Source organism: Gigantopelta aegis, chromosome 4 (assembly GCF_016097555.1).
Source record: "Gigantopelta aegis isolate Gae_Host chromosome 4, Gae_host_genome, whole genome shotgun sequence".
NCBI lineage: Eukaryota > Metazoa > Mollusca > Gastropoda > Neomphalida > Peltospiridae > Gigantopelta > Gigantopelta aegis.
Genome location: NC_054702.1, coordinates 96,123,139 through 96,267,317, shown reverse-complemented (window position 1 = coordinate 96,267,317; position 144,179 = coordinate 96,123,139). Strand labels below are relative to the sequence as shown.

The 144,179-nt window shown below is 37.0% G+C and overlaps 8 protein-coding genes across 11 annotated transcripts in view; 5 read left to right on the top strand and 3 right to left on the bottom strand.

Annotated features, from left to right (window-relative positions):
- LOC121371486 (ninein-like protein) overlaps nucleotides 1-32,721 on the bottom strand; it is an 82,181-nt gene extending 49,460 nt beyond the window's left edge. For 2 of the 3 annotated variants that reach the window (XM_041497413.1, XM_041497414.1), the window contains exons 1-5: nucleotides 32,205-32,721; nucleotides 31,149-31,236; nucleotides 29,887-30,053; nucleotides 1,859-1,931; nucleotides 928-1,088 (exon numbers count right to left, since the gene is read on the bottom strand). In XM_041497413.1, the coding sequence (XP_041353347.1) occupies nucleotides 928-1,088; nucleotides 1,859-1,931; nucleotides 29,887-30,053; nucleotides 31,149-31,236; nucleotides 32,205-32,372 (657 nt within the window). In that variant the 5' untranslated portion in view covers nucleotides 32,373-32,721. Of the gene's footprint in view, nucleotides 1-927; nucleotides 1,089-1,858; nucleotides 1,932-2,867; nucleotides 2,948-29,886; nucleotides 30,054-31,148; nucleotides 31,237-32,204 lie in introns of those variants that run through there. The other variant, XM_041497415.1, reaches the window with a different exon arrangement.
- LOC121371488 (galactosylceramide sulfotransferase-like) lies at nucleotides 11,956-14,236 on the bottom strand. The gene has a single exon (XM_041497419.1). It carries the CDS (start codon nucleotides 13,962-13,964, stop codon nucleotides 12,687-12,689), a length of 1,278 nt encoding a protein of 425 aa, XP_041353353.1. The 5' UTR covers nucleotides 13,965-14,236; the 3' UTR covers nucleotides 11,956-12,686.
- LOC121371489 (galactose-3-O-sulfotransferase 2-like) lies at nucleotides 17,240-21,782 on the bottom strand. The gene has a single exon (XM_041497420.1). It carries the CDS (start codon nucleotides 20,848-20,850, stop codon nucleotides 19,579-19,581), a length of 1,272 nt encoding a protein of 423 aa, XP_041353354.1. The 5' UTR covers nucleotides 20,851-21,782; the 3' UTR covers nucleotides 17,240-19,578.
- A 4,371-nt stretch (nucleotides 32,722-37,092) lies between the features above and the next one.
- LOC121371485 (alpha-crystallin B chain-like) lies at nucleotides 37,093-48,940 on the top strand. The gene is made up of 3 exons (XM_041497411.1): nucleotides 37,093-37,414; nucleotides 46,336-46,512; nucleotides 48,486-48,940. Exons 1-3 carry the CDS (start codon nucleotides 37,223-37,225, stop codon nucleotides 48,645-48,647), a joined length of 531 nt encoding a protein of 176 aa, XP_041353345.1. The 5' UTR covers nucleotides 37,093-37,222; the 3' UTR covers nucleotides 48,648-48,940.
- A 5,868-nt stretch (nucleotides 48,941-54,808) lies between these two features.
- On the top strand, nucleotides 54,809-60,291 carry LOC121371484 (alpha-crystallin A chain-like). The gene is made up of 3 exons (XM_041497410.1): nucleotides 54,809-55,066; nucleotides 56,670-56,843; nucleotides 59,421-60,291. The coding sequence occupies exons 1-3, from the start codon at nucleotides 55,004-55,006 to the stop codon at nucleotides 59,715-59,717; spliced, it is 534 nt and encodes a 177-aa protein (XP_041353344.1). The 5' UTR covers nucleotides 54,809-55,003; the 3' UTR covers nucleotides 59,718-60,291.
- Nucleotides 60,292-62,600: 2,309 nt separating this feature from the next.
- LOC121371483 (alpha-crystallin B chain-like) lies at nucleotides 62,601-68,451 on the top strand. Its single transcript, XM_041497409.1, has 3 exons — nucleotides 62,601-62,982; nucleotides 66,882-67,058; nucleotides 67,505-68,451. The coding sequence occupies exons 1-3, from the start codon at nucleotides 62,773-62,775 to the stop codon at nucleotides 67,658-67,660; spliced, it is 543 nt and encodes a 180-aa protein (XP_041353343.1). The 5' UTR covers nucleotides 62,601-62,772; the 3' UTR covers nucleotides 67,661-68,451.
- A 4,499-nt stretch (nucleotides 68,452-72,950) lies between these two features.
- LOC121371481 (centrosomal protein CCDC61-like) lies at nucleotides 72,951-120,960 on the top strand. Of its 2 annotated transcripts, none has more exons than XM_041497408.1 (17): nucleotides 72,951-73,338; nucleotides 83,098-83,352; nucleotides 84,833-84,915; nucleotides 85,535-85,698; nucleotides 86,369-86,474; nucleotides 89,387-89,433; nucleotides 90,102-90,318; nucleotides 91,478-91,557; nucleotides 92,156-92,436; nucleotides 96,307-96,385; nucleotides 96,769-96,851; nucleotides 97,524-97,556; nucleotides 98,061-98,121; nucleotides 101,528-101,597; nucleotides 115,879-115,919; nucleotides 117,324-117,397; nucleotides 119,472-120,960. In XM_041497408.1, exons 2-17 carry the CDS (start codon nucleotides 83,196-83,198, stop codon nucleotides 119,567-119,569), a joined length of 1,674 nt encoding a protein of 557 aa, XP_041353342.1. In that variant the 5' UTR covers nucleotides 72,951-73,338; nucleotides 83,098-83,195; the 3' UTR covers nucleotides 119,570-120,960. The 2 variants fall into 2 exon arrangements, with proteins under 2 accessions (XP_041353342.1, XP_041353341.1); XM_041497407.1 differs by having other exon boundaries at nucleotides 72,952-73,156.
- Nucleotides 120,961-131,426: 10,466 nt separating this feature from the next.
- On the top strand, nucleotides 131,427-141,819 carry LOC121372391 (beta-1,4-N-acetylgalactosaminyltransferase bre-4-like). Its single transcript, XM_041498694.1, has 6 exons — nucleotides 131,427-131,812; nucleotides 133,167-133,399; nucleotides 134,735-134,922; nucleotides 137,106-137,228; nucleotides 139,562-139,657; nucleotides 141,082-141,819. The coding sequence occupies exons 1-6, from the start codon at nucleotides 131,488-131,490 to the stop codon at nucleotides 141,230-141,232; spliced, it is 1,116 nt and encodes a 371-aa protein (XP_041354628.1). The 5' UTR covers nucleotides 131,427-131,487; the 3' UTR covers nucleotides 141,233-141,819.
- Nucleotides 141,820-144,179: the final 2,360 nt, after the last annotated feature.

The window sequence follows — 144,179 nt, the reverse complement described above, 5'->3', positions numbered from 1 at the left end:
ACCGATATCGGATCCACATGACTCGTAGAAATTTACTTAAAATAGAGAAAGACGAATTAACTTTCGGTGCGTGTCACATGACCTCACACGTGCCAGATCAACAAGGCCAAAGAATTTAATTTTTATGATTTTTAGGACCCCTGTTGTTAGAATTTGTTTTCAATTATTATATTCGATCTGCAAAAGGTATGCTACATTTTTGTGCCTCTATTGTAGTGAATAGTATTCATAATACATTCATAACAGTTGTAAATAATTTTGAGTATATAAATTTTGTTAATTTAGAATCAATTCATTAAAAAAATTATATTTTACAAACTATGCGCAGGTATGGACGTAATGCCTATCAGTATTGACATCAAGTGTGAGCGATGTGTGTTGATAAAACGCGGACCGGACCAGAACGCTTGACAAATTGAATTTTTCCTTTAAAAAAAATTGAATAAATTAAGTGTTCGGCAACTGTGCATAATTAAGAAACATATATTTTTTCATGTAGTTGTCTTAAAAATGGAAAATGATGAACTGCACATGCGCATTACGATACTTTTTGCAAACACATGCGCCTGAACGCAGTTAGAAACGTTGTTTACTGTAGGGTGTTTCACTTTTGTTTACTAGAATGGATTTGTTTTACATCCAAATTGTAGATTTTTTACGTTAAATGATTAAAATCATTTTGTTTCACGTATCGTAGCTGAAAAATGTAGAATCATATTTCCGTAAATATCGTATTCGTGTTTTTGTTGTTAGGTGAACGCAGTTTGGGACGTTGATGGTATATAACTGTGAAAATGTTGATATGGTAATTGTGCAATTAAGTGTGTTTGTGTGTGTGTGTGGGGGGGGGGGGGGGGGGGGTATCAATGTATTCATTTGTTTAATGTTGGCCCAAGTCTTAAAGCAGGGCAACTAACTCTAAAATACCTCATCATCCATATCTCCCATGTCAACATATTCGGCAAACTTTGCGAACTGCCTGATGTCAATGGAAGAGTTTTTTGAGAAGCCCAGTTTGGTCCAGACATCTTCCAGCTGTTCCGATCCTGCCTGTGTGCGAGTCTCTGTACCTGGTGTGCTCAACTGACCTGCAACACAAGTACCAACAATCTCAGTTATAAACTGGACATGTAGGGCAAACATGCATCATAAGCACTTATGGTTAAAAGGGTTAAAAGGGAAGAAACACATCTTGACTGGTATGTCTTTGAGGAGGTACACATGTATGTAACAGGGACTTTGGATCTTCACCCCTCTACCATATTTGGCACCCAAGGGTACAATATTTCATATGAACCATTGGTCTGTTTATGTGTCAGTACTCGACTATGTAAATTTAAATTCATGCAAACTGCCAGTAGGTTATATGGTGATCCCTTATATTTTAAAATTAACAGTTGTAAACTATTTCAAAATATTTTCTATACCGATTTTGGACACTTAAAAAATACTATTTACTTTGGAAAATCATTTTGTCTGAAATATATGTACATTTGGAATGTCAATTAGTACAGAACAATAATACATGTCTTACGATTAGGTTAATCATCAGTAACACAAATACAATACACATAACAGAACAATTGGTTACCTAGGCATGTAAGTAAAAATCATGCAAGCCAACTTTCGGTTACCAAAGATATTGTTCCCTCTACATGTATTTACTGATACTGCTTAACACCAGTATTAAAAGTTGAAAATACAAAAACACAAAAAATATATGCATAAATGTAGTAGCACCAATTTATGTAAAAAAAAAATTAAAAAATGATGTCACTGGTGATTACTTGCCTAGATATCAAATGACTAAACAAACATACTACCAGTACATGTAATTAACTTTTGTCAAGTTATATACCTTCTGCTTCAAATGTCTCATCATCGTCATCGTAATATTCTTTCTTGGCCTTCTTAACTTGGAATTCATCTCCCTGTAAGAGAATACGTCAACATTATTACAATGTATGACATTCCACAAAGAAACCTTTGAAATGTCTGTCGTTATGCTAAGTTGCACAATGTGCTATTTCTGCAGTCAGTATATATGCAAACAGTACTATAGGCCTCGGTGGTGTAGAGCTCAAGCCGGTGGACTTAAGGCTGCTAGATACTGACTTCACATCCCAGTACCAGCTCACACCCAGAGCAGGTTTATTGACTCAATGGTTAAATGTAATGGGCAACTCTATTAACGTGCCCCTATCCACTAGGGTTCAGGCACGCCCACCCCAGATCTAGCCTCTGACTTCGCCAGTGACCACCTCCGGGGCGGGGTTAAATGTAAGGCCAATACTCTGAACTCTTTCACTAACAACAACTACAAAATGTATCAACCCACTTTCCTGGACAGACAGCCCCAGATAGCTGATGTATATGTATGTGTGTCTGTGTGTCTGTGTGTATGTGTGTCTGTGTGTATGTGTGTCTGTGTCTTCTGTGTGTGTGTGTGTGTGTGTGTGTGTGTGTCCCCAGGACAGCATGCTTGAACCGTAATCAGATATAAACAAGAAATTAATATAAATGGCAGTGAAACATTATTTAATTATCACGTTAAACAAATACAATAATTAAAGAGAAAATAATAATGTCATATAAAAAAGTTAAGTTATATAACTTATAATAATGATTTTTTTATGACAAGTTTTGCATGATTTATAGACTAACCCCAAAATACTGCAGCAATTTGGCAAAATGTGTTTGAAAGTCACATTTTTCTAAATAGTGGGTCAAGCACAATTTCCTGAGGATGTATGTTTGCTGTCTGGTTTCTGGACACATGCATTAGATCTGCTGTTGCCATAATATGGACTATGTACTCTTATATACTAGCAGAAACAAATGTTAAAAGTACTCAGCATAACACATACCATGTCTTTTGATAAACACCAGTTGTGTAGCTCTTGTTATGTTTATATCTCTTGCTATTCCAAGGCAGCTAGTTGCCCATCCATGCATGTAACAACCAAACCAAATGTTCAATTTGGTATCACAAGAATCAGTATTTCAACGAGGTGTAAACCTTACTTTTTGTTTAAACATATTTTATTGATACAGTATATTACATGCAAGCAGTATTACGGTACCGTAATATGTTTTATTAACCACTGGTAATCAAATACAAAACCAAACCAGGAAATGGTCACACACATGTACATACCATATTTACTCAAATAATAATAAATAGCTTTGATGTAATAATAGTTTAACCATTAACATACCAGGACAAACAAAATATTAATTGGGTGACTCATATGAAGATATGAAGGGAAATATACTTTTTAAAGCAATATCAATCTCCAAGTGGCAATACTTCTGACTTTAAACAGCCGACATTTAAAAAATTAAGATATCAACAAACGTGATCCAGAATCATTATTTACAGACCATTATGTGTCTTGTTCAATGTATAAATGACCATCTGTTGCTAATGAAAAAAGCAGTCTTTGTTTAATAATACTTCAGCAAAATAATTTTGTTTGCATGGCAACACGTACTATACAGAAACCCACAGCTGCCTTCATTTCCCTGTAAGGGGTCTCTCATATCCATTCCCTGGAAGGGAATGTAGGTTTAATGACACCTCAGCTTATTTTGGCTATATGGTGTCTAACATACAGACAGGCGGAACACAGCCCAGTGGTAAAGAGCTTGTTGGATGCATGGTCAGTCTGGGATCGATCCCTGTCGGTGCACCCATTGGGCTATTTCTCGTTCCAGCCAGTGCACCATGACTGGCATATCTAAGGCCATGGTATGTGCTATCCTGTCTGTAGGATGGTGCATATAAAATATCCCTTACTACAAATGGGAAAATTACACCACTAGAGCACACTGATTTATTAATCATCGGCTATTGGATGTCAAACATATGGTCATTTTGACAGTCATAGAGAGGAAACCCACTAAATTTTTCCATTAGTAGTAAGGGATCTATTATATGCACCATCCCACTGATGGGATAGCACATACCACAGCCTTTGATATACCAGTCGTGGTGCACTGTCTGGAACGAGAAATAGCCCAATGTGGATAGATCCTAGACCAACCATGCACCAGGCATGCACTTTACCACTGGGCTATGTCCCACCCCATGGTATTTTCCCCACAACTGGAATAAAATGTTTAACAAAAAGAAAAAGAGCATTTTACAAGCCACGGTGGCGCAGTGGTTAAGCAATCAGACTACAGGCTGGTAGGTACAGGGTTCGCAGCCCGGTACCGATTCCAACCCACAGTGAGTTCTTAAGGGCTCAATGGGTAGGTGTATAAGGCCACTGCATGACTCACTACACCCTCTTCTCTTTAACTAACCAACTAACAACAAACTTACTGTCCTAGACAGACAGCCTAGATAGCTGAGGTGTGTGCCCAAGATAGCGTGCTTGAACTTTAATAATAACTGGATAAAAGCACGAAAACAAGTTGAAATGAAATAAATGAGAACATGTTTAAACATGAAAACGACTTATAGCACCATTGCTACGGTACCTGTAATCGGGTACAACACAGCTGTACTCTGTGCATGCATATTAATGAACAGGATACCTGTCAACACCAACATAATCAATAAACACTTCGCAGTGATGAACTCGGCTATAAAAACATCAATAGTAAATGCAGAATAGACCTTTCTGGTCAGGCTATTCCATGTTTATCACACAGGGGAAAGGTGGGTCTGCAAGAAATGTTCCTAATCATAATTCCAGATTACAGAACATGTATTTTATGAGCGATAAAAAAAGAAAAAAAGAAATTAAACTCCTTCGACCTCCACTGTTGATGCGATAATTTCAAGAATCACTTGAACAAAGTGGACTAGTAAACAGAAAACACATGGGCTCAGTAATAATTAATGAATAAATGTTTAAAGACACCCCAGCACCAAAATATACATCGGCTATTGGGTGTCAAATAAAGGTAAATATATAATATATAAATGAATTGATCATCAAAATAAAAAATTTAAATTCAAAAGTTAAATTAAAGCACTGTGACACCCGAGATGTAGCCCAGTGGTAAAGCTCTCGCCTAATGCACGGTCTGTCTAGCATTAATCCCCGTTGGTGGAGCCATTGGGCTATTTCTCGTTTCAGCCAGTGCACCACGACTGGTATATGCTGAGGTATGTGCATTCCTGTCTGTGGGATGATGCACTAAGATAGAAATATTTAATGGCATGTCCTTCTATTAGTAAATTAAAAATCTGGCTGTCATTTTTATGGGCATATATATGTAGATGAAGGTATAATGTTTACATTTCAAAGTGAAAGTTATTAAATATTTATTTGTGAGAATCCATTATTATGCAACTCTGAGATAACACCTTTAGCCACAAGCTGCTCCACCAAGGTTAGTTCTTCAGTTATGTAATGCTTAACGTATACTGATGGAAAGAAATAAGGGAACACATAAATAAATACTAGTAGTATTAGTAACATCAGATTTTTACTGCTACTAGAACCCTCGTCCATAGTATTGGGAACTTTACTGTCTTACTGACATTCAATGTCACAGACCTGACATTCAGTCCCTTTCTTTTTTTTACTTATTTTAGCACTTATAACCAATTCAGGTTCATGCATGCAGTCCTGGGCACACACACATCTGGGCTGTCTGTTCAGAACCGTGGGTTAATCTTAGTGGTTAGTGAGAAAGAAGAGGGTATAGTGGTCTTACACCTACCCAGTGAGTTGTTAAAACTTGCTCTGGGTGGGAGCCGGTACCAGGCTGCGAACCCAGTACCTACCAGACTTATGTCCGATGGCTTAACCACGACACCACCAAGTCCCTTATTACATTTCTGTATTTTATACACACCTAACTACTCTAATGGTGAATTATATTTGTGTTCCCTTATTTCTTTCCATCAGAATACAAGTACAATACAAATGTCCATCTGTCAGTGGCAATCCTTTGCTTGGTCATTGATTATCTTCTCAGTGTGATGCAATAGTTGTTAACACGCTGGCAATGTAACTTAACTAATGCAATTAAATCCGATCCTGCTATTTGTGAATCGATGGTCATTACTAGAGGCTTGTCAAGATTAACAACTGTTACCACAGATACCAGTGTAATAAAAGTGTCTAGGGCGTTGCTCATTGGTTACAGTATACAGGATTTAGCTGTGGTAGAGCACTTACTGGAGATGTCATGGGTCATAAGATTCATTATTCAGTGGACATGTTTTTCTCATTCCAACCAGCATTTCATGACTGGTATACTACAGTCTGTGGTATATGCTTTCCTATCAATGGGAAAGTGTATATGAAAATATCTTGTGATGGCAGTGGGTTTTCTGCCATTGTAACATAATTAAATTTCAGTTACATTCATTACAATATAACGTTATCTCGTTGGTCCAGACGTAGAAAGGGAGTTTGTTCATTTCTCGATGAACGTAAAAATTATGTCGTCGGGGAACGTCATTTTATTATGGGCAAGTTGTCTTATTGAGTGTAACTGTTTATGGATAAAAAATAATTCAAAATAAAGTATGAAGTTTTAGTATTATTATTAGCAAGTATGAATGAAATTTAATTATAAGTATTGTCTGTTATTTCTTTTATGTTCATCTGGGTACGAACAAAAAAACTAATCCACAAACTTATGTGAGAACAGCTTCGCCGATTCAGTTTGTGGCTGATTTTTTTTTTCATATACCCAGATGAACGTAAAAGAAATAACTGACAATCCTTAAATGTTTATGACAGATCCTTTTTGACGACCAACATTACACATATTAAAGATGTTTTCCTGTTTAGAATATCAGTGTCTGTATAAACAAGGTGTTTGTTGTCGTCCTGTTTGTAGTAGCCCAAACCAGATTTTATCTCCCACTAATTTTGTATATAGGAAAAAAAAATATTACAAAATAAAATGAAAAATGACCATGCACTACAAACATCAGCACTCAACCGTATAAACACATTGGATATACAGACATTAATATTGTAAACACAAAATGCCATTTAATAAGTCATTTTAGTCACCAAAAAGTCGGTTAGTGAAAAACATCTCATAACGAATGCAACTCAGGACAGTTCTTTTAATACTCTTGACCAAGAATCAAACTAACCATACCCTGTATATTTTGACACCAGTCAAAAGTTTGAAATATCACAAGAGGTGTTAAGTCATAATTTTCACTGTACTCACTGGGTTATTTCTTTTTCAAACCAGTGCTCTATGGCAGCTGCACCGGCCTCGATGGCAGTGGTTAAGCCATCGGACTACAGGCTGGTAGGTACAGGGTTCGCAGTCCGGTGGTGGCTCCAACCCAGAGCGAGTTCTTAAGTGCTCAGTGGGTAGATGTAATGCCACTACACCCTCTTCTCTCTCACTAACCACTAACCAACTAACCCACTGTCCTGGACAGACAGCCCAGATAGCTGAGGTGTGTGCCAATGATAGCGTGCTTGAACCTTAATTGGATATAAGCATGAAAATAAGTTGAAATGAAATGAAATAGTGCTAAGGGTCATCATTCTCACTGTACTCATTGGGTTATTTCTTGTTCAAACCAGTGCTCTATGGCTGGTGTGGGTTCTGTCTGAGGTAAAGTGCTATTAGCTAGCTGCATTTCTTTTCAAACAAGACCGGCCTCGGTGGCGTCGTGGTTAGGCCATCGGTCTACAGGCTGGTAGGTACTGGGTTCGGATCCCAGTTGAGGCATTTAATGTTTAATCCAGATACCGACTCCAAACCCTGAGTGAGTGCTCCGCAAGGCTCAATGGGTAGGTGTAAACCACTTGCACCAACCAGTGATCCATAACTGGTTCAACAAAGGCCATGGTTTGTGCTATCCTGCCTGTTGGAAGCGCAAATAAAAGATCCCTTGCTGCTAATCGGAAAGAGTAGCCCATGTAGTGGCAACAGTGGGTTTCATCTCAAAATCTGTGTGGTCCTTAACCATACGTCTGATGCCATATAACCGTAAATAAAATGTGTTGAGTGCATCGTGAAATAAAACATTTCTTTCTTTCTTTCTTTTGAAACAATTCACTCACGATTACCTCATGTTTAATATGTACATACCAGTACATGTAATGGCAAATGATTTTCTTTAAATATGGCGAAAAACATTCATTCATCTTTTCCAATCACAATAGGTATTAATCAGGGCCGTAGTCAGCGGGGAGGGAGGGCAGTTGCCCCCCAGAAAAAAATATAGAATCTTAAAGAAAATTGTCTTCTTAACCATTTAAGGAGTTTTAGACTATTAAACTACTCAGTTGCCCCCCCCCCCCCCCCCCCCCCAAAAAAAAATTCTTAGCTACCAGGGTGCAAAGCAGCTCTTTATATTTACTCGCCAACTGGCTAGTGAATGAAAAAAAAAACACTAGCCAACTCGAGATTGTTACTCGCCAGGCAACATACATGTATCAAGTACATGTATGGATTAGTACTTCTTATTTACCAGTACTTTTGTTCTTTTCCTTTGTAAACCATTTTTTAATTGGGTTACGTGATTCCGACAAGTGTACTGATGGCTACATTTACCGAAACTAGAACGTATTTTATTTATACGTATTTTATTTATTTATTTTTGTTGACAGTATGCTATTGTTACCAACAATACACCAAAAGAAAAAAAAATTCTCTAGAGTTTTATTTATTTAACACATTCCTGCCATGTAACATTTAGCTTAACGTAAGGTGCAAATAAACTAAATAAGGTGAGAGCTCATTTACAATCAGAAAACCCTGATGTGTCTTGAGGCTTTCCAATTGTGGTTAATAAAGCATTCGGAACACCGTGATTGTCAATCAGCTGAAGAGCTCCAAGTGTGATATGCACCCTGATTTGCAAACAAAGCACGAAGCTGGATTCTGATAAAATAAATCTACTCACCTAAAGGTGAGCAGTCCTTGGCTTTTGAAAAACAAAGGCGAGTGAAAAATCGCACACCTCAAAACGCTTAGGTGAGTGAAAAATCGCACTCATCAAAATGCTAAGGCAAGTAAAAACCAAGCATTATTAATTTATGAAGTAACTGGTATATGTAAATTTGTAAATACAGAGACATATGTTGCAAAAATTAACCAATAAACCAATGTTTTCTTCTAATTTTATGTTGTTTGGTTCATTATAGTGTAGTCGGACTTCTTTTCCCTTTCAGGAATGGAGTTACAATTTATTAAAAAGATTCAGGAGTAGTACTATAGGAACATAATTATGACATGTATACACTGATGCAGATAATTTGATTTTTTAATTACAATATTTACTATTCAGATAATTTGATGCACACAATTATATATATACCTTTTCAGTGTTAGATGGTTTGATGAACATGCAGCTAAATAGTAAACATATATAGGAATCAACTTGTTTTGAATTTCATTCTTATGTATAACGAATATGATTAGGATAGTTGGGATGGGAAAACCCCACTGGTTTCAAGAAGGTGGTTCATGAACCACAACCCAAGCATCTCAGGTGTGCACTACCAACTCATATTATTAAAAAAAAAATTGAATAACTCATGAACTGTAGGCCTACAATTAGTTCAATTGATAGTGTTGGTTGGGACATTGACATTCACGTGGCATTTTTAATTCAATAATTACGCAACCAGTATCCCTCCCTCAACATTTTGTAACACCCCATTTAACCTACCACTACAAGTTACGAACAGGCCCTGACAGCGTTACGTCACTGATCTAGAACGGCCACAATGTTGTTGATAAAAAAATATATACAAACTCTGACAAAATCTGTCATCACAAATGATTTTATTTCAAATGTGGGATGCCATAATAAAGATATATACACATTCATTAATCTCTGCTGAAATACAAATATTTAAATTAAGTTTTATTTGATTTTTTTTTAAGATAAAAAGAAAAATAATAGACATAAAAAAAGAAGAAGACCTAGGCATATTCCTATATACCTATTATCATTTCTTTTCCTTCTTTTTATTATACCATCTGAATTTCATTTCTTTTTTTTTTTAAAAGAAAGAATAAAATTACATGATTGCCATTTTCGGGACCTCACGTAATCTTTGTAGTCTAACAGTTGTGAACTAATCGAGACAATTTTACCGACTTCGCTGATTTCCGTAACGAGCTCATTTGTGCAGGCCACAGAAGCCACTATTTAATTCAATCGCTTTTATCTTTTTGTCATAACTATATGAACAATATAAATGAGTTATCTTTATCAGACGTTGTGATCTATTACCTTACAAAAGTGGACTGTTTCTAATTAATAATAAATTAAATAGGCAAAACATTTGATCGGATTGGTACATCTTCGAAGATGTTTATTAAACCTGTGTTTTCCGATTTGTATAGCAAAGATAAGTACCAGTCATATATTAAAATCTTGCATGGACGCTACCGTTCTCGTAAAAAACATTTCTGGTATTATTAAACGGATCTTTCTATCAGCTACATACAGTAAATAGTGGCAATCAATATACAAAATTAGTTTATGTGCACTGTTTGTTAAGTGTAACATGCGTTATTTTTCACACTCGCCAGATTGAAATTACGTGCGCTATACGAGCGCGATCACACCCGCGCACCTTAAAAGGCAAGGTCTGGGTGAGTGTTTTTCAAATTCAAATCGCCGTAACATAGGCGAGTGTTTTACTCGCAGTATTGCACCCTGGCTACAGCCCTGTTAATATATTTATTTGTTCAATGCATGCAATATCTAATAAAAAATATATACTCAGTAAACAGCTGGATCAATTTATTACAAGAAATACGACATTCTTCACTTACATGCAGTAGAGAAAAACAAATATTATACAGTTGGTACCTTTAAAAGAAAAGAAAAAAGAAGACAAAAGACAAATGAAAAGTTTAAATGTATAGACTCGATAATAAATCTGTTAAACACCCAGTCTACTGATATAGTCTACAAACTAATATTGCCTGTCATGTATGCAGCTGTCACAAATCCATGATAGTGATCGTGGTATATAATTATAGACATTGAACTGTCTTGTGTTATCAGTGGATGTCAACTCACGATCTGAGTGGCAGAATGACTGACTTCAAAACGATCACTGGCTTGTCAAGGTAAAACTCTTATCAAACAGTGGAGATATTTGATATACATGTGCAAACAGGGCAGTATAGTGTACACGAAGATACCAGAGAGTAATATATATATTTCTAGGGGACCATGTGACAAGAAACTCTAAAAAGGAGAGGGTCATTCACTCAAAACTGTTTTAAATTAAATGCTCTGAAACACTTCTCACAACAGAATTCAAGAAGAAACAAATACAGTTTGAATGTGGTGTGGCTCATAAATATCTTCTATTTCAATCAAATATGTGTGGGGATGGTGGGGTGGGGGATACATGACCTTCTGCTTTCCCCACTTCCTATACCTCTGTAGGAGTTATTTTAATGAACATTTTGTATTATGGTTTACTCATTAATTCTAGTGATGACTCACAAATTATTACAAGCTAAATATCTGATTGTGAAATGATGCCTACAGGTGAATTTTGTAAAAGCAGACAAATGTTTTGCAAATTTGTTCACCAAATTAAAAAAGTTTGTGAATGGCAGTACATAAGCTCTATACATTTATTACTAGTACATACAAACAAAATGGATTATGATTTTTTTCTGTGTTGTTTTTGTATTGTGTAGCAAGTTGCATAATTTTAATTGTCATTTAAAGCACAAACTGTTGACAGACTCACAGACTGTATAAATTTGCATTTTAAACCAAATATTATTAAAGCCACTGACATTAGTTTCTGAGGTATCTTTTTTGTGTCATATAAAACTAATTTTGAGCTACTACAAACAGCAAGAAACATGCTGGATTTGACAAAATTGGTAATTTAACAAAATGTCCTAAGTAAAATATAACAGTTTTAATTAAAATACTTTTAATTAAAACTGTTATATTTTACTTAGGACATTTTGATAATAAATTAGATAAATACGTAAAATATTTGACAAGAATTTTTACAGTTTTAAGCTGCATGATAACTATATACATGTACAAGCCTGTACATATATTTGCAAGTTTCTACAAATTCAGTTTCAATGTACATGTATATATTTCAATTGATACTTTTGTAACCACTAATTATAAAGCAACTTAATTATTAAAGGACAAGTCCCGAGTATACAACCATTGTAAAATGTTTCCAACCAATAGTTTTTTAATGACGTAAATAATTAAATACATTTTCTTATTTAAAATATCAGTATCTGTATTTACAAGGTGTTTGTTATTGTCCTAATGCTTGTATAGTCCAAACTGGATTTTACCTCCTAATAACTTTGTATGTACGAAAAAATATATATCACGAATTAAATGGGGAAAAAAAGAGTAGTCGCCAATGAGGCAATGTTATCACAAACGTCTTACAATTGCTGCAAACTCAGGACAGTCCTTCAGCCCTTTTAATATTAAAAGAAAATTAACTTAATATTTGAGGATCCTGTATATAGTCTTATTAATAAGGCAGAGTTTTGGTATATTATTTGAGTATAAAATGGATATATTTTAGGATCCTATCAGGCAGTGCCCAAGTATGGACAAGATACATCTTAGATATACCATGCCTGCCCGATGACAAATTTAGAAACACTTATGGAAATACCTGAACACATGGTCTTTGGTAATGATTACCAATACTGAAGTATCTAAAAAATATTAACACAGGGCTAGATATTCAAGAAAGGATTATGTATGATCAACAATGCCTCAGAACCACTTTTGTTTCATCAATGGGTGGATGTAAATGCCCTTCCTGCTCGTCATATCTCTCTTTTAACAAAATCGGCAGATACTTGCTCTGCAGCTCACACTCTTGTCTGGACACAGTGAAATCAGTACTCCACTTCGATTCGGGGAAGGCAATAGAAGAATCACTATGATCAGAGGACAGACGACAAAATGCAGTAACATCATTTATAATTCTGGTAAACATGGCAACTTCATCAAAGAAATCTTTCCCTTGGAGTCCCACCTTGTTCCAGAATGTAGCATTGAAGTAGTCGTAGAGCAAATAATCAATCCTGCTGATGTTTTTGTGAAGGTTGATGTTCTCCTTGGTCACTGGAGACTTCTTGTCATAGACACCTTTATTGACACGATTGTATATGATGTCCTTCAGAGACCAGCACATGAGTCTTCTCAGCAACACAAGCGATTCATGAAGATACTCCACAATCATAATCAGCATAAAATTTCTGTCTAAGAATCTGATGTACTCTTTAGCAGATGCCAAGTCTTGCGAAATGTCTCTTCTTCCGGGAGGGAATCCTAGAGGCATGCCAAGACAGTGAGACAACAGGTTCTGTGTCATTGAGAATTCATCTCCTGGACACCACCTCCTTACTGACGCCAATTCATAACTCTTGTAGATAGTCTCATAATGTTCAAAATTCTCCAGATAATCCTTTATTTTCTCGGCGAATGTCACCTTGTTGCTGTAATAAGGCAATTCGAAGTACTGGCAGACTGAAAGAAAATGCTGGAAAGGTTTGCGTATGCTTGAGATGTACACAGAGTTCTGTGGCATAATCTCCTGGAGAAATGACTTATTGTAAATAGAATGTTCCATCAGGATGTTATATCCACGGACAGACGGTCGGAAATTTGCCTTCGACAATGGATATGGCCAGCCAAGCCACAGGTTCTTTTTTATAGGCAAAACAAATGAAAGATTGCGATCATAACCAAACTTTCTGAACATAGTTCCCAGACTTTCTGTAGCGCACTTCATGCACTTGATGAACACAAAGTTGCGTCTCTCTTTTTTACATGTTTCTAAAACTATGGAATCATCATCTGAAATGTTGTGATGATGTCCTGTCATCACACCCTTTAATGTGCTATTTGTCTTGACCGGCTGGGTACGAAAATCCAAATACAGCCACGGTACAACGCACATACACAATACAAATGTAAAGAGAAACAAAATAATCACAGATGTTTTTCGTCTGTACATGTACAAAAACACTCCCATGTTCAGAAATGAATGGCATCTATATGTCGGTTTTTGTCAGTGAGATATTTGTGATAGAATATTTATAAGAACCAAAATTAATTTTTTCAATGTATAGGATTTAGTTTTTAAAAATAAAATAAGTGTCACTGATACATTAATCGTTGTATATCTGGATGATTAAAATTTCATCAAATTTTCTGAGACCAATTCACAGTTCAAATTTCTTACAACATGTAACATTTACATGTATGGTACTGTATTACAATACATGTACATGTAAGCTCTGTGATTTAGTAAATGTGATTAAGTAGTAAAATAACACATTATAACAGAAACAGAACAATATTACTGGGCAATTCTATTCACTTTAAGATTTCAAGATACGGCTGTCAGTGTTATTGACGGAAAATATATTAAAAACTGTTCGGAAATGTGTATGTTATTATATCAGTGAAATTAATACATATAATCACATATACGTTTCCCAACAATTTTAATATATTTTCCGTCATTAACACTGACAGCCGTATCTTGAAACCTTGATTGAGTCTGTTTGAAATTAGGTTTTGCAGCATGCCACTGCCTTTGTCTCTGTAGACCTGACATTTAATGAGCTACAATCATTTCATGTGTAAGTTACGCAACTGGCCTTGGTAGTGTAGTGGTTAAACCATTGGACTCATGGGTGGTAGGTACTGGGTTCACATCCTGGTATCGGCTTCCAATCAGAGTGAGCTTAAACGACTCAATGGGGAAGAGTAAAGTAAAAGCTTGTTTTCGTTTAACAACACCACTAGAGCACATTGATTAATTAATCATAGGCTATTGGATGTCAAATATTCAGTAATTCTGAAACATAGTCATCAGAGGAAACATTTTTTTCCAAATGCAGCACGGGATCTTTTATATGCATTTTTCCACAGACAGAAATGGTCATACTACGGCCTTTGACCAGTTGTGGTGCACTGGTTGGAATGAGAAAAAACCCAATCAGATGAATGGATCCATAGAGGTGGTTTGATCTCAAATGAGCACTCAACTGACTGAGCTAAATCCTGACATCGGCTATTGGATGTCAAACATTTGGTAATTCCGATATTGTCCCCGAGAGAAAACACACTAGACTTTTTAGACCAGTGCCTTTGATATACCAATATTGGTGTACTGGCTAGCTATAAATAATATCTACAAATATGAATAACCTATTGATATGCATGGTCCTTTCCCAGTGCATAAAATTTGGCACAAACGATTTTGTCGTTCGTCTGTCGATTATGCAAAACCAATATCAACATAAACGACGGATCGTTGTGCAAAATCTTTAATCACTCATAAAAAAAATCTGGCTAATATCATCAATGTTTTGGAAAACTGTGAAATCGGAAATCCCTGACCTAGATGTATGTCATATGTGCTTAATGGTAATGTTCTAACCAGCTTTTTTCTCCATCATTTAAACATGTTCAGCTATTTCCTTCACTACCACCGTCTACTTTTGTTATAAACATAGGCGCATGGGCTTCCATTATTGTAGGGGGAGAACAGGCTTGTTTTTTTCTGAATTGAGCAAAAATGGCCGAATCTGGATAACAACATTTATTTATATTAGTATTACTATCAAACAGTTATATGTAGGGTTGTAAACAAATCACTACACATTTTTACATGGATTACAACTAATTTTGAGGGTTGAATGATGGAAATACGTGGTAAAAAGGTCTCAGGTTAGCACATTTTGCCCAAATATTTCTATCAGTTTTGCCAAATTTTGAGGTTTTGCTCCGGAACTAGATCACTCCCCCCCCCCCCCCCCCCCACCACCACCCCCGGCCTTCCTGTCTCATATGCTTATAAAATACTTATAAATTGGTTGGAATGCCACTGATATATTTACAATTTACAGAAGTTTGTTGAAATTCTCAACCTCCTGGCGTAACGATATTCAGTGTTTGAAGCACGTCACAGTACTTTTATGGCTAGTTTCTTAGAATATTATATTATATACCGATGCAATTTAATGACACTAATCAAAGCAAAATATGTTTAAAACATTTATAGATGGGTGTGATAAAAATCTCTGTCACTGCTATTCCAAGCCAATCAGAATAATTTGGCCAATTACAGATTCTCTGCAGAAATTGACACTTCTTTTGATCTGAATCAGGTCTATTAATAGCAAACGCAATGGCATATTCTAGAGACTGTACCTAGAGTTGGACCAAATGACTGCTAATATTAACTTTGTGTCTGTCAAAGCATGCCAATATATGGCCTCATCTGAGTTCTCATGTCGCTGTCACAGGAAAACTGTGTTCTCGTTACTATGAATAGCATTTTACAGAATTTCTAATTTCAAACAGATCAAAAAAAAGAAAGAAATGTTTTATTTAACAACGCACTCAACACATTTTATTTACGGTTATATGGCGTCAGACATATGGTTACGGACCATACAGATTTTGAAAGGAAACCTGCTGTCGCCACTTCATGGGCTACTCTTTCCGAGTAGCAAGGGATCTTTTATTTGCGCTTCCCACAGGCAGGATAGCACAAACCATGACTTTTGTTGAACCAGTTATGGATCACTGGTCAGTGCAAGTGGTTTACACCTACTCATTGAGCCTTGCGGAGCACTCACTCAGGGTTTGGAGTCGGTATCTGGATTAAAAATCCCATGCCTCGACTGGGATCCGAACCCAGTACCTACCAGCCTGTTGACCGATGTCCTAACCATGACGCCACCGAGACTGGTCCAACAAATCAAAACTGACATTAATAAAATTTGGTTAAATTATATCAAGGTTTTAAAACGTTTGACAAATATCATCTACAGATCAACTTTATATTTGTTTAAGCCTAAATTGAAATCGGTTAAAAAATAAATAATAAAAAAACATTCTTCCCCAAAAGAGGTCGGAAAAGATTTTGACATTGGTCGATTTTCGTGGGTTAATCGGGTTAGTACAAAAACTAAATTTTTATTTTCACCTGGCAGCTTTCAAGTTAGTCCTAGCACAAACAAAAATATTGTTTCATATTTATGATAGGAAATTTGATGGAGAAAAGCTATGAAAATCACTCATCTTAGATTCATGTTTGATTATCATTGCCCTTTAACCTTTTCATTTGTATCTGAATTAACTACTGAAGAAAATCATTTGTGTAAGCACTAAAACCACACAAACGACATATTGGATTAGAGAAGTCTTTGTCAATTTGTTGAATATAGCTTTCTACAGCATCAGCATTTGAAGTAGTGTTCTGTGTTTCTGCTGGAAAACACAACGGCAATGAGACAACTAATTTTTATTAATGGGAGAGTTATCAGGTACACAGTCTTGTAGATGACACAGTATGACTTTTTTAATTCAATTCACATTTGTTAATGTGATGAAAATATTCAGTAACAGGATCATCACTACTCACAATTGTTTTCAACCTATTGTACATGTAGTTAAACACAGACATGAAATGACTGTAAGGTTCACGGATAATGGTTATGTAAAGAGTATCAGCCATGACAGTTTTGTTATAAATAGAATGTTCCACGATAATATTGAAAGGTCGTTTCAAAGGACAGTAATCAAATCTTGTTATTTGAAACGACCAACCCAGAGATAATCTGCTGCCAACAGGAGTGCATGACGAATGTTAAATTAAGTACGTAACCGAACCGGCAAAACACAGTTCCGAGAGTTTCTGTGGCACACTTGAAACATTTTATAAAAGTAAAATTGGTGTGTTCTTGGCAAGTCCTTCTAGAAGTATCACTTAAAATTCTTAAAGATGAATTCTGGGAATAGACCATTCCTCTGTCTTTTTCACTTTGCTTGTAGAAACTGTTAATCTTTCGAAACAAGAACATGGAAAACAACAGATATATCACACACAGAATCAGCACTGCAGTCGTTACTTGTGAAGATTTTCTTCTAAAAAACATCATTTCCAATCAAGTCTCATTCACAACATGCAAGAGTATTATGATACTCTGAATCGTGTATATCACAACACACATGAATTTGTTAATTATCGGCACTGTTTAAACAATGAAATAAAAATCACTGATACATTAGTAGATATGATTTAATTAGATAAAAACTCAAATGTGATCATGTACATGTAGATTTCATTTGAATGCACTTTATTTTGACGTCCCCAATAGGTTGATGTCTGTTGCCACATTGATCAACTGTCGTCAATGAAAAATACATATACAGTTTTATTTTTGTTGTGAAGAATATATTTGTCAAAAATGAATGCAAAAATAAGCCGACAGCTGTGACTATAACAATACTTTTATGGGCTCAGGTGATTCTTAACAGTTCATTCACCTGTTCCATCCAGCCATCTATAGATCCATCCAATATCAGAAACTAGCTAAACAGCAACCTGTACAGAATGGTGACCTGTTCAATATGATCATTATAAACCCCTCTTAATGAATTTCTCTATGCTGAGTCATACTGTGTGCACAGCAGTTTGCCTGCTTTTCTTTTTATTCAGTTGATATTTGCATGAATTTAAAAAAAAAAAAAAAACCCACTAAATCCTGCTTTACATTAATGCAATTTTGGCAACGTTTTATCAGCAACGGTGCATTTTTATATATCAAAATTTTTGTAACTGGGTTATTATATAATAGTGGTGTTGATTGCAGTCCACAAAACAAGTAGGCCTAACCGAATGGTAGACCCATGCAACCCGATACGATCCTAATTTGATATTTGGCCTAACTGATGAATATTGTATTTAACTTCTGGAAAAGTTGTTGAACTTTATGTTATGTATAAACATGTACGTTATAAAAACGTGTGATACTTGCATACCATATCAATATATAGGACTTCTCCCTATGCTTGTAAATGTGTATGAAAGTACTGATGGTATTGCTAACGATCTCGACCGATGTTTTCCGGTACAAAATACAAAATAGTAACCAAACACTATTGAACATACAGAAATAAAAAAGAAATGTTTTTATTTAACAACGCACTCAACACATTTTATTTACGGTTATATGACGTCAGAATACAGAAATATGTTTACTTCAAACTGATCTTCATGTAAAGAAGATGTCATCTTCTAAATTCTTCAAAACAAACAACGCAAACAGCATGTCAACTTTTACTTCTGCGTTTATATGTGACATCAAACTTTGAGCTGCATTTACTCGGTTTCTGGCGTTATGCTAAGTTGTAGGTGTTCGCGTGTGACGGCTCATATCAACATTTTTGTAAGTGGGTTATTATATAAAATTTGACATCACTGAAGTGTATTTTTAAGCTGTTAGTAAACACTTTGCGTTACACCACTTCGCAACACATTTGTGCGTGGAAATATCACTCATCAATCACCTTTTTTTTTTTCCATGTGCTCATTGCACGTGTACAGAAATGCATATGTGGAAAAGGCATTGTGCATATGCACAATATCAATAAACTCATGCATGGAATTACAGGCGAGATCGTGTTGATGGAAAGAGGGTACAAGTCTTGTGGTCAATTCTTAAATATCTCTATAAACTGAGATTTAGTCTTAAATAACAAATAAAGTAAATCTAGCTGATTTGGAAATATTTCTTTTTGATATAAACTGAAATATTGGTAAAGGTAACAATTAGCAATTCTATCAATTAACACAAAGGCACATATCGATCACCTGGTTTCCTAGTGGGAGGCACAGAATTATGATCCTGTTCATCATGTCTCTTTTGAATAGCTTCTAACAGCTTTTGTTTTAACATCTTACAGCCTTCTGTGCTGAATTCAAACTGTTCATGCCATACAGTTTTATTAAATACAAGCTTTTTTAAATCTGGTTTCAAACAGAACTTCACAACATTTTCCTGGACGGTAGTAAAGTATTGAACTTCACTGAAAAAATCAGGTGTTTGAGCATGAATCCTTTTCCACAAGGTCTTGTTAAAATGGTCATAAAGTTTGTAATCTACTGAACTCCACTTCTGATAAATCTTAACATTTTCATCAGAATGAGGATCAAACTTCTTCACATAATTTGCAACATTTGCATTCCAATAAATAATATCTTTGAAAGTCCAACACATGATGCGTTTAAAAAGAATGAGAGATTCATGGAAATATTCAACAATCATGACAAGAGAGAAGTCTTTGTCAATTTGTTGAATATACCTTTCTACAGCATCAGCATCTGAAGTAATGTTCTGTGTTCCTGCTGGAAAACCTAACGACATTCCAATGCAGTGAGACAACAAATTTTTGGTCATGGAAAAGTTGTCGGGAATACAGTACCTAGTAGATGAGGCCTCGTGCCTTTGATATATTTGTTCATATTTACCAATATGATGTAAATATTCGGTAAATGGGTCATTACTACTCACTTTGGCAATATTTTTCAAATTAAAATATGTAAACACAGATTTGAAATGACTGTACGGTTCACGAATAATGGTTATGTAAAGAGTATCAGCCGGCATCAAGGCTTCCATGACAGTTTTGTTATAAATAGAGTGTTCCATGATAATATTGAAAGGTCGTTTTGAAGGTCGGTAATCAGATTTTGTCATTTGAAATGGCCAACCCAAATAAAGTTTCTTCCCAACAGGAGTGACGAATGTTAAGTTACGTACATAACCGAACCGGCGAAACACTGTTCCAAGAGTTTCTGTGGCACACTTCATACATTTTATAAAAACAAAATTGGTCTTTTCCTTACAACTCATCATAGATATACTGGTATTGTTTTTTAACAATGGATATAGATGATAAAATGATCGTTCTTCAGTTAGCTTATACATTTCGAAATTGTTCATCTTTTTTAACAAATAAACAGGAAGTAACACATATATTACAATACAAACAATAAGCACTGCTATCATCACTTGTGAAACCTTTCTTCTATATATCATCATTTTGGGTATTAGCATTTTTCCAACAAAGTGTTATCTCCAACAGAAACAAAATTAAGTAATTTATTAAATTATTTTGTATGCAAGATTTGATAAGTCTAATCCACCAGCTCTTAGTCTCGGCTAATGAATTTTGGGTTCACACTATTATACTAGCCAAATCTTCTGTGAGGGCTAATAACTTTCTCAAACATCTGTCAAACACTGCTAAATGTATGGCTGTCTGGTCTGGATCCCCTGAGTTTGATACCCAGTAGCCACTGCCTAAAACATCTGTCAAACACTTCTGAATGTATGGCTGTCTGGTCTGGATCCCCGGTGTTTGATACCCAGTAGCCACTGCTTAAAACATCTGTCAAACACTGCTGAATGTATGTCTGTCGAGTTTGGTACCCAGTAGCCACTGTTTAAAACATCTGTCAAACACTGCTGAATGTATGGCCTGGTCTGGATCCCCGGAGTTTGATACCCAGTAGCCACTGCTTAAAAACTGTGCTGATCCATGCTGTGATTACATGCATCCCTAGACTGAGTTCAATACCCAACAGACTCTGATTAAAGTTATTTAAACAATGTTTTGAGGAAATTCCTTTTCTTTGTACTCATCACATTGGTACGGGCACATCTGAATACTATTGTTCCCTAGACACACATGGGCTAACAGCTCGCACTGTACTTCGCAAATATGAAACAAAACATTTTAACTGTAGAATACAATAATATCCAAACAGCTCTTTGGTCATGTCTATATAGCATAGGTTTGTCTGCAAATGAAAACACTTGGGCTACTTTTAACTGTAGAATAGTACTATCTAATTAGTTCTGTAGTCATGAATATCGCACAGGTTTGTCTGCAAATGAAAACACAAGGTTTACCACCGACAGCTGTCGTGTTTGTCATGTCCTTTTATGATCTTTCTTATCAACAGCATGTTCTCAAAGTGCCATGTAAATACTGCAAGCAATATAACCTGTTATCCAAAGCAGTGATCAGTATATGAATGAACAATGTATTAAATAACATACAGGTACATGCATGTCCACACTGGCTGAACATCTTGTTATAGACTTGTGGTGTCTGGTAACATACATGTAGCAAGTGACCTGGTCAGACCAAGTGATACAGGAAACTATTTATTACAAAAGGAGTACAGCTCAGTTAAACTGCATACAGAGAAAAAACACCGAGCTATATAGTGCTCAATACATAAAGCAGCCAGGCATTGAAATTAGCATATTATAGTGCCTAAGGGTACCATAAATTACATGGTAATTAAAGGGACATTCCTGAGTTGGCTGCTTTGTAAGATGTTTCCAACTAATAAAATATTTCTACGATTAAACGTACATATTAAATATCTTTTCTGGTTTAGAATATCAGTGTCCGTATATTTAATGTGTTTCTGGTCGTCTTAATATTTGTAAGAAGCCCAAATTGGATTTTGTCTTCAAATAATTTCGTACGTACAAAATATTTATATTTTTGGAAATAAAATGAAATTTAACCAAGTACAAATACTAATATTTTATGCAGAATAATATATTTGATATGTAATTACAAACGTTAAAAGGTCTTTGTTAGTCGATAACATCTTAAAAAGTGTAGCAAACTCAGGAATGTCCCTTTAATGGCTTAATAACTTATAGGTTATGACACATGTATGTAGTTTTCAATTCCCTTTATCATCCCTTCACAAATAAACTGATACTTTGTTAAACGTTTAAATATCATTGTTCTCCTTATACTGATACTTATTACTTGTGTGTGTATGTGATTTCAGTGTTCAAGATTAAAAGTTTTGGGCAGTATCCCAGTTGGATACTAACAATTCAAAATTTGGTACCCCACCTGAGAATTTAGTATCCCACTTAAACGAAATTCATAAATAACATCATAACAAATTTGGACAACACCGTTCTCGTTCCCAATCTATTGCTACACCGCAATAAAAATCGCAGAATTCGTGAAATTCACAATCAAACGGAATTGGCAAAAAGATTTGCTGCATCTATATTTGCGTAATATTGACATAAATTAATATTTAGCAGTAATCAATAAGTGTTTCTGACATTACTAACGATAAACCTACCTGTATCAATTTTCTGCAGATGTGGAATCGATCAATATCTCAAATAAAATTTGAAGGGAAGAAACATCCAACAAGAACAATAGCGATTTAGCAGTTCCCAGCATTAGACTGAGTACGAGTTGGGGGAAATATTGTTACGGCATAGCATTAGATTGAGTAAGAGCTCAAAAATACTGTTACTTAACTTCACCAGTAAATGACGACTTTCACTGTTTCAGCAAAAAATAAAAATGCAGGATTAAAAAAACCAAGAACCTTATATGGTATCCCGGTGGGATACTGGGTTCTTGAAGTCTGGTATCCAAAATTAAATTCTGGTATCCCCAGGATACTGGGATACCGTTAATCTCGAACACTGGATTTATATTTAAACAGCAGATAACTGATAAAAATGTAGATTCTGGGGGTTTTGTTAAAAAATACATATATTTGTGGAGAACAATGTACAAGGGAACATTTTGTTTTGAAAATCTTGATTAGCGATATTTCTACTTCTAATGAATTGAAAATTATTAACAACTACTGTTTAATGTTTTAAAATTGTGTAGTGATCTTTGAAACTTATGTAGCGAATCGTGCCGCGATACGGAACAAACTGTCTCTCCCCCCCCCCCCCCAGAGTACCATTCTAGACCTTCTTGACATGTGGTAACCTCCTGGTAAACTGAATGATCGTTCTCGACTTATTTTGATGTCTGAGCAACCCAGGGCTAGCTCTGACACTCGACAAATTCACCAATTGTGAATTTCAAAAACAACTGGCTAATTTTTATTTTTATTTGGCAAAATAATTTCATGCAATTTTTTATTTAATTTATATTTTGTTACAAAATAACTGGGTTTAATTCTGCAATTTTTAAAGTTTAATAGATGATTTTGCGAAATTTTCTGCTGACCCAGAGCTAGCCCTGAAACTTGGGTTTTATATACTGTAATATACTGATGGAAAGAAATAAAGGATCACACAGATAGCAACAAGAAATAATGACTATCAAAAATCAACTGATATTGTCAGAAGTTGACTGGGAACATATAGACAGCACATTCAACACTACAGACATTTAATCCCACATTACAACTAGGTATGAAATACAGACAATACTATGCTAGTAGTGAATTAAATTTGGTCTACAATTCAATGTGTTCCCATATTTTGTTCCATCAGTATATATATATATATATATATATATATATATATATATATATATATATATATATATATATATATATATAGGTCACTATACTCAAGATATACATGATAGAATACAACAGGTATATACTGAACATTGTTTATGCATCCAGCCTCAGTGGTTTAGTGGTTATGGCTGGTAGATATTAGGTTCACATCCTGATACCGGATCCAACTCAGCTTGAGTTTTTAACAACTCAGTGGGGAAGTGTAGGCCACTACAATGATTTCTCTCTCACTAACCATTAACTCACTGATTGGTATAAGTAAGAAAATAAATGGAAATAAAATCAACAGTGCTAGAAACCCATCAACTGAAAGGCCATTCTCTAGAAGTAGAACTGTAAGGTACATGTATATCTACATCCTTAAACATACACACTTCATTAAGATACATCTCTACCATACATACATATATACATATAGGTCAATACAATTTGTAAAGTAAAGTTTGTTTTGTTTAAAGACACCACTATAGCACATGGATTTATTAATCATGAGCTATTAGATGTCAAACATTGGCTAATTTTTTACTCATAGTCTTACAGAAGAAACCTGCTACATTTTTCCATATATTTAACATTTTTGTACAGAAATCAAAATGTTTTAAAAACGTTAAAATTAATTCAGGATGGAATTTAAAAGATTCCACCAAATTTCTTTTTACCAATTTTATACAACTTTTCTTATCAAATTAAGATGATTACACTCCACCAAAATGTGGTGCACAGTTACTGTACACACTGAGGAGAAGGGTCCCTTTCTAAATATTGTATAAGTTGATCTAAAATCTGTACATATACATATTTTCCATCCCCAGCTATGCATGACAAATTCATTCTATGTCAGTCCATATAGAATAAATCTATCTTGTGTGACCACATTCTACATCAGACATTAATAATCTTTTTTCTTTTCTTTTTTCACAAAAACAAACAAAATACTATCAGATAAAGAAAATATATTGCTGCTTTTTTTTAAAAACCCATTTCAAAGAATGTTCTATGCAATTGTGATATTTATTTTATTCTATAATATCAAATAAAAGATGTCTTTATGGACATTTGTACAACATTGTCAGTCCTTCACATCCGAGGTGTGCCATCGTGCTGGCATTTTTTATCACACACCTAGAAATGTGGTAACAGGTCACCTCCCTTTGGTTATTTGAAAAGAAGCTGCTTCAACCACAGCCAGCACCAGTGTCTGGAAATCATTATATTGATTCACTGATTGTTCAGTGTGTGTTACTCAAACTTCTTTTTGTCAATATGTGCAAGCGGGGGGGGGGGGAGGGATGTAGCCCAGTGGTACAGTGCTCGCTTGATGCGCAGTCGGTCTGACATCGATCCTCATCGGTGGGCCCATTGGGCTATTTCTCGTTCCAGCCAGTGCACCACGACTGGCATATCAAAGGCTGTGGTATGTACTACCCTGTCTGTGGGATGGTGGATATAAAAGATCCCTTGCTGCTAATCGAAAAGAGTAGCCCATGAAGTGGCAACAGCAGGTTTCCTCTCTCAAAATCTGTGTGGTCCGTAATCATGTCTGATGCCATATAACCGTAAATAAAATGTGTTGAGTGCGTCGTTAAATAAAACATTTCCTTCCTTCCTTCCATATGTGCAAGCTTTACCAAAGTTTTTTTTCTATGGAATACTTATCACTCAACTAGGGCAATGAGATGAGTGATTTATCACTTGCCTGATATTTTCAAACACAAAGGACTGTATTGTTTATTTTTTTAATGGATGAGAGAAAAAGAATCAGAGATTAATGTACCCATCCCTTGAAATTCTGACAATTTTTAGTCCTTTGGCTAGTGAAAAATCACACATCTCAAAATGCTTAGACGAGTGAAACATTTTATTCTTCAAAATGCTACATGTATATATGGCAAGTGAAAACCAAGCATTATGAATTAACTGGTAAATGTTGTGACATGTCACAAGAGTACCGGTGAGGTACATGATACGCCCATCAGGAGTTTGATGAAAAACCATATTTATATTAATGAATATGTTACGGGTATGATTCAAGTCTAATCATGTGTAATTTTTGCAGTGGGATGGATGAACAGTTTGTTTTGGACCAATCACAATCCAAAGTTGTTCCTATGTGTAGTTTGATGGTCCTGTATGCATCTGTATGCAAGATATGATCTGCACATGGATTTATTGTTCTGTGCAGTAGACCATGGAAAGTAAGTCACAGTGACCTAGTAATAGTATGCGACACACCACCATTCCAAGTTGTTCCAACATGTGAGGTTTGATAGTCCTGTATGCATCTGTATGCAAGATATGGTCCGTACAAGAAAACGTGAACAGATGGACGGACGGACAACACCATACTATAATACAACTCATCATAGACGGGCATATAAAAATTAACCAATTAACAATCCAATTAAAAAAAATCTTCTCAGTTTATGCTCAGTTTGGTTCATTAGTGTAGTCTGACTTCTTTTTCCTTTTAGAAAAGGACTTACTCAAAAAGTTCATGGACAATGCTATGGAAATTTAACTATGAAACTTATAACATACAGACAATAGAGCAAAGCAGTATTGAAATTTCAGGTTCAATAACGGTATCAGTATTTTTGGGGTGATTTACCTCAGTATCGGTACGGTATTCGACATTAATACAATACCGATAATGATAGGGTATTCAGATATTGAGTGGTGTTCTTGACTTTAAATGCATGCCCGAGGTTAAGTCTCACCCGCTAATTTCATCTAAATGAAATTAAATTCCATACACAAGGCCCTCATCTCTCTTTTCTTCTCTGTTGTTTTGCATTCATCAGATATATATTGTTAGTGTTTTCTAAATGGTGGGAAACATTTTTCAATATTGAAATTTCGGTACTTTGATATTTGCTCGGTACGGTAAATCGGTATTGACCTGATACCGATACCAGACTGTATAGACCCAGGGCTAGCTCTGGCACTCGCCAAATTCACCAATTGCAAATTATGAAAACAATTGGCAAATGTTTTTTTAATTTGGCGAAAGAATTTCAAGTATTAATTAATATTTTGTTACAAAATAACTGGGTATCTATAAAATTTTGAAGTTTAATTAATAATTTGGCGAAATTTTCTGCTGATCCAGAGCTATCCCTGATATCGTATACTGCCCAGCTCTAACAGACAATTTGATTTTTTAATTATAATAAGCATTATTCAGATAATTTGATGCACATAATTATAGATTGTCTTTAGTATCATTATTAGACCTACAATGAACATGATAAAAATTGTTTGAGTAACACAACTACACATTTGTATGGATCAACTTGTCTTGAATGTCATTATTACAACGGACATGAGTAGGACAGTTTGATCCTCACACTTACCACAGCCTTTGATACACAGTCATGGAGTAGTAAAAATAGTTTGTTTTGTTTAACGACACCACTAGAGCACATTGATTTATTAATCATAGGCTATTGGATGTCAAACATGGTAATTTTGACGCCGTCTTAGAGGAAACCCGCTACATTTTTCCATTAGTAGCAAGGGATCTTTTATATGCACCATTCCATAGACAGCATAGCACATACCATGGCCTTTGATATACCAGTGGTGGTGCACTGGCTGGAGTGAGAAATAGCCCAATGGGCCCACCGACGGGGTTTGATCCCCGAACCAACCGCACATCAAGCAAGCGCTTTAACACTGGGCTACGTCCTGCCCCCAGTCATGGAGTCGCTGAGGGGGTTCAATTCTACGACTCAGGCGAGCACTATACTGACTGAACATGATTCCTCATATTATATTTTTTAAAAATAACAACATTTAGTAACGCAACCCAGTCCTCCCCAGGGCTATCTCTGGGTGAGCAGAAAAGTTCATCCAATTATCTATTAAAATTCAAAAATTGTAAAAACACAGGGGTTTTTGGACAAAATATTCGTTATTGCATAAAATTATTTTGCCAAATAAAAATTAATTGTTTTCAAATGTTTTTAAAATGAGCAATTGGCTAATCTGACGAGTGCTAGAGATAGCCCTGCTTCCCCTCAACATTTTGTAACTTGTCACATGATCTCTCTCTTCCACCAGTGTTACAAACGGCTTTAAACATCTAGATTTTAGAGCCATTTGCTATGCCATTGTATCTAGATTGGTCCCAATGTTGTTAAAAATATCTTCATTAGGTCCTAGACTTTGTTCTCATCCAACAGGTGAAACAGTTTGTCAACACTTGTCCTACAATTTGCCGACTAAGCTAAAGAAGTCTGGCTAAAGTCAAATCACATATGGTGGTGTTGGTTTTAAATTACCATATTGGGTTTTTATGCAGTGACACAAACAAATACAACTGAAATTGTTTCTGCCTTGTAACTCTCCTGAAGACATGAATACATGGGTCTATTGTCAGTTCAAATTCAGTAATCCTACTGGCTTACCTGTCTATAGTTAGAAAACCAGCAAGGTTAATATTGTTTGAGATCATTGCACAAATTAAGTGACATGGGATATTATACAGCAATGCTGTACACATTATGATCATAGAATGGGCACGACAACATGCAACTTTAGACAGCAATTGTCTTATATTTTAATTTCCCAACATGTCTGTGTGGGTTGACTGAAACACATGAATACCATTTCTCCATTACTAGACAACACTATTCCAGAAACAATCATGCAGTGAAATCTCTAATTTAGACCAATGAGATTTACATGTAGGTTGAAAAGTTGACAACTCTGTAGGCAAATATAGGCTGAATTTGTCCATAAAGTGTATACCGTACCTATAATTATTAGGACATCTTCCACAGAATTTTTATACATGAAAATACATGAAACAGACTTTTACAATGTACATGTATTGACAGTGTCATAAGATTTTTGTGGTGACTGCATCAACATTCTAATAATAAATTTATATATGAACAGTTAGGGCTAGCTTTGGCAGTCACCAAATTTGCCCGTTCCAAATTTTGAAAACTGGCAAATTTTATTATGAGTTGGCGAAATAATTTTACTACATTTTATTATAAAATAACAGGCTTTCTGCCATTTTTGAAGTTTAATAAATAATTTGGCGAAACTCTGTGCTCACCCAGAGCTAGCCCTTGAACTGTATATCTTGTAACGCATATTGTTCAAATATAGTGGTTCGCAAATTTCATGCAACAAAAAGCTCATAACATGTATCTGAAAATGGGGAGAAACCTCTTTTTTCTTCTTTTTTTGGTGCGTTAAAATTAAATATAGGAAATCAATGACAATTTAATACATGGCCGATGGGTTATGTAAAATTAAGTCATGTGTGTAGACAAATTTTCCATTACATTAACTTGCACTTTTGGGTCATAAATAACTCTGTTATTAAACAAACTGCTGTCGAAATCACCCGTTTTACTCTTGAATTAAAATTCAGACAATGCTTAACACATTGCAATCTTTCACGTTGGCACAAGACCTGACATCAATATATACTATGTATTTTGCAGTTCTGTTTCAATCAGGGGCCTAATTCACAAAGGTCTCTTAGATTCTGCTAGACAACAAAGCATCTTTGATTATCTTTAATTAATTTGACATTTTTCAGTATTTTGTTTTCGGTATCTACACATAAAAACAAGCACAAAATCCAAACATATTTTTATCAATTCCATAATCTAACTCAGGACTAGCTCTGGGTGAGAAAAATGTTTCACCAAATTGTCTATTAAACTTGAAAAATTGCAGAAATCAACAGTTATTTTCTAAAAAATGTTAATTATTCCATGATTTATTTACAGGAAACTGTACTTACCTTTGAGCTAATCCGCGAAACATGTCTTGGAATTCTGGAAGGCTTCGGAGATTCACTACCTTGTGGTGAATTTATTGCCAGTCCAGTATTTAATGTTGACAGACAATCAGGTTTTGAACGTCGTCCATACTTCTTGTTTTTGTTGACATATTTTGGGGTTACTTCACCTGTTAATACAAAACACAATTGGAAATTTTGAAGATGCTGACCAAATGATTAAAGAGATCTATACAGTTTAATTAGGAAATTCTGATAAAAGTTATCTTGAGTTCTGTTAAAACACAATTAAAATCAATTTGCTGTAAAACTCCTTCCTACATTTTACTTCTATTTAAAGCAGACTATATACTGTGGAGACTTGCACAAGCCAAAACCATGACTTGTTCTCGGTGACATTTGGGTCATCATGGTCCTATCAAAACATATCGGTAATGGCTCAAACCTAATGCATCTCCAATGAAAAAAGGATGTATACTGAGATTTAAGACAAAACTGGGTTTATGGGTCTCAGGTAAGACTTCCCAGTATGAGGTCTGCATTTAACAGTATATTAAAAATGAAGGAAGGAAGGAAGGAAGGAAGGAAGGAAGGAAGGAAGGAATTGTTAGTTAATGACAGTCAATACATTTCAACTACGGATATATGGCAATAGGCATATGGTTAAGGACCACACATGTAATAAGAGAGGAAACCGTTTGCCACCAAACAATGGGCTACTCTTTCTGATTAGCAGCAAATGATCTTTTAAATGCACTACCCACAGACAGGATAGTACATACCATGGCCTTTGTTACACCAGCTGTGGAGCTCTGGCTGGAACAAGAATAGCCCAGTAGGCCCACCGACAGGAATTGATTCTAGAACAACCGCGAATCAGATTGGTGATTTACGACTGCCCCGTAACAGTATATATATGCTAGGTCGCCTACCAAGTACACAAGTATACCCAAGGTTGACAAATGATTCGCAGCATAATTTGCACTGTCACCATGCTTTGTTTAACAGCCAATAGCCAATGTGTATTTTTGTCTTAGGGTATAGTTAAATATTCATTCACTGCTTACAGTTAATGAATGAATGAATGAATGAATGAATGAATGAATGAATGAATGAATGAATGAATGAAAGAAAGAAAGAAAGAATGAACAAACAAACAAATGAACTTAGTAACCTCAAGTCACAGAGTTATTTGGTTTAGTCTTTTCAACATCGGTATAACAGTGCTTGAACGTAGCACGGTAATATTATCAGAACTTGCTTACCAAAAGCCTGATTTGGTTCCTCTGGCTGCTGATCTTGAACATATTGTAGAACTTCTAAAAACACTTGTTGAAATTTCTCAAAATCAACCTGTAACACACAAAAGTTTCAATAATTATATACCAACAAAACAGATCACACATTTTATACAAATGCAGTTTAATTGTTTAAAAGATCATAAATTTGTAAACAAACTTGAATAAATATTTTATCTATCATACAATTTATTCAAACCCAACATGGTTTTTTCCATAAACTTGGTTAGAATATTAAATTAGAAAATATATTTTATACAAACATAACTAAAATATTTGAAAATGTCATCATTTTAAACAAACTTTTACAATAATTGAAAAATCTATTAATGTTTTTATAAAATATAATCATAATTCTTAAATAACCAGCATTAAAACTTGGACACTATGCAGAAAAAAAAAAAAAAATTGTTTAACGACACCACTAGAGCACATTGATTTATTAGTCATCGGCTGTTGGTTGTCAAACATTTGGTAAGTTTGACATAGTCTTGAGAGGAAACCCACTACATTTTTCCATTAGTAGCAAGGGATCTTTTATATGCACCATCCCACAGACAGCATAACACATACCATAGCCTTTGATATACCAGTCATGGTGAACTGGCTGGAACGAGAAATAGCCCAATGGGTCCACCAACGGGGATTGATGCTAGACAGACTATGCATTAGGTGAGAGCTTTATCACTGGGCTACATCCCGGGCGACACAGTGCTTTAATTTAACTTTAGAATTTTTAAAAATTTATTTTGATGATCAATTCATTGATCCCAAACTGAATGCTCATCTAGCAAACGCTTTACTAATGGGCTACTTCCCACCCTGGACATTATGCAGTGAAAAATTTCAAGTTACTCTTTATTCTACATGTATTTGCCAATATAGTGTGGTTGCTTTACTGTTGCAAATTTAGGTTTATTGGCTACCAGTAAAATGAAGGTGTTGCTACCTCAGATTTATACTACAGATCCAATCAGATTCACTGTTACAAATGTGCTGAACTGGAATTTATGCAATAAGTACCTTATCAGTTAGTTGTCCGTCAAAGAGTCTCTGCCCTAACAGACTTGAATAACTGTCAATCTGTAGTTTACTGCACAAGACCTGGATTTCTTCTGGTCCAAGGTATCCCGAGCCCGAGGTGTCACAGCTTATAAAGACGTCATGCAGCTGTGAACTGTATTCATCCATCTCATCTGAACACTCTGGAAGTCATCTACAAATATACAACAAACATAATTGAATTCACTGAATACAGTTCCTCAGGTACAAATAGTTTTTAGCTGTGAATAAAATTACCAAGGTAAATATATGTATGCTGATGAAAATAAATAAGGGAACGCATAATTTTAACAGTAAATAATGGTCAGCTGTAACTTCGGACTTTAGTAAGTACGGCCTGGTAATCTTGGCCTGGTAATCTGCATTCAGTAACAATTAGATATTGGCTGAGATTACCAAGTCCAAAATTACCTGCATCTGCAAATAACTGCAACCAAAACTTTAATTCACAGTATTCAACATCAACTGTGTTACTGGAAGTCAATTTCACAGAATATCTTAATTCATACAGACATAATTATCCCAATAATGAATTACATTTTGTGTGTTGCCCGCTTTTTTTTCCCGGCAGTATGTACATATACATACCTTTTCTGTTTCACACGAAACAGATTTTGAAATACATGCAGTGCAAACACCTGAATACGTGACCAGAAACACAATAGGTTTGCCAAAATAGCAGATAGTTTAATTCTGTAATTTACACGTAATAAAAAATATTGTAATAGTAATCTGTTTTATAACTGTGCCCAGTGTGTTTTAATGAAAATATTGTAATAGTAATCTGTTTCATAACTGTGCCCAGTGTGTTTTAATGAAAATATTGTAATAGTAATCTGTTTTATAACTGTGCCCAGTGTGTTTTAATGAAAATATTGTAATAGTAATCTGTTTTAGAAAATATGAAATAGTTTTATAACTTGAAAAAATATAAATAGTAATAAAGTGCCCAGTAAAAAATATTGTAATACTGTTTTATAACTGTGCCCAGTGTGTTTTAATGAAAATATTGTAATAGTAATCTGTTTTATAACTGTGCCCAGTGTGTTTTAATGAAAATATTGAGTTCGCTAATTCATAAAAAGAAAATTACTTGTTAGTGAAATAGTCTTGAAAAATAAAGATAAAGTACTAAAGTACTGTCGGAAATAGAATAAAAATTATTTTCGTTGATTATTTCTTTCATAATAAACTGACAAGTAAATAGTTTGCAAATACCCATTCAGTGATACTTTACCTAATTTAGCATTTACTTGTTTGGGCTCTGATTGATATACAAGGTAGTGTTTACTCTTGAAATTAAACTAAAGATGTCAGTAAACAGGTGATTTGTGACCTTTACTGGAACAGACTAACACATTTTGATTGATATGTGTCATTTTCATTTACCCTAAAACAAACTTTTTAATTTAAAACTGCAAGTTAACTGATTATTTTGAAATGCAGCATAAATTATTAATTATGACAAGCATATTTATTGAATATAAATTCAATATAAGTACATTAGAAATTTACACAATCTTGCAACAATTTAAAGGTGCTATATAATGGGAACTGTGATAAAGATTCTCCAATAAAAATTTATTTTCTACCAGTAGATAAAATTATTTCCTATAATCATTTATGGGCATATTGTTAAAGGTGTCTTCTTTAAATGTTAAATCAAAATTTTATTTAAAAAAATAATAATAAAAATTGATTTGCAATAGCTGTCATTGGGCAACATTGAGATAGCACCTTTAATACCGGTATAATGGATCACTCATATGGTTCTTGACAGTTTTGCTCAAAAGTTACTTATAAATGACTATAAATATTTTGTTTTGGAGAGGGACGGGGGGCAAACCATCATCAGAAACAGTCCCTCACATATTGTAACAGCCATGAAATTGACACACACTGACCAAAATTTGTTATACTCTGTTCCAATAAAGTGCACAAATCAGTTTACTGACATTTTTCTTTTAATTTCAAGAGTAAACACCACCTTGAACATCAATGTGTCCAAACAAGTAACTGCTAAATTAGGTAGACTATCATCAAATAGATATTTACAAAATATTTACTTGTCAGTTTAATATGTAAGAAATAATCGACGAAAATCAGTTTTATACTATAGTTAGAATATTAGTGCGTTTCCAGGGTTTAAACAATAAAATTGACTGCATAAATGTGTCCCTTTGTCAACCTGAAACTAACTTTTTAACCATCCAATGAGTACCCCTACAACTGGAATTTATTAAACAGTGATATTTAATTTACTGTTCTGTTTGTGAGAAAGTGCATATAAAAGATCCTTTATGGTTAATGGCAAAATGTAGCAGGTTCCCGCTGCAGACTATACGTACATACATGTGTCAGAATTACCAAATATCTGACATCCAACAGCTGATTAATTAATCAACAAAACAAACTTTAACTTTTACTGAAACAAATTTAAAGCATGTATCATGTCCATCACAGATGAGTTATAGATTAAGAAGGATGGAGCAATATGATTGTTGTAAGACTGTAGTTTATTTATAAATAAATATTTTATTTTTCTATCTTTAAAATTGTTAGTATAGTATGTTTAAATACTGTTTCAAATAATGTAATAATACACTATTTACTACTTACCAGTATATTAGTTAATAAAAACAGCATTTGTTAAGAACCACATCAGACCATGACAACTGTTAACAATCACAGTTGTAAACCAGAACAGAATACATGTACCATGGTTCAATGCACACGACACATTTGACACTTCACAAGAACTATTGTGTTTTCAATACACTACTGATACCACCAAGAGAGCAAAGATATTTTTCTCAGTGCAGAAATATGAATCCAGGTTAAAACCCCTCCCATAAACCCCCTACAGACACACACACTTGGCAATCCCTCTTCTTATAAGTATTTACCTGTCAGTTGTTACTTATCAGCTACTAGATATGCTAAAAAGATATATGACTTTTTTTGTTTTAAAGACTAGATCCTGAGTTTGATAAGAAGGAATAGCACATATAATATTAACAATACATTGGCACATTTTAAAATGATTTGGTGTCTACACAATATATATGTGAGTGGAAACCTGCAGCTACAGTCTACTCCTATCAAACAGCTGCAAAGAATCTGTTAAATACATCTCCTAGTCCATAGACAGCAAGCATATATGTCCAGATGGGATCAAAACACACACACTGATTAAAGCAATTTTTTAAAATAAAATATATTTTGGAGGACAAGACCAAAACCCCTATAGAAAAAAAAAAGTGTTTTGTCTTCGGATGTCAAAAATTCAGTCATAGAGAGGAAACCTGCTACATTTTTCTATTAGTAGCAAGGGATCTTTTATATGCACTATCCCATACACAGGATAGCGCATACCACAGCCTTTGATATAGCAGCTGTAGAGCACTGGCTGGAACGAGAAATAGCCCAATGGGTTCACTGACGGGGATCGATCCTAGACCGACCGCACTTCAGGTATGCGCTTTGCTACTGGGCCACGTCCTGCCCCTTGAAACCCATATAGTCCTTCCCACAGGGAACACCTTTTTTTCATACTATATTTACTACAAGTTATTTATTTTCAAGAAGATTGTTTTCTAAATTGTACACATAGTTCTTTTTGTTTTTGTTGTTGTTTTCAAAACACTTTTACTGTTCTTACTTCAAACCAAATTAGAGTCTAAACACACATAGAAAGTGTTGACTGATTATGTGCCCCCCCGGAACTAGTTTGTAGTCTTGAACATGTCACCAGTGTTTCTGCCAAAAAGACATTTTTGGGTATGGTGCTATGAAATTGAAGGAAGGAAATGTTTTATTTAATGACACACTCAACACATTTTATTTACGGTTATATGGTGTCAGACATATGGTTAAGGACCACTTCATGGACTAGCCACGGGATCAGTGATTTTAAATTCACTAGCCTTACTAAGTTACTTTACTTAATATAATTTTACCTAAAGAGATTACAAATATCAAGATGGGAGGGTGGGGATGGGGGTCAGAATATTCATATTTTTCACTAGCTATCTGGCATGGCAATAGTAGTTATTTACTAGCCCAACATTAAATATCATTAGCCATGGGAGTGGGGTTACCATAATGATAATCTAGGAGCCTTGTATGTACATGTACTTATTATAAGAATACTACGGTAATAGGTTACCAAGGTAAATTAACATATCGACTATATATTGCTTGACCATGTCACTTTCCCCCACATCACTTTCTTGTGTGGGTTTATGAAATAAACAGAAAGGTATTCAGTACTGATGCTTGTCAAATCCGTGACACATAAATCTTAAGACCGAAAATGAAATCAACTTTCCTTTTTCGACTTCTCCCGCTCTGACCAATGGTTAGTCTCGTTCAAAATATACGTTTGGTTGGTTAGAAAACATCATTTCGGTTCCCTAACACTAAATCAATTTCCATTGCAAATAATATTAACATTTTGTAATAAAACTGGTACAGACATTATTCGCCCATCTACATAGTACACATTTCTTTCTTCTTTTATTTCTTCCCCTTCTTTTTCTTAAAAAAAAGTGTTGCCCTTTATATTTAATGCAAACTATAGCCTATTAATAGTATTATAATAACAAAAATAGCATTGGTATTTTAAAAAATACTAGGCCTATCATAATTATGATAATATAATTGGTTTCTACCTGTAGCGTTCAATGAATATAATAACGGTTGTACACCCCCTTTACCCAGGTTACAAATAGGATTGTGGTATAGTAATTTAGACCATCATATTATGATATGGTTCGTCACAATTTTGAATTTGGATTGATTTTTTCTTAGGATGATAAACACGCATGCTCGTTACGAAGTTGACCTGTCAAAACAGTTCTCGAACATTCTCGTAACGAGTTGTAGTTTTAAGTGTCAGGTATAAATAAGCCAGCTGACTTGCCTTACCGTTCATCGACTTCTAGTTTGTGCGGACATTATTTGAAGTTATCGCCGTGATGTCGAACCCATTTCGAGTTCTGTACATTCGCCAGCCATCTTACAACATGATGGACGAGCCGTCGCGGTTTTTGGAGCAGCAACTGGGTCTACGTCCGTCTGACGAGGATTTCTGCCTACCCGATATGTACCGCGCGATGCTTCTGCAGCCCCAGTTTATGCGACCCCGACATCAGGCTGGGATGGGCGAGGTTTGTAGTTAAATTAAGTTGTATAGTTTAATAATTATTGTTTATGAGCATCTTACCGGTATGTGGAAATGAGAGGCGTGTATGTAGGGGTGGGTGATGTGCTTCGGGTCGACCCCCCCCCCCCCCCCCTTTGCCTGCTCCAAACAAATGGTTCTATTTAATGGTGCTCCATAGGGGGTGGTGGAATATGATCCGATCCCTCTTTAAAAAATTTGCTTGTCAGTCTAGGACTCCCCCACCCTTCACATACTTTTTCTCATTCTAGCCAACAGGCCAATGCTCCATAATTTGTGTAACAAAGGTCATTGTATGTAGTATCCTGTGACAGTGTCACTAAGATGGTGTATGATAGATATAAAAGATCCCTTGCTATTAATCAAGAGAACTAGCCTCAGTGATGTAGTCAGTAGTGGTTTCTGGGTTCATACACTGGCTCCCACCATAGCAGGTTTATGACTCAAATGTTTGGTGTAAGGGCACTACCCCAATTTGTCTCTAACTAACCAGTAACAGCTAGCCCCTAAACTACTTGCCCAGATAGCCAAAGTGTGTGCATAGGACAGTGTACTTAAACCGTAACCAAATAAAACATAAAAAATAAGTATTTAAATGAAATAATCAATTAAAGGTAGGGTCAACTCGAACAAGAGCTTTATGTGTTGGAAAGATGCATACCCGGACCACCACCACATACTGACACTTTAACAAATGAAAAATGCGTAATTTTAGAGTTAATACAAAAACATGATTATTCCTGCTAACTGGGGGAAGCCATTTTGTTTCGTTTTTGTGACGTCCGGTGGTATAGCTTGGGGCGAAGTGATGTCGGCTTCCTTACATCTCCTCTATGCACAGTGTAAACAAACGCTCTAATTTATGACAAGGCTCTTTGCTTTCATCAACCTGATTTGTAAAACAACATAAATGACTTGATAGTATAATAAACTATTTAACTAAATATATTTCAGGTTGCATCAATAGAACGAAATGGAGTTATAGTATTTTTTTTTTTTTTAAAAACCAAAGAAAAAATGCATATTATTAGGCCTATTGGTAGGGTACGTTCGAGCAAAAAACGACCACTCACGATATCCAAGTGATACTTTTCTTTTCTTAGGGACTACGTAATTGTTAAGTTTTATGATTTTAGATTGGAAAGTCTACTTAATCAAGGGTTTGACAGAATTACTTCAGTAATAAAGCAGGATGGCTGATAATGACCAATACGATTTGAGGGGTATCCATGCTGTTATCACACAATACCCTGTGATCTTAATAAAAGAGGCACGTCTTTTTAGTGTCTAGACACAGTGTCTGGGGACCGTCTAAATACACACCAGCCAATCAGGAACCACAGGTACAGGCCACGAAAAAAAAAAAAAATTAACCAAGAAAACACTCCAATTATTGTTTCAGTACGTGGGTTAATTTATGTACAAAACATAATACAGTTATTTCAACACTTTGACAATGGTGGCTTATTTTGTATTGAAAAATAATATATACTTGTTGCCTGCTTACTGGGATGGATATTATTACAGAACATTGCAATGTGTTTGCAAAAATCAGGTATGTTTTGTTTCTTCAGTTCGAAGACTAATTCCTGACGTGACACGTTAGGTATTACATAACCACCATCTCGCCAGAGGGCGTATTCACTGGAATGGTACAAAATGGCTGCACCTGTTATATATAATAGCCGTCACATTTAAGCATTTTATTAATTAACTATACGATTATACTTGTTGATATTAAGTAATAATGTGCATTATATATTGTTGAATATGCATGCCAGGCCAAATGCCTTAATTGTCCCTTCCTTTAAGAGATCAAGCCAATGGAGTGGCTACAGTGTATTTCCTCTAATTGTCTAGAGCTGTTGGCTTGAACCAAGTGTCCAATGCAATATAACCATTTTAATTAAAATGTGTTGAGTACATCATGAAATAAAAAAAAAAAATCTTTGTTATCAGCTTGGTTGTACCGGTTGAGTGCCATGCCTGAGGTGCAATGGATTGCAGGATTGGTCATCTTCAAAAAACTGATTTATTCTGTGCCAACCAGTGACCATTGACATCAAAGGCTGTGGTATGTACTTTCCTGCCCCTGGGAAGGTGCACACATAACATTTCTTGCTGCTTTTTTGGTAGGAGTAGCCTATGTGGCAGCAGCCGGTTTACTCTGTGATGTTTATCCTGCTTAGGTTGGCAGGACGTAGCCCAGTGGTAGAGCACTCACTTGATGTGCTGTTGATCTAGGATCAATCCCCATCAGTGGGCCCATTGGGCTATTTCTCATTCCAGCCAGTGCAACACGACTATATCAAAGACCATGGTATGTGCTATCCTGTCTGTGGAATGGTGCATATAAAAGATCCCTTGCTGCTAATCGAAATGAGTAGCACATGAAGTGGCAACAGCGGGTTTCCTCTCTCAATATCTGTGGTCCTTAACCATGTCCGATGCCATATAACTGTAAATAAAATTTGTTGAGTGTGTCGTTAAATAAAACATTTCCTTCCTTGCTGCTTAGGTTAGGCACTATGTGATATGTGTTTATGTCAAATTAAGTTAAATTAAGCAGATCAGTCTGGTGGGTTTATGATTGAGGGCTCGACTTAAGAATTTGTTTCCCAAAGCTTGAAATAATTGCAAGATTGAAGCAAATTCTTGGAAATTGAAAACCAATTTGAAAGTAGTCTTAAAATTTAACTCATAAAGTGGATGTCTCTTGTAGTTTAGTTTTTTTTAACAACAATACTTTTCTATCTAGGAGCCATGTGATGCCTACTTGTATTTTTATATAGATAGCAGTATTCTCACTGGGTGAAAATTAAAGGAGGGCGGCTGCACGGCACCGCACCCTTCAAAAACCCAATAAAACAAAAGGCGAAAAGCAAAAAAAAAAAGGGGGGGGGGGGGGGGAGAGAGAGCTTGGTTACCGCATTGTTGTGTGTTGCTAGACTTTGTGGAAAGAAATACTCCTTATTTTGCCTACAAAAACGTTTATGCGAAATACAAACATTCGTCTTTTAACTGAACCGAAGATGTTTTCGGTCTGACACTCACAGGCATTTCCGGTTTTGTTGAACTGATCAGTTTTAATATTATTATTTTAATAAAGATTTCAAGATATACGAAAAACAATAAAGATGTTTGTAAAGTGATCCACTAATGTCTGATACATTTTTTGTTATTTCCATCTTCATCGAATGAATCGATCGCTGTTTTGTTTTTGTAAAGGCGGTGTATATATTATTTGGCACCCAAGATAAATGCTTTTAATAATAAACACTACCACTTCCTTTGTTTTCATCAGCGGTGATATCCCCCAAAATGAAAAGTTTACAATATTTTATAAAGAACTGCTGAATAAACAGCATACCCAAAAATTTCTTTCTGGCAGAAACACTGAGTGTGCATTTGGAAATAGTGGAGATAGGTGCTGTAAAATATAGTAGGGTGCTGGAAAATAAAGAGGGGCGCAGAAAAATAAAGGAAGGTGAAGAACGTGAAAGGGCTGCAAATTGCAATAGTGGGGTGGGCCGCCCCGCTTAAATGGAGCAGCGAGAACACTGGATAGTATGAAATATCTGAGTTGCCAAATAAAAATAAATGGTTGCATATCAGTTGCAATGTAGAGGGCTGATATGGAAACGAGACAAACATGTATAAAAATGTAAGATTTATATTACTACTAAAAATGAAGAATTCTCGAATTATCAAAAACACTGTCAAAAAAAGAAGGTGGAAAGCAAAAGTTGTTTGTGAAGCTGATTATTAGAAAGCATATTGTTTAGTTTACGTGGCATTTGCAGTCAGTTTTGAGCCTTGGTTAGCTACTGCGATTTTGAGTTTGCTTACAGCAATTTAAAACAGTAACTTTTGCTACAAATATAAAAAACAAAAATTATCACTTAAACCCGGCAGCAGTAGGCCTAATTTTTATTCATTGTCATAAAACTGCCATCGCTAAAGTCCCTGACCTATATCAGTTCATACTGCAACTAAGGCAATTGCCATCAGTGCTTTCCTTAAGTTCCAAGCCATGTGATTAGTTGTTATAGTGCGAGGAAAGGAAATATATTAAATGTTGTTCAGTGATGCTTCAGCATATTTTAAAAAAGGAATTTGCAGCCACCACACAGGCTAATCCTGCCCCACAAAAACAGCAAAGGATTTTTTATATATGCACTTTTTGATACAGAAAGAGCATTTAATGGTTGGGCACTAGTTGGAATGAGAGAAAAATTGAGTCTATTGAATCTACCTGGTACCAGTCTCACCCTAGGCAAGTGCAAGTGGGGGATGGGACATAGCCCATACAGTGGAAAATTTGTAGCTTGATCTAGGTTCAGTCTGCATTGGGCTATTTCTCTTTTCAGTGCTCCACAACTGGTACATGTAACAAAGGCCAACGTATCGGTATTTACTATCCTGTTTGTTGGATGGTGCATATAAAAGATTCCTTGCTGCTAATAAAATATAGCCCATGGAGTGGTGGCCAGTGTTTCTGCCACAAAGAAATTTTTGGGTATGGCGCTACATATATGTTATTGAATGCAACCAGTCAACAGGGGCTATGGGGGGCCTCCTCCACAAAGAAAATGGTTTACATTTAGGGTTAAGCTTAAGAAAATCATACAATAATGATAAGAATCATTAATTTTGTCAAAATGTTAACTTAAAAAAATAAAAATTTGGGTATGGCGCCATACTCATTTTACCCTCTGGCAGAAACCCTGGTGGCAATAGGTTTTCCTCCATTTGTCTTTGTGATCCTTCAGGGGTGCACAAATGTGAAATTGTGTTAGTTGCCTGGTGGGCAACCAGTAGCTGAAGTTTGGTTGCCCAACATCATCTCTTGGTTGCCCATATATTTCATAAAATGTTTTATGAATATAATTTTGAACTGTCTTTAAAGGGACACACCCTAGTTACGTTTATTTGTTAACCATTACGGCGTTGTTTTTCGCTATTAAACCCCATTTTTCACAAATAAAATTGCACTTTACTTACATTTTATTATTTAGAAAACACATTTCCATTCACCTGAAGTGCTTTTTGGTAATCCTGATGTTTGTAAAACCACAAAATGCATTTTTTGCATTTTTTCACAAAACGTGTTGTCGAGAAAAAACCGTTAAGCAAGCGAGGTCCAATCTATTTTTAATGTCACAGACGTTGGTATATCACGTGACCGTTATCATTTTGGTTCGGTTTGTTTTCTCGTGCACGGTTCGCGCAATAAACATCCGATTTGTTGTTCATTTGTGAGATTTTTCTTCACATTTCGTGAACATTTTCAGTAACAATAAAGTTCAGACAAGTAAGTGTCTCAATACAAAACATTACAAACCCTTAAAACCAATAATTTTGCTAAGTCTTACGATATCTGGAGAGGGGATACAACCAGGACAGAACAGTTGGAACATGTCCAGGAGAGGTGAAACGAACGCACCCCAAGTCTGTGAAATTTGTCGTGACGTAGGCATTGTTGTGCTTCTACCGGTGACATCAGAATACCAACTTTCAAAAATTATTTCAAGCAATTGGGACATGAGGATTTCCATGGTATTTATCGATATAAAACCTGCTTTTTCACTCCATTTGATAAAAACGTGATCTAAGTGTGTTACAGGTTTGTAGATTAACTAAATTATAATTTATTTTCGCTGGATGGAACTAGGGTGTGCGGCTTTAAAATGAAACTCAAATTTAAAATGTTTTTATTATTATTACTTATCAGTTTAGTTTTATTTATTTTTTAACATTATTTATCTACAGCTCATCTTTGCTTAGGCTGAAAAAAAGTTTGTTTTGTTTAACGACACCACTGGAGCACACTGATTAATTAATCATCAGCTATTGGATGTCAAACATTTAGTAATTTTGACTTGTAGTCATCAGAGGAAACCCGCTACATTTTCCCTAATGCAGCAAGGGATCTTTTATATGCACTTTCCCACAGACAGGAAGACACATACTGCAGCCTTTGTCCGGTTGTTGTGCACTGGTTGGAACGAGAAACAACCCAATCAGGTGAATGGATCCACAGAGGTGGTTCGATCTCGCTTGGGCTGTCACAGTCATAATACTTGATGAACTCAGGGCTCATCCAAGATTAAAAATACCTGTTGCCAAAAAAACGGCCAAATGGGATTTTTATTTGCCATAATGAAAATGTTTTAGCCAAAATTGTTTTGTGTAGTACTGTACAGAGTATTTATATATGAAGATGAAACTTGTATCTTTTTCAGCTAATTATGTACAAACTGGAATACATCTGAATAACAAAATTATCCCCGATCAAAATCAAAGACAGCAATGGGGGTAGGGGCAGTTAATATATTACTTCGATTTTTCAGTGGGTGAGGGGAGAGGGTTGACAAAGGGGGGGGGGGGGGATCGCGCCCAATCCAGATTGCGATCCTACACCGGGCAAAGCTGGTAGCTGGGCCGGATTTCCATGGGGCAGGCGCGCCGGGGGGGGGGAGGGGGGGAGGCCTCCTAACAGGCAACACTATCGGCCGAAACCGCTTACGCCCTACCGCACCCAACTAAGCACCCTATCACGGCACGCCCAAGTTATCCATACAGCCTACCAGGTGTTAGAATGTGTAATGATGGGAAGGAAGGGTGGGAATGATTGAGTAGGGATGAAATGATTATGAAAAGCCCGCCAGTCGCATCCGGTCCGAGTTTGGTGGAAACGTATCTCCTTGGCTGATGTTATTATTGGCTCCGAGGTGTCCATTGAGCTCCTCCAGCATTCGCGTGCATTACACCCGAGGGGGTGCGCCACCTATACGGATGACAAACGTCATTTTTATATAAACCATGAAGTCGTCCAGGTGACCACTAATGTATCAGTCCGGCTATTTTCTTTAATTATAATTAATAGGGACTGATTAGATTAATGCCAGTTTAAAACCTGCTAATATAAAAGAAAGTAGTGTACATGTATAATTAAAACATTTGCTAAAATACTAAGACATTTATTAAACAGCTTACAAATGGGGGTAGAGAGAGGTGTACCTACGTACACCCCCTCCCCTCCACTGTAAAAACACCAACCCCAATAAATATCACACTCTATCAATCGCACTGCAGCTGATGGGGGGGGGGGGGGTGCCCACACTGCCAGGTGTGCGCGCCCCCAAAACCGCCAGCCACAGACCTATCACTCTATATACATTCTTTCCTCATCTAAAACCACACTATAATTAAAACAAAACGAAAGAGAATTTAATAAAGTGGAAGACACTAGGTGTCGGGTTTCTTCCTTTCTTCCGTATTTTTAGCTCAGAACTGGATGCTTGTTGGTGTAGTTTGTGGCCTTTCACATGTCTTGTGCCCTTTGCTAATAGCCACCATTCTGAAACGTATCTGTCTGCATTGAACTCGTCAAAATCATGCACGGTGGACGCTGAGTGGATGGCAGTGTTAGGGTGGATATTTATATTGCCTGTCAGTCAAGTTATCAGTTTCGATACTTTTGAATTGCCCGTGACTGTCCGAGTGTCGGGATTTGTTTTTCATTTTACTTGTTTTATGATTTTCTTGGTTGCCCATAGGGGCAACTGTTTGACAAAGAATGGTTGCCCGCAACATATTTTGGTTGTCCCGGGCGCGTGGACAACCGATTTGTGCACCCTTGTCCTTGGACATATGTCTAGACATCATGTAACTAATTAAAATGCATTGAGCAGGACTTAAACTGTCGATCACCAGTTCACCAAATGTGTTTTGTTTAATTTGGCTAATGTATGTCATTACTAATTCGCGAAAAAGCAAAAAAAAAAATTCTGGGTTTGTATGTGTATAGGTCTCTCTTTTTTTTAATAATTATGTTTTAACTAAATGTTTCTTGAATTTTGCTATAGATTTTCCAATCAAATTTGCCAAATTATTAATCATTTTTGACGTCCAGCATTGTTAAATAAAACATTTTTTTCTTCTTTCTACCACTGAGCTTTTATCATAGACAATCAATTTGCCTCTTTTCTAAAACTTTTCAGGTGAAGTGATCACATGCCTTACCCCACTACTAATGTTTTAAGTTGATTTAAAATGTACACACAATAGGGCCGAATTTATGAAACCAATTTTTTCTTAGATGCAGGTGTTTAAGCACTGTAAATGTATGTACTGGTAGTTACACATGTATGTGTAAGACATAAACAGGCTTTGTAAATTTAGTCCAATGAGCAGCAATGTATCCATGTTTTGTTGGGAGATTTTTGTTGTAGTTTTTTTTCTTGGAGTATAACTGGGATATTCTTAAATTCTTAAATTTTGGTCTTCGGTCATCCAATCAGATTAAAATTAGCTCTACTAGCTGGTCTCATCAGTAGATCTAACAGCATTGCGTGTACTCCCCATGTCCAGGTGACATTTTATCTATAAATAACAATTTAAATATCAACCAATTGCACTTCGCCTTTTATGGTGTTATTCAGGAGCATACAAATTCTAAAAATATTGGGCGATACTATTTATGCAATAGGCGAACTTGTTGGTCTATTTCAACATGGAGGGAAAAGTGCAGTAATAAACTCTGGATTGTATACTAGTATAAACAGATTTCATGGCTACACCATCACGGGTTGTGTTTTTATGTTTTGAAACAAATTTTATATAAAATGTTATATTGAAATTAGTTTCTGGCATACTTCGTAATTCACCCAAATCATTTCGTATACCCTCGGTGTAATCCCGAATGTTTTCAAATTCTTTTCAAATCACTGGCATGATTTTGCAAGTAAGGTTTTGATTGGTCGAATGAAAGGTCAACTGGACATGAGCTCCAACAGGCTGTTGTTAGATCCACATGTAATAGTGGAGCTAATTTTAAGTAAATTGTCGGTCATCATATCTGTATATACATTTTTAGTAATTTATTGGTTTTATTGTTGACAGGTATCAAACAGCGAGAAAGAGTTTTGTGTTAAAGTTGATGTGCAGCACTTCAAGCCAGATGAAATCCATGTGAAAACCGTGGATAACCGAGTGGTGATCCATGCTAAACACGAGGAGAAAGAAGATGAACATGGATATATTTGTAGAGAGTTTACCAGGCAATATGTCTTGCCCAAGGTAAGAAGTCAATGTATTATAACTTGGAATTGAATTCTGGAAAAATATCTGCCCGGTACCCCCTAACCCTAACCCTAACCCTAACTATAAATAATAAGGGGGGGGAGGGACTGGGCGGATATTATACATGTACCTCACAGTTGCTACAAAACCCAAAGCGGTATGGAAACACATTGTTGTCTTAGTAAGGAAAGGCACCCACGCTCCCCTCAACACTGTCCTGTAAAGTGAAGAGCTGCAAACTGATCAACTCGGGGCTCTAACTTTTTTTACATTCACAAATTAAACGCGCTCTCTCACAGATGGTTGACCTAATTATTGACCCAACACAGTATTATACGACAATATATACATTTGATTTGTACCTAAAAGTACTTTGAACCATCTATATGACCACCATATCACACTTATTATTGATATTTTATAAAAATAATTGAATTATGGGTACGGTCCATAATTCTGAGAAAAATAACGGCTATTTGGGGTGCAGAGGTGTGACGTATTTTGAGTCACATGACAGGCATTCCTTAAATAACCGCAGTGTCAAAACGATTTACCAAGCTCGTGTAACGAGAACGCTTGACCATCCTCTGTGACGTAGGGTAAATAGAAAAACAACAACAATGAAAATAAGTTATTAAAAAATAATAAAAACATGTACTGAATGATAATAAGCTTATACATTAATTTATTTTAGTAACAGAAGCATGTTAAACGTCGACAATCCCGACTAGTTAGGCCTTTGCATCTATAGGTAAATTTATCGTTAGTCGTACACGAAAAAATCTAAACATCTGGATCATGAACACCTTCATTTTCCACCTTGTCAAATTCATTATGATGCAAAATATGCCATAACAGCTGACTTGAGATAGGAATTGTTACATTTTTAAAGAATATTCTGAACTAGACGGTGTTTATATACGATGTGACTATATATACGAAGGCCGTGTATATAGCCTCCACTAACGAGGGCTTGCCTTTATTCACAGCAAAACTGTATATAGGCGGTAAATAAGTACATGTAGTTGATTAATCCATATTACCGAACCATCTGGAACAGGAGGAATACATACTAAGTACTGTACGAACAGTGCATTTTCTGATCAGGGGAGGGAGTGGGGAAGCAATAATTAGCCAACCTTTGGACGACAAAACATGCAACAGTACACTGGGGGTTTTTTACGCTATACATTCAAACCGAAATACCACTTTGCGAACCAGTCAAAATAATTTGCACACACGCCTAATAATAATAATAATAATAATAAATGGTGAGTTCATGTTCAGACGGTTTATTATTTTATTTCAGCATATTCGCAGTTATTTTTGTCATGAAATAATATTTTTTTTATTATTTGCCATGTATATAGCCGGCTCTCATTTCCCCAAGTCTCTATACACAGCGATCATTTATATAAAATCCAAAAATACATTATACGGTTGTCGTATATGTAGCCTCATCACTACGAGTCTTTTTTTTTCGTATTTTAAATGTCTCATTTAAAGAAGAGTTCCAAATTTTAAAACTGAATCGTGTCATGGAATTCCCTCGATCGTAGTTCAGTTAAAATGTTTTGGATCATACAATAACTAGGTTTGGTATTGCAAATGAATGTAATTTCCATTTATAATGCATATTTAGAGAAATAAGGCCCACTAAATCCGTGATTGAGCTCCTTTAAGGGAAATAAACATATTTAGTAATACAGGGCTTACAAGTGCTTTGTATGATGTGAAATTGTTTGATACGCGATTTAAACTGCTTACGTTTTGGGACTGGTTAATTTTTTTGTGGGCAAGTGAAATTTGAGAGACACTTGCCTGGCAGGCAATTGAAAATTTTAGGATATGGCCAGCCCTGTAATAGCCTAAAATATTTTATGTAGAATCAGTGCCTTTAACGTCAGAATTGAAGGGGGTGGGATTTACTATCTAGTAAATAAATTAAATATGTTTTCTTTATTTTGTAGGATGTCGATCCCCAAGCGGTAACTTCCTCCTTGAGTAACGATGGAGTGCTCAGCATAAAGGCACCAAAGCTGTCCCTGCAGGCACCAAAGGAGCAGTCAATCCCAATTACATGTACCCACGAAACAACCCCAGCAGTTGCTGCTGCTGGTGATACCAAGTAGATATGGATGACAGCATACCATGCAATTACTGTTGCTGGTAATTACAAATAGACAGGAATGACATTAAAACATAGCCGACGTTTCTCAGTATTCATTGTGGATGTCTATTTTTTCGTAAAAAATTACTTACATGGAACATTTTATTTTGTTGTATCATGTAATAATTCCATATGAAGATTTTGCAGTTTACATACAGCTAATATGTATAAGTTAGGTGAGTCAGTGATTCAAGGCATCCCATCCTTGACATTGACAAATTGTTCTGGGGAAATAAATGTTTTTTAAAGACTGAATGTGAGTTTTCAAATCATGTTTGAAATTGAAATTTAAGGACAATTTAATTTGTTTAATAACACCACAAGACACCACTACTGCACAGTGATTTAATCATCGGTACCGTTATTGGATGTCGAACATTTGGTAATTCTGATGTAATACTATATATAGAATCTTAGAGAGGAAACCGCTACATTTTTCCATTAGTAGCAAGAGATCGTTTATATGCACCATTCCACACCGAGGATAACATATACCATGGCCTTTGATATACCAGTCATGGTGCATTGGCTGGAACGAGAAATGGCCGAATGGGCCACTGACATGGATCGATCTTAGACAGACGTGCATCAGTTGAGTGCTTTACCACGGAACTATGTCCCGCCCCTTTCAGCTTTTCAGGATTTTATCCAAAAACAGGCTGGATCAGCTTAGAGTGATTTGGTCTCAGAATAGAACCCCCTCAGTGGATCAATTATATGATTGTTTTTCCCCATTCCAGCCGTTGCTCCACAACTGATATATCAAAGGCTGTGGTTTTTGCTGTACGTCTGTGGAATCCCTTGCTGCTAATGGAAAAATGTAGATGGTTTCCTCACAGGCACAGCGGAGGCAAGTAGACATTGGGGGGAGGGCTGACAGATTGAGGGAGAAAAACCATGTTTCTAGGGGGTTCAGAGGAATGCTCCTCCATTACATTTTGAAAACGATGTCATGAAATGCAATTTCCTTCATTCTACAAGTAAAATTCATCTCTTTCTTAAGATTTATTACTAATAATATTTTTTATTCAGAATTATTGGGGGGTGTAGAGTCTCTCTTCCCCCCCCCCCCCCCCCCCCCGTGCCTATCTTACACTACGAATTTCCATTTATTGACATCCCAATACGCGGAGGGACGTAGCTCGATGGTACAGTGTTCGCCTGGTGTGTGATCAATTTCCGTCTGTGGGTCCATTGCGTTATTTTTTGTTCCAGCCAGTGCTCCACAACTTGTGTAAAAAGGCTGTGGTATGTATTAACCTGTCTGTGGGATAGTGCATATAAAAGATCCCTTGCTCCTAATCGAAAAGAGTAGCACACGAAGTGGTGACAGCGGGTTTCCTCTCTCAATACCAATAAAATGTGTTAATTTCCTAATGCCCAATGATGAATGAATCAGTGTGCTCTAGTGGAATCATTAAACAAAAAAAACTGTTTGATCTAGCTGAAAAAACTTTACCGTAATTAGTATATACACGTCCTGAAAATGCATTAAAAAAGTTGTACAGGCATGGTGTGGAAGCAAGTAAACATTGGGTGGGGCAGACAGATCGAGGGCGCAAAGCGCCCGAGTTTCTAGTGAGGTTCGGTGATTTACTACCAATATTTTTAATTCAGAATTTATTGACGGCTGTAGTCGGTTAGCTACGCCAGTTAGCATACCACTGCATTCATTCATTCATTAATTTCCACTTATTTTAGTGCTTATATCCATGGACGGTTCAAGCACGCTGTCCTCGGCTATCTGTTAATGTTCCAAGACAGTGGGTTAGTTGTTAGTGAGAGAGAAGAGGGTGTAGTGGTATTACACCTACCCATTGAGTCGTTAAAAATCACACTGGGTGGGGGCCATTACCGGGCTACAAACCCTGTACCCACCAGCCGTATGTCCGATGACCTAACCACGACACCACCGAGGCAGGTATTGCACTGCAAATAGTCCTCAGAAGAGACCCTCCGAATAACGACCCCCCCCCCCCCCCCGATAAGGGCTAGAATTGATTTGGCATGTAGCCTAAATGAACCCCTAAATAATAACTTCCTTGGAGATAAAACCTTAATATTGTGAAAGAATGATACTAGTAGGTCTTACTGGATGAGTACTACTGTAGTAGAATATAATTACTAATCGAAAAGAAGAGCTCATGAAGTGGCGACAGCAGGTTTCCTCCCTCAATATCTGTGTGGTCCTTAACCATGTCCGACGCCATATAGCCGTAAATAAAATGTGTTGAGTGCGTCGTTGAATAAAACATTTCCTTCCTTGACACGATCAGTGTACTCTTGTCTCAATCAGTCGGCTTCCCGTAATGTTCATTTACTTCTATTCAACCGTGCATGTTAAAACCTATAAAAAGATATTTTTATATTGCCACCATGAGTAGGCCTACCTCACAATATTTTTCCTTTTTCAAACAATATATATTACAGAATACATAAAAAATGCAAACTTATCCTGTCAAAGGCCTTTAAATTATATTTTTAAACACAATAGGTTTAGTGCCTCATTTAGTAAAAAAAAAAAAAAAAAATCCTGGATCCACGCATGCTATGCATTAATAAAACTTGGTTTGCAGTTACATCTATGGCTACGGGCCTGATTCTTTCTGTATCACCCAAAAATAGATATCTTTAAAACCTTGTTTCAAGCGGGAAAACCCCTGCAACACCATCTGCAGACCCACCCTCTCCGCCGCCCCAACGTGAAATTATTTTTGATGTCCAGGCTGTGTTGTTATTGTGGGGTTTTTTTTAACATGCATCCAGATGAACATTAATTTAATACATGCATCCATTGGCGTACGGACTCCCACTTTTGTAAGGGGGGGGGGGGGGGGGGGCAGGCTGGAATTCAACGAAAATGCCCGAATCTGGATAACAAATATTTATTTATTCATATTACTGTTACTACCAAACAGCTATAGGGCCTATAGGGTTGCAAACGAATCACTGCGCATTTTTACATGGATTACAACCAATATTTTAAGGGTAGAATTGTGGAAATACATGGTAAAAAGATCTCAGGTTAGCACATTTTGCAATCTAGGGCCTAATTAAAATTAGCTCCACTATTACATGTTGACCTTTCATTCGACCAATCAAAACTTTACTTGCAAAATCATGCCAGTGATTTGAGTGCAAGTGCGAATAATTTTTACCTCCTCATATACCACTAGAGTTTCGAGCATGTCTGTCACGGGGCCTGTCTCTGGATAGCCAGGGGCTTGTCCCGGGACAGAAAAAAATTAAGCGGACAATTTTGAAATTTACATCCAAAAATTAAACAACTAGTAGGCCTTTAAAATTTTGATGCGTATCTCTAATTAACATAATTAATGAAGAAAATTCTACTCATTAAATTTGGTCGGTAGATTAGATCGGGTGATCAAAAAGAAATTCGATAAGATCGGTGGCCAAATTCGGGGTAGAGTTGAAAATGGTCAGAATTTTGAAAATAGCAAAACAGTTAATAGAATTTTGTAAAAAGAAGAAAAAAGTTACAAGCCAAAAATAAAAAGAATTAGAATTGACTGCTCGGTCGAATATTTATATAAGTTGGAGCATTTTAGAAGGACAGTCTAAAAATAAACTAAGAAAAAGAAGAGAGGATCAGACTATTTAATAATAATTAAAAAAAAGAAGTAATTTCGACAAACTTTTGAACGAAGGTCTACAAGTTTAAAGTCCGATCTATATGTCCACATTAGTGGCCTCGTTAAGGCCGTTAGGGTGCACATCTTGTAGGGACGAGATGGGTTGCATCCCGTCAAGAAAACCCCTAGATTGACAGTCAATAAGACGTTGAAGGTGTAGTGCTGTGCTGAAATACCCCGGTACAGATCTTGAGAAGCCGGATCCGTCTGAACGAGAGAATCAGACTAGGGTATAGTCCAGTCGTCATGGGTTGGTATAGTGGTGCAGACGGGCCCGACTCCAGAGGATACGAGATGGTATCACAATAAACCAAAGTCTAGAAAAGAGTAGTAGGGGCCGACTCCGCTTCCTATTTCTTCTTAGAGTGGGGCGGTCAATTTTCCAGTGCTGCTAGGACAGGCTTGGACATGTAAGAGACTAAACGCGAACAAGTGTGACGTTCTGCAGAATGGCCGTCATACGAGTCACGAAAAAAACAAGTCAACATAGTCAGACGGGGAAATGACGTGGAGGCAAGAAATCTCGCTAAAAAAAGAATCCAATCTGGTGGTGCAGACTGTCGAAACGAGAAGCGTTCAATCAGTTCCAATGGCCGCATACATCCCAGTAGAAAACTTCACTTCGCTGACAAAAACAACAAAAGTGAAGGATCCCCAACAGCATTCTAGAAACTTAAAGAAAATTATCTTCTTAACTGTTTAAGGAGTTTTAGACTATTAACTACTCAGTCTCCCCCCCCCCCCCCCCCCGCCCCACCAACAAAAAATCCTAGCTTCGGCCCTGCCCAAGTTGAGCCGCGAAAGCACGTGCAGTGTGCACAAACTCGTCTTACGGTGACGAGCTTCAGACTGGGAATGCAGTGATTTGAAAAGAATTTGAAAACATTCGGGATTATGCCGAGGATATACGAAATGATTCGGTTGAATTACGAAGTATGCAGGAAACTAATTTCAATATAAAATTTTATATAAAATTCGTTTCAAGACGAAAAAACCCCGAAAAAACCGTGATGGTATAGCCATAAAATCTGTTTATACTAGTTTACAATCCAGAGTTTATTACTGCTCTTTTCCCCCTGTTTTTTCAATGTTGAAATAGACCAACAAGTTCGTCTATTGCATAAATAGTCTCGCCCGATATCAATCTAATTAAAATTAGCTCCACTATTACATGTAATAGTGGAGCTAATTTTAATTAGATTGGCCCGATATTTTTAGAATTTGTATGCTCCCGAATAACGCTATAAAAGGCGAAGTGTAATTGGTCGATATTTAAATTGTTATTTATATGTGAAATGTCACCTGGACATGGGAGTCCACGCAGTGCTGTTAGATCTACTGGTAGACCATACTAGAGCTAATTTTAATCAGATTGCACATTTTGCCCGAATTCATATCTCTATCATTTCGCCCGAATTTGAGGTTTTGCTCCAGCAGTTGGTCCTCACCCCCACCCCAGGCTCGTACGCTTATGGATGCACCTATCAGCGACACCGAATACGTTTTCGGTAGGCGAGATATATTTAATTCATATGTCGGATTATATTGCGCTACGGGACGTACCTATTCCGAACAGTAATTGAATTCGCTGTGTTGGCATAACATTGTGATGAGGAAACGAAAGTCGACCCATGTGTAAGGGGAATCCCCAACCACTGAAGTTACACGAATAGCCTCGAACATTCTCGTCTAGCCTTTTTGGGTAGACAGCGGTAAATAAGACTTCGCATTATTCGTTGGTTTTAGGGGCCGTTCAAATATTACGAAACGCCATTTTTGTCAGAATTAGACCCTCCCCCCCACCCCTGTAATCACGCTCCATAACGCTAGACCCTACATCTCCAAAATATTACGTAACGTTTGGAGACCCCCCCCCCCCCCCCATTCACAAACAAGTTATGCGACGGGTGTAATATAATTCTAACGTACTGCTTGCTATTTGGGAGAGTGGAAAAGCGCAGATCTATACGCATTTCAACTCGATTTATAATCCTTATACAGTATATACTGTATGTATACGCCTAGCTATGAATACCTATGTACGTTAAATATTATTATATTGTCGTTGTGACAGAGCATTTACGAAAAACACAAAACAAAATAAGATTTTAGTAATAAAAAAATTCTTTAAAAGTGCGTCACATAACGCTGTTATATACACCCACCCACCCCCTGTACATACAATTAATACAATACAATATGTATTGCAACCATTGTTGCAATAAAGATTGTATTGTATTGTATTGTATGTACAGGGGTGGGTGGGTGGGTGTAAAGCTACATAACGTTTTGACTTACACACACCCTCATCCTCGAGCGTTACGTAATATTTGATTGGCCCATTAGGAGTGTCTATAGTTTACCAGCTAACTTTCCATAAGGGTTGATCGAATCCTGGGTCCGTGCTTATAACACTTTTTTAGAGTCCAAACTCCATCTTTAATGACGTCACATACATACAATTTGTATGGCGTTGCCATGACGTTCACGTCTCAGACTCTGTTAGAGTCTCGAGTGTAGACTCTAAAAGTTTTATAAACACCAGGCCAGGTGCTGCACATTCGCCATCCATCTTACGATATCTTAGACGAGCCGTCTCCATTGTCCGTCTCCCAGAGCAACAGTTGGCACATGACCGACTGACGATGAACGCTTTCTACGCAGTATGTTTCATACGATGCTGATGGATCCTCAGTGTATGCCACCAAATCAAACGGGAACAGACGAGGTCTGTAGTCAGTGGTATCCATTGGGGGAGGGGGGGGGGGGGGATGGCATGTTACCGAAGACTACAAAAGTTGGGCATATTTCAAAATACTAGTTTTGGTGTCGGATGGAATTTGAATCTTTGCCCTAATATTCCTTTTAAGTCATTCGGATTAGGAAGTAAAGTAATATAGTTTTGTATGAAGCAGGAGCTGCATTAATACCAAATTCCTAAATTAACCCATTTTGACTTACTGAAGTCTAAATAGTTTTGGTGTGGAACATTGATAAAAATCAATGCAATATTATATCAAAAGTATATCATGGAACTTTGATTAACTAATGTTTTTTGGGTTTTTTCATAACCAAGAAATATGATTGGAATCTAGATTAGCTCATTTACTTCTCTGAATAACCCTTTGTGTTCTATAGGCACTTTAGTTTTGGTGTCGGATGGAGATAAAATGTCATACATTTCATCAGTATAATTTTATACCACATGCACACACACACACACACACACACACACACACACACACACACACACACACATATTATATACATGTTTTTAATTACTGAAGGCAAAATTTAGTTTTAGCTGCTAATTTGAAGAAAAAAATTGGCCTGGTGTTGACCACTTTTGAAATATGCCTCGTTCCCAAAGGTATTCATCGGGTTCTCCAACATCACAAAATATAGGGCAGGCGCCGCCCCCGCCCCGCACACGCACTTTAGATCCGCCACTGGTAGTATTTTTATCAGGGGAGCCGCGGGTCAAAAAAAAAAGTCTAATCGTATCCGGACAAAGTCTACCATCATTTTTCAAGGTCCCAGAAAGATATATACTAGTGAGCGATAGGCCTAATAGTCCGTCCCAGCCTCCATGAACAATGTGGCTTTGTTTTTGTTTTGTTGTTTTCTTTTGTATATAATTTGTGTTATATTTGATGTAAGAAAAAAAAGTAAAATTGTTTTGGAAATAACAAAAAAAAAAAACCCAACATACTATTTATGTCTGTAATTTAGAAAACAATCAGCTGAGAAATAAATAACTTGTAGCACAAACACTGTAGTATGAAAACGGCGCTCCAAGTGGGAAAGACTAAAGTATGTTATGTTTTTGTTTTGTTCGTTGTTGTTTTTCACAGAATATGGCGAACGAAGTGTATAGGGGTGTCGAGTTATGCTCCCCCGTAAAATATATTGAGAAAAAGACAAACATTTTTCTCGATTGGGGAACGCCCCTGTTTGTTTTGTTTTGTTTGTTGGTGTTGTTTCTTTGTTTGTTTGTTTTAATGATTAAACAAAGGTTAAAAGTATTTTTTAAAATTCGCTCACGGTAGTTTGAATACTAATTAAATAATAGATTGTCATGTGCGTTAGGTAAAAAGAAATTAAAATTAAATATAAATAAATAAAAATAAAACAAATACTTCTGGAAATTTGACACTGTTGTTACTATTCATGTTACAAACTGTGGGGTGTTGTTGTTTGTTTTTGTGTTGTTGGTGGGGGGTCTTGGGTTTTTTTAAATTATATTTTTGTTTTGTTTTGGGGGGGGGGGGGAGAGGGTTGTTGTTGTTTTTTTACTTTTACAATTACTTTCTTTGGCAAATTGTTGACAGGAAACTACGAATGATGAGTTTTGTGTACAACTTGATCTGCAGCACTTCGGTCCCGATGATATCCACGTAAAAACCGTGGATAACCGTTTGGTGATCCACGCCAAACACGAGGAGAAAGAAGATGAACATGGATATATCTGTAGAGAGTTTACCAGGCTGTATGACTTGCCCAAGGTAAAAGATGGGGAGGCATACAAATGACACCCAAACACATACATATATAATATTATTCAGTGTTCGCCAGGAAAGGCGAGTGATTATTGACGCTCCCCTCCAAACTCGCCTTGTACAATTTTAGGAGAGTGGCAAACTGGCAGCCTTGTAATAGTTTAAATAAATTTTATTTAAAACCACCTGATTGCTCGAGAGTGACATAAGATTTCACTCATGGCAAAAACTGTAGGTTGTTTTATAACTGAACGACTGAGGTAGTGAACACTGAATACTGGGGGGGGGGGGGGGGGGGGGTCTGGAATGTTAAAGAAGAACATTTATGCTGCCTTATTCACCTGTAATACCGTTTAAACAAATTTAGATATACAGTACCTAGCTGATACTATATAGTCCGAGTACGTTGACAGCATGACAGCAAGACGGACATTTAGACTTAATTTAATGCTATCTTGGAACATTATAACTGCCCAAAAGTCCGTTTTGTTCTCTTACGGACAGAGTACGCGAGAGCATTATATAACAGTCGTGCTGCACGTAGCCAAGTGGTCAAACGCTCGCTTGATGCGCGGTCGGTCTAAGATCGATCCCAGTCGGTGGGCTCAATGGGCTATGTCTGGTTTCAGCCAGTGCACCACGACTGGTATATTAAAGGCCGGGGTATGTGCTATCCTGTATGTGGGATGATGCATATAAAACACCCCTTGCTATTAATGGAAAATGTAGCGGGTTTCCTTTCTGAGACTATCTGTCAAAATTACCAATTGTTTGACATCCAATAGCCGATGATATATATATACTGAAGGCCAAAAGAAACTTTACCAGTTTTAAATCACTCTGGTGTAAAAACAACAAAAGATAGTCGCATGAGGTAAAATATATTGACTAGATCAATATGTCATCATTAACATAACTAAAAATGAGTGTCATTCAGCATCTGATAATGACGTCACATTTTCCCAAAGCGAGGTGGCGTACACAAATCGAGCTTTCAACTTCATGGACGACATGCAAAGCATACAGACAATCACTCAAGTCCAATAACAAGTCACATTAATAGCGTGTATGACCACCCCTTGCCCCAATACAATCAATAATTCTCCGACGCATAGAAAAAAATCAGTCTTCTGATGAGGTCACGTGGGACACGTTGCCATTCTTCTTGAAGGGCCTGGATCAGTTCCTGTTGGCTGGCTGGAGGGTGTGGTCGTTGTCGAACACGGCGATCCAAAACATCCCAGAGGTGTTCTATGGGGGAAATGTCTGGGGAGCGTGCAGGCCACGGCAACACGTTTACGTTGTTGGCTCTAAGGAAGTTCTATACGATTCTGGCTGTATGAGGTCTGGCGTTGTCTTGCTGAAAAATGACACCACGTGGCTGCCGTTGGAGAAATGGTATTGCAGTTGGACGAAGAATGTCATCCCTGTAAGGTTGAGCTGTCAAGTTTCCATGAACGATGACCAATGGTGTCCTTTCCTGTGCACAGATACCTCCCCACACCATGACACTCCCTCCACCGTATGGCACGACCTCCTGAACGCAAGAAGCCGCCACTCGTTCTCCCCTACGGCGGTACACACGCTGTCTTCCATCAACTCTGAACAAACAGAATCGGCTTTCATCAGTGAAAAAGAACCCGCAGCCAATCACGTCGCTGCCAACGTCGTACAGTCCTAGCCCATGTCAATCTCAAACGACGATATTGTGGTGTCAGTAAGTGTCCTCTATATGGTCTGTAAGCCCTTATTCCATGAGTCCTGAGTCGCCTGGCCAGTCTGTCTACTAACCCTGTGACCTAAGGCATTCGTTGCTGATGACGTCACTGTCAGGAAGCGATTTCGTAGAGGCAAGGTACGCAAGTACCGGTTATCACGGGGCGAAGTCACCCTGGGTCTGTCTGTTCTTGGCCTGTCTGATTTCTGCCCTGTTTGCCTGTAGCGTTGCATCAAGTTTGTAACAGTAACACGGGAACAACCGAAGGTTCTGGCGATGTGGGCATGAGTGGCTCCCATCTGTATCATACCTAGGGCTCTCTCGCGTTGTTCTGGTGTCAGTCATGGCATTCCTATGGTGGGGTTTTTTTTTTTTTCTGTGTGGATGTCTGACATGCCGTCTAAACCTTTTTTATACCCTTATTGCACGTGCAATTGCTGTTGTTCATAGTGCACGAGTTTTTCACTTTTCTGTGTGTTCCACCCAAAACGTGCAGTGGGCGGGTATAATTTTCTGCATACATTATTGTTGTGTTTGGGCTGTGTGTTTTGGATTGAGTTACTTTTTAAAAACAATTAATTTTTTCTTAAATTCCAAATTGAAAATGGTAAAGTTTCTTTTGGCCTTTCAGTATATATATATATATATATATATATATAACACTATCCAATTGTCCGTCTTGTCTCTTACGGTCAGATTACCCAGGCCAGTATAATATTACTTCCAGGATCATTATGTTGAATAATTTCTCTGAAGTGTTTTACTGTATCATTTCAATCGACAATATTTGCATTTAAGCAAAATTTGCACCAATAAACTCTAGTACAAAGTAAAGATAACATTAACACAAACCAATTATTTTGCAGGATGTGGACCCCCAAGATGTTACTTCCACCTTGAGTAGGAATGGGGTACTCACTATAAAAGCACGAAGGAGAGAGAGCATAACAATTATATGTACCCATGAGACAACTGCTGTACCTTCTAAGGATAAACACACCCGTGAGACAACTGCTGCACCTTCTAAGGATAAACACACCCGTGAGACAACTGCTGCACCTTCTAAGGATAAACATACCCGTGAGACAAATGCTGCACCTTCTAAGGATAAAGACACCCATGAGACAACTTCTGAACCTTCTAACGATGAAGACACCGATTAGTAATGGAACCGAAGACGATAAAACAATATTTCTCTTGCTTCGGTGATACCAAATAGTCAGTGTGCAGTTTGGTGTCGGAGTGTTGTTAAACATCCATCCATCCGTTGATGTTGTATTCATATAGTTTCCATTACATTGTTTTCATTTTGGAACATTGCTGATGATTCCTAAATGAAAAAGCTGAGTACCAGTATCAGTGGCGAATCGATTTTGTTTTTTCATTTGTTATGTTGGAGAATCCGAGGAATCCCTTCGGGAATATTTGTGGTATTCAGCCACATGTCATTGGGGCCCCCCTAAATGGATTTTGTGGATCCACCACCGAGTACCAGTACACCAGTTTATGAAGATTAAATATAGGATGAAGCTACGTGTTGTGTCATGGTTTTGTCTTAATGATTCATGTTAATATTTAACTAATTTAAAGTACAAGTCGCGTAGAGATTTGATACATTGTTATTTGTTACGTTTTATACAGGTTGTTTTAGTTTAGATTCGTTTTGTTTACTTTATTTTTCTATCTGCTGTAATAATTATCAGTAAAATTTTGTATAAATAAAGCAATATAATATGCTGTAGGTTGTCATGTTTTGTTTTATACGTCTAAAGATTATTTTTTTAAAGTTCTTCAAAAGCAAACTTGTAACTAGAAAACACCAGAAACTGAATTAGGCCCATATTCGGTACTGCAGCAGTCGTGTCAACACATATTTGTGTATGGTATCAATAGATCAAATCTAGGAAAATGCAAATAGCGCAATGGGCCCACAGATGGGTATTGAACCTAGATCGATCGCACATCAGGCGAGGGCTTTACCACTGGGCTATGTCTCGCCTTCACCTTAACAGAGACATACTAGTAGCCTAAAGACAGGAATACACACAAAGGGACATTTATATTTATAATGCCTATGTGTAATGGTATTAGCATAGCCAACGTATATTTAAACATTGGACAGTGAGTGCATTTGACCCAACCTCGACCATCCGACTTGACCATGATCGTCAGTAGGACTTTTACGTGGTCGAGATTAGGTGAAATGTTTACTTGCGATACAAACAAATGTCATACATTTACAACTAAATATTTATTTTTATTATATAACATTTAGTGAAATATCTTAAAATATCAGTGAAATAAAAGTGTTATCAGTCACTCAGTGATAATAAGTTAACACATTTTAGAGTGAAATTTTCACTATTTCACTCTAAAATGTGTTATCGTCACTGTAGAAAGTGTTATCTTCACCGTAAGAAAGCCGGAACTATTTTGCTGCTGGCATTTTAAAAAGAAGGATAAATTGCCAAAAGTTATATAATAAATAGAAAATGTCATGTTTTGTTTGTTTATTTTTTGTTTTGTTTTGTTTTTGTCAAATATGATTTGTATCTCATATCGTGAAGTTTGCAATCATATCGCACTCGTCGCGCGTCTCCTGAAATATGATTGCAAACTTCACGATATGAGATACAAATCATATTTGACAAAAAAAACATGAAATATCCTCTATATTTTGAACGTTAATTGAATGTTTGTTCTAAGATAAAAAGCTAGAACAGTGAGTGGCTGGATACAACAGTAAACATGAACTATTGTTTTTTGCAAGAAAATGTACACAATTATTCAGCTGCACATATGGCTAAACTGGGGGGGGGGGGGGGGGGGGGGCTTCCAGTCTCAGACTTCGGTTTTTCAGCGGAATGAGCATGTCTAAACAAACTATCAATCATATAGTTTTGATAGCGGCAGATCTGAATATTTATTCCAATTATATTCTAACCATATGTTCCCTTTATTAAATTAAATTTGATGTCGTAATTAGGACTTGGTCAAGATATGGTCAGTTTACCCTGTGTAATAAACACCATCGGATGTTGAATTATTAATGTGGTATATGTGTAAATAATTATGTCAGTATATTGTCATGCAATCACTACCGGTGGCGTAGCGAGAGGGGAGGGACACGCCCCCAATCAAACCTTTTCTCTTGTTTTTACAACTAACTGTATTAAATTTTATAAAATCCTACATACATACAGTGCCCCCCCCCCCCCCCCCCCAATATAAAATCCTGGCTACGTCAGTGCCGTTTTAACTTAAAGTGAAATTAATTACCCACAGCACAGAGGTCTGTTCTGTGGTGAACGAGGGATATATATATATATATATATATATATATATTGTTTTGTTTTGGGTTTTTTAGGATGGGTCGAGTTATATGTTACTCAGAAAATATATTGAAAAAAAAAAATCACCCCACTCGTGCTCACCCTGCACACAGGTAATTGACGACAGGAATGTACAACTCACCTATACCCCCCCACCCTCTCACTCTCTCTCTCTTTCTCTTTCTCTCGCTCTGTAGGTTCCTTGAAACACCTCAACTCCCATTTTTTATTATGTTTTAAGTTTATTATTTATTTATTCATCTATTGTGGTTTAAAATGTTTTTTCTTCTTTTAGTTTCATAAAAAAAAAATTAAATGTTTTTCAATAAAGTCATTTGATTAATTTAATATGCGCAGACCGACCTGGTTATCAGTCAGAAACGATATTGCCATAGCGGGTGTCACAAAATTACTGGCATGTTCCATATGTAAACGACCCAGTTTGAAATCAGTGCGATTTTAAGTTGGGACAGGACACAAAATTTTTATAAAGCGTATTAATATTATTAAATTTGAAATATGCCTACATCAGTAATAACATACATGTTTACTATGTGTGTTATAATAGGCCTAAACCGCATGTTAGTTAAGAGTACCTTTATGTGCATAGCAACACATTTTGTACGATATTGATGTTTACAACGGCCAGTAGCTGCATTCTTGATACGGTCGTGTTGACCTTCCTTGACACTGACCCATGCATAATTATCCATCGCGAACATTCTCGAATTCGATAGATTTCCTGGTGGTCTATATAAAAACTGTGGATTTGCGGTGCACCCTCAGTGGAGTTTACTATTTTCGAAAGTTAATTTGGGTAAAGCTGTGTGTTCGCAAGAAAGCCTTTATTCCCTTATCGACTGACAGCACAAAAAAGAAGCACAAAATGTCGAATCTTTTGCGGGCTCTGTATCCAAATCGTTCAATCAGCATCTGGGATGATCCTTGGTTTAACGTGCAGACGCCATCCCGACTGTTCGATCAGCAGTTTGGCATGGCTTTGACAGACGACGATTTCCACTTACCGGAGGTGTACCGCGGGATGATGGTGCAACCCCGTGTTTTACGACCACGTCAGCAGACGGGCATGAGTGAGGTAGGCAGATTAACCATTGGCAGTTACATAAATACATAACACCCAAACATTCCAAAGAGCACCAAGCCCGAAGAAAAAAGCAGAAGAAAAGGTCGAAGACAGTCAGTTTTCGTACCCTTGTTTTGGCTTCGTACTCAATAAAAAGTAATACATATCTTAACGTAATTTCACTTCAGATCCATAGGCCCAATTTTTTTTATTACACTTTTTTTTTTCAAACACAAGCAAGTAGGCCTATGTTAGTAATTATCGAACAAAATATTTTGCAATGGAATTTTTCAGCAAAAAAAGTCCTGCACCAGAAAACTGAAATGTCGTGCACCCAGTTTATTATTATTGTAAGGAGATGTAAAGCGATGTTATTGGAATATTGACGTCATTCAAAATCAAAATTAGCTATATTATTGCAATGCTTCGTCACATTAAAATAAAAACCGGTCTACTTACCTCAACCCCTGTTTAAGTTCTATATTGAGCCGACAATGCTGTTTACAGTCGGTATGGTTTTGGGGAGTGGATTTTTTTTTTGGGGGGGGGGGGGGGTGTTCATTTTTTTTATTAGGTTTGTTTTTTTTAATTTTGGACCAAATATTAAATTTAATTTTTAAAAAATGAAACAAATAAGAAGTAGCATTAGACATATCATAACAAAAAATTATCTTGGATATGTTATATTTCATGTGTGTGAAGCCAAAACAAGGGTGTGAAAAGTGACTGCATGTTCAATGATGATGTGGATCTTAAAAAACTTTTAAATAATTCACTCAATGTGCACTGAACAAATAAAATATAAACACTTCGAGGACGACAATTATTAGTCTTGTGTATGCTCAGGCTGTTGTGCATTCTTTTGATCAGATATTGTCCTATTACTAATATCTTCCAGTAAAATTTGATGTTCATAGTTTTGGTATGTAGGCCTAGAACACGCCGCTTTGAAATATTTTATTCGTCTATGTTACCACAAGATATGAACCTCATAAAAGTTTAGATTTATTCATATAAACGGTTGTCTTTATTGGATAACATATATTAAGGTGCCTATATCCAATTAAGGTTCAAGCACATTTCTACCAGGCACAATCTATGAGGTATTGAAATGAAAGTGGACAGAATTTTGGAATAGCAATTGGTGAAAAAGATAAATATATATTTTTTTGAATTAAAAAGTTAACTAGCCAAAAATAAAAAGGAATAGATTGCTCGGTTGAATATTTATATAATTTCGAGCATTTTAGAAGGACAGTCCAAAAAATAAGACAAAGAAGAAACCCCCCAATTTTGACATAAAATTTTGAACGAAGGTCTAAAAGTTATGTCCACGTGTGTGTCCTAAGCCTAAACTAAAATGCATGTAAGCCTAACAGACTTGCAACGTGTCCCATGTTAACATGCTTGCTCAGGCTCACTAAAGTAATCTGGAGGGGATTGTCTCGGGGGGGGGGGGGGGTGGCACAAGCCACATTATTTTCTTTGTAATAAATAGTGATGGTTGCAATTTGTTTTAAAGGAGTTTGATTTTGTGTAATAATGTTGCAAATGAACAAGGCAAGTTTGCTTCAGATAACCCCTCCCTTGATCCCACCAGTCCTTCGTGATTACCTTGTTGTTGGTTTGTATTGGCTATGGGGGGTTTCTTGTATGAGCTAGACACAAGTCGAATGTATCGGTCATCAAATTTGGTTTACAGCACATAAACCAGACTAGTGAAAAGACCAAATATCTGTAGTTTACAAATGTGCTGAGGTGTTTATGGTGATGCTATTGTTTAAATTAATTGAAAATTTATTAGTTGGAAAAATCTATAATCATTTATTCAGGGGACAATATATCGAAATCTGAGGGAACTGGAAGTCGGTTCACATGTTTTTTACCTAGGTAACCAATTGTTTGGTTACGTGATATGATATTTGTGTAACGCGTGGGTTACCTGATCGGTTACCTCAAAATTACGTTGAAATTATATTTTAAATACATAGTTTTTAGCTGAAACATAATGTTAAAACAAATACAAAAGAAAACATTTAAAAAAAAAAAAAATTCTTTAATGCTTGCTAAAGTTAACAATATTATAAAAGAACTGAATATCAGCCCCAGTACTGAAACAAAATACAGGGGCGTAGTCAGAAATTTTCTTAGCATTACGCATGCTAAAGGTGTGCCTGAGCAGGGATATTCGGGGGGCCTCCCCCTGTGAAAAGTTAGAAACTCAGGATGCCTGTAGATGCAATCTGAGCCTTTTTGGAGGTTTTTTAGTTTTTTGTAATCTTTTTTTCGAGTCAATTTTAAGGGGATATTTTATAGAACAATTACAGACAGCCTCTACCTATTCCGGGATTTTGTTTTTGCATTATGCACATGCGTACTGTGCCTTTGAAATATATACATAATCATTTGGAGGGATTCCTTTTTGCGTTTTGCGGTGGCTATGCTACCTTCACTTTATCGATGGTACACCGGCCTTGGTGACGTCGTGGTTAGCCATCGGTCTACAGGCTGGTAGGTACTGGGTTCGGATCCCAGTCAAGGCGTGGGATTTTTAATCCAGATACCAACTCCAAACCCTGAGTGAGTGCTCCTGAGTGAGTGCTCCGCAAGGCTCAATGGGTAGGTGTAAACAACTTGCACCAACCAGTGATCCATAACTGGTTCAACAAAGACCATGGTTTGTGCTATCCTGCCTGTGGGAAGCGCAAATAAAAGATCCCTTGCTGCCTGTCGTAAAAGAGTAGCCTATGTGGTGACAGCGGGTTTCCTCTCAAAAATCTGTGTGGTCCTTAACCATATGTCTGACGCCATATAACTGTACATAAAATGTGTTGAGTGCGTCGTTAAATAAAACATTTCTTTCTTTTTTATCGATGGTACTTCTATACTACAGTGACGTTCCAAATGTTTGTTTTTTTAAAGCTCATTATGCGATGTTAGTATTTTTCAAATTTTGTGATACTTTTGGATAACTGTTTTTAACATATGTAAAATTATAGGCAATCCAATATTATGTCTACATATATTCCTTTAGAGATAAAATAGCAGCAGATAATTTAGCCGTCCCCAGCAGTCTGAGCACATTTCTTTAAAACGTTTGGCTCGACTCCATACTGAACATTTACTTTAGACTAGTTGCAAATTACAACTCTTGAAATAATAACGTTGTTTACTGATTTGCTGTGCATCAAGTATCTAAAATTCAGCCTCAAACATTTGTCGAAATATTAGCAGTATGTCTGCATGAATAAACGTCCTGTAATCGTGAAGTTTGCAAGTTATAATTTCTGAACGTGTACAGGTCATGACGTAACCAGTTTGCGGTTCGTGTAAATTTAACTTTGCATAACCGACATGCGAACAGAACGGCGGTTCGCGTGAAATATTGTGCCCTGTTTATTGCACAAAATGTTAACTAATTGTTAATACAATTTAACTGTTTTCACATAATAAAGACACTTTTCAAACAAGTTGATTTTTTTTTTTAAAGGGTATTTTATAACATTTTGACAGTTTATTAAACTCAAATTACCTGAAGTTACCAACAACATAAATTGAGGAATGGACAAATATATATTTTTTTTATTCTAGACGGCACAAGTTTTTCCAGTAATAAAATATTAGCATCATCAGTGAACTATGAGATGAGGGGAGGGAAATTGTCCAGACTTAATAAATATAATGTGATGTTACAGTTGTCTCCCTTACATTGAGATTAATGGGGGGGGGGGGGGCAGGATTAATTTATTGACAAAACTAATTTATAGACAACATTAAATAATTAAATGTATCATTTTGAAAGTGAAAATATTTGTAAAATAAATTTGTCAACAGCTGTAAATTTAAAAAAGTGAAAAACTGTCATAATTAATTAACTGAAAATACCAATTGCAAACTTAAAATATTTACAGGTGACTAACAGTGACAAAGAGTTTTCCATCAAGATTGATGTGCAACACTTCAAACCAGACGAAATAGCTGTGAAAACTGTGGATAATCATATTGTGATTAGTGCAAAACACGAGGAAAAGGAGGATGAACACGGCTATGTTTGTAGGTCATTTACCAGACGATATGTCCTGCCCAAGGTAAGTGACTTATTTCAAACTAGTGAATGTTCTGGAAAATACAAAAAGCAAACATACTGCCAAAAAACAAACGATAAAACATTTATTCAAAGTGCAGTAATGCTAATATGAATAAACGTAATCCAGATTCGGGCAGTTTTGTTTAATTCAGGCAAAAATCGGCCTGCCCCCCCATCAAAAATGGGAGCCCATACGCCTATGACCTAATGTGCAACTTGTCAAGTCTTAAAGTTACTGTCTATAAATGTGTGCATTGTTTGACAACAGCAATTTGCGTTGTTTTAAAGTTGCATAACAGGCACACGAACAGAATGACAATTCACATAAATATTGTTCCCTGTTATATGTTAGATGTACAATAAGAACTTAACCTATATAAGAAAGTACATGTGTTTAGATATGCCAGTTTGAAAAATTTCTAAAAGATTTGACTACTGTACTTTTAGGATGTTGATCCAAAGACGGTGACATCGTCCTTGAGTCCTGATGGAGTGCTCAACGTAAAGGCACCAAAGCTGGCTTTGGAAGCACCACAGGAGCGAACCATTCCAATTACTCATGAAACGACCCCTGCCGTGATGGATTCCGAAATGAAAGAATAGACAGACATGTTTGCTAAGAAAAAATAGCTAGCTTTGGTATATTGTTTAGCTTTCTATATACATGTATGTGCTATTGTTAACAATATTGCGCTTAAAGATAATCATGTTGGTCAGAGGTCTATATTAATACTTTATGATTAATTTCAAATTACTGATATAACTGTACTATAATGATGAATGTGATTTCCCTTTTTTTTCTTTTTTCTTTTTTTTTATATACCCGGTAGACTGAAAGGAAATTCAGAACGTTGTTAAGTTTTACATTTTGATTTGAACATTTATATTTTTGTTCACAGCACATTATGTGTTACAGAATTGGTAGCTCGGTGAAATATGAGTCACATTCTGTTCAAACGTACATGTAGCTCAACCCCCTCAACCCCTGTGGACATTGAAAAAAGATAATAATTTTTATATCATTAAATATTGATTTGTTGTGTACTTAAAATTCTAAAGAAAAAACAATTGATAATGTTTAACATTAGGGACCAATATTTATACCAGCATAAGAGTAAAATGTCCAGAGTTGTAGAAATATTTATTTAGTAGACTGATAGTTTTCAATTTTTCGTCAAGTGAAGATGGGAAGTTCTATAACCTGGACCACTATAACATACTATTCATTGAAATAGGACATTTACATTGAAATAAGATAATAATACTGAACCAATTCAGTATTAACTCTTAACAATTGAGTCATGGTCAGTGACCTATTTTGTTGTATGTTGTGAATGGAATTATTTTGTGAAATAACTTTGTTGGATGTTGTACCAAATAAATGTTAAAATGAATATTTGCCTTCTGTTGTAAATCTCCAGTCAACTAATGTTCAGTATATATGAGTGAACTGGTTGATGAAGGTGAAACACTATGTAGAAGATTAAATCCTTAATGAAATGGAAATGTTTTATTTAACAATGCACTCAACACATTTTAATTATGGTTATATGGCATCGGACATGGTTAAAGGGACATTCCTGAGTTTCCTGCATTGTTTGAGATGTTATCGACTAACAGAGACTTTTTAACGATTGTAATTACATATCAAATATATTTTTCTGCATAAAATATTAGTGGCTATATATTAAACGTGTTTCTGATAGTTCTAATGTTCGTACTAGGTTAAATTTCATTTTATTTCGTAAAGTATTTGTTTTCGTATGTACGAAATTATTTGAAGACAAAATCCAGTTTGGGCTTATAAATATTAAGACGACCAGAAACATACTGAATATACAGACAATGATGTACTAAACAAGAAAATATATTTAATAAATATGTAAGTTTAATCGTAGAAATATTTTATTAGTCCAAAACATCTTACAATGGAGCAAACTCAGGAATGTCCCTTTAAGGACCACACAGATATTAAGAAAGGAAACTTGCTGTCACCACTTCATGGGCTACTTTTTTCTGATTAGCAGCAATCTTTTATATGCACCATCCCACAGACAGGATAGCACATACCATGGCCTTTGATATACCGGTCGTGGTGCACTGGCTAAATCCTTTGAAAAAAAGAAATATTTTATTTAACGATGCACTCGACACATTTTATTTATGGTTATATGGCGTCGGACATGGTTACGGACCACACAGATAATGAGAGGAAACCCGCTGTTGCCACTTCATGGGCTACTCTTTTCGATTAGCAGCAAGGGATTTTCTTATATGCACCACCCCAAAGACAGGGTAGTTACCACTTTTCCCTGTTGTTGGGCTCAGAATGTTGGATATTCGGTATTTGAGTAACTGAAATTCAACATTTTCTTTGGAGAGTATGTTTCATGACAGGCTCAGGCCCTTTTGCCACTGACATTGACTATTTCACTTTTAAATACACTCCATAGGCTCTGCTTATTTGGCGAGAACACCATACATGGGCGTCAATCGGTTGGGGATGGGGGACGTGTCCCCCTCACTTTTCAACCCTGGAGGACAATCTATATAAATCCCCCCCCCCCCCCCCCCACTTTTTTGTTTAGCACACAATGTAAACGCACTAACACGTCCCCCCCCTCCACCCCACCCCCCACTTTTAAAAGTCGGATTGACGCCCATGACACCATATGAGATTTTTGTTGTCAAATGGTAAATTCCCCACGTATATGAGCTATTGTAAGATTAGAACTCCTTTGTAAACGTCTGATGTTTCTAAATAACAGAACTGTTTAGGAATATATATCTTTTAGTATCTATGCCTGGGGCTGTTCTACTGATTATAAACTGCATTGATTTTTCCATAAATAATGTCAAATATGGTAGAGCACTCGCCAAAGGTTTGATGAGTTACCTGATTGATCGTCTGATGGATTTGGGGGTTTTTTCTTCTTCTATTCCCAACCCATGTCCCATTATTCTCAACCCATGCACCATTATTCCCAACCCATACCCCATTATTCTCAACCCATGCCCCATTATTCTCAATCCATGCCCCCTTATTCCCAACCAATGCTCCATTATTCCCAACCCATGCCCCATTATTCTCAACCCATGCCCCATTATTCTCAATCCATGCCCCATTATTCCCAACCAATGCTCCATTATTCCCAACCCATGCCCCATTATTCCCAACCCATGCACCATTATTCCCAAACCATGCCCCGTTACTGGTATATCAAAGACTGCATGCGGAATGTATGTACTGTCTTAAATATTAAATATTTGACCTTAGAATAGGGTAAAATGATGAACACACTGTGTTTTGGATCGCAGTTAACATATAATGTATTATATTTGATGCATTAAACGATTACTATACAATAGCTGGTATTTTCCAGTATTTAACCGAAACACTGAACGTGGGTGCTGTTTTGGTTTCTTTCTGAACTGTGCATGTGTTTTACTGATTAATATATGAAATATTTGTTATCATCAACAAACTGGAAAATTATCTATGTAAATTATACTTAGGTATTTAACTTTAAACACATGATTAATATATTAGAGCGGGGATCTTTGCCTATTCGGTGATTTGCAATGATCTCTCGTTTTGTTGACGACAGCGATTGTAACTGTCCACATTTTAGTCTATTTTTTTTAGCATAGTTTGTATTTCTATTTATAAAGCAAAAAGCAACCAGTCAGATAATTTTCTATCTAGTATTTATTAGCAAACCAAATACACAGAAATACAAACAGAAAATATAATAATATTGATCAAATTACACATGCAGATTCGGATTCAAGATTGTCCGCAACTACAAAAAAAAGGTTCACAAATGTGCCCTGAATATACACATACATATATATTTGGCACTTATACTTGTACTTAAGAATATACAACTTCAAATGGTTTGAAAGATTGTGTAGCATTAACCCGTGCAGTCAAGAATGTGAGGTTGGATGTAGCTCAGTGAGTCAGTGGTAAATGTTTCGTCTGAGGTGTGATAGGTAAATTGTGGGATCAAGTCATGTTGGTTGACTAATGACGCTCTGAACCCCCCCCCCCCCCCCCCCCCTCCCCGTCTAAAGTACTAATCAAATTTAAACCCAGGTTATTTTCCAGTCTTATATATTAGTTATGAAAATCCCTGGAATAAAAACCATAAAAATGTGTCAGTATTATCATGACCTGTTATGGTATTCAAACAACCGGTAGGAAAAATGACAATAAATGACCTGTTATAGATAGAAATATGAGGTGTATTTACGTATTAACAATTTTACTGCAAGACATATGTACTTTGGAACAGACTATAACACTCAGATTGATATTGATTAAAGCTGACAGGTGAAATCACAAGTACTAAGCTAAGCACAGGGGTGGTGTCAGGTGTGTTCAATATAAAACTGGGTGTTACAGTCTGTTTCAAATTACATATGTTTTGCAGTAAAATTGTAAATACAATCTCATATTTCTATCATTTATTGTAATTTTTGGTACCAGTTGTTTGAATACCATAACAGGTCGTGATAATACTGACACATTTTTATGGTTTTTATTCCAGGTATTTTTATAACTAATATGTAAGACTGGAAAATCACCTGGGTATAATTTTTATTAGTACTTTAGTATGCTTATATACTACTTTTTTTTTTAATAGTATATGTTACGAGAGTTGGATGACACTCCATTGGGATCACTTTCTTGACAAGTTTATTCTTCAATTAATTTATATATTGTAAAGTTGTATAGCTAATGGCCGTTATATCTTGACTGCGATATATTATATACGTACTATACAATAGCTAGTATTCCTTGGATTTAATTTAGCATAATTTGCATATAGCATTTTCAAAATTCAATCGTGACTCGGGACACATTCGTTTTTAAGTCGAACAGTATATCCATTTTTACATGCCTTGTGAACATTTATAGTAAAAATACCTACATTAATAACATTTGGATTCATTTAGTATGTGAAATACAAGTACGCGCAAAATTGGTAAGGATACAGAGTCGGACACTGATCATGTAATCAAAAGATAAATTTATAATGATCGACCCGAGATCAATAATGTACACGTGACTTAATTAGATTTCAAACAAAAGAAAAGAAGTTATATGTATCAAACAAAAATGCGCGTGCAAGTCTAGCCCCACTCCCTGAGAAAAAAAATTCTAAATATATTTTCTAGTCGCCACAGTCTAGATCCTGACCCTCCCCCCAACCCCCCACCCTCCGTAAAAATTCCTGTTCACGCGCTTACCAAACCACACATACATATTTAAAACAAATACCATGTTCATCCAAATTATTTATTTAGTATTGCTGCATGTGTTCCAAAATTAGCATCGGAGAAAGAGAAACAAAACTTTAAAAATATATCTTATCCCGTATTCAAAGCTTTTATTTTTGTTGTTAGCCGAACGCAGTTTTGGACGTCGATAATACCAATAGCTTATTATTATTATTTTAGATTTATTCTGTATCATTAAATATTTCCAACATATATATATATATATATATATATATATATATATATATATATATATATATGGTCTCACTACACAGATCACTTCCGGGTGAGAGTTCATCCACTATAGTTCCTAATTGTGGCACATGTTATGGTTCACATATTCACTTCTAGGAAATGGTGAAGAATTAAAACAATATGTATGTTTAATGGTAAGCCTGGCTGTATTTTTGCCCGTGTTATTTTGTAATATTGTGCATCGACCTTTTGGAGTGAATATAAATGCTTATATAATGTATGTTTGCAATGGTGTATGTTGTTAGTGCCAACGAGAACCCGTTCTATGGGCAATCTTCGCTTGAAGTTGGGCAGTTTAACATGGGTTTCAATGGCAGATGACATCTGTGTAGTGAGACCTAGTATAAAGTCTATTTCTGTTTGCCGCGCAACAGTCACATGTCCAAACAGGAACTAGCAATGTTGACATCGGAAACATATCTTTTTGCAATGCGCATGCTCATATAGTGTCATGGCTGACAGCGGCTACTTCAAAACGTTTTGGATTCTGTTTTAATTACTTTTGTGCGGACAGAAAGCAGTATATTTGTTTAATCTAGTGCTGAATGATTAACTCAAGTAATATTATTCAAATCATATTACAAATATTTTGTATATTTTAGCGTTTGTCTCCACGATTGAACATTTAATGTCGAATATGCCGCTACACTTTTCCATTTTTGAGTAAAACTAAAGAATACGTCAAACGGCACCTACTTTTATAGCTATATCATTCCTTTTGAATACATTAGGACAAAAAGGTAAAAACGTTTTCGAAATGTATGAGTAGTGTTACGAATTTTCTCTAGATAATGGAATGCAAATCCTGATCCCAGGGCTTCTAGAATTTTTACAAAATCCACTAGCCACGGCCCAATGCCATGATCAGATGATGATCATGGTTCATGGTCCTGGATGATGGGATCAGAGATTTTAAAATTTACTAGCCGCAATTAAAAATCCACTAGCCATACTTTATTTAATACAATTTTACTACTAATAATCGGATGTTACCTAAAGAGAGAGATAGAGATTAAAAACACTGAGATTGAGGGGTGGGGTGGGGGCAATCCATGACGTTTCGCCCCCCCCCCCCAGCCAGTTCGCCCCTGGCCTGTTCACCCCCAAAATATTTGTCAGTTCGCCCCCAATTATTTGTTACTTTTAAACAATTATTGTACTGTTTCTTTAGAGGATGTTAAAGTGTGTTGTGTGTGTTTCTTTTCTTAGAGGGGAGGGGTTGTTGTCCTTCCACAATTTGGACTGATCATGAGAATTGTAATATGGGGTTATATTTTTTTCAGATGTAATTAAACGTAGGGTGCCGAATAAGCATAGACACCAACATTTTTTCACAAACCACATCATCAACATTTATTAAAACATCCATTCCTGTCAGATATGATCTGTTTTAAGAAGAAAGAAATAAAACAATAGGAGAAGCCATGTGTTTAGGGAAGTGACGTCACGTATCAGCATGCGCGCGCATCTGGTAGGCAGAAGTCTATCATAATGGCCATTAGTAACAAAGCGAACTAGCGTAGCGTGAATAGCAAAGAATGGCCAAAACGTGCTTAAATTACCGCTTGTAACACGGGAACGCTATTCTACATAGCTCCTGTATGGAGGAGATACATGTACTCTTTCCACCCATAAAATTTGACGATTGACCGATTTCAAAACTATAGCAAACTTCCTTTTTTTTCTTTTTCTTTTCACCTGAATAAATATTTTTAGTCCATGTATTTTTAAAGCGTCTGGTCCATATTTCAAGTAAAGCATTACAAACGAGCGCGCGCACACACAAATAAAAATAATAAAATAAAACAAGTAGGCCTATATTTTTTTATTTAAAACTTTTTAAAAGAAATAATTGGCCTACACTTTATTAAAGGAAATTATATACACACACACATATATATATATATATATGAACATTCGTTACAAATGAACAACCAGTAGACAATATATAGACAGTAGTTATATATATAACACATCGGACTTGTCTACTGGTTCATTTGTAAGGCTTTTCATCAACAATAAATTTAAGCAAGTATCTTATTAGAAAACTTTACAAAAACTTTAAAACTATTAATTTTATCAAGTCCTTTTTTATTCCTTAAACTTGCTGATATCGGATACATATTAACACATTGTATTAAAATGGAGGAACATAAATTTAGTTTCCATACATGTTCCATGACCACACACACATTGCTCCCTCTAGCTACAGCGTCCCTTTTTAAATATTAGTACAGAACTTAGCCTTTTAAACCGGATACATCTCAAATTTACTTGGTCCCTCACCTATGCGGTTTCATCTTCAGAAAATTTTGTAGCATTATTTTATATATATATATATATATATATATATATATATATATATATATACATAAAAATTGCCATTAATATTTTAATTGCCTAATCCCATGCAGGCCAGGACATAGTTTAATACGCAGTCGATCTAGAATTGATTCCTGTTGGTGGTCCTATAGGGCTATTTCTCATTCCAGCCAGTGCTCTACAACTGGTGTAACAAAGGCTACACTATTTATTATCCTGTCTGTGGGCTGATGCATATAAAAGATCCTTTATTGTTAATCGGAAAGAGTAATCCATTGTGTGACAGCAGCAGGTTTCCTCCCTAATATTATCTGTGTGATCCCTAAACATGTCCGACTTCATATATCTGTAATTAAAATGACTTGAGTGCATTGTTAAATAAAAGATTCCTTCCTTTCAAATCTAAAACAGTGTCAGTTACCTTTGACAAGAGGCACAGTTTCAAAGGCCATCACTTTCAACCTGATTAATAAACCAGTTAAAACAACAAATTACTGTAAATGGTAACAATACAATGTTTAATTTAAGACATACATTAACACAATGCAAATATCATTTGATCATTGGTTTATAATGATAATAGAAAAAGAAAATAATAAATATGTGTTGTCTATTGTTTCTCGATATAATTTTATTGATTTTGTAAAGTCTGTTTTTATTAGAAAATAGAGATCCTGGTAAAAAAAAAGATTAAATCCAAGTGTTATTAATGTCATCATCACATACTGAATAGCCTCAATAATATTGCATATGGTAGTTTGGAAAGTCAGTGTAAAAAGTTCTGGTATCTTTCTTATGCACAGAAACATGAGATACTGTAGAAAAGAATCGCTGAATCTGATACCAGTGTTCTCCTTAGCATCCCTTAATTCACCCTAAAACTTAAACGCTCTTAATTCATCGTGAAAGGCCCATTTTTCATCCAAGAGTTGCCGGTACTCTTTTTGTCCATAAACAGGGATCACCGATACCTAGAAAAAAAAATTAAAATTGGTAAATTTCTATGATATATAAGTATGAAAGTTTTATATTGTGTACATATTAGTACTAGTAACTATAGCATTTTTTTATTGTATCATGTAAGCCCAAGATGTTGGTCAAGGACATATATATTGAATATTATTGAAATGTTTGAATACACATAAATGTATTTGTGAAGACATATTGACATCTGTCACTGATGACAATAATACTTATAAATACAATCAGCTCCCCTTTTCTTTCTTTATTTGCTGCAAACAAATTCAGATAACTTATATAATAAATGCATGTAACATAATTTATGTTTTTAATAAAATATGGTGGCTGTCACCAACTTGTGGATCAATATCCAGTTTTATTATTATTATTATTATTTATTTATTTTTAATCCAAAACAAATGATTTAATACATCTGATATCCCACCCTGAAATGTTTATACCTTTTATTTTATTATTAAAAAATCAACTTACACATTACAAATACACCTGTGGATCACTTCTTCAATAAAAAAAAAAGTAAAACATTATAAATAACATATAATATAATTAATAAATGGAAATATTTCAGAACCATTTTCATATGAAACAATATATATATATGCTTGATTGCACACACACACACAGCTCCGTTATTTAATTAAAAATATAAATACTCCAGCCACCTACATATTTTATAGCATAACACAATATAAAATATATTCAGATTTTTGTTTTACCCACTATAATGGATCTGTCAATACAAACAAAATGTCAAAAAGTTACATAAAACGTTTGTCGATTGACTGGGTAGGCCTACTGTTCACAGGGCATCTTTGTTTCCATGTCAGTTTGGTGGGGGCTTTTATTATTTTTATTTTTTATTTTATTATCTTTTCAATTTTTCATTTCAATAAATACTGACGTGTATTAGTATTACGAATGAATAACATACAACAAACCTTGTATAAAATGACGATCTCCGTTGTGGGATGGGCAAAGTTGATTGTTGTCAGCTTTAACTGTTCAACGTTTCGCTTCCACTGTATTTGATGAAACTAATTTCATAATCCTTACTACAGTGACTTGTGCATCTAACAACAATGTATGAAATTACCATGACAAAATACCATTCATCAAAACTAGTCTACACTGATTTAATTGACGGAAAAACATTCGATTGTTCATTACTACTAATGCCAGTATTGTCAACTGATTTCTTGCCTACCAGAGCTCACGCGGTACCACGTGATCAAAACATGTGACGTCACCGTGGCTTCTCCTATGGTTAATCAGCTACATAACCTTGATCAGTGTTCTCGCTGCTCCATTTATAAATAATGGCCCCGCTATTCCATTTTGCCGCCCTCCTTTCACGTTCCCCACCCTCCTTTATTTTTGAGTGCCCCTCTTTATTTTCCAGCACCTATCTCTGCTATTTCCAAATGCACTTTTTTCCACACAAAAAACAACGATCAGTCTGCACACTGGACATCAAAGGAAACAAGCCGCGTTGTGTACTAGCGGCCGCCCTCCTTTAATTTTCACCCAGCGAGAACACTGTTGATGCTGATTATGCATCTTCGGCTAACACCTAAGAGGGGTTTGAACAGCAATTCGATATGGCCTCTTCTGGTGAGCATTATGGGGGTTCTTTTGGCCACTAATTAATAACCATAAAAACACTATGACTGATTACAGTTAACAGGTTAACGCGTGATAATGGCCATAAAAGCGCGTACAACCAGCCTAGCCTGGCCTGTCATGACAGGCGTGTGCTACAACAGCTTGTTCTGAATGTGCACATAAAACCCTATGACCTGATCTGCCTAGCCTGGCATTCGTATTCAACACAGAACAAACATGTATGGATATATCAAACATAACTTTATTACACTCAGGCCGTTCCATGACCAATATAAAATGTTCATGACTTTCCAGGTCAGGAACATGACCCAAACTGATTGGGGGCGAACTGGTACCTTTGTAGATGCGAACTGGTTATGCAAGTGGGGGCGAACAGACCTGGGGGCGAACTGGCTGGGAGGCGAAACGTCTGGTACCCGGGTGGGGGTAGGATATTCATATTGACCAAATTATAGACTAAAATGCAACATTTAACAACTTTGTTTTTACTAGCCATTGGGCATGGCAGTAGCAGTTATTTACTAGCCCAACCTTGAATATCACTAGCCATGGGAGTGGGGCTACCATAATCTAGAAGCCCTGCCCGATCCTAACCCTAACCATAAATTCTTGACCTTAATCATAGTTAATGATAATCCTATCCCTAAGTCTGATTCTAACACTAATTCTGATATATATTGTAAATTTAGAACTCTTTACCAAATAAACAAGTTATAAATATTGCAGCAGACCTAGCTTACCATGTAAGGGGAGCTAACACTACTTCCTCATCAGTCCTGAGATTACCATAAATGCAAATATGTTTGCAGGGTTTCTGTCAGAAGGTAAAACGGGTATGGCGCCATACCAAATTTCTTTGCAGATTTTTTTTTAAGTTAAACTTTTGACAAAATTAATTCACGGATGAGAATTTCCGCGGATTTTGGACCCCCAGGGTCGATCCTGTGAAACGTGTAAATTCGTTGAGAATTTTTTTGGGGGGGGGGGGGGGGTTTAGAATATAGGTATATGCCTTGCACTCTGTGGAAATATCAGTTAAAGTTGAGGTCGTCATGCAGCTGCTATCGTAATGTAGCGGCCGCCATTTTTATTTCGACGCACTATGTGTATACGACAATAAAACAAAACTAGCTTTGTGTGTATGTGTTTGGTACTGTTTACTACGACCACTGTGATTGGCTAAAATTGAGATATTGAGACCAATCAGCGTAGCCCTTACAGTTCTAGGCCGTTATGAGCAAAACAACCGCCATTTTCGACTGTTTTCTGCAGTGGTGATCGAGTGCTTTTATATGTGATTGTAAAAAACCCTCCTGACCAGGGCTCTGCCCTAGACCTGGCCAGGGACCTGCGGCCCCCTGGACCCTGGCTAATTTCAGCTGAAAATACAAATTGTCATACTCATCCCAGTTAATTGCTCTTTATTATTTTTGTATGATTTTCTTAACCCTAACCCTAAATGTAACCGATTTTCTTTGTTTGGGGGGGGGGGGGGTCCCCATACCCCCTGTTGACTGTGGTTGGATTCAGTTCCATAGTGCCATACCCAAACATTTATTTCTGGCAGAAACACTGGCTTCGTGAATAAAAAATACTGTGAAAATGTAGATAGGAAGTCCTGATTTTACGAAACAAGTGTCAGGAATTTTTTATTGCCTGAGTGAGTGTGAGGGTAATACATGAATCCTGACACTTGTTTCGTAAAATCTGTATGCTTCACACACAAGTTTATTATCCATGTTATCCAAAATATTACTTTTATGAATAATAAGCTAGGACCATGTCAAAATATTTCAGACATAACTAGAAAGAGACAATGAAACAACATCATTTTGGTAAGCATTTACAAGATTGGTGAAGCTGCATTGAGTTATGACATTGCTTCACAAAATTGTCATTTGTTGTGCATATGAAATCATTATGACACACGTGTCATACTGGTTATATTTCCCTGAATATCTTGAACTATGTGGATAATAAATACAAGTATTCAAACTATCATTAATTTTTTTTAATGGGGATTGGTAAATATTCATTTGGTCTTTTTAAAAATTATTATTGGCGGATACAGTTGCGAAAATAATAGTTAGCAGAAATGTAAAATAATAGCTTGATTGCAAAATATTTTAGCTGCAAATATGTTTGCATATGTATACAGTAGTTCAAGGAGAGGAATTTTTAGCTTCCTTAGCATGTGAATTTTTCTTAAAAATTACTACAAAAAAATTAAATATCAGTGCTCAGTATAGTAATATTTTAAATGGCACCTTATAATCTCACAAGTTGCATCTGTTGCAGGGCCAACATTAGAAAGTATCAAAATGTTTGTTTTGATCAGCCTGACTTTACAATGTGCATTGAAATCGATGACGCCTTGTAAAAACAGTAGTGGTCACTTCCTTAATACAGTCATGGATGAAGGGTGAAAGTTACACCTGTATATTGTTCCAATTACAAGTATCAGATTCTTTGTGGTGACAAAACCATGCAGCATAGTCAGAGATTTTGTGTCTAGTGCTAAAAGTAAAATGTGTCATTGACCGTTTCAGCATAATATTTAGTACCGATTTGTAACTCCTGCAATTAAAAAAATGTCTGTTAAAAAATTTGAATAAAGTCCTCAGCAACAAAAGTGCCATAGAGAATTAAAACTTCTTCATCCATGGCACTTTCTACAGCATTGTCAGTTTTTGTGGGCAATTGCAGGGGTTGGGTTGTCATATTATATATTTTTTATGCAAACAATAAACAATAAATATTTAAAATTCAGTTTAATTTGCTAAATGAAACCTTGTTCATAAATCACTTATTTGAAAGTTGTAATGTATTAATTGGCCTTTCGGTGATGGGGGAGGGGAATGTATTATTAACCACACCCTGCTTTCGACACCTTACATTTTACTTATACCAAAATAGTATTGTGATAAAACAACTCTACCATTTACTTTTTGACTGACCGTTCAAAATTGCGCCAAATTTTCTCAAACAAAATTGCACACCTTTTCTCTTTGGCATATAACTGCTCCATTCAAAATTCCATAGCACCACCACCACCACTGGCCTGATACTGACTTGGTCAGGCTACTGGTGCTCTCTTCCCCCCCCCCCCCCCCCCCCACACCTTTCCCTGACATGAGCGGAGGAGCCGGCCAAGGCAGGCTCTTGTGCCCACGACAGGTGTACGCTACAACAGGTTGTTCTGAATGTGCACGTAAAACCCTATTACCTGACCTGACGTAATAAAACAAGGTTTTTTTTCAAAGTAATTTTTTCCAAAAAGAAAAATAATATCTCTCTCCTGTTGAAAGCTTCTACAACTCAAAATAAAGAAAACGTTGGTGACTTTGCCCTACAAATTGTATGCACATTTTGGATACAATATTTCAATATTAAATATTTTGAAGAGCTTTACGGAAGTTGTCCACTTCATCCTTTGGTACCAGCCCTTTACATTTGTAATTTTTATACAAACTACAATGTACCGGTAGACCAGACTTCAGGATTTGAACCTATAGATTTTGGCATAATACACTGTTGTTTAATATTGTGCCTTACCTCTAGAAAGTGTTCACATTATTAAGTCAGTGATCACATTATTAAGTCAGTGATCTCTTTATTAAAGATGCAGTTTCAAGTATATTTTTATAATATAAATTTTATTATACATACATGTGCAAGCATTTAAAATATCATCTACATTAATTTTTGTATCGTGACGGGCCAGCTCTAGGTGATCAGAATATTTCTCCAAATTGTCTTAAAAATTGTAAAACCTATAGCTATTTTCCAACAAAATGACAATTATTACACAAATTGTTTTCGCTAAATTAAAATAAAATTTGCCAATTGTTCCTAAAATTCGCACTTGGCGAGTGGCAGAGCTAGCCCTGCCATTGCATGTAATTCATCAGTAACGTTTGTCTTAGTTGCTAACTAGTGTCTATCACATACATGTGTATTATTAATTTTAACCCTCATTATGGCATTTTCATTATGTTGTATATACATCATTTTAAGTGCTAAATGAGTTTAAGGAGTTCACTTCTCTTCAAATTGATATTAACTGCCAATATGAACATAATATGTATTTGTTTTGGCCGTCTCTCAAGAGACTCGAAGAGGAAATAATTTTTAAACAAGACCAGGGCTCAAAGTTTTAGGCGCACAGTTACATATTTTAGGAGAACTGGGGAATACGTTTGGAGCACTGGTGAATATTCACAGGGGACATCCATAAGGTACATAGTTTTTACGTTCCTGGGAAGGGGTAGGTGGTCATCATGTACAAAATGCGTACAGGGAGGAGTGTTTACTGAAAGCGTACATATGTTGTGTTCTAATGTTCAAAACATTATTTATTATTTAGGACTTTACAAAGGCCTCTGATGATAAGACTTGGCAGTTATCAATTGTTGGAACCTAACGTATTAACAGTAGTTAGGTATATACTATATATATGGGTACTTTTAAAACAATAAGCTTTATAATGCAATGTATTACATTGCATTATAAAGCTTATTGTTTTAAAAGTACCCATATTGATATGTATAAGCTTAACAATATGTTCATGTGTACAAAATTAGTAGTTATGTTTCATAGTACAGATGATTATAGTTCTACCAGTACTTCTTAGTAGCTAATTTATTATTTGATATTAGTATATAAAACATCACAATACAAACCTGAGTAAATACAAGTTTATTAACAACAAAGCTTCCATGACCATCAGAATTACAGTAACTGTAACAGTTCTCTCATTCACCTTCTACGACAGTCACATGATGCCGAATTATAAATATTGGCCAATCGTCAGTTGCCAATTGATGAAAAGTACACGTATTTGGGTCAGAACGTTCCAAACATTGACGTGATGATCAGTGACGTATTTTTCAATTTTTTCTCAGAATTGAGGATATCACCAGACCAAGCATTATGATTCTGTTGTAAATCACGGGCAGATTAACAAAATGTTGGGTCACTTGGCTATAACTTAAAGACTACAAATTTCATAGTATGTGTCAATGCAGTGGCCACTTTCCAACCCGCAAAACTAATTATTTTGTTTGGTCACGCACGTGCGACATGATCGTAATTTTTGGTCGCACTCGTGAAAAATCCAGTAGCATATGCGACCAGTTGGTCGAGAACTTTGAGCGCTGAAGACCATCAGTCACATAAAAAAAAATGTATCCATTGTCAGCAGCATGTTGTATACATGTAGCAAATGTATTTACATGTACTCGGTGATAAGTAATACTAATAGTGTACATACATTACAATTCATTTGTTGGCAACAGGGAGCAATTGTAATGGTCATATCAGAGCCCGAACTCGAGATAGGTGTGTTCAAAACCCTAGTGGTATATGAGCACGTTAAAATACTTACTTACTTACTTACTTACTTGTAATGGCTTTGCTGCCTCTATTGCTACCTATTTTTTACACTTTCAGGTTATTAACATCTTTGCATTCAGTTAATATAGTCATTAACGTTTCTCAATCAGCCACCTATTTTCAAAGTTGATGAATACTCTACCCTGCATGTTTAGTTAAGACAGTGTGTTTTCTTGTAGGTACACTTGACTGATGACTGGATGCCAGCATAGTTCTACATAGACCATCGTTATAGATATATATACTGTAACAGTGCCAACACTGTATACTATACAAGATGGAACCAGATGGGGAATGTTTTACTAGCTGTCATGTATTTCGTGGAAATGAGTATGTTGTAACGATGGAAGTCCAGCGCAGTAGCAGTGCTGTTCTTGTTGAAGTTGAAGACAAAGTAACTGCTGACCAGTGGAGGGCTACCTTTGATGCTTCATGTATGTGTGTTGGCATTTTGCCAGAGGGTAGCCTAAAATAATTTTTATACTTTTTAGAAAGATTATAGTAAGGGAACTGCTGTTTAAAATTTGTTAAAGTAAACGAAGTGTCCAATTTTAAAATATTCGAAACCTATAACGATCTAGAAGAGGCACTTGTGATCTCTTTTGTTTTTATTGCATACCCTGGAATTATTTTCTGGCGGAAAGACTGCCATTATTTTTGGCTGGGTATAGCTCTGTTATTTGTCTGTTTATAGAAAAACCGGCTGTCAGATTTTAAGGTATATTTACAAATTACATTATTTCTTTTACTATACGTTAAAGCAGAAGTTGTTTAATTGGTATTTAATGATTTAATAATCAGCAAAAATACATCTTGTTTTATATTATGTGCATAATGAAATTGTTTCCCATGTGTTTGAATATTTCATTCTTTAGATGTGCAATAGCATAAACATATATATATATATATATATATATATATATATAGGATTCGTCAAGAGTATTTTTTAATATGGAAAATATCAACCAAGTCTATGTTAATCAGTATTTGTCGAGGCTCTGCTGAGACAAATACCGATTAACTAGACGAGCAAATTCTATTTATCCTATAACACTTCTAAAATAACAATTTAATTAATTTTTTAGTAAATCACAGTACCAAAGTCGCCACCATAGATGATATGACGTCATCACGATTAGCACAGATTAGTTTGACGTCATGCATTTTAAAATAAATCTTTAAAAACGTTACACTCAATCAAGTACACTGGTCTTGATAGCTAGTAAGCAAATAACCCATCCACGACAACACATTACCTCAAGACCATGCAAATTTGCATACCATTATTAACCGGGTCAATAAAGCAAATTATCACATGAGTTTATGACATGGATATGATGGATAAGTTATATGATAAATATATATATTTGGTGCTAACAACAGCTGTCCGGTTTTCTTTCAATTGTTAACAGTATCTGATTTATTTCAATCTTTGTTCAAGCCAGGGGTGGGATATAGTCGAGTGGTCAAGTGCTTGCCTGATGCACAGTCGGTACAGAATTGACTTCCGTCGATGGATCCATTGGGCTATTTCTCATTCCAGCCAGTGCACCACGACTGGTATATCAAAGGTCGTGGTATGTGCTATCCTGTCTGTGGGATGGTACATATAAAGGATCCCTTTCTGCTAATGGAAAGTTGTAGTGGATTTCCTCTAAGAAATTACCAAATGTTTGACATCCAATAGCCAATGATTAATAAAGTAATCTGCTCTAGTGGTGTCATTATACAAAATAAACTTTTAACTTTGTTGAAGCTACTTAAACCATATATAAAAAAACCCACCCAAATAAAATGGAAGTGTCATAGAAAATGTGGTCAAAATAACATACTGAGACTTGCATGTACATATACATATGTCAGTTGTGGTTAAAATAATATAACAGTAAATTAAAAAATGTGCTTTTATTACAGATATTGAAGATCTTACTCACAAGACGGGGAATTTTAAACAGTTTACTATCTTCTTAAATATGCTCGAATCAGCTATAAGTCAGGTAATATTGCACTGTCTGAATGTTCATAATTGCTATTTTCTGTTGCAATGTTTTTTTTTATTGTTTTTTTCATAAAAAAGGTTTACTGTGGTGTTTGTTATCCATGTATGTTGCTGCATGTACGTGTACATTGTATATTTAATTTTATTGCTAGGTACATACATGTACCTGTGCCAAATGTTGCAGTATTTGATGGTTAAAATAAATACTCAAAACTGCACCTGTTATAACAAATATTGAAGCCATTTATTAATAGTATTAATAGTAATAATACAGTTAATTCATTAGCATGTGTGTACTACCTTTTTTCCTACTTATATCAAGTAGGCAGTCTTGTTGCTGGAATGTTGCCAAATCATATATTCATTCATTGATTCATTGTAAATGCAGATGATCAATTTTTTTTATATCATCTCAAGATAAGACAAGTTTTTAAAACATACCCTTAAAGATTAATATAAAATGTAAGTCAGAGATGCCAAATAAAAAGTCATTGACCAAAATTAACTGACCATAGTAACTTGCAGTTAGTGCATGGTATGATTGAATCAACTCGGCTTCGTACTGGAAACCAAGCAATACATGTGTACGTATATAATCAGTCTGTTTCTCTATACAGAACAGTGACAGTGTCTCTCTAGACTTGCTGACATATTCTGATCTGGAAACACTTCGTCATCGTAAAACAGGCTCCTCCATCAAGTCATCGATTCCAGCACCTCGTGCCACAACACTCAACTCCAAACGATACCTGATTCTCACATACACCGTGGAATTTGATAGGTTTGTTAAAATAATCTCTGTGTGTGTGTATATATATATATATGCAACTCAGCATATAACTACAAGACCCATCTTTTAGTTAAACATTTATCATTTTAAAGAAACATAATTTGAGTAATATTTTGGTCTCCAAATATTTGAAATTTGCTGAGAAGTTGTTATACATGTATGTAGCTTTAGAGAATTGATTATCAGTATTGTTATTTACACTGTTATACATGTAAATGATGAACAAGTGTTTAAGCAAATGAACACCAAATTCATTATGGTTACATCTGAAAGTAATGTAATTACAGTTTTGTGTATCTTATATATCTTATTACAATGCATGTATAATGTAAATATGTAAGTAATAAATCTCTACCTCAAATAAAATGAAAAAGAGCCCATTGTTTTTGGTGCCACAATCCGATGGCCACTTAAGTGAATGTATTTTCAGAATATCCAGCTAGTGCACCACGACTGGTATATCAAAGACTGTGGTATGTGCTATCCTGTCTGTGGGATGGTGCATATAAAATATCCCTCGCTACTATTGAAAAAATGTAGTGGGTTTCCCCTCTAAGTCTATATGTCAGAATTACCAAATGTTTGACATTCAGTCAATTAATTAATAAATCAATGTGCTCTAGTAGTGTCGTTAAACAAAACAAACTTCTTCTTTTTTTAGGATACATTATCCATTACCACTGCCATATGTGGGAAAGCCAGATCCACGATTGTTACAGGAGACAATCAGAAAACTGCGGACTGAAGTAAAGAAGCTTAAACAGCAGGTTTGTGTACCACATTTTCACCTAACAGCTGTCAGTTGTGGGTGTGGTAGGGTTTAAGCCAGATGCCAGAAATTAATAACAATTTGCCGACTTTCATCAGAAAATGTGTAGACAAATTCAAGTAACATTTAGCTAAACAGAATTATTTATAAAAAAAAGTTTCTTATTTGGATTTCACTGAATTTTAAGAACACTTATATTTATGATTTACAGTAATTGTGTAACTTGTTTTATTGTTTAACAATTGATACCAGTAATTATGTAAAGGAAGGAAGGAAATGTATTATTTAACGACACACTCAACACATTTTATTTATGGTTATATGGCGTCAGACATATGGTTAAAGACCACACAGATTGAGAGAGGAAACCCGTCGTCGCCACTTCATGGGCTACTCTTTTTGATTAGCAGCAAGGGATCTTTTATATGCACCATCCCACAGACAAGGTAGTACATACCATGACCTTTGATATACCAGTCGTGGTGCACTGGGGTTAACAACAGTTCCATTAGACTGAAATAATTTGACAAATAAATAAAATAATAAAATACATTAAACTATTAGGCAGTATTTTGTAATGTCTTAGCTTGTATAATATATCAACCCCTGCAATTGCCTGCGGCAATCGGCAATGCTGTGGAGATTGCTGCAGATTTTTTTTATTCTCTGCAGCATTTTTTTTAACTGTGGACTATATTGGATTTTTTTTTCAAAGATGTATTTTTCCCTTATTGTTAAAAGTAAAATATACTTTGTGAACTGAAAACATTGAAAGTAAATATTAAAACAGTAACTGCACCATTATTAATAAGTATCTGAATCTCAGTGCCATCGGGCATGATCGAAAATACATGTAAATTACCAGCATTAAGCGAGTTCCAACTAGGCCATTGAATTCTGTTCACTGTTCATAGCATGTGCATTGCAGGGACCACTAGATTGCAGAGGGGTGCGTGTGTGTGACAGCTTATGCATTGTTGAACCGTGGCTATGGTGCATTACGGGTGTTTTATTTTCAGTAAAATGTTCAACATACACTCCTACAAGTTACTTCATGTGTTATAGTTGGCCTGATGGTGATATATTTGTAGATATACATATATAGGGAGAGATCATTCCGATAGTTTAATAAAAAATTCTCCGTCATTTTTATCTGCAAAAATGCTATCCTTTTCTGGTGCCGAGTAGCCTAATTAAAAAAAAAATCCCACCAAACTTTACCAATTTACTTGGGCTTGACAGGGAGGGGGATATTTGGTCTCGGTGACCATTTTCCTAACAGAAATTATGCCGTTATTAAAGGATATTATTTTAATTCTGTATTGCATTAAATATATTCTGACACTTTGATGTAATATACAGTCGACCTTCGATAACTCAAACTTCGATCTTTCGTAAACGTCGATCTCTCGAAGTGAAACGGCGGTCCTGATCGAACTGCTATACAAACTAGTAATAACAGACTTCGAACACTCAAACTTCGAACATTCGAAAAACTCTATCTCTAAAAGTAATTTTGTGGTCCCACCATAAAAAAATAAGGGATATTGGACTTCCAAAACTCGAAGTTTGTGGAGTGACTGAGCCTTTTAACTGTACCGGTAATACTTTAAAGAAAAATGAATTGTCACCCAAGCCAAGCGTGAGTGTCCCGACTGGTCTCGGCTATCGATGATACACGCGGTAATTACAGAATAATAGATCGCCGACTATGCGGAACGAAATGATCCTACATGCCTGCATTGGGTTGTTGGTGTTTGTACACGGCAGCGGGCCTCATTACACAAAGTACGGATAGTCTTGTAATCTTCAAAAAACTGTTGTAATAACAATTAACACTGTTTGTTTTTTCTCTTAAACGAGTGCAAAAAAGTACATAACCTAGTGCTATTTGGCATACAGCGTTTTGATTTGTTATGTTATGTCTCGCTATGTTAGTGAGGGTTTTTAAAATGATTTTTGTGATTTACAATAATTTTGCTATTTATATTATGTATTTTTTATTTGGTAAACAAACGTACTTAGTGCTAATCGACATTCAGTTTTTAATTTATTACAATGTTACGTTCCGCCTTGTTTTGAAATTTGAAAAATATATCAACTTTAATTTATCGCTTACTTCCGGTTATATGTAAGTACGTGCTTTCAGTTTTCTTTTCTCTTTTTTTTACTTTACTGTCAATTAATACAATAAAAGTACATAGAGATGTACGTCAAATTGATCGGATTTATCTCGTTTCTGTTAATATTTACTTAGTTTTATCATATACACAGAAGAAATGTGCTAACATCCGATATCAACAAAATGATAATACTGCAATGCAGTTTCACTTTGAGGTCTGCTGTACGAATTTCAAACACTCGAACTCCATGAAACTCAAACTATTTCGTCGTCCCCTTCAACTTCGAGTGAACGAAGTTTGACTGTAATTCAAATATAAATATTGAACTGGCACGTCACTGTGGACTGACTACGCTGTATGTGATAAATTGTCATCCCCTTGCAACCCCATTGTTCTTCATGTGCTCATGTCAGTCGCATGCTAACTGTTACATCACTTTTAGTCGATGAATACCACCACTGGTATTTAAATGAATCTTACAGCACACTGACAAACAAAACAAATAACAAACTCAGCATTCAAATTTACTTACAATCCAGAGTTGCAAACATGTTAACGGTAAAATTGGTATAACAAAGACCATGTATTGTACTAGCCTGTCTGTCGGATGATGCATATAAACGGTTTCTTGCTGCTAATGGAAACTACTCAAAGAGTAGCTCATGACATTGCCGTGGAAAATGCTGTGTACACTATGTGGTAATTTTCTTAATTGCAGGGGTTGTATATTGAATGTTAAATTTGAATGCACTGTTGTTACATTGATGTAGTACTTAATCTTTTATAGGGTGTATCAGATTACAAATCACGAGAACATGACAAGCTACAAAAAGAGTAAGTATTATGATAGACATTTTGCCATCTGACGAATACAAATACAAGACTTGATTTCTGATGGTGATGTACGCAAATTCCAGGGTTTGACAAGTCACTAGTCCTTGGTCCCAGCTAGTGAATTTATTGGTCTGGGCTAGTGGAAATTATCATCTGTATTGCTATAATACATAGGGCACTAGCCAAATTTTCTGTGAAGGGCAAGTGACTTTCTCAAACATTTGTCAAACACTGCATATTCACAAAAATTGTTGGAGCCTCTTCCACCCCTTTTAATAACATGAGTCCAATATTTCATTTTCTCACCTGATCAATGCATACTTAATTCATGTGTGGTGCCCAGGTTTATCATTTCTCAATCATGTGAGAACCAAAAAAATAGACCAACTAGAATTACGTACCAAGTTGTAATAAAATTAGTACAATCCAGCTAGTTTTCTGCTATATTAAAATTTAAAAAGGATGTTGCAGTTACATGACTAGAACAAGAAACAGAGGTTTTATTGGAAGATTTTTGCCATTTAATTGGTTCTTGGTATGTTTGAACCAGTGTTAAAATGTGGGGGGGGGGTTGGGGGGGGTGCGGGATGTCATTAGTCAGAGGTCAGGTTAAGTATTGTTAAAAAGAGAAAACAATCCACGTTTGAGATTTTATTTGTCTTTTCCAGGTATACCAAGTTAATACGTGACAAAGATGACTTGGAGGCTGAATTTCTCCAGTTCAGGAGAGAGCTGAAAAGCACATCGACCGGTAAGACAGTCAGTGAAATGAAAATGTTGAAGGGCATCATTAAAAACCTGGAGGAAGATCTGATGAAGGAAAAGACTCGGCACCAGAGGTTGGCCAGCAAGCGAGGCCAGGAGTACAGGGAACTGTTGGAGGAGGTTGGTTTGTTTGTTTAACGACACCACTAGAGCATATTAATTTTCAGTCGTCGGCTACTGGATGTCCAACATTTGGTCATTCTGACATATAGCCTTAGAGAGAAAACCTACTACATTTTTCCATTGGTACAATGGTAGCAAGTGATCGTTTTTAAGCACCATCCCACAGACAGGATAGTACATACCTCTGCCTATGATATACTAGTTGTAGTGCACTGGCTGGAACAAAACATAACCCACTGACGGGATTGATCCAAGACCAATAGCACATCAGGCAAGCACTTAAAAAATGGGCTATGTCCCTCCCCTGTTGGAGGAGGTATGCATGTTTTGGGTTGTATTGTCCAGGGGCAAGATTTAGATGAGTTGGTAGAGCATTCACCTGAGGCGCTTGCGTCGAAGGATTGAACCACCTTGTTGGACCCATTCTGTGATTAGTTTTTTTTATCCATGTCCCAACCAGTGCCCCATGACTGGTATATCAAAGGCCTTTGTTTGTGCTGTCACCTCAACAATATCTTTTCTTCTGTAACTGCACACTGTCTCATTACTAAGCTTAAAGTGTATTAAACATTAACACTCAAGTTGTACTTTGTGTCTATAACAAAACTGCAGCTGTCGACTGCACGTCCAATATGCATGTTATAACGTTAACATGCTGTTGCCATTGGGTACAAAGGTTTCGGTGAATTTTTCACTTTCCTAAGTTTAATATTCATAGCCTATATGCAATTTGGGTTCTGTTTTTCTTCATCATTAATATCCAAAAAGTGCTGATCAGACAAAATTCCATGTTTAATTTGAACAGACAGTTCAGTTTCATATGTATCCAAGTTTCATACCAGAAACGATCTACAATAAATTGTAGTCAAATAAACGAAAATTGACTGAATATGATGTAATCGGTGTCATGGTCAGTGCAATTTAAATTTTTTATTTATTGAGATAAAGGGTGTGTAGAGTTTATTTACAGATACAGGCCTAATTTCATCAATGCCTTGAAAAAGAAAATGGGCTTATTCAAGGACATGGGCTTATTTTTAAAAAAAAATTGCTATTTCGTTTGTTTAGTTTTTTTTGCTTTTTTTTACTTCTGGTCAAATATGGTAGTTTTGTTTGATAGTATGATTCACTTCTTAAAAACATCTTGCTGTTGTAGGTTGAAGAACTTAGAGCATCGGAACGAAATCTACGCGTACGTGTCAAAAGCCTAATAAATGAAATAGCCATTTACAAAAGGTAATTTTTTGGTAAAATCCATTATCACTTCAGCTAGACAAACAGTGTTTTCTTTTATGACAGATTATAGTACATAACAAATTACTGATTTCTAATGTATTTATAAATGTACGAATTTTCTACTTTTATATTTTACCTAATTCTTTTTTTAAATTTGGTTGAATTACTGTTAACTATCAATAAAAGATAACATAATTTGTTATGTTAAAATGAAAGTAATAATTTGTATTTTCTAGCATTAGTAAAATGAATTTGGCATGACTGGTGACCCACAAATGGCAGGACATGTTGATGTACAGTCTCGCACTAAAGTAAAACTATGGACTGACAAGGTGTTAAGTGAGCTACAAAACGAAACAAGTCTGTTTCTTGACATCTGTTGTGCGATTTTGTATTTGAATTCAGATTAGGTCCAAATAACTATGGTGACTACAACTTCTCACCACTGCTAATAACATGGTGACTTGAGCCGACTTTCAGTGAAACAATGTGTCATTTCACCACATAGATTAGAGCCTGCATATTACAGTATAATGTTTAAAAATCTTGAACTAAATGATTTTTTGATTTTTTATTATTATTATTATTTTGTTCACAGAGACAGGTCGAGACCTGTTTCCAACAGGTCAAGAAACTCAGGAATTGAGAGGTCAGCCTCTTATGAGAGATTTCCATCTCGAGAGAGATCATTATCACGTGAGAGACCATACAGTGCTAGAGACCGGTCCCTGTCGCAGGACAGACTGTACGGCAGAAACCGCTCGCTGTCGCGTGAACGCTCACTGTCACACGAACGGTCGTCGTCAGCTCCCAACAAGAGCAACCTTAGTCAGAGGAACAGCTTTACAGCACCACGCAGTTTGTCTCCATCTCCTGCAGGTTTGTGGTTTTAAACCCATCAGGCCAGATTTAAAACAGCCATGTGGATGGGATTTAGCTCTGTCATTTGAGTGCTCGTCTGAGGTGCTTGCATCGCAGGATTGAACCACCTCAGTGGATCGTTTCAGCTGATTGGGTTTTTTTCTCATTTCAACCAATGCACCACAACTGGTCACGGCCTTGGTATGTCCTTTCCTGTCTGTGGGAAAGTGCATATAAAAGATCCCTTGCAGTTAATGGAAAAATGTAGCAGGTTTTCTCTGATGACTACATGTCAGAATTATCAAATGTTTGACATCCAATAGCTGATTATTAATAAATCAATGTGCTCTAGTGATGTTGTTAATCAAAGCAAACTTTCACTTTTAAATAACGTTGTTTCTTTAATAATTTATAGTAAACGCAAGGGTTTAGCCACGTTCAAGACTTAAACAGATTACCAGTGATAACATCCCCACTTTCCAAAGACCAAAACGTCCCCAGGTATAATGTTAATAGGATTATTAATAATAATATGTTACATGAATAAATTATTTCATGGGTGAAAATACTGTTTTACTGATATGTTTTGTTTTAAGTTGACAAAATTGGTGCAAACACTCATGTTTATTTATTAAAGGAGAGGACAATTAAGGCATTTGGCCTGGTATGCATATTCAATGATATATAATGCACATTATTGCTTAATATCAATACGTGTAATCATATAGTTAATTAATAAAACGGTTAAATGTGACGGCTGTTATATATAACGGGTGCAGCCATTTTGTACCTTCTCAGTGAGTACACCCTCTGGCCAGGAATGAGCCTTAGAACTAGAGAAACACAATCTACCTGGTTGTTGCGGGATGATAAATAGTCGTGCATTGCAATGTTCTGTAATAATACACATCCCAGTAAGACAGCAATAAGTATATCAATATATACATATATTATTTTTCAATACAAAATAAAATACCATTGTCAAAGTGGCTACACAACAAGTCGAAACAATTAACAAAATTTTACCCATGCATTAAAATACGTACTGAAATGATACACGGAGTGTTTTCTTAGTTAATTGGTCTATGCCGTTAGTCGCTTCTACCTGTGATTCCTAATTGGCAGGTGTGTATTTGATTGGTAACCAGATGAGCCAATTAATTGACACTGTCTAGACACAAAAATACATACCGGTATTGTGGAATATTACCTGTCGCCCCTAAAATTGTAATGGACATGGTTTATTACTGTAAATAGTTCTTTAAAACTATTGATTAAAGGAAACATGTCATGTGACCTATATTTGGCACCAACCATGTACAATTAATTATAAATTGAATCGCCTAAAAAAAATAATTAAAAAACATTAATTACTTAAAATATCTCCTTTAAAAAAAACCCCAGATACGAGCTCTTAACAATGAGTGTTCATTCACAAAACGTTTTGCCGTATCAATTTGAGCTGTTAGTAAATGAAGAAAGACACTCACTTACTTACAACAGTGATACTGTAGAAAAAACGGATAGCGAGTCGGAGGGTGGAGAAACCGATGGTGCCAGACCAGACCGGTCGACCAATTTACAGCCCGGAGCCCGAAAGTAACCCGGAGACAAAACCAAAACTCGGATGCTAATGCCGAGGTGTATACTGTTCATATTTAGCATAAAGATACACCTCGATATGATGTATTTAAATATGTAAAAAATATAAATGTAGGACAATTTTTTTTCTTCTTCTTTTTTAGAAAATATCGCATTTTTCATGTTCGGGCTGTACATAATGAAATCTGTATGCACAGTGTAAACAAACGCTCTAATTTACAAGGCGCTTCACTTTCATTAACCTGACTTGTAAAACAACATAAATGACTTGAGAGTATAATCAATTTTTTAACTAAATATATTTCAATTTGCATCAATAGAACGAAATGGGGTTATAGTATTTTTCTCTCTTTAAAAAAAAGCAGCATATTATTAGGCCTATTGGTCGGGTGCGTTAGAGTAAAAACAACCACTCATGATACCCATGTGATAATTTTCTTTTCTTTGGTACTACGTAATTGGTCAGTTTTGTAATTTTAGATGGGAAAGTCTACGTAATCAAGGGTTTTACAGCATTATTTACAGTAATGAAGCAGGGCGGCTGATAATGTCCATTAACATTTACTATAGTCGTGACAGGTTACGCCACAATACCCTGTGATCTTAAAAAACTGGCAAGTATTTTGTACGTATGTCTAGACAGTGGTAATCACTTACTTGGTCGAAACCCTGCAACATACATCTGCCAGTCAGGAATCACGTGCAGGCCACGGAAAGAAAGGACCAATTAACTAAAACAACACTCCAATTCTCAAGTCAGCCCGTGGATGAAACATAATAGTTATTTCGACACCGACAGTAGTGGTTTATTGTTACTTTGGGTCTTCGGGCGATGAGGAATGTTTTTGTAACGTACTCCGCCCGAAGATTAAAATTATTATTTAAAATTATTATTATTTTTTTTTTAAACATATTTAAATACATCGTACTGAGATGTATCCTCATGCCAAATCCTATGTTTGTATATGCCATATTTAATTAATTATTGAGGTTTCCTTCTTCGGACGGTGAATACAGATTTTGTTATGTAGGCCTAACATGAAAAATCTCTTCTTTACATCATGCTGAGGTGTATCTTTGTGCCAAATATGTACAATGTACACCTCGGCATTCGCAACCGAGTACTGTTTTTGTCTCTGGGTAACGTTCAGGCTCCGGGCTGTAAATAGGCTGACACCAAAGTACTATGCAGTGTTGGTGTCCAATCTTTTCTTTTGCGATAAAATACACGCGTCTTTCTTCGGATACAATCCTTTGGAAAACCATAAAAAGACAATCCCGATCGTTTAAACTGTTTATTTTTACACCCATAGGCCGCGCAGGACGGCACTGTTGGACTGAAAAGATTGTAAGCCCCTTACTCCATATATAAACAGTTAACAACAATGGAAGAGTACAGCGACTCTGACGTCACTTCCCTTTTTTCCGAACGCTCAAGAATAAATATGCATAAATCGTACTTTGATACTAATTGGCATAATTTCTTCATTTTAAGTTAACTTCGTGTATTTTATTGTTATAAAGTTATTTGTATATTATTTTTATATCATTTTTCTTTTAAAATGAGCTATAATATGGTCTCGTGACATGTTTCCTTTAAGTAGACTATTCCATCTAAAACCACAGAACTGACCAATTACGTAGTCCCAAAAAAAAAAAAATTATCACTTGGGTATCGTGGGTTGTCGTTTTTGCTCCAACGTAGCATATCAATAGGCCTAATAGTGTACATTTTTCCTTTGGATTATTTAACAAAGAAAAATAATATAACCCCATTTTGTTCCATTAATGCAACTTGAACTATATTTAGTTAAATAGTTTATTATATTATTATGTCATTTATGCTGGTTGATCAAAGAGAAGCGCCTTGTCGAAAATTACTGCTTTTGTTTACACTGTACATACAGGAAATGGTCAGGAGCTGACGTCACTTCGCCACAGGCTATCCCACCGGACGTCACAAAAACGAAACAAAATGGCTGCCCCCAGTTAGCAGGAATAATCATTGTTTTTTTATTAACTCTAAAATTACGCGTTTTTCATTTGCTGAAGTGTCAGTATGTGTTGGTGGTCCGGGTATGCATCTTTCCAACACATAAGGCTCTTGTTTGAGTTGACCCTACCTTTAAAGACTCGGACAAAACTAGAAATAAACATTTAATGATAACCTTTTGTAAATCAATAAAACAAAACTGTCCATGGGCCAACCCAGAGATGACAGTTTACAGCAGACCTGCTTTGAAGGTTGATCCGACTAATGGGTTTCTTATAAAACATATATTGCAGGTTGCAGAAATCCACGATTTGATCCTACAGCATACATCCGAGACAAAACAAGGAGAAGAAACGAAACTCGTTTGAAAAAGTAATCTATCATCTCAGACAAACGGATGACTCCACACTGATTTAATTCTGACCACATTTGCTTTCACTGGTTTGGTGATACATTTATAAGACTAAATTACTCTCACACTTGAGGAGATAGTTGATAGAAAAAATGTCATATCTGGCCACATATCCTTAGTACTGTATATCTTTTTTTGCATACAGTATAACATAAGATAGCTTCAATTTTTATAACCTAGAATAATTATAGAATGAGATATAGGTGGATAGATTAATTAATTAATAAGTTGTTGCTATTTGTATCACTTGGTTCAGTATAGTCTGAAATCCTTCTAAATATGCTTGAAATGTTAATTTTAAAATGAATTGGCATGCAATTTTAGTGGATTGATGTAATTACAGGAAACGAGAAGTGAAAGCTAATGTTTCCGGGATATCTGCACGATCCCGGACATCGCCACGGCACAACTTCAGTCATTTATCAGGTATGGCAACTTGGTGAATGAATGAATGAATGAATGAATGAATGAATGTTTAACGACACCCTAGCACAAAAATACACATTGGCTATTGAGTGTCACAAAAGGTAAGTATATGAAAATATTATATAATTAAATAAAACCACAGTGTAAGGAGCTGTGGGGAAAAGTATAATACAATACAAATATCAAGGTAAGTATATTTTAAAACTGTATAGTAATCAGTGTTGACAACTTGGTGTGGAAATCTCTTTAGTCTCTCGCCTTGATGAAGTAAAAGTGTGTGTTTAGCTCAACATTAAAGTTTTACCTTTAGCTCCATTTTTCATTAACAGTATGACCTAGACCTTTGAAACTTGGTATGTAGTTGCACCTATAGGTATTTAAGATAAAAGAGAGATACATCGAAAGGTGCAACTATGAGTCACACACACCAGATTGATTTATGGCAGGCAAGACATTTAATTTCATGGAATTCCTGTTATTATATTTAAATACTTGTTTTTGAAATTTGTCGTGTTAGTCTTTCCGCACTATAGCAGTACCCTGAAGTAATAATATCCATTAAAACTCAATTCTGAAATTAGATGACTTTTTAATGAAATTTAATTAGCTGTTTGTGTGTATTGTTTTGAAGGTAATTTTATGTTTTATGTTGGTGTGTCTTTTGTTCCTCAGGTAATAGCTACAATAGAACAAGAACTTCCTCGTGTGAGTACATTATTTATTTGCTACATTTATATTCCCATAAGGGCGGGATGTAGCCCAGTGGTAAAGCACCTGCTCGATGCGCGGTCGGTCTGGGATCGATCCCCGTCGGTGGGCCCATTGGGCTATTTCTCGCTCCAGCCAGTGCACCAGGACTGATATATCAATGGTGCATATAAAAGATCCCTTGCTGCTAATCGAAAAAGAGTAGCCCATGAAGTGGCTACAGTAGGTTTCCTCTCTAAATATCTGTGTGGTCCTTAACCATATGTCTGATGCCATATAACCGTCAATAAAATGTGTTGAGTGTGTCGTTAACTAAAACATTTCCTTCCTTATATTCCCATAATTTCCAGTGTTTTAAGTACAATGCCTTGATTAAAAAAAATTTCAGCAGTATTTTTTAAAATCAGTTTTGCATTCCATTATTTGTCAATGATAACATTGTTGTATGCCTACATGAAGAAAATAATGTAATGTAATTTTTAATTCTTCATTTGTTTGCAGTGGGTAGTCAAGGAGACTTTAGTGATGGCTGGGTATCTGATTCGTCAAATGGCAGGTTGAGGTAAGTGTAAAAAATTAATATGTTGGCAGTGTGTAGTTCTTTGTTAAAGCGGCTATGTCTGGAATATTTTTATTATTTAAGCATTTAGAACAGAAAATCCCATTATGTTTGGTGCATATAAGACGCCGCACTCCGAATTGGTTTCACTACACTGGCTTTTCCAAGTTAAAAATAAACCCACTATTTTGAAAATGGGACACTTTTGCCGGGCTCCCTCTGGGCTAAAAATAGTACGGTTCGGCTATTGTTGCATTACAAAAACCGAGCGGATTCTAGCAGCCAATTCCTAGCAGCCAATTACGCTAGCAGCCAATTTCAGCAGACCCTCATGGCGACGATCTAAACACCGGACTCGTACGCCTTTCGATTGTTACCTGTATTTCACACTGTTATGCTAATTTTTAATTATTCACTACAACTTAAGAATTTTAGAGTTTTAAAGAGTATCTTTATATAATAACAACACAAAAACAAAATAACAACCAAGACTCATTTTCACAGTCTTATTGTTACTAATATCCGTATAAATATAACTTAACCGTTTTATTAAGCACTTTTATAATATCTGAAGTATCACTTTAAAAATCCGTCTGTACTACGGTAATATAGGATGTCCAACTAGTATCGTATAGCCCACACCACAATACACATTATAAAAGGCGTAATGGTCCAGTGTTTAAAACGTCGCCATGCGTGTCTGCTGAAATTGGCTGCTAGCGTAATTGGCTGCTAGGAAGTGGCTGCTAGAATGCGCTCGGTATTACAAAATGGCGAGAATTGTTCTAACTGGCTAGTAAGCATTTGACGATATGCGTTAATGACAACAACTTGCAAGTGAATTAAAAGTGCAGTTATGCTTCTATAACTTAGAACTTGACTGTATATGATTGAAACTAGACATTGCAGCTTTAACTGTAATCTTTATTTTTATCATCTTTAATATACGATAGAACTATCTTATGAGAGACAGCTGTGAAAGATATTTCAATGTGCCATGATATGTTACACGATTATGCTTAACAAGGGGAACTGACTCTATTATTAGGTCTGTGTTTATCAGGCAACAGTTTCAGATCGAGGTTTTGTGATAAAAACCTGCCTTATAAAACCTTTCTTGTTAATTTGTAGTGTTAAATTTTATTTAACACAAAAAACGAGCATGTTAAAATATGATACTATAGTATATTTATGATAAAATGGTCAAATAAAAAGTGACGTTTTCAGCTATAGTTTATTTACTAAATGAATGAGAGAAAAATAATCCATCATATGCTGTCATGTTTGATACAAAAAATACACCCTCCATGGTAAAAATTTGACAACTTTGGATATACCTGTTTATCCTATAACTTACCTATGATATTCATGTCATTAACCCATGTGATAATTTAGAATATTAACCTGGTTAATAATAATGGTATGCAAATTTAAAGGGAGAGTAAATTAAAACATGAGCCTTATGTGTTGGAAAGATACATACCAGGACCACCAACACATACTGACACTTTAACAAATTAATTTTTTTTAATTTTAGTGTTAATAAAAAACCCTCGATTATTCCTGCTAACTGGAGGCAGCCATTTTCTTCTTTTTTTCGAAGCGTCCAGTACTCTAGCTTGGGGTGAAGTGATGTCAGCTCCTGACCAACTCCTGTATGCACAGTTTAAACAAAAGCACTAATTTACGACAAGGCACTTCTCTTTGATCAACCTGACTTGTAAAACAACATAAATGACGTGATAATAAAATAAACTATTTAACTAAATATATTTCAAGTTGCATTAACAGAACGAAATGGGGGTTATAGGATTTTTCTCTGTTAAATAATCCAAAGGAAAAATGTACACTATTAGGCCTATTGGTATGCTACGTTGGAGCAAAAACGACAACCCACGATACCCAAGTGATAATTTTGTTTTCTTTGGGACTAGTAATTGGTCAGTTCTATGATTTTAGATGGTAAAGTCTACTTAATAGTTTTACAGAACTATTTACAGTAATAAACCATGTCCATTACCATTTTACTAGGGGTGACAGGGAATATTACACAATACTGGTATGTATTTTTGTCTAGACTGTGTCAATTAATTGGCTCATCTGGTTACCAATCAAATACACACCTGCCAATCAGGAATCACTGGTAGAGACACCTAACCGAATAGACCAATTAACTAAGAAAACACTCTGTGTATTATTTCATTACGTAGGTTAATGCATGGACAAAACATGGTGTAATTATTTTGACTTGTTGTGTAGTCACTTTGACAGTGGTGGTTTATTTTGTATTGAAAAATAATATATACTATAATATATAAATATATATATGTATATTATTACAGAACATTGCAATGCATGACTATTTTATCATCCCTCAAAAACCAGGTAGATTTGTTTCTTTAGTTCTTACACTCATTCCTGATGTTACGCGTTAAGTATTACGTAAGCACCTGCTCGCCATTCACTGGAATGGAACAAAATGGCTGCGCCCATTATATATAATAGCCGTCACATTTAACCGGTTTATTAATTAAATATAATAATATAGTTGTTGATATAAAGCAATAATGTGCATTATAAATCATCGAATATGCATACCAGTCCATAAGCCTTGTTTAAGCATTCCTTTAAAGGTATATGCAAATTTGCAAGGTCTCTGGGTAATAATGTGTTGCTGACAATTTTATTTTAGAAGTGTTATATGATAAATAGAATTTGCTACTCGTGTTTTTTAATATGTAAAATATCAACCTTGTCTAGTTAATTGGTATTTGTCTTGGCAAAGCCTTAACAAATACCGATTAACATAGACACGGTTGATATTTTCCATATTAAAAAATACTCGTGACGAATCTTCTGTTTATCCACATGCCAGTATATGATGGAGTCTTATATGAACTTTTCTTTGAACGCAATGATATTTCCATTCATGGAGTATTGATTAGTACGAGTCCACTAAGGGAGATCAATCCCATGATCTGTGACACGTGGGGTGAGGTCTCTAACACTGGGTTACCTCCCCATGTGATACTGATTACTGTATCAGGAAAAAGCATGTCACAAGAACAGTATTTTAGAATATATAGCATTTACATTACATCTGATTTACATGAATCATCTTTTTTCAGTTGTAAGATGTAGACATTGTGACCTGTTTGTAAACTTAATGATTTAAACAACAATTTAGAATAAACAAAGTAACAATATTACTATTATTACGAACAGACATGTAAGAAGTCAGTTTTTCACAAATGCACAAGACCCCTACAATGTGCAAGATGTGTGCATGTATCACGGGTCATATGTTACTCAAACAATGTTTAGATGCCATTTATGATCAAAACTAGCAGAGAATTACTAAAAGTCTTCTGACCGTTAATTAATTTGTTGAGTATATTGTATCTTTCAGAAACTACAACAATGGTTCAAGCATTAACACAAACAGATCTGGTTCTTCGTATCTCAGAAGTCCAGGCTTGGTAAGTTGATATTCCTATTCACAAAAAGAATCATTGTTCAGTGGGGATATTGAACAGTCCTGTCATGAGAGTATTCATAACTACTAACTAGGGGCGTCATGATACACCGATGCATCGATACATCATGATACTGCTGCTGACGATACGATACAAGATACCCTTGCTTGTGTATCGATTCCTATATTAATTCTGTATTCATTTACCAACACCAATTTGTGCTGGTATGTACTTATTGACAAGTTATTTCCTTCACAAAAAACGACAGTGGACAGAGAATATATGCATGCTTATGTCAACATGTCTATGATGTGGTATTTCTGCATTCAGTCTGTGTTTAATCAGTGTTTTACTTTTATCAGGTTTATTTTATATTTTTAAATCGCTTCACTCAAGTTTCAACTTCTTGTTTTACGGGCAAAAACATCTTGAATCAGGTATCGTGATACGTATCGTATCGATGGCTATGTATCATGGGCTATGTATCGTGATACGTATCGTATCGATGGCTATGTATCATGGGCTATGTATCGTGATACGTATCGTATCGATGGCTATGTATCATGGGCTATGTATCGTGATACGTATCGTATTGTGAGGCAAGTGTATCGTGACACCCCTACTACAGGGCTTCTGGAAGATTTATAAAATCTACTAGCCATGGGATCAGTGATTTCAAAATGTACTAGCCACGATTAAAAATTCACTAGCCCAACTTTACTTTAAGTTAATATGATTTTACTAAAGAATAGTAATAATCGGATTTGTCACCTAAAGAGGGAGATAGAGCTTAAAAATACTAACATTAGAGGTAGGGGCAGAATATTCATATTTACAAAATACAGTCAAACTTCGTTAACTCGAAGTTGAAGAGGACGACGAAATAGTTTGAGTTTCAGGGAGTTCGAGTTTTCGAAATTTGTACAGCAGACCCCAAAGTGAAACTGCATTGTAGTATTATCATTTCGTTGATATTGGAAGACACGTTTGCTGCTCCATCCCTGTCCCCAACACACAGATGTTAGCACATTCCTTCTGTGTATATGATAAAACTAAGTAAATATTAACATTGGGGGATACTAAAGTCAATAGCAATTTTTTTGTTGTTGTCTTTTTACCTGCCTCTACCTCCATTACCGCTTTGTACTTCGTCTCAATGTCTTTTACCGTTAATTTTCTCTTCACACCCTTTCTTTTGGGCCCTTCGCCAGATTGCTTGGATGACAAGAAAGCGTGACTATTAACCGATCTGGCTATCCCCCCGTTGCCGGGTCCTTCCCCAGATTGCTCGATCTCTGATGTATCAGTTTCTAACATAACTAAATGACTAGTAATGAATCATTTTGAATTCACACTTAAATAACAAATTTGACATGATTCACTCGTTTAAGAGAAAAAACAAACAGCGTTAATTGTTATTACAACAGTTCTTTGAAGATTACAAGACTATCCGTACTTTGTGTAATGAGGCCCGCTGCCATGTACAAACACCGACAACCAAATGCAGGCATGTAGGATCATTTCATTCCGCATAGTCAGCGATCTGTTATTCTGTAATTACCGCGTGTATCATCGATAGCCGAGACCAGTCGGGGCACTCACGCTTGGCTTGGGTGACAATTAATTTTTATTTAAAGTATTACCGGTACAGTTAAAAGGCTCAGTCACTCCACAAACTTTGAGTTTTGGAAGTGCAATATCCCTTAATTTTTTATGGTGGGACCAAAAAATTACTTTGAGTTTTTCGAATGTTTTTCGAATGTTCGAAGTTTGACCGGGACCGCTGTTTCACTTCGAGAGATCAACGTTTTTGAAAGATCGAAGTTTGAGTTATCGAAGGTCGACTGTAGACATTTGACCTGAACATTTCACCAGCTGTCGGGCATGGCAATAGTAGCTATTTACTAGCCCAACATTGATTATCACTAGCCATGGGAGTGGGGCTGCTATAATCTAGAAGGCGTGCATACTACTAACCAACTACCAGGAACCTCTGTTTTACATAAAAGGCTCAGACAGCTAAGATGGAATGTTTGACATTATATTAAAGGTTAAAACATTTTGATGAAGTAAAGATAAAACCAGACAAAAAATGTTTTGCAAAATTCTAGTCAAATATTAGAAGTTGACATTGCATTTTCTATAGACATTACCTGTCCTCAAACAAGTGCACCTCCCCCCCACGCAAGTGGTCTGGTCCGAACATCCCAACAGCCAATGGGATGGCCTAAATTCTTCTACTGCATACTGCTCTCTAGTTCCGGTCACATGACTGTAACTTCCTTCTTTTTCTCTTCGCTAAAGGGTCTGGACGTCCTTTTGCTTGGCTCTGTTTGGAGTCAACTTTTATAAGACCTTTGGTTTTGTATTAGTGTTTGGGTGAAATGTTTTTCACCTTCGTTTTCATTAGCTTTCGTATGTTCTTTTCGCGTATTTCACTTGACTTCCAAGCGTTTAATTACATGAAATGTTGTTTATATTGCCGGTTGTCGTGTCGGACGCCATTTGCAAAATGGCGTCTGTGTTGACTGGCTTTGTGTTTGGGTGAAATGTTTTTCACCTTAATTTTCGTTAGCTTTCGTTAGCTTTCATATGTCTTTCGCGTATTTCGCTTGACTTGCCAAGTGTTAATTACATGAAATGTTGTTATATCGCCGGTTGTCGTGTCGGACGCCATTTGCAAAATGGCGTCTTTATTTACCGGCTTTGTATTTGTGTTATGGTTGGTTTTTCTTTCTTTTCACAGATTGAAAAATTACTATTATCATATCTGATAATGTTCAGGCGACTAGTTCGAGCGTGTTACGCTGGAAGAAGTTAGCCGGCGGCGACCCAGGTTGTCGTGTTCGTGTGGCCTCACTTCTAGATGCGACCTTTGTGCGGGCTTGTCTGATGTCGAGTTCGCGGCTTACCTGAAGGTGGTGTCAGCGAGGACCAAGAAGGTGGAATCTTCGAGGACCAAGAAGGTGGAATCTTCGCCTTCGATTGCTGACTCCGTGGCGGAAGAGTTACGTTCAATTCTACTACCGACCATGCTGGAAGAAACAATGGCGTCAATGGCGACCTTACCTAAATCGGCGAGTTCGGGGTCAGGTCCGGTTCCAGTCCCCTCTTCAGGGGGTGCGGCTTCTTCAGCTCCACCGTTACTTAAGACTTCGGATGACAGGCCTGCGGTCTCTACGCAGCCCTCTAAGAAGCCGGCTCATTCAGATAGACGCTCCACGGATTCCAAGGCTCACCGATCTTCGGCGGGGAAGTCCCCTTCGGCGCATCGGAGCCGGGACCGTAGCCGTTCCACATGACCTGTATGGCTCCCTACGGGTTCCATAGATCGTCAGCGCCAACCTTCAGTTGATGTGGCTTCCAAGGCCTCGAGGGCTAGACGGGACCATCCACGGTCCGGTTTAACCAGCGGCTTCCATTACGGTACATCGATTGGCCTGTGCTCGAGTTCTACGAGACTTTGGTGATGAAGCGCCTGCGGCACATCTGTCATTGAAGAGCCCGACTCTACGGACCATATGACTATGAGGGATTGCTTGGCGGCTGTCTACGACATGTTGCCGTCCTTGCCACATCCAACGACGATGTGGTCATCCGTTCCTTGGTATCCACACGGGACCGCCCACGGTCCGGTTCTCCGGTATCTCCATCGGGCCATGACCAGAGCGTCGACTGGCCTGTTCACGGGTGCTACGTGACTTTCTGATGATGTATCGGTTTCATGCGGTGCTGGAAGATCTGGATGCGGCGGGACCACTTGTCACTGAGGGATTGTCTGGCTGTCATATCTGATATGCTACCGCCGCTGGCCCATCCACCGGTTTCAGCCAAGAAGGGTCCGGGTTTTCACGATGATCGCCACGGAGGTTCCACCGGCAGATATCGGCATTCGATCGTTGGCTGCCACAGGCCCCCGTCGGTTTACACGGCTACCAGTAACTGGCCCCGTGCGTATCGTTGTTCCAGCAAGCAGACGGAGCCCTGTAACGAATTGGAAAAATTGCGTCATCGGCTCACCGTTCGGTACCGTCGTCCCGTGATCGATCGAAGTGGTGCAGTGTCCAGGGTTCCACCGGCTCCTGCCGGTCCGTGTACAATCGTACCGTCCACACCAGTCGGCAGCTGATTCGGCGTTCAGGGTTACACCGGCTCCTGACGGGACCGTCCACGGTCCGGTGTGTTCCCGATGCAGCCAGTACATTGGATCGAAGTGCCTGTGCCAGGTTACTGACCGATTTTCCAGATGATGCGTCGGCACCTTCCGTTATAGAAGATCCGTACGCAGTGACCCACATGGCTGTGACTGTTTGTCTCGCTGCGGTGTATATGCTTTCGTCCACTTCACAGTCCACTCGCATGCTTTCGTCACTTCCATTCTAGAAGGTTTTCCGTTTGAGGACTGATCCGATGTCGGTTTACTTGAGTAGACTTCGTTTGTGCCGTTCCCCATTCGTCACAACGAACGTATCCCGTCTTCAACCTATCCTTCAACTGTGTGACGCCGGCCTTGGATGACGCTGTTTCCGGCGGGACCAGACGTCTTCCTAGAACTTACAGATTGGCACGTCCTGTCGATGGCTTCAGTTCAGCGTACATGTTGTACATGGCGACCATAACTCCTCATGTGCAGGATGCCAGAGGATATGCCTTTCCCTGTTCTAGCCGTCGACTTTGATGTTGGTCTACCTTATATCTTCCGTGACGTCGATGTGCACTACGATTGCACACTATCGTCAACCGACTTGCCTGAAGCGATCCATTCTTGACTTTCAGCACAAGCCGGTAATCTTGGCAGACCTGTGGTCTACATACGGCTCTTTGCCGTGAAGGGGTCGACGTTACAAGCGTTCCGGGTTGGTGACGAAGAAAGTCTACTGGTCCGGTCACTTGTGTTGAGATCCCGTGCACCGCATATTCTCTTGTTCCGGGAGGAAGGTTCAGAGGAAAGGACATTCGCAGATCGTTCTCTATATCCGGTGGCGATGCAAGACAGTCGCTACTTCCGCTGGTTCCGGAAGTTATCCAGTTGCCATCACGTGGTACGGGGTTTTACGTCACCGTTTTCCTATGGTTCATTGCGGCTTATCAACTCACTGACGTTTTACTGTTGTTACCGCCAGAGTTCGTGACCGATGCTGTCCTAGATGGTCTCTGCTGCTGTTTTCGCACCGGGTGGTGTGACGGCCGTGGATTTAGCCGGTTGCTGTTTTGCGTTGCTTCACTTCCAGGTATATCGGGCATGTAGCGTAGCGAGTTGCTACGCTGTCTTTGGCTCTTGCCTGTATCACGGGGTCGCTGTTTCCGATGTCTTGATTCCTGAATCACTCTATTACTGTTTCATGAAGTATCATTGCAAGAGTAATTTTGACGTCGGCGCAACATTTTATGCTTAGAGGTCGCGGTATCCAGTTTGTTTCTGAATCCATGCATTCAGTACAAATAACGCAGATTTGCTGATCCGGTTACCAGTCGCCTTGCAGTCCAGTCCCCTGTTGGTGGCTGTGGTTTCCAGATGAAGCCGATCTACACATCAACCTGTTGGAGATGTTGTCAGTTACGTCATCTTTCATTGGCGAGAGATGCTGTCAGGCGCCTCTCTCATGGTAGCCACAGACAGTACTACCGCGGTGGCTTATATCAACCGTCAGGGCGGAACCCACTCCAGCAGTCTGCTGCAGTTGACTTATCGTCTCTACAAGCTGGTTGACGAGATTCCGTTGCAACTTCGGGCTCGCCATATTCCAGGGGTTTCCAATGTACTAGTCGACACACTGTCTCGGCCGTCGTCTCCACAGCCGACGGAATGGATGCTCCATCCCGAAGCGTTCGATGGGTGTGCGACAGACTTTGGACACCAAACATCGATCTCTTCGCCACACGATTCAACCATCAGCTGAGGGTTTACGTGTCTCCGGTGCTGGATCCCGAAGCTCTGGATCTCGACGCCTTGGCCATCAGCTGGGAACACAGATGGACGCGTACGCTTTTCCTCCACGAATCCTCCTTCCAAGGGTGCTTCAGAGGTTTCAGCTGTACCATTGTCGCCTGTTACTCATTGCTCCAATGTGGCCATCCAGGATGTGGTATCCAGATCTAATACGTCTTAGCCGATCCACATCCTTTACCGCTGCCAGACTGGGATCATCTGTTGCTGCATCCCACGTCAAGACTATACCATCCACGTCCGCAGTTGTTCCAACTGCACGCGTGGACTTTATCGCCAAGAGTTTGAGAAAGAAAGGTTTTTCTTCACAGTCTACGGCGGCCATTTTGAAAGCGCACAGATCATCTACTACTAACGTCAGATGGCTTTGCTTTTCACCGAGGGTGTTTCCCGGCAAAACCTCAAACCTCAGACGATCCCAGATACTTCGTCTTGCTGGGTTTTTTGGCTGTATCGCGGACCACTTTACGATTAAAGGGGTCTACCATCGCTGGGTACGTTTCGGTCATCGCTACTGTTCGTGATGTCGCTACTGGAACGAAGTTATCGGGTATTCCGAGATCCATAAGATGATCAAAGGGTTTCGCCTTGATGATCAAGTACACCGGTTTCGGCCACCAAGATGGGACCTGAATCTGGTGTTACGAGCGTTATCGACCGCACCTTATGAGCCGATCGAAATCCTCTTCCCTGCAAGACTTGATGCGGAAGACGGTGTTTTTACTCGGTTTTTGCCACGGTCTGCCCGTGTCTCAGAACTCCATGCTCTTGATGTAGACTTGGTACGTTTTCACCAAGATCGGCGTGCAGTCAACTTGGGGTTACTCATGAACTTTGTTGCAAAGAATCAGTTACCAGACCAAGCGCCTCGTTCGTATGTTGTGCAGGCCCCTCTCCTCTATCGTTGGTCCGGCGGACGTTGAGGACTTGGCGTTGTGCCCTGTCAGAGCCCTGCACCAGTACATCGAGAGGACCAGATCTTTTCGACAACATCGCAAAAGACTTTTCCTTTCCTGTAACCAGAGTCGGTTGAGGGACCTTACCAAGAACACGGTGGCCACCTGGATCCGGTCTTCTATCCTGACCGCCTATCAGAAGGAGGGTTTTACCTGCTCCGTCTGCTTCTAATCCGCATGAACTCCGTGCCTTGGCTGCCACGATGTCCCTGCACTGCAACACACCCATTCAGCACATTATCACTGGTTGGTTCTGGGCTACGGACTCCATCTTCGCCAACTATTATCTGAGGGATGTCACCACAGAAGACGTTGAGGGGTTCCATCATCTGGGTCCGGTTGTTGCTGCACAGACTCTGTTGAATACAAGCCGTCCTCGTCGCCGTTGATGTCTGTTTGATTCTGGGCTGCATACCGAGATGTCCATCGAATAGACAGATGAGGATTGCTTTAGACTTTTGTTCTTTTGCACAGTTCACGTACTGGGCCGGAACTTTTTGTCTCGATAACCTTTACCCTGCACTGCATGTGGTTTATTGGTTGTCGTTATTGAACTAACAGATCTTTGGTGTTACTAGACAGGAAAACACTCGGGGGTCTTGTTTTGTTCAATGTTCGCTGACGGATGTCACCTCATTAGGTTGTCGCTTGTTATTGAAAACTATAACACTTCAATACGTGAGGGTTACCTAACACCTGCATCCCTGGTGGCTACGTCTTCCCCACCCTGTCAGAACCAGCATGAGATGGTGCTTCCGCCTCCTGGTCCATGTGTTCTAGGAGCCGTACCTGCCACTGCTTCGACGGATGCCACCATTCTGGTTGTTGTTACTAACATCACCTGCATTGGTCTGTGACGGGCATCCCTAGGATGAGGGGCTTACCAAGGTTGGCCTTATTCTTCCACTAGTCAGCCTCTTTCCGGTTGGGGAGTTATCACAAGCATCTACGGATCTCGGCACCCACCACCATCTGTTGAATGCTGCACTTGTTTGAGGACAGGTAATGTCTCTATAGAAATGGAGAAAACTTGAGTGTTTTCTCTTTTATAGATACATTACCTGTCCTCAAGATTCATCCCGCCCGGGCCTCCCCGCTTCCTGTTCTCCGTGCGATGCGCTCAGGGAAAAAGAAGGAAGTTACAGTCATGTGACCGGAACTAGAGAGCAGTATGCAGTAGAAGAATTTAGGCCATCCCATTGGCTGTTGGGATGTTCGGACCAGACCACTTGCGTGGGGGGGAGGTGCACTTGTTTGAGGACAGGTAATGTATCTATAAAAGAGAAAACACTCAAGTTTTCTCCAATCTTTTGATTCTAAATAAGGGCTATTTCAATTTTATTCATTTAAAAATTATCGAAAATCATGTATGAAAATTATAGTTTTTGGGCTAAACTAAAAATGACCCTAAAATACTGATGTAATTTGTTAGGATTTTATGCAACTGCAGCTGTGTAATGATGTACTGAAAATGATGACAGATAATGTTAACCTTCTGGGCTTGTTTTTAAATAAAATTTGAAACATTTTACATTTTGTCAAGACTATTTGCTGTTCTTATATGAAAACAATAATAGGAACAATACATTTTACTCATTACTGAAAATAAGAAGTATACCGTAAAATAGATTTTTAATAATAATTTATAATATATTTAACCTTGAAAATGAATCTTAATATTTTTTATCCCATGGTATTGTTAATTATTTTTGAAAGTAGGGGGCTGTGTGATAAATAGACAATAATATATGAGTGGCTGTTAGATAACATTTATCTTACAAAGAGTCAAAGCGATCCTTAAAAACCAGGTTGTAAGCAAATTTACGCATCTTTTTCGACTAAAATTTATTTACAGCCTTGCACATGTAGTTAACTTATGCATCACAGACAAATGTTTGTCAGGTTAACTATATGTCACAGTGTAATCAATTTCGATCATGCTGTTTTTTCATTGGATGTATGGCATTGGTGCGTGGTCATCACCTAGAAGCAGCCAGTTGTATGTCTTGAAATTGTTAAAGGAGGGGACAATTAAGGCATTTGGCCTGGTATGCATATTCAACGATATATAATGCACATTATTGCTTAATATCAACAAGTATAATCATATAGTTAATTAATAAAATGGTTAAATGTGACGGCTATTATATATAACGTTCGCAGCCATTTTGTACCATCCCAGTGAATACGCCCTCTGGTGAGCTGGTGGTTATTTAATACTTAACGTGGCACGTCAGGAATTAGTCTTCGAACTGAAGAAACAAAACATACCTGATTTTTGCAAATGCATCGCAATGTCATCCTAGTAAGCCAGCACCAATTATATATTATTTTTCAATACACAATAAACCACCATTGTCAAAGTGTTGAAATAACTGTATTATGTTTCGTAAATAAATTAACCTACGTACTGAAACAGTAATCGGAGTGTTTTCTTGGTTAATTGGTCTTTTCTTTCCGTGGCCTTTCTGTGGTTCCTGATTGGCAGGTGTTTATTCAGACGATCGCCAGACACTGTGTCTAGACACACTAAAAAGACGTGCCTCTTTTATGAAAATCACAGGGTATTGTGTGATAACAGCACGGATACACCTCAAATCGTAATGGACATTACCAACCACCCTGCTTTATTACTGTAAGTAATTCTGTAAAACCCTTGATTAAATAGACTTTCCCATCTAAAATCACAAAACTGACCAATTACATGGTCCCAAAGAAAAGAAAAGTATCACTTGGGTATCGAGAGTGGTAGTTTTTGCTCAAATAATTGAAAGTATAAAAAGTAGATGGCTGTATTTATTCAATGCAGTGAAGTATGTGATTTTAAGTATGAAAAGTAAGTGACAGCTCCAGTAGCTGCTGAAAACCGCTGCGTCTGCCTATAACGATAAAACACTCTATGTGATAAAGTTACCATGTTTAACACCATGCAAGCACCAGATGAAAGTTGCCTGTCATTTAACATGTTTGCTTTCCTGCCACTCCTTTCAGAAAAGTTACAGCTGTGACAGCTTCATCCATGCACAGCTGATATCTGTTCAATATTACAGGGATGTGTTGTTCAAACAGTAATCTTTTGTTACTGGTTACTAGTTGCTATTATTTACATCAATGCATTCATATCTAAAGGCACTAAGATTTAGTGGGCCTTATTTTTCTAAATATGGATTATAAATGACAATTACATTAATTTGGAATACTAAACCTCGCTATTGTATCACCCAAAACATTTTAATTGAACAACGATTGAGGGAATCCCAGTGAGCAGCTTCATTTTTAAAAATTGGAACTCTTTTATGATAAGTCTAAAATGTACGACAAAACCCGAGTATTGATGAGGCTATATATACGACAGCTGTGTAAAGTACCTTTGAATTTTATATACAGTACACAACCGTCATGTATAGAGACAAAAAAAAAACCCGGCGAATACGCTGAAATAAAATAATAAATATTTGGAACATAAACTCACAATTTTATTATTATTATTTGTTTTATTTTTATTTTATTTTTTTTGGTTTATTATTATTATTTTTATTATTATGATTGTGTGAGGGTTTTTTTGTGGGGTTTTTAATTTTTTTTTTACAGAGCTCCATATACAGTACCACTGCAGATGCGTGTGCGGGGATTTTGGCATGGGGAGGGGGGTTTACACAGAGGCAAGTGAAGTTTACTTTGAGGGGTCGAGACATGTTCCCTGAAAAATGTATCACAAAAACATTTGCTTGTACAAGGAGATTGGTATGTGCCTGCACTGACGAAAAACATTGTGGCACAATAATTTTTGCTTAATACATAACATAATGTCCTGCATTACTAGAAAATGAAGCCCTGTCTATTTGTTTACTAGTCATAGATTAAAATATCGTGTAAATAAAATTTACCTCATTGACCTCATTAATGTACATCTAATTTGCAGTTATCAAATTCTGAACATAAAAATATGGCTTGTGCCCCCTCATATATACGTGTATATATATTCATATTATCTGCAGGTATTTAAAAATATTATATAGAGGATTCTCAACTATACTGTTAATATACTGATAGTGTTTGGTCACCACTTCGAGTGTAGTTGGTGACACACTAGCAATTTGCTTCCAGTTGTTTATGATTAAATGGCCTGCTATATGTAATACAGTTCATGGCTAATATATAATTTAAAATAATAATAATAATAATACTTATGAGAATGCCGCCATATTTAAGTCACTAACCGTACCGATCTGCGAAACTAGCTAAACTGTTAGTACTGTTACTGAATCATACTCATAGTTATTAATTGTACATATCTATAACAATAATGGCACATTGACGGTTTGAAAACAGAGAATATGTTTCCTTCCGACTGCTTCCAGTTAAATCCCCCGCTGTTAGTTTGTGTACTGTCCGTAGTTAGTGTGTATTTATTTTCTTTTTCAGATAATCTCTCAGCAGCTGCTACTTTTATTCATTCATTCATTCATTCATTCATTATTATTGTTATTGTTGTTATTATTATTATTATTATTATTATTATTATTATTATAGTACTGCAGGGGCAATATTACACTATTCATATACAGTATTGCAGGGTTTCTGCCAGAGGGTAAAATGGGTATGAAGCCATACCCAAATTCTATTGCAGATGTAGTTTTTAAAAGTTAACCTTTTGGCAAAATTAATTACTCTTTATTATTACTGTATGATTTTCTTAACCCTAACCCTACACCTAACCCATTTTATTTTGGGGGAGGGCCCCCCCATACCCCCCCCCCCCCCCATTGACTGCTGTTGCATTCAGCAAACACATTGTAAATATTTAATTTCATAGTGCCATACCCAAAAATTTCTTTCTGGCAAAAACACTGGGTAGGTGTCTATGGAAAACGTAAACAAAAGGGTCCTCTAGTTTCATATTCAACCCCCATTCCCCTGTTCAGATCACGCACTGTTTGTACTTAGTATGTATTCCTCCTGTTCCAAATGGTTTGGTAATATGGATCAATCAAATATATATACAGTGGACTCTTGTCTAAACCAGATTCTGTGTAATCCTGATCTCTGCGTAAACCGGTCCATTTCTAAAGCCCCATCCAGCTACCGTTTATCTCTTAGGTATAAATCTCTGCCTAATTTGTATTTTGTCTACTCCGGACTCCGGATCAAAAATCAAGAACGAAATAACCGTTCATTAATTACCTCTGTCTACACCGGATTGGGATTTGACTGAACGACGGGCTGCTTAATTAGTTGAACAATGATCGTCAATTGCCAAGTAATCAGGACGACGTCGCAGATCAAATACAAAATGTAATCGCACTCATGTGAAGTTTACTCTTATTGCGGTAGGCTGTTAGATCAATCAGATTAATATTAGAGTGTGTGTTGATACCTAACTGAAATAATGTTTTAAGAAATAAAATGAAATTTAACCTAGTACAAATATTAGAACAACCAAAAACACGTTTAATATGCAGCCACTAATATTTTATGCAGAAAAATATATTTGATATGTAATTACAATCATTAAAAAGTCTCTGTTAGTCGAAAACATCTTAAAAATTGCAGCAAACTCAGGAATGTCCCTTTAAGTATAATTTTTATGTCTGTGAAATAATCGATTTCAAGTCTGGCTTGCATGACTGTGTTTCACAACCATCCATGGGTTCAAATGTCATTGTTGAACGTGAGTTGTCAATCATTCAAGAACCATAACTCTAGATGAACTCTGTCTAAACCGGTCCTCTATGTAAACTGGACTATTTCTACGGTATGAAGTGAGTCCGGTTTAGACAGAGTCCACTGTATGTATATATATATATATATATAATGTTCATGACATTAGACGAGAATGTGTGTGGGATTGTGTGTGGGATTGTGTGCATGTGATTGTGTGTCATATCTACACAGCTGTTTCTTTTATATGAAATGTATGATATGATAACGATGTTAGATCTCTTTAGATGAAAGAGATGAACAGCATAATATTATAGAAATGTTTTAGCATTTTTAATATGTTATCATTTTGTCGTTAGATTTCAATTCTATATGTTGGTCACCCATCTGCACAACAAAATGCAAATTTAAAACGTTTTGACAGCATCACGAGTCTTTCAACTACTACTATGTGTATATATATATGTATCGTGGTATGTGCTATCCTGTCTGTGGGATGGTGCATATAAAAGATCCCTTGCTACAAATGGAAAAAATGTTTGACATCCATGCCATCGAGTAATAAATCAATGTGCTCTAGTGGTGTCATTGAAGAAAACAAAGTACAAATTTTTAATATGTTGTTGATTGTCATGGATTGAACAGTCACTTGGGGATAATATATATATATATTTTATTTTTATTTTTATGTATTACTACCTGTATTAGGGCTCTCACTAGTATAAATACATCATAATGGTGTCACCTTTTCAACACAAAATAAAATTTCATTGTTTTTAAAGTACATGTGAGTTAGCTTTCAAATAAAATTAATTCATTAAACATCAGTTTTCTATTTATTAAATATAAAGAAAGAAAGAAATGTTTTATTTAATGATGCACTCAACACATTTTATTTACGGTTATATGGCGTCAAACATATGGTTAAGGACCACACAGATTTTGAGAGGAAACCTGCTGTCGCCATTACATGGGCTACTCTTCCGATTAGCAGCAAGGAATCTTTTATTTGCGCTTCCCACAGGCAGGATAGCACAAACCATGGCCTTTGTTGAACCAGTTATGGATCACTGGTCGGTGCAAGTGGTTTACACCTACCCATTGAGCCTTGCGGAGCACTCACTCAGGGTTTGGAGTCGGTATCTGGATTAAAAATCCCATGCCTCGACTGGGATCCGAACTCAGTACCTACCAGCCTGTAGACCGATGGCCTACCACGACGCCACCGAGGCCGGTTTATCAAATATTTTATTATTTTAATTACATATCAGAATTATTATTTTTTAAATTCACTAGTCTTTTATGTTTTTTTGCCTGCCTTGATTTGAAATCCACTGACCCTACTTACCTGGTACAGATTCAAGGCAGTTCTGAGAGTGTATACCCACTGAACCTGAAAATACTGAAAGTCCAGTGTTTAATGGATGAATCTAATGACTTACTTGCTGTTTTAGTGGCTGAGATATAACGTCTTAGTTGGCTGGGTAAGATTACCATATATCCGGTACCTAAAATTATATATGTTACTAAATCTTTGTGTTTGTTAGAATACTGCAGCCATATTCTTGAAAGTGATATTTTTGGTTTGATCAAAAGGAAAATACAAACACCTGTTATCAACCTATACTTTCATGTTTTTATGAGCCAAGTTGTAGCTTTTGCATAAGATGGCTTACTTTCTCCATAACATTTGACTCTCGTTTTTTCCTTTTCTTTTCAGCCTCCAAAACATTCTAGAAAATATGCAGACAAGAAGAAAGTATATCCTTTACATAAGCTACCAGTATTTAAAGTGGAATGTAAGAAATATATAGAGTTGGAGTCTATACTTTTATTTGTCCGAGCACAGTGGCAGAATGTTCGCCAGATGTGTGATTGGTCATAGGATAGATTGCACTGTGGAGTCTGTCTGTGTTTTTTCTAGTTGCAGCCAGTGCTCCACAACTGGTACATCAAAGGCTATGGTATGTACTATAGTATATACTGTTATGTCTGTGAGAAGTGGCAGTAGGTTTTTCTCAATCTCTCTGTGTCTTTCTCCCTCTCTCACCCTCTCTGTGTCTTTCTCTCTCTCTCACCCTCTCTTTGTCTTTCTCCCTCTCTCACCCTCTCTTTGTCTTTCTCTCTCTCTCACCCTCTCTTTGTCTTTCTCCCTCTCTCACCCTCTCTTTGTCTTTCTCCCTCTCTCACCCTCTCTTTGTCTGCCTAACTCTCCTTCAACCCAGTGGTATAATGCTCGCCTGATGCACGGTTGGTCTGGGAATTCTCTTCGTTGATGGTCGGTCCATTGGGTGATTTCTCATTCAATCCAGTGCACCAAGACTGGTATATCAAAGACTGGTATATCAAAGACTGGTATATCAAAGACTGGTATGTGCTCTCTTTTCTGTGGGATGGTGAATATAAAATTCCCTGGCTGCTCATGGAAAAATGTAGCTATATGTCAAAATTACCAAATGTTTAATAAAACAATATGCTCTAGTGGCATTGTTAAACAGAAATAAACTTAACTCTCTCTCTCTCTCTCTCTCTCTCTCTCTCTCTCTCTCTCTCTCTCTCTCTCTCTCTCTCTCTCTCTCTCTCTCTCTCTCTCTCTCTCTCTCTCTCTCTCTCTCTCTCTCTCTCCCCCCTTTCCCTCCCTCTCTCCAACAAAGAAATTCTACACAGAATACCACTTGCTCAAGAATTTTGTCATAAACAAAAATCCTGTCTTGATTTTCTTGATATGTCATAACTAACTGGTGACCTGAACAACCATTCTCGACTTATTTTGATGCCTGCAGACTGGTAGGAGTGAGTTACAAACTGAAGCAGGTTCAAGATACCAGTACACATGTACATGGATCATATGGGTAGCTGACATTTGCCAATCAGTGGATTTATCATTTTTTGAAAAGGCAGGACTCAAAGGAAAATCAAATCCTATAAAATAAACTCTGAATTATTCACATGAGCAAAATTTTGTAAATGTTCTCTGGTGAAAGTGCTCATTTAATGTGTTTTTGAAGTTAAAAATTAGAGGTTTAAATTCATGTTTTTTTGTTTGTTTTTTCTTGTGTTTTTTTTTTGGGGGGGGGGGTGGTTTGCTTATTTTTTTTGTTTTTTTTGGTGTCTCTTCATTTTTTTCTATGTCTGTTTTGTTGTTTATACCTTAACCACATTCACTCTTGCCAGTACACCTGACTCAAACAGAGGAAAGACTCGGTCTGTGAGAAATAAAGAAAACTACAAAGAACCAGGTTAGTTCTCATATTAATATCCCATTAAATCCGACCTCATCTAGTCAGGGCTCGCGCTGTCGGTAGCCAAATTAGCCTTTGGCTAATTTTTACACAAAATGGCTAATAAAATTTGTAAGTGGCTCAAATTTTGGCTACGCCATTTTCTATTTTCCAATGTGAACAAACAGTTACATAATCTATCCGACACCTGATATATAATAATAATAATACCAAAATTTTAATTACAATAATATAGAAATTGTGTCATGCAGAATACAACTTAATAATGTTTGCTTATTTTAATAATCATGGTTATTAATTTTAACAGCAACATGTATGAAAGCAAAGTCTGAAAGATCTGTAGCTTGTTATTTTAACTTTGTAAAGTCTTTGAACCAAAGTAATAAAAACGGACAGACAAGGTGCGTCAGTTTCAATACACATGCTAGTTAAGGACCGAAAGACAAGTAGGTTAGGGCCAAGTTCAGCCAGACCAAGCAAAACAAAAACGTCCACTAGACTGGTTTATGCACTTCACGTTAAACCCAATGTCCACGTCAGGAACCAATCACATTTTTCGCGAACATTAGGAAAACATTCTTTGGCTGCTCTCAGTGTGCATATAGGTCACACTTGACAGTCAGCCGAGACTGTTGCACGTGTCAAGAGACATCGTTGCAGACATTAAACAATACGATTACATGCAAGTAAATCTTGATGTAAATTTGTAAAAAAAAACCAAAAAAACAAAACCCAAATAGTTGTTCACATCAATGAAAAATTAATTTTGTTCGTTTGTTTCCGTTGTCTTTGTTAATTTCGCACTCATGCATATCGCAATCACAGGAAATGAACATGCAGTATTTATACAAATAACTGTTAAACATACACTGAATACAATTAGTTTACAATAATCATGACATTTGTTAGATAAAATATTACAAAACTTTGTAGACTGAGGTGACGTCTCAAAAGTTAGCTAGATTTTCAAAATAGAGTAAATTTCAAGTCATTATCTTTTTAATCAAAAACTTTTGACGTAAATTGAATAACTAATAATGTGAAGTCAGCATTCTTAGGCTACGTATTTTAGAAGCTGAAATCAACAACAAGCATTTAACACAACGTGGAAATCAACAACATGGCACAAATTACGAAATTGTTGGGGTGGGGAATTAATGGGTTACTTTAAAAAAATTAATAAAAGCAGTTCAAACCAACATTAAAATTGCTATTTTAAAGGAAATAATGAGCTCTATTGTAAAAAAGAGAGTATTGGCTCTCAAATTTTTATTAATGTCATATGCCTTAGAGGTTGGAGTGGGTGTTTGCAGAGGGCACTAGCTTCCAACTCTGCATATCTCTCCCCCCCCCCCCCCCACACACACACTGAAAAATCAAAGTAATATATTAATTGCTCCTTCCCCCATTGCTGTCCTTGATTTTTATCATGGAATAGTTTTGTTATTCAGATTTATTCCAGTTTGTACATAATAAGCTGAAAAAGATGTATTTTCATATTCATATATAAATACTCTATACAGTACTGCAGAAACCATTTTGGCTAAAACATTTTCATTATGGCTAATAAAACCCCCATATGGCTATTGTTTTTAGCTACAGGCATTTTTATCCAGGGTGAGCTCCGCTAGTGGTAATTCTTACTATTTTTCCGAGGTTTTTTTTCCTTTCCAACTCAGACTTTCAGAACACACAGTTATTTAGAAAATAGATTGATCATAACATTCGTCCACAAATAGCGCGAGGAAAACGAAATTGACAATAGATATTTAGAAAATATGATAATGTATCATAATTTGCATATCATCTTTTCCCATTTGTGAAATGTGTACAAGTCTGTATGCTTAGAAAGAATGTATTCAATTATTTGTACGAAAAAAATAGCGAGAGTGACGATCGGGTCAACAAAATTGACAATGTAGGAAAACAAGTTCAAGTGAATATGGTTAGAAAGAATGTTGAATCTGGATATAGACATATTACCTGTATTTTCTCTTTGTTCTCCACTTCTGACATTTTCTGATTTGTATTCAGTCATTATTTGTCCTTATATGTTAATTATCTTTTACAGCTAACGATGATGACTACTTTGACAGATCTGCAGAAATATCCGAGATAGACGAGAGGTTAAACAGACTGCAGCAGCTTATGAAATCTAGTCTGCCTTGACACAAACAGCAAACACTATTTATAAAAGTCGTTATTTATTGCCAAACTCTGAAGATATTGTTGATCATTCTTGTGCAGTGCATGCATGCTTGATGAACATACATACATACAGTTAACCGACATCAGGGCCCCGTTCCACAAAGCGATCTTAGGGCTAAGATCACCTTAAGTGCATAACTACCTTATGTACTTCCAGTGATCTTAGCAGTTTGAATGCTCAGTGGAACGGAACCCAGACCAGATGGAAGACTGCATGAATGTTCCAATTTAGATTAACATATCTGTCATTGGACAGAGAACAACTGGTCAATAACCTATTCAAGGCTTCCCAAGTGAAATTCCCTGTTCCCTCTAAACAGGATCAAACCGATAACATACATCACTGAGCTGTTATTGTTTTTATCCTACATCTCGACAAGAAGACTGGTAATCAACTTTATTTCTAACTTTCAATATTCTTACGCTAAACAGGCAAGCTTTTTGCAGTAAGACTTCATTCTTGTAAGTAAAATTAGTTTTGTTTAACATCACCACTAGAGCACATTGATTTATTAATCATCAGCTATTGGATGTCAAACATTTGGTAATTCTGACATAGTCTTCAAATAAAACCCACTACATCTTTTCCTTAGCAGCAAGGGATCTTTTATATGCACTTTAAGACAGACAGGAAAGCACATACTACAGTCTTTGATATACCACTTTCGGAGCACTGATTGGGACAGGGAAAAAATTCAATGAGTATCAAGTATGTCACATGAAAAAAAAAGTTTATAAATAATTAGTAAATAAAATATATAATTTTTGTTTAGCACAACTCAAAACTTAAATTTCCATGTTATGCTGTCTTAAAATCAGTGATATAGAGAAGATGCAGTTGAATAGCTCGTTAAAGTAAACAAGTTAAGTTAGACATAAATAAATTGCCAGTAGTAGTTTATCGCTTTGCTTTAATTAGACAGTACAAACAGTGGTTGCAGGATAACTCCTTTCGTAACACACTTCGTATATGATGGGGACCAAAATATTTGTGGGCGGGGCATAGCCTAGTGGTACAGCGCTCACTTGATGCGAGATCGGTCTGGGATTGATCTCCGTTGGTAGGCCCATTGGGCTAAATAAAGTACTTTTAGTGACAAATCAAATGTATATATTTTCAGATAATACTTTGTTAGGTCATTAATTAGGTCAATCATTTGTGACTGAGTGCCTTTAATGGGTTTAAATTTTTTTTTCCATTCCTTCATATTTAATGGGGGCAGGACTCGGCACTTAGCTCAGTGGTAAAGCACTTGCCTGATGTGAAGTCTGTCTGGGATCGATCCCTATCGGTGGACATATTGGGCTATGTTTCGTTTCAGCCAGTGCACCACGACTAGTATATCAAAGACCGTGATATGTGTTATCCTGTCTGTGGGATGGTGCATATAAACGATCCCTTGCTGCTAATCGAAAAGAGTAGCCCATGAAGTGGTGACAGCATGTTTCCTCTCTCAATATCTGTGTGGTCCTTAACCAAATGTCCGATGCCATATAAACCATAAATAAAATGTGTTGAGTGCATTGTTAAATAAAACATTTCCTTCCTTCCAAAATATTTGATGCAATAAGTGTTTAAGATAATGAATGTTTTTATGTTACATCTGTAAGGGATCATACTGAAAGTATGTGGATTAAATATCCTGAATGTCTCCCCCCCCCCCCCCCCCCCCCCCCCCCCCAATCATACACAAATATTCCACCCCATCCCTACTCCATGTACACACTGTTGGTTTAAAATGCTACCATCTGCCACACACAAGTCTGATGGAATTCTGATGCAGAGATTCCCTTTGAATGTCTAGTAGTATACCAACAGGAATATTGAACTTACTGTCGGTAAACGTAGACTTAACATAGTAGTTAACCGATTTACCCTTGTCCATTTTAGATTGTATAGTTGGTCTTGATAAAAATAACATAGACAGCCACCAAACAGCTGGTATCTTTTGTATTAGAGTGTTATTAAATAACATGCCATACAACACTGGGATTGTCAAATACATCACATTTAAAATATAGTCTTTATGGACAAGGTCAACTTTTAAACCAGTTAATTGTTTACATACATGTGTAATATGGATGACATGACATCAGTATATCATATATGTCATCAATGCCTATTGTCATACATTCAACTAGCCCAAGAAACCAGAAATCAGTATTACTGATAGTTTTATATTCTGTACTGAAACAACCAACATAATTATTATATAGTTATTGTTACGCCTAACATTTTAATTTAATTCTATTTTAATATGTGCTGTTCTGTTTTGTTGTACATTTTTATTAATATTAATTGTAGTCTTAATTAGTCCAGAATGTGTTCTGCTGGAATATTTTATTTTTAACAATACATGAAATATGTACAGTCATTTGTATATCCTGTAATAAAGCTTTATTTTATATCACAGTGCTAATTGTGTTGGACTTCAGTCCTGTTATGAATTTGTTAATGGTTGAGACTGTATCTTTAATACTGTATTACAGCAGTATATTTAGGGTCTCCACGAGTACTCGGACACGGGTCGAGTCTAGCAAGACTCGAGTCCGTTCACAGGACTCGAGTACCCGTACAAGGTGAAATATAATGATAAACTATAATACAATGGACAATGTAGGAAAATAATTTCAGCAGTAAATAGTTACACAATAATTATATGATCATGAGCCGGTTTCTCTTTTTAAACTGGCCGTCCCGCCGTCACAAAACTGAACACATCAAAATGCTATTTTATTTTATTCCTTACTTTTTAAACTGGCCGTCCCGCCGTCCCTCCGTCACAAAACTGAACACATCAAAATGCTATTTTATTTTATTCCTTACTTTTATCATTCCTTCTGGAGCTATTTTTCATTTTTCTCAATATATTTTCTGTGTGAGTATGACCTGACCCCCTTATAAACTTCGGTCGCCTCAGTCTGGACCCACCCCTTCTAAAATTCCTTCATAGTTGGCTGGTGTAGATACTAGGTATTCATCATGTCATGTAGTCACAGGGTTTCTTGAACTTTCTTTTTAAAAAAATCCACTACTTATGGGATCAGGGATTTGGGGTTGCTAATAAACATATTATTTAATTATCTTTAAACATGCCATGTTGCACCCTGTTGTTTTTATGCAGGTAAATAAAATGCAAGGTACCACACTTTTTATAGATTGTTCAGTTTAGTATTACAGTAGGTTTTATGACCACCAAAAATCTTCAAGGACGATTGGGGTCAAAAGTGAAATTTAAAAGTTGACGAGGTTTTTTTATCAGTAAATCGCAAATTCAAACAATAAAAATGACTAAAAACAAAACAACAACTGTACGATCAACAGAATGAAAAAGATTGACAGAAATAATGTTCCGCAGTGATTAATAGACCCTGGAAATTGTCAAAATCGAGAATGACGCCCCACGCACGTGTACGGGGCAACTGCTTGATGCACGTGCAAACTATGGAATGTGTTTCGATGTGTTCATAAACAGACCTGAACGTGCTTTACTAGGAACGAATGAATGAATGTTTAACGACACCCCAGCACGAAAAAATACATCGGCTATTGGGTGTCAAACTGGTAAATACAAAAACAATGATGATCAATATCGGTACAAAAATTCAACAATTAAACCAAAACACAGTGTAAAGAACTGTGCAAAAATACAAATATCACAGATAGATGCTGACTTTTACTCAAAATTTAAATTTGTGTTGTATTGGCCATTTTCAAAGAGAACGTTACACCCTTGCACCACGGTGAGGTTACAGCACGCGCATGAGTTCTTTACTAGGATGTCTGTGGTCAAAACGTATGCTCGTTCTAATGGTTGATATTAACATTAATATTTCAGGTTCCTCTACTTATTTGAAGCATATATATATATATACATACACTCATACATACGCACACGCACACGCACACACACAAAAGGTTCTTAAATAAGTTTATTTATTATTTTATTTTTTTAAAATAGTCTTCAAAACGTTTTTAAAAATCAAAATCGCCAACTGGAAATAAAATAATAAGTAACATTTAAAGCGGCAGTATCCGGAATATTTTTATTATTTAAGCATATAGAAAAGAAAATCCATTTACGTTTGGTGCATATATGACGTCGCACTCCGCATTGGTTTCACTACGCTGGCTTATCCAGGTCATAAACAAAGCCAGTATTTCGAAAGTGGGACACTTGACGGGCTCCTACCGATCTCGGTTTTCATTGGCTTATCACAAGTGTGAAATTTCCCAACGAGATCACGTGAGATTTCACAATTTTTAAACAAATTTTACTGTCTTGATTGAGGGGTCGTCTCATATCTCCAAAACATATTTATATCCATAGAGGTATGGTACAACGCCTTTCAAGGGGTCGGTGGGTGGGGGATTTGCCTTGAAATTTTGACAGTGTCCAGCTGTTGGCATATGCGTTACATGTAAGGGGGTGTTACTAATTACGTAACGCTCTAGGGATAGAGGAAGAGGGTACTGTGTTCGATTTACGTAACTATTTTTATTCATTACTTAGACCTAAAAGGTGTTTGTTAGAAATCCGCGGTCAGTCTAGGAACGATACCCATCGGCGGGTATATAAAAGACCATGGTATGAGATATCCTGTCTGTGGGATGGTACATATAAACGATCCCTTGCTAAAAATATTTTTAGCTGGTTTCCGAGGCGTGTGTGCAGGGATTTCAGCGGGGTTGGGGTTATAGACTGTGTTGAGCGAAGTTTATATGGAGCCATGGTCCCCCAGAAAATACATTTAAATTTTTTAAAGCTTGGGCATGTAATGGTTTCGACCTCCAATACCCTCCCCCTGCACATGCACTCGATTCCTCTCTAAGATTATATGTCAAAATTACCAAATGTTAGACATCCAATAGCAGATGGAAGGAAGGATAGGATATGTTTTATTTAACGACACACTCAACACATTTCGATTTTAACACGTAAAATTAAGAAGTGAAAACGTTCATTGTCTACTTTAGTATATTTTATTTAAAAAATATATACATGATTAATGTGTTACTAGTATACAAACTAAAGTTTGAAAGTTCTACTAACACTATAAAATATTAATTCTGAAATAGAAAGATACGATTGTCGATAATACGTTGTGAAGATCAAACCGGTTTTAACGAAAGACTAGTACCGTATCCTCAACCGAACGTTCTTCGTACAGCGCAAGATTTCTCTATTATTTTTATTTTTGAGACGAACCCTACAATTTGTAATCGGCAAACGCACGTGTTAACTGAAACTGACAACAGGCTGTCGTTTGTGCTTTGCCGAGCTATGGCGGCACAGGCGACGAATCGAGCGTATACGTTTCACGATCTCCGTTCATAGCGAACACACACGAGTTTTTTAAAAGTGTATTTGAGCTTGTATTTCACATTTGTACTTCACATTTGTACATGATATTATAATATGGTAACCAGAGACTATAACTTTAACAATCCACCATTTTGGGGGTGGGTTTTTTTTTTGCTGATCATTACTAGTGTAAAAGTAGTTCCGTCTCATTTTATATACAGTGATTGCAGAATAAAGTGTTTTGTTTAGCCAATAAATATATACAAGTTGACTAGGTACTAGTACTAGGTACTGTTGTGCTTGAACTGAAAGAAAGAAAGAAATGTTTTATTTAACGACACACTCAACACATTTTATTTACGGTTATATGGCGTCAGACATATGGTTAAGGACCACACAGATGAGAGAGGAAACCCGCTGTCGCCACTTCATGGGCTAGTCTTTCCGATTAGCAGCAAGGGATCTTTTATTTGCGCTTCCCACAGGCAAGATAGCACAAACCATGGCCTTTGTTGAACCAGTTATGGATCACTTGCGGAGCACTCACTCAGGGTTTGAAGTCGGTATCTGGATTAAAAATCCCATGCCTCGACTGGGATCCGAATCCAGTACCTACCAGCCTGTTGACATATGGCCTAACCACGACGCCACCGAGGCCGGTTGCTTGAACTGTGTAGTGTCGCTAAAAGTAGCATGCTAATTTTGTGCTGAAATAGTGTTCTCCCATTTTCTGTAATTGTTTTTTGTTGGGTTCCCTTTCCTTTTTGGCATCACCAGTGGCGGCACCTCATGTTCACAGGCTAGTCCACGTTCTGTTTTCCTTTCAACGATGTTCGTGCCCGTGACTGGAGAAATATACGAGAACATTAGGATGCGGCAATTGAAATAAATTATATCTAAAATAATCGCTTGCATCGCTTGTTACCCTTCCTGCGGCACAGTGACATCGTGGATAACAGTGCCCGTCGCATCGAGCACGTGAAATAAATGATGACCTTATCTAAGCAAAACAAATTACCAGACCTTAATCCAATGCAATATCGGGATACGTCTGTACGGCAAAATGTCTGATCGCAGTCACTGGAGCAGAAAGGAGTGGCAAAACATCCTCCGCCATCACACGGATCGATTCATCCTGTCAATGCCGAAACGCAAACGAGCATGTATCCAATTCCATGGTGAACATAAAAGGTATTAAAACATACCTAGACCATTTAGAAATGTTTTCCTGCAATGGACATATCTGATTATTTCCTTCAGTTAACATGTCTGATTATGACACCCTGTGACATTTCGTCAAACCACGTTACTTTTTCTATTCATTTCGGTCTAATGTCCCATTTGGTTGAAAAGCAGATCTTTGACGAGTAATTAGTCTTTAAGCTGAACATGTATCTCATTCCAGTTAGACAATGTATCCCTTTAGTTATAAACTGCTTAAAATTTTGGGAGTAGTATAGGTACCAGTTTATAGTCTGGACTGTTATGCCATGATTTTGGGGTTTCCTTTTTTGTTTAGTTTTTTGCTACATTTGGAATAACTGTATTTTAAAAATTATTTATATCCCAAAGAAACAAATTCATTGGTGGCACTTTTTTCCTTAATAATTTTGGCGGCTATCTTTAATTCAAGATGGCAGCTATAAGCTAAATCCACGTGGATCAATATCCGAACTTGTTTGTAAGTATGTATATTCCTCTACCTATCACTGTGTGGTATTAAATTAAAGGTATGTGTCCAACAAAAACATATATTGCATAATAGCAGCTGTAAAGAAGTTGTTATATTTATAAAGCCTTTTTTCGTAAGAAAAATGGATGAATGTTCTTGATAAGTTGCTAAATTTAATATCAATAAACTTGATATCCAGGGTTTTTTTTTACAACATTAAGTCACTTTTATGGATCCAAATATCTGTTCATACCTCTCGTGCAGTAAGGAATTATAATTGTTATATAAATTGTATTGTCATACACGTTAAATGCGTAATGCCACCTCTGCCCTTCATTTTGAGCCAACTTATTAACAATGTGACATCGCCTTGTATTGTGTTTTATGCAGGCATATATTACACAATTATGGATACAATATACCAAAATGTTAGTAGATGTGCAATATATACATATTTCATTCAAGGTGTTCGTTCAGGAAAGTAATTTTGAAGGTGAAAACCCTCTACGTTAGCTAAAATGTTGTGTTGTGTGTTTTGTTGTTTATGTAGGTGGGGTTTTTTTTTGGGGGGGGGGGGGGGGGGGGGGGGGGGGGGGGGAGAGGCCCTCTGGACCCGCAATGTATGGTTTCTCCTGCAATGGTCCCGAAACCACCACCCCTGTATAAATACACAAGTGCCAGTATTTTAAACTTATTTAATTTTCCCAAGAATGTATAAATTTAAAGTTTATTATTTGTACTAGTTGTCTATAGCCCATGAACCAGATACCCCTTCCCCCGAAAATTTATGTGACTTTTTAAACAAAAGTTAAGTTCATACAAAAATGAAATTCAGTTGTTTGCCAATTAGGAATTGCAGCTTTCTTATTTTGTGCATGGTTCATTAAGACTGGTGTTATGAGCAAAGACATAAATTAAGGGTAGGGGTACATGGGTACATTGTAGCCCATGTTGTCAACATATATTTGGCAATGTGTAGCAAGTGAGGTAATACACTAAAAGAATCACGGATAACAGAGTCGCACCATTGCAGCACAGATGTAGACAGAACCTGTATAATCCTTAACAGAAAAAAACCCCAAAGCTGATAAGCCTCTAACATCAGGTAGCTGATCACAAATTGAAGAAGTTTGTCGTATGATGCAGACATGCGATGATGCAAACTCTCGACAAGGACATTCCTTCCCATCTAGATGATAGGTATCGCGGGTACCATAGATGGTAGTATCAGTATTTCACACGTATAAAATATATCAGAAAGAGACAACATGCTACTGAAGACATGCATACAAATGATCAGCATCCATCTACACCCAAGAGGAGCAGATCTTCTACATTATCAACAGTCTTATTTCCGTTAGATGAGTGTATTTTGTAAACAACAGAACAGATGAAATTTTGGGAAACGTGGAAAAAAAAATGTAGTAATTTTTTTTTTATGAAGACTTACTCTGCCGCATCAAAGATATCGATCCACTTGCTAGAGAGGTACATTACCATAACATTTCCCGGCATGATTATATACCAGAAAAGATAATAGAACTCCTAAAGCAGATTACGCTAATGAAAGCCAAGCAGACCAGAGCACTCGAAAAAACCTTTGCGAATATTTGTGATTATGATCAAATCAACACTATCAGAGGATCATAGGTTAAACGGATGACAATGCTACGGGAACGATATTGCTCATTTATTCAAACACATTTCCCCGATCAGACTATGGCATGCTGAAGGAAGGAAATGTTTTATTTAACGACACACTCAACACATTTTATTTACGGTTAAATGGCGTCGGACATATGGTTAAGGACCACACATATATTGAGAGAAGAAACCCGCTGTTGCAGTAAGGGTTCTCTTATATGCACCATCCCACAAACAGGATAGTACATACCACGACCTTTGATATACTAGTCGTGGTGCACTGGCTGAAACGAGTAATAGCCCAATGGGCCCACCGACGGGGATCGATCACAAACCGACCGCGCATCAAGCGAGCGCTTTACCACTGGGCTACGTCTCGCCCCCTGCATTATAGATGTACATGGGGATTCATAGAAAATGCCATGGTCATCTTCCATTTATTCGTTTTCTGTCTGAGAATGTTAAACATCTAAACATTCTAGTGACCTTTTTTATACACATGCTTTCTGACAGTATTGTTATGGATTCATCTAATCGCAGAGAAATTGACGAATGTATTTCATTTATTCTTGGAATGACTGTCAGACATTGAAACTGTCAGCATCGTAAATCAATTTGGCCACTATGTGTCCTATTCCACTTTTCTGGAACTGGCGACTGCCATGTGTAATGCCATTGTTGAAAGTGATACTCTATTACCTATGACAATTTACGTAGCACACGATTATGTGATGCATTTCTGATGCTTTGCCAGAAGCTGTTAAGCAAGCATGTATTTTAGATGTTTTCTGGTTGTTCTGTCGTGCTGAACTATATGATGGGCAACTGCTAATTGCTGGCTGGGCTGGGTGGATATCTTCCACAGGTTCTGGTATAACATGGCTCCTATCAACTCGGCCATTACAGAGAACTCCACAGTTCAGAATGTCCTAGTCATATCACAAAATGCTGTTGATCAAGAATACACATTAGTAACATTTGACCTTGTAGCACCTAACGCAGGATATTTGTGTGGCACCGCTCTCTTCAGGCCAAGGATGTTATTGTAGAGTTTGGCCTATTCCACACAGTCTACTTATACTTTGGGAGCTCTTGATAAAACACTGCATGGCAGTGGTTTCGCTAACACTGATCGAGTCTGGTGTGTGTGTGTGTGTCAGTGGATCAGTTGAACGAGTGTTAAATGGCAAGCACTACAACAGAACTATGTGCGTGAACAGACTTACTCTGGAAACCTTGGAAAGACTGTTGTTTAATACTTTCAAAAGACAACACGAAGTGCAGTCTGATCCAAAAGGTTAGAGCAGAACTAGGCCCATTAAAGGGAAGATCTCTGTCTGTTCCCGTTGTTGTTTAGTATGGATAATCACAGCTACACTCGATACTTGTGTGTGTACTTTGTCATGTATTCATCTAGGAACTGAAAATTTACTAAGAAACTGTGGATTCAGTGTAAACAGTCAGATATGATGACATGAAGAAATTCAGTTGATTTGACAATTGAACTTAAAATCAATCATTATGCAAAACCCAGGAGAAACATTGATGATATTGGATTCAACAGAAACTATCCAGCTTACTATCGATAGTTCCTGACAAGACATGCAAGGACATATGCAGAAGCCACACTGGATATGGCAGATGTGATGGGTTCTGAAGACAAGGTACACAAGAACAGTCGGCCATATGAGACGTGTCGAGACAGATTTACAGAGACTGATAAGTTCTTTTCAAAATGTTATTAATCCAGTTGAAGTTGATATGAAATAAGGTTTGGTTTGTATTTCAAGCCCCAGCTGAAGTTGCAAACGATTTCTTGAAGGATGAGGCAGCTGAAAAAAAAACCCTTTCTGAACGTATATTCAGAAAAGGCTTGTTCTCAAATGTTCAAAGTTCCATGCACCCACCACAAGACATCCACTAATGACATTTAGTTCCAATAACAAAAACAAGAAGTTGAAGTCTTCAAACATGATTGTTGTGCAATCTCTTTGGAAAACTGCTTGTTCTCTCTGAAGTCAACAATCTCAGTCTACAGACGATACTAGTCCTTCGACTAAGTTCTGTCTCATGAAAATTAGCTGCTTCAAATGGGCTACCGATGAAGACAGCCAAGGCCAAATTGCAGAATATATGGCAAAAGATGTTATCCTTTACAGCTCGAGATATATGGACAGTTATTTAAACAAATAAATGTGAAATATGTTTGCAAATAAAAATGAATATATTGTTCATAGACCAAAAAATTAACAAAACTGCATTACATCTGCATATTGTTACTCGCCTAAACGTCCTATCATTATAAAAGTCATGGTCACACATATTGGTTTGCTAAATATGGTCTTCACAGACTCACACAATTAGTTTTATATCATACAGGGACAGGTAGAGAAATATTTAAGTCATACAGAAGTTTAGATATGACCCCAGATATGGCCACCATTTTTAATTCAAGATGGCCGCCAATATTATGATGGAAAAAAATGCCGACAATGGATTTATTCATGTAAGATATGCAAAGAAGCTACAAAATAAATTTTACAAAATGTAGCAAATTTGTTTTAGCAATTTACATAACAGCCCTGACTATTAGTAGATATTGAAGGCTATATCTACTAAATAAAATGATGGCTGATGCTATTCCATATTTTGAACTTTAGTATACTTTTTCATCACTTTGGTGAAAGTCTTACACATTTACTATTGTTTCATCGTTGTAGATGAAGTGACAGACTTGACAGCTCTGGCGGCAATACTCGTGACGGGTGTGACCGGTGGGGCAGGATATGCTCATCTTTCGCGAACACCTGATATCATCACTGTTATGACAGTGATTCATGAGTGCATGTCATCACAGCTGTACTTATTCTAATGAACTCTGTTCGGTGCTAGTTTTGATTTAAAACTAGTTTGGGACTGTGCAAGAAGGATTAAATCTCCAGTAAAGGATCTCCTCGGGAGTGGCTGTCCTATAGACGAGGCACTAGATACAGATTCACAAAATTAACCACTATTTTGCCAAAAGCCCATTTGCGTCTGCATTGTGCAGAGATACGGCCCTGACCATGTATTATGGTTTTGTCGTTCAGGTACAATGTACAAGCCACCCAATGGAGCAATCGCTGCTATTGCCCGCCTCGGATAATCATCGATACTCACTGTATTTAAATCTACAGTCATTGGTGTTTGCACAACTGATATAAAACGAGAAACTCTTCGCTGCTTATTACACGAAACCAAGGCTTCCGACGTTCAAGATGGGGAAGCATGTGAGAACAACAGTGCTTTTGTTATATGTGATGGCTTTGGTGATTGCCGTGGATTTTCTTAAAACGATTGTATATGATATGAGCTTGTGGACTTTAGAACCTTCAGCCATTGATATTAGTACCCGTTCTCGACAACGAGGAGAAACTGCAAAGAACAATACTAATTACAACTCTAGAACACGTAAAGAAATTGTAAACACGGATATTGGTTTCCTTTCTACAATAGGAAAAGCTCCTCCGTGTAAAAGTTTCGACAGCAATAGGTCTACATGGCCTTCCTGCGATGCATTATTTTCAGTTCGCAATAAAAATGGTAAGTAATTGTCCAAACTCCAAGACCTATTTTTTCTATAGACCTCCCTGAGAATCTCACTTTTTTCTTTGTGTTTACTCCAGAAAATAGCCCGGATTTTAATCAGGGTACGGCCCTGATGAGGTTTGTGTTTATGTGTTTTTTGTCGTGTCGTAGTTTATATTTTAATACTGTCTAATAAAATCTCATAAAAGAAACTAGTGTCACCCATCTCGTCCCTTTAAGCTGTGCACCCAAACGGCCTTAACGAGGCCACTCGCGTGGACATATCGATCGGACTTTAAACTTTTAGATCTGCGTTCAAAATTTTATGTCGAAATTACTTCTTTTTTTAAAAAATATTATTAAATAGTCCGATCCTCTCTTCTTTCTCTTATTTAGTTTTGGACTGTCCTTCTAAAATGCTCCAAATTATGTAAATATTCGGCCGAGCAGTCAATTCTTTTTATTTTTGGCTTGTAATTTTTTTTTTTATTTATTCTATTAACTTTTTCACTAATTGCTATTTTCAAAATTCTGCCCATTCCCCCCCCCCCCTCCATCCCGAGTCAGGCCACCGATCTTATCGGAGGTCGGACTCGGGATGGGCGTGTTCGAAACATTAGTGGTATATGGGCACGTTAAACTAGTTATCATCATCATCATCACCCATTGCCGCGATAACGTTAAATATCACGATTTATGTACACAATCAGTGGCGGATCCAAAAAATCCATTTGGGGGGGGGGGGTCAATAACATGAGGCGAAATACCAAAGAAATTTGGGGAAGGTTTAGAGAGGGATAGTAAAAAAATTAAGATTAATATATAATAAAATATATAACTGTCTCAAATTTAGGGGCCCCGGTCCCCTGGGCCCCCTAGATCCGCCTCTGACAATTACAGTCGATCATTTACAGAAAACTAATTGGCCAGTTTATACCAGTATGATACCATGAATACCAAGCAGAAAAAAGTAGTATTTGAGTTATTTAAAGTGACAGATCCTGTTTTTAAAGCAAAACATACGACGTGTTTTTCACTATTAGAGCCGCTATTGATCATTGAAGTCAAATATTACTTTTAGTACTGTTTTACTTTTGATTATTCATTTCTGTACATTTCCGTACATTCAAAGTGTCCCTGTCACCAAGAAACGCATTTTTCATATTTTTAAAAACGTACGCACCCCGGAGAAGTAAAGGTTATGGAGACGAGCTCTTGTCTATTTTTAAGGCTATTTCCCCGTTTTAACGTCATAAAGTCTTGTTCAAGTTTGTAGCTTAACCAAACTTAGTGTCTATGCTCACGAGTTCAAACTAGGGTCTGCGACTTTAACGATTTTGTTTTTATTATTTAAATTTTAACGTTTCAGGCCCCCCTCAGACTATGATGGTATCCGTGAGTTTCGAGAGACTGGGCAATGCTCACGGCGTAGGGCTACTTCCGGGGGGCTTGTTTCGACCAGTCGGGTGCACGCCGTCCCAGCGAGTGGCGATTATCGTCCCATTCCGTGACCGGGTGGTCCATCTGAAGACGCTTTTAAATTGCTTACATCCTATGCTGAAGAGTCAGACGATTGAGTACATGATATTTGTTGTTGAGCAGGTTTGACCATTTGTTTGTCAGTGTTATTGAAATGTGTGGGAAGAGAAGGTTGTGAAGATTGGGTGTGTTTTCAGTTTTACCAACATTTGTTGTTGAACAGGTTCGCCCATTTGTTTGTCGATCGTTTCTGAAATACACACACTAGTGTGGAAAGAGTAGGTTGTGTGGTTGGGTAGTTTAGTAATTTTGAATCCAATTTAGGTGCCACTTTAGACAGATCATCAGTTATTACATGTCTCTTAACGACAGACAATCGTTATATATAGACACCGATATTCTTATACATGTGTACACACATATACATGCATATACATATATATATATACACAGACACAATCGTTCTATATAGACACATATATATAATGATTGAAGATGAATAATTGAAACGGATTGAAAAGGATATTATTTCTTAAAATTGTTTTTAAATACATATATACTGTACACTTGTTTTCTTTTATCATATATCGTATATATATATATATATATATATATATATATATATATATATATATATATGCATGTATATTAAATGTGTAAGTTGAGTCATTAAAAAGGATTTTATTAATCAGTAACATCTTACAATGACAACAACTCGATGTCTTTAAAGGTGCATTCTCAAAGAAAGAAAAACATGGGGGTTTTATTTAAAGACGCACTCAACACATTTTAGTTACGGTTATATGGAGTCAGACATATGGTTAAGGACCACACAGATATTGTCGCCATTTCATGGGCTACTCTTTTTGATTAGCAGTAAGGGATCTTTCATATGCACCATCCCACAGGCAGGGTAGTACATACCACGGCCTTTGATATACCAGTCGTGGTGCACTGGTTGGAACGAGAAATAGCCCAATGAGCCCACCGACGGGGATCGATACCACACCGACTGCGATCGAGCGAGCACCTTACCACTAGGCTACGTCCCGTCCCTTGCATTCTCATTTGAAGTCATATTGTCATATTTGGCTATTTTTTTAATTATGATAAATAACGTGCACAGTGCGTTAACAGCACTTTGTTTCCTTGAGAACCATTGAACGTAGAAAGTATTCATCAAAATAGCAGTCAGTTCTTTGTCAATATTTAGATGCAGTTCAAATTCAAACTGTGATGCCACATGTTTGCAAAAAAAAAAAAAATTCCATAAAATCGTAGCAAATATTAAATTATTTGGATGTAATGTTTTGTGGGTATGCATGTAATTCAAGGTATAATCTTTACATTTCAAAAATGAATTAATATTTACATTTCAAAATGAATGGTTATTCTGGTCATTATACATGCAACTTTGAAACCTCCCCTTTAAGAGATATCGCTGTGCGTGTTTTTCAGTCACCAGTTTCAGTCTTCAATCGGGGCATGGTCAAGAACATTGGTTTCGTCGAGGCTCGACGGCTGTGTGATTTTGACTGTTACATCTTCCACGACGTCGACCTGCTCCCCCTGGACTACAGAAATACGTACACGTGCAGTGAGATGCCGAGGCACCACGCCGCATCCATTGACAGATTTAATTACACGTATGATTTTTATTATACTCTCTCTCTCTCTCTCTCTCTCTCTCTCTCTCTCTCTCTCTCTATCATCCTTGCATATTATTTGCAACACCGCCCTATGTGATCTAGTAGTTATCAAGCCATCGGACGTAAGGCTGGTAGGTACTGGGTTCGAATCTCGGTGCCGACTGTCACCCAGAGCGAGTGTTAATGACTCATTGGGTAGGCCACTACACCAACTTCTCTCTCAGGAACCACTGACAGCTAACCACTAAACCATGTGGGATAAGGAGGTTATTTCATGGGGTTTTATTTTTTAATACGATTTTTATGTCAATGAGTGATGTGTGAAAACCATATGTTCACGAACTGTGGACTTTGTAAAAACATTGTTAAAGATGGGGTGGGATGTAGCCCAGTGGTAAAGCACTCGCTCGATGCGCGGTCGGTCTAGGATCGAACCCCGTGGGTGGGCCCATTGGGCTATTTCTCGTTCCAGCCAGTGCACTACGACTGGTATATCAACGACCGTGGTATGTACTACCTTGTCTGTGGGATGGTGCATATAAAAGATCCCTTGCTGCTAATCGAAAAGAGTAGCCCAAGAAGTGGCGACAGCGGGTTTCCTCTCTCAATATCTGTGTGGTCCTTAACCATATGTCTGACGCCATATAAACGTAAATAAAATGTGTTGAGCGCGTCGTTAAATAAAAAAAAAATTCTTCCTGTTAAAGATATAAATACAGTAGTAATAGCCTACCCACCTAAAGTGACGAATGTCGGCTGACGGCTCTTTTTTTTTTCCTTTGTTTTTTATCGTACAAAACTGATCTCACACTAGTAAACTGATCAAGAAGATATAAGTTCATACTCCATGAGCAGACAACATTGTTCACTATTGGTGACTATTGCTAATTTAGTTATAAATTGTCCGATGTTTTTTTACAAATTGCAGGATAATAGAACATTTTATTTTATTTCCTAAGTACTTTTTTTTTTTCGATTTACGTAAAGCTAGACTGAAATAACTGACCCTCCCCCCCAAAAAAAAAGAAGAAAAAAAAAGAAAAAAGAAGTAATAGTAATAAAAAAAAAAGTGTCTAAAAATGGAGGCCTATTTGAATAGTGTCCTAATGAAAATAAAAGTCACAAATCTAAAATGATAATAGTCTAAGGCGGACCTAATTCAAATTGGAAAACAATCCCACCATTTTCTTCGTCCGACGATAATTAAAGAGATAGAATCAAGACAGTAACAAACAAAAAACACATGCATGCACGTACATACATCCCCGCCCAGCCCCGCCCTGGCCCACCCACCCCCTAAAACGCAATTCCCCCTCCCAACTTGTATTATCAAAGACCGTGGCGTGTACTGTCCAGTTTATGGGAAAGTATATATATATATATATATGCTTTTTGCTGGATCCGTGGAGCGTATTTCAAAGTGGGGGGCCACTGTCAGTGTGATTTAAAAAGGGAGGGCACTGTCAATCCGATGTTTCCGGGGGAGGGAAATGTAAGGGCTCAAATGGCCCGGCCCTGTTACAGGTTTGTGGGGCATGCTCCCGAGTGGAAATGTTGAAATTCAAGTTTTCAAATATGGCATTTCCAGCATTCTGTGGGGTCTGGCACTCGCAGCTGCCCCCCCCCCCCCCCCCCCACACACACACACACACACACACACACACACATTCCGCGGCCCCTGTTTGAAGGCTGAGGTATCTGCAGCTGTCCTGTCAGAGGGAAAATGAATATAAAAGATCCCTAGCTGCTAATTAAAACAAATGTAGCGTGTCTCATCTGAAGACCATGTGTCAGAATTACTCATTGTCTGGCATCCAGTAACCGATGGTTCATTAATCAATGTGCTCTAGTGGTGTCGTTGAACAAAACAAACTTTTAACACCAAGTGTGAACACGTGTTGCAAGAAAACACCTGTCGAGATGACAGCCCATGCGTGTTTCATGCAAGCTGTCAAGTTTATGTACTACTTTGTTTCTAAATACTCTGTTTAAACATATCCATTCTCTTATCGGTGTGGTCCTTAACGAGAGAGAGAGAGAGAGAGAGAGAGAGAGAGAGAGAGAGAGAGAGAGAGAGAGAGAGAGAGAGAGAGAGAGAGAGAGAGAGAGAGAGAGAGAGAGAGGCGCACACGCACGCACCCGTTGTAACTTTTATTATGACTAACTACCTTTCACTGCAGCTTACCGTACAGGAATATTTTCGGAGGTGTGGTGTCGTTTCGTCGTGACATGTTTGAGAAAGTGAACGGCTACTCTAACATGTACGTGGGGTGGGGCGGCGAGGATGATGACCTGGCCACCAGGTAAGCCGAACACAACACGACACGCAGAACGTAAAAATCACATTGTTAAAAACGTTCTTACATTTACAATGTTCATAAGGTTTTAATAAACATATATGCTGCCAAGTTTGACGAGAATAAAAAAATTCTGCTTGTTGTAATGGCATGCAGGTAGAAGTAAAAGTGAAAGATGTACTGGGTATTCTATCAATAAGGAAATACCCCAAAATATACTATATATATATATATATATATATATATATATATACTACTCAAAAGAATTTAAGGGTCAGACGATATTTTCGACATTATTTTCTGAATGTCAATTATATTAGGTAGACCATAATGTCACGCATGGTATTGTTCCATTTTGACGAAAGTGGGTCTAAGCAACCCATAAATGAATTAAAATCCATTGTCATTGACACTGTCGACTAGTTCTAATGGCGAAAACATGCTTACATTTGCACGTAAATTAGGGCGAAAGCGAAAGGTCTGCTAAGTGCCCATAACTTGCTTTTTCACAAAGCGCTTCATTTGCACGCTTTGCACGTGTATTCCATGTTCCCAATGCTGAATTTCCGTATAATTGGAGCTTGCGTTCGTGTACGGTGCACACTCCAAATTCGACAATGGTATGACTTCAACTGACTATCGAAGATTGAGGAAGGGCTATTGTTTGGCTTCAGGATGGCAATACGCAAAGAAATGTTGCTCTGAGACTTGGTGTCAGTCAGAGTGTCGTTGGCCGACTGTGGCAACGGTACCAAGCAACGAATTCTGTTCGAAATCGTCCACGTTCCGGAAGACCCCGAAGCACTACAAATAGAGAGGACCGCTACATCACCAATATGGCTCTACGTCAACGCACAACCACTGCACGCCGATTACGTGACAATCTGCGGACTGCGACCGGAACTTGAGTGTCTGATCAAACCATACGCAATCGTCTGAGAGCCATTAATCTACGCTGCCGTCGCCAGGCTGTTCGACCACCACTCCTACCACGTCACAGAACGGCCAGACGTCACTGGTGCACGCTTCATCTGCGGTGGCAACGTGTTCAGTGGGGTCGAGTGATGTTCACTGATGAGTCCAGGTTTAGTCTCCAGTTCAACGACGGTCGGGTTCGTGTCTACAGACGTCCTGGGTAGCGCTTCGCTGACGTTAACGTTAGACAACGTCACCGGTTCGGTGGTGGCAGCGTCATGGTGTGGGGCGGCATCTCTATCCACCACAGGACCCCCTCTATGTGGTGGATGGCAATCTGAATGGAATCCGCTATCTGAATGAGATTATCCGGCCGTTGGTTCTCCCAGGCCTTCAGCAGATTGGCGGCGGGGCAGTTCTGCAGGATGACAATGCCAGACCCCACCGCGCCAGGGTGGTAACGGACTTTCTCAGACAACAAGGTATCGCCAGGATGGATTGGCCAGCATATTCGCCTGACTTGGCCCCAATAGAGGAGGCCTGGGACGAATTAGGCAGGAGAGTTCGGGATAACCATGCCCCTCCGGCCAACCTTCATGATCTGGGTCAACTTCTTATGGCAGAGTGGCAGGCCATTCCCCAAGAGTTCTTCAGACGTCTGATCAACAGCATGAGGCAACGATGTGTCGAGTGTATTCGCGCCAGGGGTGGATTCACACACTATTAAACGAATGTTCTAATGTGTAAAATCCATGTTTGACAACCTTCAACTTTGACAGCATGTCATGTGACTTTCTTGTATACAGTGACGTTTATTTGTGGTTTTTTGTAAATATAGAACAATAAAAAAAAAAATTGGTGTAGTTTACATCATCAATCTAATACACTCTGAAACTTATTTGGTTATAAATTTTTGACCCTTAAATTCTTTTGAGTATATATATATATATATATATATATATATATATATATATATATATATATATATATCTGTATGAATCTGTTTTTGTACACTCCTATAACAAGCTAAAGAGGGATAACAAAATAATAGTCGCATATTGCCCACCCAAACAGTTTTAAAACTAATATAACACGCTGTTTCTTAATATAATTTATCTGTCTTCTTTTGGGATCCGGGGCAGGACATAGCCCATTGGTAAAGCGCTCGCTTGAAGCGTAGTCGGTCTGGACTATTTCTCGTTCCAGCCAGTGCACCACGACTGGTATATCAAAGGCTGTGGTATGTGCTATCCTGTCTGTGGGATGGTGCATATAAAAGATCACTTGCTACCAATGAAAAATATTGCGGGTTTTCTCGTTATGACCATATGCCAAAATCACCAAATGTTTGATATCCAATAACCGATGATTAATAAATCAATGTGCTGTAATAGTAACAACACAAACTTTAATTTTTCTTCCAGGGTCCAGCTAAATGGAATGAATATAGAACGCTACCCAATGGAAATTTCGCGCTATAAAAACTTGAGACATGCAAAAGACAAACCAAATAAAGAAAGGTAAATATAAAGTATATAATAAGCGTCGGGTTCATCAAATCATTTCCTATTTAGGATTAAAAGAAGCATTCATACGTACCAATATGTGGGATAGGATTGCTTCTCCGTGGGTACATAACTTGTTGTCGTTGCCGAGGCTTTCTGAGTCCCCGACATCAAATAATGTGTGTAAGGGTGGAATAGCCCTATCCCACAAAAGTTAACATGGATGATTATGTTTCTATCGTCCACTAAGTAAAGTAAACATTTTGTCCAAAAAGAACATAACTCAAAATGGTTTATACTAAAAGGTTTACAATGTTCACTTTGAACCTGTTACTATGATTGTTCTATGATGGTCTTACCCTGTATGTATGATTGTTGTATGATGGTCTTACCCTGTACTTTGCTTGTTATGTGATGGTCTTACCCTGTACTATGATTGTTACATGATGGTCTTACCCTGTATGTATGATTTTTATGTGATGGTCTTACCCTTACTTTGCTTGTTACATGATGGTCTTACCCTGTATGCATAATTGTTCTCTGATGGTCTTACCCTGTACTATGATTGTTACATGATGGTCTTACCCTGTACTATAATTGTTCTATGCTGGTCTTACCCTGTATGTATGATTTTTATGTGATGGTCTTACCCTTACTTTGCTTGTTACATGATGGTCTTACCCTGTATGCATAATTGTTCTCTGATGGTCTTACCCTGTACTATGATTGTTACATGATGGTCTTACCCTGTACTATAATTGTTCTATGCTGGTCTTACCCTGTATGTATGATTGTTATGTAATTGTCTTACCCTGTACTATGATTGTTACATGATGGTCTTACCCTGTATGTATGATTGTTATGTGATGGTCTTACCCTGTACTATGATTGTTATGTGATGGTCTTACCCTGTACTAAGATTGTTACATGATGGTCGTTCCCTGTACTATGATTGTTGTAGGATGGTCTTACCCTGTACTATGATTGTTACACGATGGTCTTACCCTGTACTATGATTGTTATGTGATGGTCTTACCCTGTACTATGATTGTAATGTGATGGTCTTACCCTGTACTATGATTATTTTGTGATGGTCTTACCCTGTACTATGATTGTCCTATGATGGTCTTACCCTGTATGTATGATTGTTATGTGATGGTCTTACCCTGTACTATGATTGTTATGTGATGGTCTTACCCTGTACTATGATTGTTGTGTGATGGTCATTCCCTGTACTATGATTGTTGTGTGATGGTCTTACCCCGTATTTTGCTTGTTGTATGATGGTCTTACCCCGTACTATGATTGTTGTATGATGGTCTTACCCCGTACTATGATTGTTGTATGATGGTCTTATCCTGTGTGCACGATTGTTATATCATGGTCTTACACTGTCACAGTTCTGGACAATAACAAAATATACCTATACCTATTTTCAGAATGCAGTTGCTGGAATCCAGTTACAAACGAATGAAAACCGATGGAATCAACAGTTTGATTTACACACGTCATTTAATGGAGTTTCGGCAGTTGTATACATGGATATATGTTAGCATAGACGACAAATATTATAAACATGTTCTGATGTAACGTCAAGAGGACGGTTCCACAGGGGAAGAACAACTACTTTGAATTTAACACATTATACAAAAATTGCCTTAACATAAAAACAAATTCGTTATAGTTTTTTTCCTACGTTTCGGCAATAAAACACTGTACGAAAATCCCATATTAATAAACCAATATTCGAAAATACTATATGATAAAACACTGTATGAAAATCCCATATGATAAATCACTGTACGAAAATCCCATATAATAAAATACTGTACGAAACTCCCATATAATAAATCAATGTGCTCTAGTGGTGTCGTTAAACAAAACAAACTTTAACTCTTGCCTGGAGTCGGTTTGATCTAGATCTGTTTTCTCCTCAGGGTTTGACCGGAGTGTTCTGTTCTAAACTCAGTTGCCAGTAATATGTCTCCAACTATAAAATATGATAATATTTATCTTGTTTTTCGGAATATCAGTTAATGTTTCCGTTGCAACCAGGGGCGGGACGTAGCCCAGTGGTAAAGCGTTCGCTTGATGCGCGGTCGGTCTAGGATCGATTCCCGTCGGTGGACTCATTTGGCTATTTCTCGTTACAGCCAGTGTTCCACAACTGGTGTAACAAAGGCCGTGGTATGTACTATCCTGTCTGTGGGATGGTGCACATAAAAGATCCCTTGCTGCTAATCGAAATATCTGCGTGATCCTTAACCATATATCTGACGCATATAACCGTAAATAAAATGTGTTGTGTGCGTCGTTAAATAAAACATTTCCTTCCTTCCGTTTGGACCACAAAGAGCATGAGGTAATCAGGGCGGCATACGTCAAAGGAATGGTCTTCATTGCAGTTGCTACTGATAAACATCGCCTTTATTGTACATTATTGGAGGTCATATGTAAATAGTGTTGATCGACTGCCCCCTTATTGTGTGTTTGTTTCTTTTGAGAACTATCTTCCCCTTGATCAGTGTACTAAAACAGATATTGCATTAAATAGTGTATTGTAATGATTCAAGAACATGTTTTGTTATTTTTTTATAATTATTATTAACTGACCGTCTGCGGTTGTAGCTACATTAAATGCGTAATTTAATTAGATTTTCCTATCTCCAAATGTCATATTTTGAGCATTGACTTCTTTCTAAAAGCATGACATATTACTTAAAACCAGACATGTACATCAGATAACTGCCATCTGCCTTTCATCTTGCTAAATATCACATACAGCCAATACATAGATGACTTAGCATCAAATGATCAGTGTGCAACCATTGACAGATGGTGTGCACCCGGTTTGTGTTCTGCTATATTGCTTTACATCTGACATGTCGATTGACAGTTATGGTACACTGCAGAAGGATGGAAGTCCTCCGTTTCTGTTCTGGTATATTGCTTTACATCTGGAACTTTAATCCTGTCGTATGTACGATCACTACTTGAAGCTAACGTCCATGTCTACGTAGACTGTCTAACGAAGCTTTCTCCGTGGTGCATAACTGTGGATCATACCCACTGTAGATATAGGAAGGAAGGAAATGTTTTATTTAACGACGCACTCAACACATTTTATTTACGGTTATATGGAATCGGACATAGTGTTAAGGACTACACAGATATTGAGAGAGGAAACCCGTTGTCGCCTCGTCATGGGCTACTCTTTTTCGATTAGCAGCAAGGGATCTTTTATATGCACCATGTCACAGACAGAATAACACATATCACGGCCTTTGATATGCCGGTCGTGGTGCACTGGCTGGAGCGAGAAATAGCCCAATGGGCCCACCGACGGGGATCGATCCCAGACCGACCTCGCATCAAGCGAACGTTTCACCATTGGGCTACGTCCCGCCCCTGTAGACATAGGCTGCCAGTTCATGGGTTAGCTTGTGTGAGGTACATCCAGATTTTCCTCATGGATTTTGCAAAGGCAAGTACACTGTTCAGAAAAAAAAATGAATGCTATCAGCAATGAACAGGAGCAGACCTATAAACAAAATAATGCAATTGTCAAGGTAGATGGTGGAGTTATTGGCGTGACACATAACCCAACATAACTCGATCGGATGATATCTGACTTTTAGATTCTGCACTGTGCAGAGATACGGCCCTGATCATGTATTACGGTTTTGTCGTTTAGATTTTAACTGATCGTGGACTGCTACCAAAAGGATGTCCACGACACACACATCGTTATGCACAATTCAAAGCCAACACTGCTCATGAGTTTTGTTGCATGGCAAATTAAAATTTACTATCTGATATGAATAAGATAGCAATCACGTGAGGTAATGCTATGAATAAGATGGCAATCACGTGAGGTAATGCTATGAATAAGATAGCAATCACGTGAGGTAATGCTATGGATAAGATGGCAATCACGTGAGGTAATGCTATGGATAAGATGGCAATCACGAGAGGTAACGCTATGAATAAGATAGCAATCACGGGAGGTAACGCTATGAATAAGATAGCAATCACGGGCGGTAACGCTATGAATAAGATAGCAATCACGGGAGGTAACGCTATGGATAAGATAGCAATCACAGGATATAACGCTATGAATAACGTGGCAATCACAGGATTTAACGCTATGAATAACGTGGCAATCACAGGATTTAATGCTATGAATAAGAAGTTCATCACAGGAGGTGACGCTATTAGTAAGATAGCAACCAAGGGAGGTAACGCTATGAATAAGATGGCAATCACGGGAGGTCAGGCTATGAATAAGATGGCAAGCATAGGAGGTAACGTTATGAATAAGATGGCAATCACGGGAGGTTATGGTTTGAATAAGATGGCAAGAATAGAAGGTAACGTTATGAATAAGATAGCAATCACGGGAAGTAACGCTATGAATAAGATAGTAATCACGGGAAGTAACGCTGTGAATAAGATGGCAATCACGGGAGGTCACGCTATGAATAAGATGGCAATCACGGGAGGTCACGCTATGAATAAGATGGCAATCACGGGAGGT

What these genes read in the sequence shown, in the direction of transcription:
- LOC121371488 (XM_041497419.1), bottom strand. Translation starts at nt 13,964, where the DNA reads ATGGGAGTGTTTTTGTACATGTACAGACGAAAAACATCTGTGATTATT.
- LOC121371489 (XM_041497420.1), bottom strand. Translation starts at nt 20,850, where the DNA reads ATGCTAATACCCAAAATGATGATATATAGAAGAAAGGTTTCACAAGTG.
- LOC121371485 (XM_041497411.1), top strand. Translation starts at nt 37,223, where the DNA reads ATGTCGAACCCATTTCGAGTTCTGTACATTCGCCAGCCATCTTACAAC. An exon ending in ATCAGGCTGGGATGGGCGAG is followed by an intron (nt 37,415 to 46,335) that starts GTTTGTAGTTAA and finishes TATTGTTGACAG; the next exon opens with GTATCAAACAGCGAGAAAGA. An exon ending in GGCAATATGTCTTGCCCAAG is followed by an intron (nt 46,513 to 48,485) that starts GTAAGAAGTCAA and finishes TTTATTTTGTAG; the next exon opens with GATGTCGATCCCCAAGCGGT.
- LOC121371484 (XM_041497410.1), top strand. Translation starts at nt 55,004, where the DNA reads ATGTTTCATACGATGCTGATGGATCCTCAGTGTATGCCACCAAATCAA. An exon ending in ATCAAACGGGAACAGACGAG is followed by an intron (nt 55,067 to 56,669) that starts GTCTGTAGTCAG and finishes AATTGTTGACAG; the next exon opens with GAAACTACGAATGATGAGTT. An exon ending in GGCTGTATGACTTGCCCAAG is followed by an intron (nt 56,844 to 59,420) that starts GTAAAAGATGGG and finishes ATTATTTTGCAG; the next exon opens with GATGTGGACCCCCAAGATGT.
- LOC121371483 (XM_041497409.1), top strand. Translation starts at nt 62,773, where the DNA reads ATGTCGAATCTTTTGCGGGCTCTGTATCCAAATCGTTCAATCAGCATC. An exon ending in AGCAGACGGGCATGAGTGAG is followed by an intron (nt 62,983 to 66,881) that starts GTAGGCAGATTA and finishes AAATATTTACAG; the next exon opens with GTGACTAACAGTGACAAAGA. An exon ending in GACGATATGTCCTGCCCAAG is followed by an intron (nt 67,059 to 67,504) that starts GTAAGTGACTTA and finishes CTGTACTTTTAG; the next exon opens with GATGTTGATCCAAAGACGGT.
- LOC121371481 (XM_041497408.1), top strand. Translation starts at nt 83,196, where the DNA reads ATGGAACCAGATGGGGAATGTTTTACTAGCTGTCATGTATTTCGTGGA. An exon ending in TCGAATCAGCTATAAGTCAG is followed by an intron (nt 84,916 to 85,534) that starts GTAATATTGCAC and finishes TTCTCTATACAG; the next exon opens with AACAGTGACAGTGTCTCTCT. An exon ending in TACACCGTGGAATTTGATAG is followed by an intron (nt 85,699 to 86,368) that starts GTTTGTTAAAAT and finishes TTCTTTTTTTAG; the next exon opens with GATACATTATCCATTACCAC.
- LOC121372391 (XM_041498694.1), top strand. Translation starts at nt 131,488, where the DNA reads ATGGGGAAGCATGTGAGAACAACAGTGCTTTTGTTATATGTGATGGCT. An exon ending in TGATATTTGTTGTTGAGCAG is followed by an intron (nt 133,400 to 134,734) that starts GTTTGACCATTT and finishes CGTGTTTTTCAG; the next exon opens with TCACCAGTTTCAGTCTTCAA. An exon ending in ATTGACAGATTTAATTACAC is followed by an intron (nt 134,923 to 137,105) that starts GTATGATTTTTA and finishes CTTTCACTGCAG; the next exon opens with CTTACCGTACAGGAATATTT.